Raw genomic sequence first — 144,179 nt, 5'->3', positions numbered from 1 at the left:
GGGTAGCTTGTGGAGTAATGAATGGTATAGGGCACTTCAGAACAACAATTGCTGACAGAACACTTCATCTATTGAGAATCTCAGCAAGGCTGCACACTGAATCAAATACTTTCTCCTCTCTAGCCGGGTATGTTCTTCACTACCATTTCACTTTACCATTCCCTTCCTTACAGAACCCTATAGTGACAGCCACTTTTCAACGTCCTTGATGGACCAAGCTTTCTTTAACGGGCACAGGAATGGGTCTGTTAACTTGAAAACATTGAACAAGGATGAAGTCATTGGAGCTTGACCTGGAGGGACTATCAGCATAACGTACCCATGGCACAGGACTGTTTCTAGCATTTCGGAGGCCTAAATGAGATTTGGTTGGATTTACATGTTGTGTATTCTACTATCCAAACCAGCAGTAAGTTGAGACCCCGATTGGACTTCTTTAAAAAAAAGTGGGTTAGGTGGCCCCTTGCAGTCCCCTAAGGTATGTTGCTTATTCCTAGTAACGGCACATGACAACACTGACACTCTGAATGGCAAGTGTGAAAGTATTTCAGCTCCAACAGACAAGGATTCCACTATCTGTAACCGCTGTTACCACAGTGTTCCTTTTCCCAGGTGAAAAAGCATTCTCATGAGTCTCAGAGTGCTGGGATTTGATGTCTTACGTCAGCTACAACACCCACACTGACTTGCCTGGTGATGGTTGATGGTTTTGGTCAGGATCTATTCTGTACCTTGCATCTTGTAACACTCTGTCATCACACCACGCAGCACCACATCAGGCCAGTGACCCTGGCGCACTTTGTAGGGGAGCAAGAGCTCATTGATTTTCAGGTGAGGTTTCAGGACATTGATTCAGGCCGAGTGGGCTTCTCAGCGTGTCCCTGCAAATCGAGGAGAGGAGGAGGGAGGAGAGCTGGGAGCAGGTCGCACAGAGGACAGCTGGGTTGAGCTGCTGCTCTGTAGCCCCAAAACGCCAAAGACGTACTCAACATAGCAAACAGAGCACAAAGCGGTGGGGTACACTACAGTATAGATGCTACACAATGCACAGCAGCTGCTTCATGCTATTAGATCCTACGAGGTCATACTGCCTCACGTCAGAATTACACGTTCATCCATGTTTCTCAAACGTCAAATTTCGAAGTTGTTCCAAACTTCAAACTTCGAAGTGCTTAAGGTTAAGTTTAGGCATTAACTCTGTATTTTTCAAGTTGGCATTAACTCAGAACGGTTCACGATTAAGAACGTTTAAGGTAAGGGTTAAGGTTTGGGATAGGCTTAAAACACAAATATCAGAAACAACTTTCTATCGCTGGATTCAAACATGCAACCTTTGGCTTACACCCATCCACAAAGCTGAAACGTACTTGAAGCTAAGAGCGCTCACAGTTGCCCCTATCTCCCCACGTCCTCAGACATGGATGGATGTCGAATTGGTTGACTTGTATCACAGGTGACCTGGCTGGTTAGATCACTGCATACCGGCTGTAAAAGCACCGCGCTTTTGAACTCACATATCCACACTAAGGCATATCATGAGATGTTATGTTGGCTTTCACTTCAAACATATGCTTTTGATACTCAACTCTACACCATCACAGCATAACAGAGTAAAACATCCGCTTAACAAGTCTCATTGTTACGCGGGGTGGAGCAGGTGAACCCAAGTGCAGACTCAGACGAGGAGACAGGGATAAGGTAACCAAGGTATTTATTGAAAAGCGAGGGGGAGATGGGGTGTAGGCCAGCAGGAGCTCAGGTGGGTAGCAGTGAACCAGGAACTGAGGCTGCAGCAAGGGGAGTAGGGTCAGGGTAAGCAGGACTGACGAGACGAGGGACTGGCGACAGGGACCAGAGTCAGAGCGGACGAATTGAGCAGAGGCTACGATCTGGCAGCGTGGAAGTGGCAGGGCTTAATATTTGTAGAGGTCTTGATTATGGAACAGGTTGCAGCTGGTGGGGATCTGCTCTGACTCCAGCACACCTGTCTCCACTCACACAATCAGATACACCCACACAGAGAGAGAGAGATGGAGAGAGCACTGGGGGAGTGGCGGCAGGTTAGGGAGACACAGTGTCACGCCCTGGCTATAGAGAGGGTTTTTATTCTCTATTTTGGTTAGGCCAGGGTGTGACTAGGGTGGGCAGTCTATGTTCTTTTTTCTATGTTATTGGTTTTCTATGTGTTTGGCCTGGTGTGGTTCCCAATCAGAGGCAGCTGTCTATCGTTGTCTCTGATTGGGAGCCATATTTAGGTAGTCTGTTTTCCTTTGTGTGTTGTGGGTGATTAATTTCTGTTTAGTGTGTGTTGCACCTGATGGAGCTGTTTTCGGTTGTCACTTTGTTGTTTTGCTTAGTAGTGTTCAGTTTACCATTAAAATGACGAACACTTACCACGCTGCGTTTTGGTCCTCTACTTCTCCAGACGACAATCGTGACAGAATCACCCACCAAAAAAGGACCAAGCAGCGTGGTAACCAGGAGCAGAGGGTTCTGGACTCCTGGACTTGGGAGGACATTCTAGACGGCAAGGGATCCTACACATGGGAGGAGATCCTGGCTGGTAGGGATCGCCTCCCATGGGAACAGGTGGAGGCAGCCAGGAGAGAGGAGGCAGCAGGAAAAGGGAACCGGCGATACGAGGGAACACGGCTGGCAAGGAAGCCCGAGAGGCAGCCCCCCAAAAAATTACCGTGGCGAGAAAGTGACTGGGCAGGCACCGTGTTATGCGGGGACGCATAGCCCAGTGCGCTACATCGCAGCTCCTCGAATCGGCCGGGCTAGAGTGGGCATCGAGCCAGGAGGGATGATGCCGGCTCAGCGCATCTGGTCCCCAGTGCGTCTCCTCGGCCGGGGTGTGTCTCTCCAGTCCAGTGATAATCCATGGCAAGAAGCCCCCAGTGATAATCCATGGCACGAAGCCTCCAGTGATAATCCATGGCACGAAGCCTCCAGTGATGGTCCATGACAAGAAGCCTCCTGTGATAATCCATGGCACGAAGCCTCCTGTGATAATTCATGGCAAGAAGCCTCCAGTGATAATCCATGGCACGAAGCCTCCAGTGATAATCCATGGCAAGAAGCCTCCAGTGATGATCCATGGCACGAAGCCTCCAGTGAGGATCCATGGCACGAAGCCTCCGGTGAGGATCCATGGAATGAGGCCTCCCATGAAGGAAGCTAGTCCGGAGCCTCCAGCGACGCCCTCTAGTCCGGAGCCTCCAGCGACGCCCTCTAGTCCGGAGCTTCCAGCGACGCCCTCTAGTCCGGAGCCTCCAGCTACGCCCTCTAGTCCGGAGCCTCCAGCGACGCCCTCTAGTCCGGAGCCTCCAGCGACGCCCTCTAGTCCGGAGCCTCCAGCGTTGCCCTCTAGTCCGGAGCCTCCAGCGACGCCCTCTAGTCCGGAGCCTCCAGGGATGCCCTCTAGTCCGGAGCCTCGCCCTCTAGTCCGGAGTGACGCCCTCTAGTCCGGAGCCAGCGACGCCCTCTAGTCAGGATCCATGGCATGAGGCCTCCAACGAAGGAAGCTAGTCTGGAGCCTCCAGCGTCGCCCTCTAGTCCGGAGCCAGCGACGCCCTCTAGTCAGGATCCATGGCATGAGGCCTCCAACGAAGGAGGCTAGTCTGGAGCCTCCAGCGTCGCCCTCTAGTCCGGAGCCTCCAGCGACGCCCTCTAGTCCAGAGCCTCCAGCGACGCCCTCTAGTCCGGAGCCTCCAGCGTTGCCCTCTAGTCCGGAACCTCCAGCGACGCCCTCTAGTCCGGAGCCTCCAGCGACGCCCTCTAGTCCGGAGCCTCCAGCGTCGCCCTCTAGTCCGGAGCCTCCAGCGACGCCCTCTAGTCCGGAGCCTCCAGCGTCGCCCTCTAGTCCGAAGCCTCCAGCTACGCCCTCTAGTCCGGAGCCTCCAGCGACGCCCTCTAGTCCGGAGCCTCCAGCGTCGCCCGTCAGTCCAGAGCCGCCCGTCAGTCCAGAGCCGCCCGTCAGTCCAGAGCCGCCCCTCAGTCCAGAGGCGCCCCTCAGTCCAGTGGTGCTCTCTACGAGGGTCTTCAGTCTGGGGCCCGCTGCGAGGGTCGGAGCTGTTTTCGGTTGTCACTTTGTTGTTTTGCTTTGTAGTGTCCAGTTTACCATTAAAATGACGAACACTTACCACGCTGCGTTTTGGTCCTCTCCTTCTCCAGACGACAATCGTGACACACAGGATGAGAAGTAGAGGGCGTGGCAGGGGCAGATGTAACACTCATACTGCAGCACTAACTAAACCACTGAAGTGAATTCATCGACTTCTGTTTTCACTATATCACATGTCTATTTGATCCTAGAGCCCAAGATGAGTGAGTCTATCCTGTTCAGTTACACAAACTGATTGAATTAAAGTATAATGGTTCTAACATAGGGCAAAACAAATTCATCAGATGTAGATCAGATGATCTATACTGTATGTTTGTTTACAGCTTCGGTATTGTTCTGGGTATCCGAGCTAAAGAAAGCACAGCCACGCTTATGTACAGTTAACTCTAATCCTAGGGGTATGTTATGAGGACATGACCACTAGGATTACATACAAATCCTACTTACCCCAGCTTTTTTTTGATGGGCCCCAGTGGCCGAGCCGTGAACCTGGATATATAAAGTTATTCAGAGGGACTTAAGTGGGATAACAGATATCCCTCTCTCTGATAAAGGTTCATTTGTCGTTGCAGAGCGGTGCATGTTTGTACAGTTTGGCGTTGGAGAGGCTAAGTGGCTGACCACTTCAAGATGAAGAGTGTTCCATATCGCAGCTGCTGCTCCCTAATGACGGCCTGATTAACGGTGCGATGGCAGGGCAGCAGAGCAACAGGGCCTGAGCGGCTGTGGGAGAGACCCTTGTGGCAGCCACTCAGTGACTTATGGTGTTATATTTTTAAATTGGCCTCTCCACCGTGTCTGATAAATCAACACACAGGTCATTAAATGGTTCATTATCCTCCTAATATGATTCATTGGCGGAAACACAGAACGCGCCAACGGGCAGCGCCACCCAATCCACTGGGCATGTTGAGACTGTCTGTCAAACTGATTTATGGAGTGGAGGAGACTGCGGACGACACACACAGAGGTCAAACAGAGCACAGGCTCTACAGCGGATCTGTTCTAAAGAACCCACCCTCTTCCTGTCATTTTAGCTCCCCTGCACCTCACTCTGCCCTAACCTCTTGTAATCTTGTAAATCTGGAACAGGCTTATTCGGTTGCTGTGTAGTGCTGCCCTCTTTGTCTTTGCAATGTCAGGTCTCTAATGTTTTTTATCCATGTCTGCTCTGATTTCCACAGACTGGAAATGCCATTGGTTTTCTTTTCCTTTTTTTCTTTGGCACAGGTACACAAAGCCCTTGCTGTGTGTTCATATTATACACATACCCATTTCTCAGGCTTATCCTGAACCCCTCCAGTCCCCCGTGGTTTGATCAAATGATAGCGTCATTACAGTCATTTGGCAAAAGAGAGCTGGACAATTACTGAATCTTTGTACTTGCCATCATGAGCCTCAGTCCCATACTTTCAGACCAATTATAGAAATTCAAGTGCTGATGTATTGCCAAGGTATAAAGCTATAAAAGCATTCCAATGTTTGAGGGTAGAGAGAGTACAGTATGTGTGTGCACGTCAACGCGTGCATGTGTGTATGTGAGAGGAAAGGAGAATAACTCAGCCTTGGCACGGAGGATATTAACCAAACGCACGTGTACACATCGAGTCACAATCAGCACATCTCGTTTCTCACCTCTTACCCACAATCAACAGCAGAGTCAAAGGCAAGAGAGAAAAGGATGAAAGGGTGAGAGAAGTGTAGAATATGGGGAAACAACATTCCAGAGTATGGGACACCTAGCAAATCAAAATGACTAACGGGTCGATCAACACTTGAAAATGACTTCCTCTGTGTCTCTCAACAGGGCCCCATCCGGTGTCCAGTGCAGGGGTAAATTGAATGAGCCCATGACGAAAGGACTGTGTCCTGCCCAAGCTCTCTCACTCCCTGCTGAAGGTGGGAAAAGTCATGCAAAATAATGTTCTGTCTCGACACCAGCGGTGATGATTTCCACAGCGAATGAGACCACGTGTCATCCCCTTTAAAGGGATATTGAGGGAGAAGGGGGGAAATTGAAACGCATATTTCAATGCAAATGTTTGCATGCGGCACCGTGGTCTATTTGCTTTGTCTTTAACCTCAAATGTAATGCCTGAGCATCTTCATCTCGCCTGCGCAGAGAACAGAGAAGTGACAGTGTGATGCATTTCATTACATCCTCCACAACCCGCACATCAGTCACATCAGAAAGCATGCAATCAAAAGCTGATCTCGCTGTGTCGGAGCGATGGTGAGACGCAGAGATTCTTCTATTAACCTTTTGTCAATAGGGGGAGCTGTTAGCATTATTTTTTTTTTTACATTTCCAAATTAAACTGCCTCGTACTCAATTCTTGATCGTACAATATGCATATTATTGTTATTATTGGATAGAAAACAGTCTATAGTTTCTATAGGAGTTGAAATTTTGTCTCTGAGTGGTACAGAACAATTTCTACAGCACTTTTCATGACAGGGTTCAGATTTCAGAAATTTTTACCTCTGATCTGGGGTCTGTTTATAAGGCCACAGTGAATGCTATGAAGAAACCGACACTACCTACGTCTTCCTCTGGGTGTCTGTACGTCATCACGTTTTCAATGAAGTCTATGGGACGTTCACAGCCATTATAAATGACAAAAATGTACAGAGACCCCTCTTTCTCAACGTGCGCCTCAAGCGTGAAGGCCATCGGACCTGCCTCGTTCCAAATCGTTTTCTAACCAGCAGTATTTCTCCGGTCATGTTTTCAGTCGTTATAGTTGTTAAAAACATCATAATGTAGTGAATTTTAACCGTTTTATATCAATTTATATCCGTTTAGTGCGATTTTGAGGAATTTCTTTGTCGTGCACTCTGAAAGTTTGGACACGCTTTAGGGTGTCGGTCGTTGGTGATGGACATTTCGAAGGACAGAGGACATCTATCGACCAAAAGACGTTTATAACATAGAAAGGATACATTGCCCAAGAATATGATGGAAGATCAGCTCAAAGTAAGCAATATTTAATATGATAAACCGTGTTTCTGTCGAAATATTTTAAACGCATACATCGCCATTTTGTTTGGTATAGCTTCACTTGGCCAACCCTGTATTGAAAAGTAAGGATAATTTTAAAAATGTAAATCAGCGGTTGCATTAAGAACTAATTTGTCTTTCGATTCCTGTCAACCCTGTATTTTTTAGTCAAGTATATGATTAGCTTTTAATTAAACTAGATCACTCTGATAGATGACGTCAGACATATTGAGGCTTGATTTCCTAGTATTTTCATTGTGTAACCACGGTTTTGTATGGCTAAATATGCACCTTTTCGAACAAACTGTATATGTATGTTGTAAAATGATGTTACAGGAGTGTCATCGGAAGAATTCTGAGAAGGTTAGTGAAAAAATTAATATCTTTTGGCGGTGATTACGTTATAGCGCTCTTTGCCTGGAATCGATGCTCTGGTAACGTTTTCACATGTGGTATGCTAACTTATCGATTTATTGTGTTTTCGCTGTAAAACGCTTAGAAAATCTGAAATATTGTCTGGAATCACAAGATCTGGGTCTTTCCATTGCTATGCTTTGTCTATTCTTATGAAATGTTTTATGATGAGTAAATTGGTCATACACGTTGCTCTATCTAGTAATTCTAGTGGATTTGTGATGGTCGGTGCAATTGTAAACTGTGATTTCTACCTGAAATATGCACTTTTTTCTAACAAAAACTATCCTATACCATGAATATGCTATCAGACTGTCATCTGATGGTTTTTTTTATAGGTTATTGGCTATCAATATCTTAGTTGAGCCGAATTGGTGATAGCACCTGAAGGAGTAAGAAACTGATGGAGTTAGAATAGTGGTGTATTTTGCTAACGTGTTTAGCTAATAGATTTACATATTTTGTCTTCCCTGTAAAACATTTTAAAAATCTGAAATGGTGGCTTTATTCACAAGATCTGTATCTTTCATCTGGTGTCTTGGACTTGTGATTTAATGATATTTAGATGCTACTATCTACTTCTGAAGCTATGCTATCTATGCTAATCAGTGTGTGGGGGGTGGGGGGTGCTCCCGGATCCGGGTTTCTGAGGCAGTAAAAGTTAACGAGGTAACCTTATGTTTGAATTGTGCCACTGAGGCAAGCGAGGCTGCCTGGACTGCCCGGGCTCCAGCTGTCACGTCTCCCTGTGATTGAGTGTGTCATTATTAAGAGACATTACTGATTCAAAGTGCACTATACAGACATTGAAATGTCAGGCATATGGATCCCCCAGAAGCTTAAGGCTCCCTGGCCACCTGTGTTTAATATTAAAAGTATGTAGGCTTTTATAATGAAGAGGTTTTATGTTAGCTGTATGTGTGCATAGTGAGGTACAGATACTACTGTATATATTAAGCTCATTTGAAGATGTCTGTGTATTCTGATTCATCCACATATGAATCTCCCACCATCAACTGTGCATGATACACCCTGAGAAAAAAGGGTTCCAAAAGGGTTCTTTGGCTGTCCCCATAGGAGAACCCTTTTAGGTTCCAGGTAGAACCCTTTTGGTTCCAAGTAGAACTATTTTGGGTTCCATGTAGAACCCTCTGAGGGAAGGGTCCTACATGGAACAAAAGTGTTATTCGATGGGTTCTCCTATGGGGACAGCCGAAGAACTCTTTCAGGTTCTAGATAGCACCATTTTTTATATTAGTGTAGGAAAGGACAAGGAGAACCCGGTCCAACATTAAGCCCATCCACACCAGTACCTCCACTTACGAAATCCCAATATAAAGCATGCTAGCTATCCATCAATAGACTGGTAAGATCTACGTCGTGACTGAATCATCATCAAAATGAAATCCACACACTTCCATATTGCTGTGTTTGTAGGAGACTAAATGAAACCTTGTCTTTTGCAGTCAACTTTTGACCTATTATAAAAACTACACCAGTTATGCAAAACATGCCATCCTGTTTTCCCTCAGTCTCAACGTTCATTATTTGATCTATTTCAGACAGGAACTCTGAGCACCATTCAGCATATTAAAAGGGTGAACATCCTGCTTGCTTTGCATGTTACCATATATTCCAATCAGAGGAAAAGCCCTTATCTATGAGACAGACCCACAATATAGATGGGACCACACACACACACACGCAAACACATTTCGTTTTTGTTGTTTTGCAATAATGTCTTTCAAATTCTATATCTAGTTCCAACATTGCCTCCTAGTGGCAACACTATTGCCAGTGTGTTTTTCTAATACACAGTCGACCTGTTTGGAATCGCAGTTTTGGGGTTTTGTAGGAAAAGTATTGGATGATAGATTCTCCAAGGTTATTTATGTGTTTGAAGTGGCAGTGGGGAATGGATTGATTGGATTTAAGTGCTTTAACAGGATAAATTGAATTCAAGTTGAAGTTGAGATACATTAAGTGCATTAAGTGCTTTAATAACATTTGTGTTAACCCAGGACAAAATATATAATATAATAAAATATATAAAAATGATTTCAGGAAAACAGGCCTCCTTGCAGATAAGCACACAGTCCGAACAAAGGATGAGATGACATCATACTACTGCAGGCGGATACTGGTAGATTGCAGCACCTTGGACAACACTACCCTCCTTTCCCAAAGATTGCATGATTCATGAACACATTTGTATAAAGGCTTGATATATATATATATCACCATGTTGTAAAATGTTACTGGAATGGACTATTTTAAAATAACAGGTGCAAATATTGCACCAATGCAAAAACACTCAATAAATGTGGGCCATATCATGTAGACAAAGCTAATGATTAAAATTCCACATTGGTCCATACATCTTGGTCTGTAATACAGGCTTTGCTGTGGATAATCCTTGTCAGCTGCCTCAACGCTAGGAGAGAAGGGGGTAATAGTAGCCATACTTCATTAAGTAATATAGTAAGTAATGTACCAGCCGTACAGTGATACAGAGGGCTGCAGTAAGCCCTGTGTCACAGATTTTAAATTACTCCTCTGGAATAGAAATACAATCTTCTTTGGAGCATTTAGCCATATTGGAGGAGGGAGAGCGTGTCTCTGCTGTACAATATTACAGCAATTGCCAAGGCATTTGCCTGATGGAAAAAAAGAACTGAAATCGCTGGAGTTAGCCGCCAACAAACAGATAGGCTATAGCATTTCACAGCACATGGCCGTGAATGTGAGCTAGGTTTAACTCTGGGCCACTGTGTTGGGTTATCTGTTTCACTCACACAGAAATAGGTCCAGTACTTTATCTGGTCAGAAGTGCTTAATCTGGGATCTCTCAGAGAGTGGAGGTTCTGGCTGCACTGTACTGGAGCCATGTCAGAGATGGGACAGCTCAATCAGCCTGTCCCAGCTTTAAGAGAAACAGGCAGGAACCTGGAGGGTTTTGTTTCACCTTATTTGGATGCTGTGTGGAAGTGCTGCTTTTCTCAGTACTGATGAGATCATTGGGTAGCGATGGTCAAGGAAGGGTCAAAGATACGCAATGTACGACATGGCCCAACGCACAATCTCTGCAAACTGTGGGAGTGTGTGCCCATGCGTGCATTCGTGTTTCATGTTTCACTCCCACATGCTTAAAAGCCAATGAATGTGAGATCAAACAGGGACATGAGCTTGGAAGTTTGCACCCTTCACATCCTTAGAAGTGAGCACTTCATTTTGCCAATATTTACATAAATATGTATTCCAAACAATCTTTAGAATAACATAATGACAGATGGTCTGAGTCATTAAGTTGAATAAAATGGGAAAACTCAACATTATATTTTTCAAGTCTCTCGGTGTATAGAGATGGAGAAGTTCACAGTCATTCCCTAAGGGATGCGACTCTTCTCAAGTGTTTGAGATAAATGGCACATTGAAAGTGAAATCCATTCCCCAGTGTCAAAAACAAAACAGTCTCTTTCTATGGGGCTATTTACAAATGGCTGCCTCTACACAGCTCCCCTCCCATCTCTCTCATTTAGCCATTAGCATACAGGCTTTATGTTACATCTCTTCCAAATGGCTGAAACTCAGTAACTAATGTCATCAGTGTTTAAAAAAAAAGGCAGTGAGACGGTGGGGAGAAGGCAGAGGAGACAGAAAAAATGAATGTTCCCTTGGCGTTTCATGCACACTCAGACACCTCCAGGTCCAATTAAGGTGAGCAGAAGATCACAGCTCTGTCTTGTTCACGCTGTCTGTGTACTGCTGCACGGTGGAGGCAGGGATCACGAGGTCAACTGCGCGTCTGCGTCTGCCACCGCCCGACTGTGCCGTCTGCCGTGAGCAATGCACATCCGGCAGGACTGTGATCTGGTTGAACACGGCAATTAAAAGGAAAAAAGGTGACGCGGTTGGAACGCTCACTAACGGCCCAAGGTGCCTTTGAGCAGCCCGCCGTGGTACTGTCTCCTTGAGGACAGGCTTAGGCGAGCCCCATTAGATAGACAGGACCCATGCAGATCTTGGAGATAAAGGATCTGACAGCTAGGACCCTTGCTGGCGTAGTGATAAATAAACATGATCTTCCCATTGTTTAGAGTGGCTGGCAGGAGTGTTTCTCCATGCGAATCCTACAAGGGGCACAAGTCTCATGAATAAGCCACGAGAGCCAGGGTGACGTCTCCACAGCAGGGATAAGTCAACATGTCTCAGTACAGCAGGGAAACACCCAGACTACACCAGGAGAGCGGGTGGTAGAGACAGACTCTGAACTCTAGACTCCACAGAGCATGTCTTAAGCCTATCATTCAGAGGATAACAGACAGGCAAACAATACATTCCATGTTATACCCAGGCCAGTAGTGTGTCTGTTAGAGGGATGGACAACCGTCCTCATCCATAAAGCTAACCATGGAAAGTACACTACATGACCAAGAGTATGTGTACACCTACTTTTGTGAATATAGTGTATGTTGGTGCTCAGGTGTACGTGAGGGAGCAAGCATGAAGGGGAGCATTACAGCATAGCTCATTTAAATTCCTTAACTGACTGAGATAGAGGTACAAAGAGCTAGAGGATTGAAACCACATTACATCAAACCCGATCAAAGAGTTTGTGTTTGTCCCAGCTGGAGAGCTAAGTTTAGGTGTACTTCCCCCTCCTTATCCGACTGTGTGGCACCGACCGACCGACACATCCTCTGGCTCCTAGTGGCCCAGCGGCATGTGGAGAGTGATACCCTCTCCTGCTAACACACCTTGTCCTTGAGCTCCCACGCGGCGCTGCGCAGCTTCACATTCCAGCGAAGATAACAGTGTCAAAGTCAGCCTCTCAATAAGGTTGATTCAATTTGCCTGTTTGGCTCAGTGGAAAAGGCAGGGGGTTAGAAGCTACAGGAGAAATAGACAGAGGACAGGGGGAGCGAGATTAGATTTAGGGAGTGTGTGTGTGGGTGGAAGAGAGAAGGGGATAAGGAGTTAAACAACCACTCCACGGCTGAGACAGAAGGAAGAGGAGGTTGAGGGGAAAGGAGGAGGAGAAAGGGTAGGGTAGAGAAAAAGGAGGACATCGATGGGAGGCCATCCTCCTCACATGGTAGAGGCTTCCTTCACACCATGGGGCACTTAGACATATGCTAATGGCCTCGCTGGAGCGTAAAGCATCAGAGGATGGACAAGAGGAGCAGGGTCGTACAGCAGGGAACTCTAGTGACCTTGTGTGGAGGAGATGTTTGTTTGCCCTGTGCAGAGTTGAAAAGGAAGGGTATATTACTGGACTCTTTTGAAGTTTACCAGTAAACTACCAGAATTTTGGTAACTTTCAAGGATTTTATGTCATTTATTACAAGACATCTAGCGGCTCTTTGGGGTACTTCAGATTATTACAGGTGTCTGTAATTTGCTCTAGCCCCCTATGTGGCCTTATCACGTGTAAAATATATTAAAAATAAAATGACAAAGCTGCAAACATGATCATAAATACAAACCATCAACTTAGTGAATACCATTGGTGTTTCATATGAGGGTTTGAGCATGAAATATCCTTTCTATATTTTTACACACTTTTATTATTTTCAATATGTCTTTGTTGTACATGTTTTGGGGCCAAAAGTTGGAATAGTCAATAGTTGGAAGAGTTGCAGAGTTATTTGAAAATAATGCCATTGTTGATTTAGATGCTTTTTTCATTAATTAAGCCATTTAATCTCTAACCTTAAGGTTTATCCACTAGAAACTCATGAACAATAATGTATACAGTACTATTTTTGGTTTTGTTTTTCAAGTATAAATGACCAAATATACCACAGATTACCTATTAATTAGCAAAATTACAGAAGATTTTGGTAATATGACCGGTACTTTTGCAACCCTAAACTATGTTCTAGGGTTGTTACCAACATATTTACTGTAACTTTTGAGCAGTTTGAAAGCTAAAAGGAAACAATAGAGCTCACTGGTAGACACCACCTCTTCAATGAAGCATTGTGAGAAATGCAGAGAAAGCTCAATGAAACAGTTGACCACAGACTGTTTTCAAGATTTAAGCACAAGATGTAACCATCATCAATCTTATGCTGTATCTAACAGATTGTATCCCCTTGATCCCCCCCAAATGCAAGTAGAATGCAGTGAGTTTTTTTATGGTGTCATTGATAGAAAGTGTATATCAGTTATAGGATCATGCCCCATGAGATAGGTACTGTGAAATAAAATACAGAGAAGGAGGATGGAGCTTTTAAAAACAACGGGACCACATTCTAGATAATTGTAACTTATTGGAGAGCTGAACGCTTTGCCCAGCAAGCACATAACGTTCTTAGAGCGTTCTTAGAGTTTGGTGAGAGCATGGTTATCCTATGGTTATTTTGCCTACAACTTTCCCACAACTTTCTGGGAATGGTGCAGGATAGTTGCTTGGCTTTGGAACATTCTCAGCACATTTAAGGAACTTGACAAAATAACATTATTTTCTTAGTATTTCATTACTTTAACAGAACGTTTCCTTAAAGTTTAAACATGGTTACATTTCGTTAAGAAACAACCTTCTTCTGTGGGAATTTCAGTACTTCAGCATAACGTTTCCTCATGTTTCTATTGAAAGTCATGTTCCCAAAATGTTGTGAGGACGTTAAGAAAACGTTCCATAAAAAAACACAAGAAAAAGGTCAGAGAATGTTCTAAGAATGTTATTTAAAAACATATAAAGCCTGTTCTCAGCGTCAAAAAAACTCTGCGTATCCACTATCTTGTTAAGTGTGTTCAGGTGTGTTGGCCACACCTGATCTAATTGGCCACACTTTATCTTAATGAGTACTTGTTTCCTTTGAAATGCGGTCTATTTGAATAGATTAAAATTAACAGCTTTGTATGTGTAAAAAAACATGGCATGCTAGCTTCATCCTGGTGGCGCAGACTAATTCCATGGTTAGACAACAGAAGATTATAGGTTTGAATCACTTTGTTTGCCTGATTAATGCCTAAGGAAACACATTTCCAAGTGTTCTATCTGTGCTTGGAGTTCAACAAAGTTCAACCAAAATAAGTAAGCAGTGTTATTAAATATCTTATTAAAACAGTTTTCAGGAAGTCATTCAAAAACCTCCAAATAACCTATAATTTAAATTCTCAGAGAGTTAATAAAACCTCCCAGGAAAAATTCCAAGGAACTAGAGTAAAACGTTCTCAGAACCTCCCTGCAACCTAAAAATAAACATTCGAAGAACAGGTGAAATTGTCAAGTTTAAAGTTTCAGTTTTACTGGACTGGAAACTTATGTCTTCATTTTGGGAAACCAAAAACATACGTTCCCACCACTTCCAAGGAACCAGATGTGCTAGCTGTGGGTGGTGTGTTGGTGTGTCTGTAGGGGGAGTTGGGGTGTGAAGTATTGGGGTCCTTATTAGTAAACTACCTCCTACGCAGTTAAGAAGATATTTGGGACCTGTCTCCTTTCTCTCAGAGTTAAATAGCGTGCCAGTGTCTGATCTTGTCCTCATTGATCCGGCTAGCTTTTGAAATTGGCCAATTAGTATGCAGGGTCAACCTCCAGACAGAGCAGAGAGGGTGTTTGTGAGATGCTGCCGCTGCAGGAGACACTGACTCTTCCCCTAGCACAACAAGTCACCTTTAATGAGTGCTGACTCCTTTCTGATACAAACACAAACACTGGGTAGCCCGCCCACCCACCTATTCCTACCAACCCCCTCACATTATTATATCCATGTGGTGGTAAGGCGTGGGGTAGTGGAGACAGACTGCAATGAGGAGTGGAACCACTGACTGATTGTTTGATTGTATATCTGACTTTGGTGCTACAAGAGTTGTATCGTCTCACCTCCTCATCTTGTTTGAGAGGCACCTTTCTGATCTGTCTGGATGTCCGTCTGTCTCTTTTTCTCTCTCTTCTTTTACTCGTTCTCTCCTTTTTTCTCTCCCTCTCTCGGAGAGAGGGAAAGAGAGTTAGGGACTGGGTTGAAAGAGAGAAAAGAAGAGGGAACAGATAGAGAGAGAAGGAGAGGGGCCATCTGACAATATGTGCTCTCAGTCACCACATTTTATTTATATTTTTTATTTCACCTTTATTTAGCCAGGTAGGCCAGTTGAGAACAAGTTCTCATTTACAACTGCGACCTGGCCAAGATAAAGCAAAGCAGTGCGACACATACAACAACACAGAGTTACACATGGAATAAACAAACGTACAGTCAATAACACAATAGAAAAAGTCTATATACAGTGTGTGCAAATTGCGTGAGGAGGTAATGCAATAAATAGGCCATAGTAGCGAAGTAATTACAATTTAGCAAATTAACATTGGAGTGATAGATGTGCAGATGATGATGTGCAAGTAGAAATACTGGTTTGCAAAAGAAGTAAATAAAAACAGTATGGGGATGAGTTAGGTAGATAGGATGGGCTATTTACAGATGGGCTGTGTACAGATGCAGCGATCGGTAAGCTGTTCAGATTTGGAAAAAATTGTGCCCAAATTAAACTGCCCCGTACTCTATTCTAGATCGTACAATATGCATATTATTATTACTATTGGATAGAAAACACTCTCAAGTTTCTAAAACGGTTTGAATTATATCTGTGAGTAAAACAGAACTAATTTTGCAGCAAACTTCCATACAGGAAGTGAAAAATCTGAAAACGATGCTCTGTTCCAGGGCCTGCCTATTCAATTGCCTAATATGTATCGATATGCATGCACTTCATACGCCTTCCACTAGATGTCAACAGGTAGTTGAAGGTGGAATGGGGTGTCTAGCTTGATCTGAGGTCGAATGAGAGCTTTTGGAGTGGCAGGTCAGGAAATTCTTTGTCTTCTCTGGCGCGCAAAGTATGTCGACATTGGCTTCTGAAAAGCGTTTGGTATACACGGCGGATATCTCCGGCTCTGATTTTATTTGATACATGTGATAATAACATCATAAAGTAGTTTTTTTCAACCGAGTTGTATCAGTTTATTCAACGTTTATTGGGACATTTGGAATTTTCCGTTCTTTGCGTCAAGAGAAGATGGGCATGTTGAGTATTTATGTATTTCACGTTGCTCTCTGTAATTATTCTGGCTGCTTTGGTGATATTTTTGATGGTAGCTGCAATGTAAAACTGTGATTTATACCTCAAATATGCAAATTTTCGAACAAAACATAAATTTATTGTATAACATGTTATAAGACTGTCATCTGATGAAGTTGTTTCTTGGTTAGTGACTAATTATATCTCTATTTGGTCGGTTTTGTGATAGCTACCTATGCGGTACAAACATGGTGAAAATATGCGGTTGAGTCTTTGGCTATTGTGGTTAGCTAATACATTTACATTACATTTAAGTCATTTAGCAGACGCTGTAAAACATTTTAAAAATCGGAAATGATGGCTGGATTCACAAGATGTTTCACAAGATGTTTATCTTTCATTTGCTGTATTGGACTTGTGATTTCATGATATTTATATGCTATTATTTACTTGTGGCGCTATGCTAGGCTATGCTAGTCAGCTTTTACTGATGAGGTTGCTCCCGGATCCGGGATGGGTGTTAAGTAGAGGTTAAAGTTAGTGAGGGAGATATAAGTCTCCAACTTCAGTGATTTTTGCAATTCATTCCAGTCATTGGCAGCAGAGAACTGTAAGGAAAGGCGGCCAAAGTTGGTGTTGGCTTTGGGGATGACCAGTGAGATATACCTGCTGGAGCGCGTGCTACGGGTGGGTGTTGTTATGGTGACCAGTGAGCTGAGATAAGGCGGAGCTTTACCTAGCAATGACTTATAGAAGACCTGGAGCCAGTGGGTACAGCATACAGCCGACGAGAGCATACAGGTCGCAGTGGTGGGTGGAATATGGGGCTTTGGTGACAAAACGGATGGCACTGTGATAGACTGGATCCAGTTTGCTGAGTAGAGTGTTAGACGCTATTTTGTAAATGACATCGTCAAAGTCAAGGATTGGTAGGATAGTCAGTTTTACGAGGGTATGTTTGGCAACGTGAGTGAAGGAGGCTTTGTTGGATTGGAGATCTGTTGGAGTCTGAAAGGAGAGTTTACAGTCTAGCCAGACACCTAGGTATTTGTAGTTGTCCACATATTCTAAGTCAGAACCGTCCAGAGTAGTGATGCTAGTCGGGCGGGCGGGTGAGGGCAGTGATCGGTTGAAAAGCATGCATTTAGTTTTACTAGCGTTTAAGTGCAGTTGGAGGCCACGGAAGGAGTGTTGTATGGCATTGAAGCTCATCTGGAGGTTTGTTAACATAGTGTCCAAAGAAGGGCCAGATGTATACAGAATGGTGTCGTCTGCGTAGAGGTGGATCAGGGAATCCCCTGCAGAAAGACTGACATCGTTGATATATACAGAGAAAATAGTCGGCCCGAGGATTGAACCCTGTGGTACCATCATAGAGACTGCCAGAGGTCTGGACAACAGGCCCGCCGATTTGACACACTGAACTCTGTCTGAGAAGTAGTTGGTGAACCAGGCGAGGCAGTCATTTGAGAAACCAAGGCTGTTGAGTCTGCCGATAAGAATACGGCGATTGACAGAGTCGAAAGCCTTGGCCAGGTCGACGAAGATGGCTGCACAGTACTATCTTTTATCGATGGCGGTTATGATATTGTTTAGGACCTTGAGCGTGGCTGAGGTACACCCATGACCAGCTCGGCAACCGGATTGCACAACGTAGAAGGTATGATGGGATTCGAAATGGTCAGTGATCTGTTTGTTAACTTGGCTTTCGAAGACTTTAGAAAGGCAGGGCAGGATGGATGTAGGTCTGTAACAGTTTGGGTCTGGAGTGTCACTCCCTTTGAAGAGGGGGATGACCGTGGCAGCTTTCCAATCTTTAGGGATCTCGGACAATACGAAAGAGAGGTTGAACAGACTGGTAATAAGGGTTGCAACAATGGTGGTGAATAATTTTAGAAAGAGAGGGTCCAGATTTTCTAGCCCAGCTGATTTGTACGGGTCCAGGTTTTGCAGCTCTTTTAGAACATCTGCTATCTGGATTTGGGTGAAGGAGAAGCTGGGGAGGCTTGGGCAAGTAGCTGTTGGCTGGGGTTGGGGTAGCCAGGAGGAAAGCATGGCCAGCCGTAGAGAAATGCTTATTGAAACATCTCATCTCACCCGACAACTCCCACAGCAAGACAAGAAAGTCCCAAATGCCACTTGGATGAGCCCATATCTCCCAATCCCTCCCACCACAGCACCCATCCCTCCCACTACACTTTCAAATGCATGCTATTAGGAGGTCAACAGGTATCTATGGGACTGTGCTTTCACTCAGGCACCCCACCGGTTCTGCCATCTACGTGATAATTGCTCCAACAAGAGCAATAGGGCCAAATATGACCTACACATCATTGTCTCTGACCCAACTCACAGCGCAATTAAAGCAATTTCCCCCGGCAAATGCACTCAGAGAAAAAAGCGTTCATCGCTAATAGCTTAGCATTGCCTCACTAGTGTGCCAAGGAATGAATTAATGACCTTTCGATCAAGACTCAATAACTACTTCTCCATGTATCTGAACTGCTTCGTTTTATTGACACAGATCAGACAGCTTATGTGCACAGAGTCAGTAGAGGGAACTTTAATCTAGCAAGTATGTCTTTTTACTCGACTTCAGAGGCGGATTAACACATGTAAAATTAACAGGCTTTATGATGCCTCCTGCTATGGTGATGGGGCCCTAAGGATAGACACTGTCTGCATGCCATTAAAATTAGTTTAATCTTGCATCTTTAACAACTTGCTTTATGTGCCACACCGCTTCCTAAGTTAATTGTTAATTTATTCACCTTATTATGACTGGTTGTTAGTTCCTCAGGCAGAAAACAGTGTGTCTGCGTCTCTAAAACTGTATGAATAATCATTTAGAAACAGTTTCAGGATAGGTGCAGGCATTGCCGACACTCTTAGAAAAAAGGGTTCCAAAAGAGCTATTCAGCTGTCCCCATAGGAGAACCCTTTTTGGTTCCAGGTAGAACCATTTTTGGTCCCAGGTAAAACCCTTTTGGGTTCCATGTAGAGCCCTCTGTGGAAAGGGTTCTACATGGAACCCAAAAGGGTTCTACCTGGGACCAAAAGGGTTCTACCTGGAACCAAAAATAGTTATTCAAAAGGTTATCCTATGGGGACAGCCGAAGAACCCTTTTAGGTTCTAGATAGCACCTTTTTTTCTAAGAGTGTACGACAGTTGCACACCCTATGCAAATTGTATCCATTTGAGTTTATCTGATTGCTCATTAATCAAAGACAAATAATGAAACTTAAGAGATACCTGTGGGTATTAAATATCCAATAATTAATGTAATTTGATTTAATTACAACCAACATTAAGATGACAAGGACTATTTCCCTCCCACCAGTGTAAATCAGTGTAAAGTAATGTGTCACATATCAACATCAACCAAGAGTTTGTGTTTTGAAAAACAAAGAAATACAAGAAAAGTTAACTGAAAAGGACTTTGACATCATTGCATGCACTACCTAGTTTTACATGGAGGTATATATCAGAAGTAATTTTGATATAAAAGCTTTGATATAAAAGCTAACATCTTGATATGAGGCCTTTGCTGTTTTCCGAGAGGAAAGATATGGTGTGTGTGCATCCCACACGGAAAACACATAAAAAGAAGACCTGGGGTGGATTTGAAGCTACAGTGAGGCAAACTTCAGGCTGAATCAATGGGGTGTCTCAAGGGTAGATGTAAAAGTTTGAGTGAAGGCTTACAAGCAAATCTGAACATAATAGAGTGTTTCACACAAGAGACTGCTGTGAACCTTTTAAACTGCAATACATACAGTGCCTTCAGAAAGTATTCATACCCCTTGACTTATTCCACATTTTGTTGTATTACAGCCTGAATTCAAAATGGATTAAATCGAAGAAGAAAAATCACAACCATCTACACACAATTATGGGGTAGCATAATGACAAAGTGGAAACATGTTTTAGGATTTTTTTGCAAATTTATTGACAATAAAATACAGAAATATCTCATTTACATAAGTATCTACACCCCTGAGTCAATACTTTGTAGAAGCACTACTTTGTAGCAGTCTCTAACGCTTCGAACACACCGACTGCGTCATTGCATCACTGCTGCATAACATTTTGCGCAGCTAGGCAACTATACTGATGCAGGTACCTTTTGCAGATGGTCGCATGCGGTTGGACACATGGAGGAGAGAATCATTTTCGCAGTATCCTCAAAACCGTGTCTTTTTGACACAACTGCTGACAGCTACAGGGACATAAACACAAAAAATACTGCTTGGAGACAAGTGTCCACAATAGTAGGATTGCCAGGTCAGTTTAGTAGTGAGCTTGTGCTAGATGTAACCTAGCTTGCTAACCTAGCCAATGAGGTGTGTGTGTGAAAGAAATAGTCAAATAAATTATGCTAGTTACTACCCCTGATAACTTTACGAAATAATCATGTTTGAAAGAGTGTGAGTGTGTATGCTAGATAAATAATAATAGAAATGGTAGATACTACTGTACCCCTGATAATTTGGTCAGATAACCGTGTGTGTGTGTGTCTATGTGTACAGTAGGTGACATGTCCATGATAGCTATCTAATAACTATAGTTATGCTAGGGAATGGTTTGCCTTATCATGTTCATATCTATGTAGAAGAAGACTGTAGGAGGAAGTGGAGAGGACTCAGGGACAGGTATCAGAGAGAGAGAAGGGCAGAGAAAGAGAAGAAGAGGTCTGGGTCAGCAGCTTCAGGCCAGCAGCCTTGGCGCTTCTGCCACATTCTTTCTTTTCTGGATCCATTTATTGTGCCCAGGGCAACGAGTGGCAATTTTACAGCCAGACCCTCTACTACGTCATCCACAAGTGTTGTCGCCACCGGTGCATCAAGACCCTCAACGTCACCTACAAGTGCGACCATCGCCTCCACCGGTGCAGCGAGACCCTCTACAACGTCTACATCATCCACGAGTATGACCACCACCGGTGCAGCGAGACCCTCTACAACGTCTACATCATCCACAAATATTTATGCCACTAACTACACTATACAAGCAGTATTTAGTTAACATAAATCTCACCTTTTATGGTGTCATATTATGTTAAGCTTGTATGTGTTGTTTTTCTCTTCCCTTTCAGAAATGGAGTCAATTTAGCCAACCAGCTCACAGGAAGGACAGGAAGAGGAGAGGAGTTGTCGTTTTGACCTCCCTCATTGTACCTTTCTTTTCACACACGTCAGTTCTGTTTAAATTCAGTCAATTCATAAAGTAATTTGTTTATAAAGTCTTAGGATAGCATTCATTATTAGTGTTACATAGATTTCTGAATTGACAGAATTGAAACTCATACACCGGAGAATTCACAGATGCTCTTGTTGGTCTCTTACGAGACTAAAGGTGAATATATTTATTTCATTTAAAACCAAGGTGTTGAAACTGTTTGTGAAGTTGTTCCATCGACTGGTCCATGACGTCCAGGGGCCATTTGTTTGTTTAGCTGTGTTATGGCTACACATTATTTTTTCCAGGGACACACACACACACCTCTTCTCCACTCCTCTCTGTGCCTCAGATCTCCAGTGCCCTGCCCTCTCTCTCTTTATGGCCATGTCTGAAGTTCCCCTACTACGTCTAGGCTTTATGAGTAGTCTCTGTATCGGTCTGCAGTTGTGCCAAAAATACATGCTCTTGTTGTTCTTACAGATTACAGGCTACACATTCATTTTATTTATTTTTTACACGCACATACACACCTCTTTCAATAGTTCTATTTTGTAAAACATTTTTACAACACACATACCTGTCATGTTCTTTCCTGAACTTGAATACTTATTAAATGATGTTTTCATAGTCAGTTGTTTATTAATATCTCATTTAGACTTAATCTGCTTATTTCTTGGTGAAAGTAAAAACACATTCTCTTCCTAATTCGTTTTTTTTCCACCTGTATTTTGTCAGGCCAGTGAACATGGTGGTAAACTGTACTATTTGTATGGACCCTAGGTTACCCTTTCCCATCATACTAACTGTATGTCGTATAACCTTAATTAGTGCTCCCGCTCACCTGATGTACCATGCATTTACATTACATTTAAGTCATTTAGCAGACGCTCTTATCCAGAGCGACTTACAAATTGGTGCATTCACCTAATGACATCCAGTGGAACAGCCACTTTACAATAGTGCATCTAAATCTTTTAAGGGGGGGGGGGGGGGGGGGCAGAAGGATTGCTTTATCCTAGGTATTCCTTGAAGAGGTGGGGTTTCAGGTGTCTCCGGAAGGTGGTGATTGACTCCGCTGTCCTGGCGTCGTGAGGGAGTTTGTTCCACCATTGGGGTGCCAGAGCAGCGAACAGTTTTGACTGGGCTGAGCGGGAACTGTACTTCCTCAGTGGTAGGGAGGCGAGCAGGCCAGAGGTGGATGAACGCAGAGCCCTTGTTTGGGTGTAGGGCCTGATCAGAGCCTGAAGGTACTGAGGTGCCGTTCCCCTCACAGCTCCGTAGGCAAGCACCATGGTCTTGTAGCGGATGCGAGCTTCAACTGGAAGCCAGTGGAGAGAGCGGAGGAGCGGGGTGACGTGAGAGAACTTGGGAAGGTTGAACACCAGACGGGCTGCGGCGTTCTGGATGAGTTGTAGGGGTTTGATGGCACAGGCAGGGAGCCCAGCCAACAGCGAGTTGCAGTAATCCAGACGGGAGATGACAAGTGCCTGGATTAGGACCTGCGCCGCTTCCTGTGTGAGGCAGGGTCGTACTCTGCGGATGTTGTAGAGCATGAACCTACAACCTATTAATACTGACGTTACTGACGTTAATGGGAGAGGGAAGGGGTTTTAAGGTGTGGTCTTTACTCCCAAATGTCACTTAAATATAGCTTCCAAATGATGAGAGACAATGATACATAAAGTAATCTGGGGAAAAAATGCAACTTTATGGACAATGGTGGATGGTTCTTAAAATAAACTTTGTGGTAGGGGACTCTTAAAAGAGCAGTTTCACTCCACGGCATACTGCCATTGGACTTCACCTGCTGGCGATGAGAAGTAGGTGGTCAGCTTCTCCCTCACCTGGAGTGCCTGTCTGGGGGCGTTGTTGGCACCTGCCCTGGTGACATCAGGTAGGTGACCATTTGGCGTGCCCATCTCCATCCGGAGCGGCTCCTGGAATGACCTCCGCAGGTAGTTATAGAGAACACATGTGGCCTTCACGCAGGCATCAACATTTGAGGGGCTGAGACCAAGCACTCTCCAATACATTCTCCACCGGGCTGCCAGAATCCCAAAGGCGCAGTCAACAACTAACCTTTCCCTGGACAATCGTTTGTTAAAGATCCTTACAGGCTTTAGCAATGGCAGCTGGCGTCCAGCGTAGGGCCTCATGAGGTTGGGTCTTAAAGGGAAGGCCTCGTCGCCGACGAAGATGTGGGGAACAGGTCCCAGGTCTTCAGCTCCAGGGAGTGATGCAGGTGGTGGAATCTCCAGGGTGCCATCCTGAAGTGCCTGGCTGAAGGCAGAGTCCCGGAGGGTCCCGCCATCACTTCCCTTGCCGTAAGCACCAACATCGACAACACGGAAACAGTAGATGGCATCTACTATAGTCAAGAGTACAACTGAATATGTACCCTTGTGGTTGTAGAATTGCAAACCTGAGCACGGTGGGGCCTGGATTACTACATGTTTCCCGTCAGTGGAGCCAAGACAGTTGGGGAAATTCCACCTCTCCAGGAACTCGGCAGCGATGGCCCTCCAGTCTTCCTCCTTGGGGACAGGCATGTATTCACCAACTAGACAGTCCCAAATGGCTTGTGCCACAGAGGGGACAATGCCTGCCACCGTGGACCGTCCAACTCGGAAGCTGAATCCAATGGTCCTGTAGGAGTCCCCTGTCGCCAAGAATCTAAAATATAGTTCAAAATAATTATCAATATTGCGTGTAAATTGAATTCCACCCACATATTATATCTACTCATATATCTACCTCATTACAGTTTATTATGCTCTACTAATTATATTGTAATACTCATCAACCATTATTAACAATGCCTTGAAACACTACAATTCAGTCTATCACTATATCAATAAACTGTAGCCCAGGCCAACTCTACTCTTAGAAAGAATGGTACTATCTACTTAAAAGGGTTCTCCGGCTGTCCCCATAGGATATCTTTTTTGGTTCCAGGTAGTACCCCTTTTGGTTCCATGTAGAACCCTATTGGGTTCCATGTATAACATTTTCCCCAAAGGGTTATACCTGGATGTAACGTTCGTCGTCTGGAGGAGAAGAAGAGGACCAATATGCAGTGTAGTATGTGTCCATAATGTTTTAATAATAAAACTGAACACTGAAACAAAACAATAAACCGACAAACGAACAGTCCCGAAAGGTGAAACACAAAAACACTAAACAGGAAATAACCACCCACAAAACACAACAGAAAACAGGCTACCTAAATATGGTTCCGAATCAGAGACAATGACTAACACCTGCCTCTGATTGAGAACCATATCAGGCCAAACGAGAAACCCAACATAGAAACACAAAACATAGATAACACACCCAACTCACGTCCTGACCAACTAAAACAAAGAAATAACACAAGAACTAGGGTCTGAACGTGACAGTGGAACCAAAAAATGTTATCCTATGGGGAAAGCAGAAGGACACTTTTGGAACCTTTTTCTCTAAGAGTGTATGTGAGTCCAATAAGAATGTAATGAATGACTGTAACTGTCTTGAACAACAATGGGTCCTGGAGAAGACTAGCCTACCTTCATCAGGGCAGAAGGCACTTCAACTTTATTTTCATTTGGTAACATTGCATAATTAAAAAAGGATTATAAACCAACTTTGGGAAAAGTTATAGTCCTAATGAACATGAACATTCTGTAAAAGTACATCTGATATCAAATAGGGACTATTAACTAGAGAGCTCTTTAGCTAGCTAGGTTGCACATAAAAACAATGTATCAATCAATTATGGTATCAAAGGCTTTAAAGATGTACTAGAATGTAGCTTACCGGAGACAAATCGCCAGGCGTTCAACTGGGCTGATGGACTATCGGTAGTTGGTATCCACCCGGGAGATTCTGGCTCCAACCATCTGGAGCAGGTGATCGAACTGGCTTCGGTCCAGACGAAAGTAACTTCGGAATTCCTCTCCAAACATTCGAAGCTCTTGAATGAGACGGTGGAACTTCCCTGCCTGCTTTCGGGACTTGAACCATCTCTGGAACCACACAGACCTGCGCTTTCGGCGGGGCTGGTCCCGGCCCAACAGCGCGATCAAGACCACCTTCCTCAACGTTGGTCTCATTGTTGAAAGAGCCTACGCTGCTATCTTGACAATGCATTTCGCTCCAAAACTGCATTTGAGGGAAATTATATTATAGGCTCTCACAATTAATTTGTGGATGTCATCGAATAAATAATATACTTGGCAAATAAATGAATAAAAAATGTAAAGAAATTCTCCAGTCAAACTGTTTTTATTATGTAATCCCAATTTTTTTTACTGGATATGTGTGCAACAAAAATTAAACATTCACATTTTGCTACTTTCTGTCAAGTAAGTCTACGCATACAATTTGATGCATACGTTCGATAAATCGAACGTATGCACGACACAGAACGCACTGCAACTGCCTCTGCAATGCTGCAAGGCAAACGCAGCGTTCCATTGGAAATGAATGTACTTCTGGTGTATCGAAACGCAAGACGCAGTCGGTGTGTTCGAAGCACAAGAGCTTTCTACACCTGGATTGTGTAACATTTGCCCATTATTCTTTTCAAAATTCTTCACGCTCTTTTAAATTGGTTGTTGAACATTGCTAGACAACCATTTCAGGTCTTGCCATAGATTTTCAAGTAGATTTAAGTCAAAACTGTAACTCGGCCACTCAGGAACATTCACTGTCTTCTAGGTAAGCAACTCAAGTGTAGATTTGGCCTTGTGTGTTTGGCTATTGTCCTGCTGAAAGGTGAATTAATCTCCCAGTGTCAATATTAAGTATTAACCAGTATTAATCTCCCAAGCAGACTGAACCAGATTTTTTTTTTTTTTATCCTGAAAAGCTCCCCGGTCCTTAATGATTAAAAGCATACCGATACCCCAAAAATATATATTTGTTATGCAGTATTACAATTATGTACCCTTTCTTTGTAGAATACGAAAGAATGTTTACTGTTACCACTGAGTCTTGAAACAGAGCTGGATTTTTTGTGTTTTGAATTGAAATCAACTTTCAATTATGGAGCTAACCCAGGCTGGTGAAAGAACCCCCCCTGGGCACAGACATCAATTCAACATCTATTCCACGTTGGTTCAGCATAATATAATGGAAATGATGTGGGAACAACGTTGATTCAACCAGTGTGTGCCCAGCGGTACAGAAGCTGGTATTGCCAAGTGGAGCAAACCCCTACACATGTTTATATGACTGAGTGTTTTAGCAGAAACCATCAATCCTCAAATCCACATTGAATATCCTGTTTTAGATATGCAGAATTTACAAACCCCACAAACCATTGTGCTATCCAAATGGTGTTTTATTATGTGTAAGAGACAGAGTGGAGTGTAGGACATGACAATATCTGTCAGAGAGTCTGTCTATAAACTGAGAAATGTAGGACATGATCGGTTAGGACAGACGGCTAGGTTTCATTGCACATAACTCAGAGGCAGAAACAGTGGTGGTTCTCTTTCAGTGCAGACAAATGTCCATGTCACAGGTTGGTTCAAGTATTGAATAAACCGTCCCCAGGCTACACCAACAAATTCTGAAATGAATTACAGTACAACAATCCTACAGTAAGATTATCCATTGAACCAATCTGCGATACTTTTACCACAGCTTACAAAATATGGTGTCAAGGAATGGACAATTAGAATGATAACCAGGAGTGTAATGCCACTACAATGGAACGCCATCAGTGTTAGCTCACTGCTTTAAAATGTCCTTCTGTTATGGGTTGTAAAGGTGATACGTTCTTTGGATCTGGGTTGAGTAAGCAGAGGGAAATAGAGACAAATCACAAATAATAATGCTGAATCATGCTCCTACGTCTCTTCCATCAGCAATCCAGACACACTCAGGCAAATATTGGTGAGGCCAATTCTGTTCCTCAAATTCTGTTTCTCTTTTCTTGTTCAGTTCCACTCAAAAACTCCTACACTCACTTAGGTCCACACCACGGTGATGACACCTGTCTGAAGGAGAGTGAACATGGTGGAGGGGAGATTGCTGAGGATTGTGGGGGATCAGAGCTGGTTATTCTATTCTAGAGATCACTCAAACCCAGTGGTGTAAAGAACTTAAGCACAAATACTTTAAAGTACTACTTAAGTAATTTTTGGGGGTATCTGTACTTTACTATTTATATTTTTGACTACTTTTACTTTTACTTCACAACATTCCTAAAGAAAATGATGTACTTTTTACTCCATACATTTTCCCTGACACCCGAAAGTACTCATTACATGTCGAATGCTTAGCAGGACAGGAAAATGGTCCAATTCACGCAATTGTCAAAGAGAACACGTGGTCATCCCTCCTGCCTCTCATCTGGCAGACTCACTAAACAAAAATGCATCGTTTGTAAATCATGTCTGAGTGTTGCAGTGTACCCCTGGCTATCCGTAAATAAAAAAATATAGAAAATGTATTTACTGTATACTTTTACATTTACTTTTGATACTTAAGTATATTTAGAACCAAATACTTTTAGACTTTTACTCAAGTAGTATTTTACTGGGTGACTTTTACTTTTACTTGAGTACATTTCTATTAATGTATCTATACTTTTACTCAAGTATGACAATTGGGTACTTTTTCCACCACTACTCAAACCAAGGGGGCAAAAAGTAAGGTTTAAGGGCATGACAAAGCCAACACAGCTGCAACACACAACTCATCACTATTCCACACACCAGAGTCAATTGTTCACCTCAATACAGAGGAACAGTCACAAATAGAATTTAGCGATGTGGCAACCAGCAATCTCAGCTTTGAATACATTCAGCCGCTGCATCATTTTCATCACCAGAACTACTCACGATGACCTCTTTGGTTGAGGCACAAAAGCTGACACTTCCATACATATACACTTTTTCTCCATCTAAAACAACTTTCCACCAGGGGAGTGGGAAGGCCTTCCTATGACAAAGAGAGAACGGGAGAGGTCGACTGTGACGATGAAGTCAAGTGCTGCGATAATAGAACCTTACAGAGGCCAGCCAGGTCAGAGAGGTTGCTGCAGGTTGCTGCCGGCTTTGTGCCCTCTTGTAGGATCTGGCCGTTGTGTAATCGAATGGAACTCTGAGAAACCCTCCATTCTCACGTGTCTGGAGAGAAGTTTTTCATTCAGTTTTGAAGAGCTTAGAGTTTGCTCCACTTAGAGGACCTTCCACCATATTGCCTAGAACTACTGCGTTCCCTCAGGTCTGCAAAAACTGAAACGTTACGGGCTAAAACTAGGAGAAGGTCCTTGCGGTTATTTTTTGTAATCAAGCCTGGGTTTTTTTTGCACGTGTTTAATGCTGTTCCATCAACAGAACAGAGGTGTTAGTCATTTGAATTACAGTGTGTAGGCCCTCAGGTACACCATTCCCAGTGTGATAGCAGTGCCAGCGGCGCATTTCTTTATCCACAGACTGCTCTGTCGAAAGAGATGTTTGACTCTTCTCTTCCATCTCCTACTGAATAAAAAATAAAAAAAGATCCTCGCTGTAACACTTCCATATTTCTCCGCCCATCACGGGGGACCATTCATGTGGCAGCCTTATTCAGATGTATAATTCTCGGAGATGAAAATGTCATGGCTGGGGAACGTCATCTGTGTGACAACAACTCAAACCAGCTGTTTCTGTGCATCTGGCAGAGCGGAATGGGTCACCGCGGCCCACAGATGGCAGCTTGTTTATGCATCTTCACGCTCTGTGTCTGCAGATTTTAGTTTGGGTAATTCAGAGTGCACTTTTCTGAGCATTCAGAGTGCACTGCACTCTGTGCCTCTGAGATATTCTGTAAAAGGTTGTTTAACCAAAGCCTAGCACAGAAGAGCAGCCTCCCCTCTCCCCGCCTGTTTATGTTCCACGTTGAGGAGGGAACTTAGGGAGTTACTCCCTCTTTATCAGGTTTGTTGCTCAACACTGCAGCAGCAGTAGCCTAACCATCCATCTGTAATTTGTGAGGGGCCGCCTCTCGTGACAAAAGGGACGAATGCGCTGTAATTGTTATGAATGGGCGGAATCAGAAAAGAAAACAAAGAGCGTTGGGAGAAAACAAACACAATATGCTACATGACAAGTGGAATTAATCTGAGGCACTAAAGAGCCACTAGCGCCACTGCAACCAGGAGTCACCGAGGGTCTGATTGACTGGCTAACTCTCCGTATTGCATATTCATTAGGATAGGACCGAGGGGCCTTGACGGACCCCCGTCAAATGGACAAAGCCTGTCCAACAGGTGTAAAGCCTTGTCCAACCCCTCCATTAGGAAAGGCATCATGATTGGAGAAATCTCCACAGGGAACGTGTGTCCTCCTCAGTGGAGCTGCAAAGGAGCCATCTTGTGTTGGAGACGGCTGGATGAGCAGGAAAGCACAGAGCCTCTGGAGTCCCGAGCACATTCCCTGAGGAGAATGAGTGGAAGAACAGATGGAGGCGTGTAGAGTTGCAATCTTTCACTCTGAGAGTTTAATGGCTGAGAGGAAAAGGATGGGATGGGCCTGGATAGCTACATAACAACTTCTGAACTCCCCTGCCCATGGAAGGAGCTGGACAACCTGGTCCCTGTCTGGATTTTAATGTGTAAATCAGACTCACAATTGGGAGTCAGTCCTTGAAAAGTAACACCTGTTTATTTCTTAATGTGGCTTATTTCTTTACTTTTGAACTTTCTAAAAACTGATTTCTAACAACTAGATTGCCCCAATTGAGATGCCTCGAAGTTCACTGAAGAGTTTCTTAAGTTATTATTTGCGCTTCTCTCTCTAACACGTGCCAGAGCATTAATCAGTTAAAGCCACCTCATTCGATTATAATTTTCTCACACACACATCATTATATCATGTTGCTGTGGCAACACTTGGATGAAACAGAATTCACACATTTAGTATAAGTTACTTAAATAAAAGAAAATAGACTCCCTGAGACCAAATATTTTTTGGACACAAAAATAACTATGGCAGAGACAATTAGAGTGGGCGTTTAATTCTAATATTTACTTGGCTGGTAATGATGGACAGACTGATCCATAGGTATGCTCATACAAAGTGACATTAAATGTGAATCTTATATACAGTACATAGTGCTGTGAACTCATACGTCTTAGCCTACCCCCCTGACTATGGATCTTGAATAAGTGATTTTGCTGAAAATAGACTTCTGGAGAAATAAGAATTAGAAGCAGAGAAAACCAACAGCCACCCCAGTCACTGTCTATTCACAGTACCTATTTGTCTCACTTGTGTCCACAATGCCCCGAATGCATTGTGAATGGCTGGGGTCTGTTCATGCTGACTCTGAAAGATATTTCATTACTTAACTGTCCATTGTAAATGGGACATATGGAAGTTTGTTCTGAGGATTCGAAACCCTTAGAATGGTTATTTTCTATTGATATATGCAGGATGACACGTCCACTTCTGATTGCTATGAATAACAAGGATTTTTGGACAATGAAATAAGAATAAATATGCCATGTGCCATGGCGTCCATGATCAACAAACACTGTGGGTGTGTAGAGGAGTTCAAATCAAATCAAATGTTATTGGTCACATACACATGGTTAGCAGATGTTATTGCAAGTGTAGTGAAATGCTTGAGCTTCTAGTTCCGACAGTGCAGTAATATCTAACACGTAATATCTAACAATTCCACAACAACTACCTAATACACACAAATGTAAGTAAAGGAATGGAATAAGAATATATACATATAAATATATGGATGAGCAATGACCGAGAGGCATAGGGCAAATACAGTCTATACATAGGAGATGAGTGATGCAAGATATGTAAACATTATTAAAGTGGCATTATTAAAGTGACTAGTGATCCATTTATTAAAGTGGTCAATGATTTCAAGTCTGTATGTAGGCAGCAGCCTCTCTGTGTTAGTGATGGTTGTTTAACAGTCTGATGGCCTTGAGATAGAAGCTGTTTTTCAGTCTCTCGGTCCCAGCTTTGATGCGCCTGTACTGACCTCGCTTTCTGGATGATAGTGGGGTGAACAGGCAGTGGCTCGGGTGGTTGTTGTCCTTGATTATCTTTTTGCCCTTCCTGTGATAGCGGCTGCTGTAGGTGTCCTAGAGGGCAAGTAGTTTGCCCCCGGTGATGTGTTGTGCATGCCGAGGAACTTAAAACTTTCCACCTTCTCCACTGCTGTCCCATCGATGTGGATAGGGGGGTGCTCCCTCTGCTGTTTCCTGAAGTCCATCTCCTTTGTTTTGTTGACGTTGAGTGAGAGGTTGTTTTCCTGACACCACACTCCAAGTGCACTCACCTCCTCCCTATAGGCTGTCTCGTCGTTGTTGGTAATCAAGCCTACTACTGTTGTGTCGTCTGCAAACTTGATGACTGAGTTGGAGGCGTGCATGGCCATGCAGTCATGGGTGAACAGGGAGTATAGGAGGGGGGTGAGCACACAGCCTTGTGGAGTCCCAGTATTGAGGATCAGTGAAGTGGAGATGTTGTTTCCTACCTTCACCACCTGGGAGCGGCCCGTCAGGAAGTCCAGGACCCAAATGCACAGGGCGGGGTTGAGACCCAAGGCCACAAGCTTAATGATGAGCTTGGAGGGTACTATGGTGTTGAATGCTGAGCTGTAGTCAATGAACAGCATTCTTACATAGGTATTCCTCTTGTCCAGATGGGATAGGGCAGTGTGATGGCGATTGCATCGTCTGTGGACCTATTGGGGCAGTACGCAAATTCAAGTGGGTCTAGGGTGACAGGTAAGGTAGAGGTGATATGATCCTTAAAGCACTTCATGATAACAGAAGTGAGTACTACGGGGCGATAGTCATTTAGTTCAGTTACCTTTGCCTTCTTGGGTACAGGAACAATGGTGGCCATCTTGAAGCATGGGGGGACAGCAGACTGGGATAGGGAGAAATTGAATATGTTCATAAACACACCAGCCAGCTGGTCTGCGCATGCTCTGAGGACGCGGCTAGGGTTGCCATCTGGGCCGGTAGCCTTGCGAGGGTTAACACGTTTAAATGTCTTACTCAAGTCGGCCATGGAGAAGGAGAGCCCACAGTCCTTGGTAGCGGGCCGCGTTGGTGGCACTGTATTATCCTCAAAGCAGGTAAAGAAGGTGTTTAGTTTGTCTGGAAGCAAGAGGTCGATGTCCGTAACGTGGCTGGTTTCCTTTTTGTAGCCTGTGATTGTCTGTAGACCGTGCCACATACGTCTCGCGTCTGAGCCGTTGAATTGCGACTCCACTTTGTCTCTATACTGACATTTCGCTAGTTTGAATGCCTTGTGGAGGGACTAACTACACTGTTTTATTCTGCCAAATTCCCAGTCACCTTTCCATGGTTAAACGCGGTGGTTCGCACTTTCAGTTTTGCGCGAATGCCACTATATATCCACGTTTTCTGGTTAGGGTAGGTTTTAATAGTCACAGTGGGTACAACATCTCCTATGCACTTCCTTGTAAACTCACTCACCAAATCAACGTTTAAATCGATATTATTCTCTGTGGCTACCTGGAACATTTCCCAGTCCGCGTGATCAAAACAATCTTGAAGCATGGATTCCGATTGGTCAGACCAGCATTGAATAGTCCTAATCACAGGTACATCCTGTTTGAGTTTCTGCATATAGAAAGGGAGGAGCAAAATTAAGTCGTGGTCAGATTTGCCGAAAGGAGGGCGGGGGAGGGCCTTGTACGCATCACAGAAGTTAGAGTAGCAGTGATCCAGTGTTTTGCCAGCGCGAGTGCTAAAATCAATATGCTGATAGAGTTTAGGTAGCCTTGTTCTCAAATGTGCTTTGTTAAACTCCCCAGCTACAATAAATGCAGCCTCAGGATATATGGTTTCCAGTTTGCAGAAAGTCCAGTGAAGTTCCTTGAGGGCCGTCGTGGTATCGGCTTGATGGGGGATATACATGGCTGTGACAATAACCGACGAGAATTCTCTTTGGAGATAATACGCTCAGCATTTGATTGTGAGGATTTCTAGTTCAGGTGAACAAAAGGACTTCCTGTATGTTGCTACAATTACACCATGAGTCATTAATCATAAAACATACACCCCCGCCGTTCTTCTTCCCGGAGAGATGTATATTTCTGTCGGTGCGACACACAAATAATCCCGGTGGCTGTACCGACTCCGACAGCATATCCCGAGAGAGCCATGTTTCCGTGAAACAGAGTATGTTACAATCCCTGATGTCTCTCTGGAAAGCAACCCTTGCCCTAATTTTGTCTACCTTGTTATCTAGAGACTGGACATTAGCGAGTAAGATACTCGGAAGCGGTGGGTGGTGTGCGCGCCTCCGAAGTCTGACCAGAAGGCCGCTCTGTCTTCCTCCTCTGCGGTGATGTTGTTTTGGGTCAGCCTCTTGAATCGGTTCAGATGCCCTGGGTGGGAGGATCCGCTTCGGGAAAGTCGCATCCCTGGTCGTGGTGATGGTAAGTTGACGTCGCCCTGATATCCAATAGTTATTTCTGTCTGTATGTAATAACACTTCAGATTTTCTGAGCTAACAAGAAATAAGAAATAATACATAAAAAGAAAATACTGCAAAGTTTCCTAAGGACTAGAAGCGAGGTGGCCCTCTGTCGGCACCACCTTAGTTGACTGCATAATAAAGAGTAAGCTGCATGCCCATGTTCACCTACAGATGTAGGATCTTAATTTGGGCCAGATTGCTACAGCAACAACAACAAAAATCCTGCAGCAACATTAAATGTGAATTATTATGTGGAATATAATGAATGGACATTTTTGTAGTGGTTGATACATTTTTCGTAAGGGAAAATCAAGTCTGAAATGTCAAAGTAGAAATTAAGCATTTTCAAACCTCAAATACACTACAAGTTTTACATTTCCTGCATTGCAGTAAAATTCTCCTGCAACAGGGTGATCAAATTTAAGATCCCACTTCTGTAGACCATCGGTAAACAACACACTTTCTTCTCAATCTAGACTTAAACACAGCCTGGTGAGTCTTTCTCTCCCCTGTAATTCCCAATTACATCCCAGTGAGTAATGAGTCTTAGCTGATTAAACATCTTTATCCCTCTCACACACTGATTATCTAAGCCAGAGAGCGATATGCAGGGATGAGAAAACAATCACTACTAACATGAACATGCACACACACGGACATGCACAGACACGCACACACACACCACACAGATGGGATCGTTCCCACAAGTCTTCCAAGTCTAAACCCTAAGCTAGATGAAGGATGGTGGGGGGGGTCTGGGAGGGGCTGACAGGATCGTTTCACAAAGTCCTCAGAGGAGTCGTTCAATGCCAGCGGTATTTCATTAATTAATTAACGACATAGTCCTTTGTAAATTAAATACTCTTTTCAGTGAGATCTAATGACTTTAAACTTTGTAGAGGACAGCAAAAACAATTGTTTAGTTTTATTAAGCATTCCTATTTTTTTTACCTGTTTTCTTCTTTTCCTAAGGGCAAATCGGTTCCAATATTGTTTGCGCCAAGAAAGCCGGCACTGTCAATTTAGATTTGGCTGTGATTAAATAGCCTACCAAGTTAAATTCAATGTGACATTGCCCCTGCTGTTAAGAAGCCTAAGATTATGTTTATTTGATGGAGAGGAAGAGAGAGAAGAAGATAAAGTTGGAGAGGGAGAAAATTGCCCTCACAAAAATGTTCCATAAACCAAGGCTCTTGGTCATGAAGTCAGCGCTTTGCCTGATTAATAAAACCTCCCTAATAAAAATGAGTTGTTCACTTGACTGGTGTTACCAGTTGTATGGACCAGTTAGGACATCTACTTGTCAACCTTTATAAAATATCCTAACCCCTGCTATCTTTTTCTTATCCTTACTGTTTTACCCACTACTGCCTCGTCTTCAGTCCCACACAGTATCTTGCGTTCTCTTTTTTCCTTCCATTCTATATTTTCTTGGTCTAATATTCTGTTTATCTTTTCCCTCCTCTCCTCACTGTGTTCACCGAGGAGAGTTAGCAGCTCTGTTGGGGTTCTCTAGCTTGCATAGGGAGCCTGATGTTCCACCAGCCCTCTGCTTACACCAGTGGAGGAGATTCACATCAAACAGCAGAAAGACAGAGCCACAGGCTGTGAGAGGATGGAAGGGGACGTGGAGGAACTGCATGATTCAACCTCCCCACAACACCGGTACCGGCCTGTTTCCCATCTATCCCACCTCCTCTGCTTTACTAAGCCATGTTTAGCAGACGCGGATAGAGACGTATTCAAAGGCAACCCTGTTATTATGACATCAAAGGAGACCATTGCCCTTTGAGACATGTTTGTAGATGGAATGGCTATTACATTTCCCTATAGCTGTTGACATGGTGATGTTGAGGTTGAGGATGAGGTTGAAACACAAGTGTTTGATTTCTTAACACAGAGAGAACAAAATACAAAGCCATTGAAATAAATTGGTTAAATTGGTCGAATATCTTTTTCCTGGAAAGGCTAGATTGTGCAGAAGTCATGATGGGGGCAGTGTTCAGGGGATAGGGTGGTAACCAGTGGCGATAGAGGGTCAGACAAAAATCTGTATCACGGTGGACATGCATGCTTTGAGGGTAATGAATGTAAATGTTCAGAGTCAGACACAGACAAACAGTCACACAGGGAGCCAATCCTCACTGACCCTTTAATAAACTCTGCAGGACAAGAGGTACCACGCACGGCTTAACTGGAGGCCAGGAGAGACAGGTGGAATGGTTAAGTAGATGTCAGGCACGGGTCCACCTTGTCTTGTTCAGAAAATAGGGGATAAAGGTGATTGGTGTGTGTGTGTGTGTGTGTGTGTGTGTGTGTGTGTGTGTGTGTGTGTGTGTGTGTGTGTGTGTGTGTGTGTGTGTGTGTGTGTGTGTGTGTGTGTGTGTGTGTGTGTGTGTGTGTGTGCGTGCGTGCGTGCGTGCGTGCGTGCGTGCGTGCGTGCGTGCGTGCGTGCGTGCGTGCGTGCGTGCGTGCGTGCGAGTGAGTGAGAGTGAGTGAGAGTGCTTGGAGCCCTTAAGATTTCCAGAGACAGCACTGTTAAACTAGGAACATCAGCAGAAAGAGTCGGGGCTTTCACACGAGGATGCTTGTGAGGGTTATCCTATTTGTTCACTATTTGTTATCCTCGTGGTGCATTTATTTGATACACAACCAATATCACAGACTGCATAAGGGAGTTGAATGGCAGGTTTTCTGTGGACTCTGACTAGACAGTTTCCCAGCTCGTTTTTTGTATTGAGCCTGCTGTATATAAGTCCCCTCCTGCCGTCCATGGGATGCATAAACCCATCCTCCGTCAACAGTAATGAGACTCCAAGGGGAGGACACACAAATCCCCTCTGCAAGAAAAAGTCAGCACACTCATGCAAGCAATTAGCAAACAAAAAAAAAACTATGCACTATTTGTCAAATGATCCATCTGAAGCCCGTAATTGCCTCGACCGGATTTACATACTGAAGGATAATAAGTACAAAATGGATTCTAATGTGACAATGAGGGACCTGACATGGGGCTGAATAGCAATGAGTATTAGCGTTCTCGGGGAGAGTATTTGCATTCAGCTCAAGGCATGTTGATACATGTACAGCAATCAGTGCTATGAGGGAGACCAGAGCCCTTTTGTAGAAAAGCTGCCCTCTCGTTCCTATTATGGCAATTATACGGCCAGTTTATTCCTCACTTGTGACAACAATTGGCATTGCTTTTTGGCAGTACTGCTGGGCAGTAGAATTGAACGGAGAGAGCCATGTCAGCTCAGAAGGTTGTGGTGGTTTTATGACCCTTAAATAAGAAAGTGGTAGGGGACCTAACCAATAACCAATGCCCACTATAGGGCTGCCTGACACTTGAAAACAGCAGATTGGCTTGTACTCATCACAGCCTGGGGAGAAAAAGGGAGATATAACAGTAGGAAGAGATTTTCATGCAGAGTAACAATCTGTAACAATAAGAGACAGAGAGAAATGCCCTGTTGGAGTACTATCTACGACAGTGTCTATTTTTTATGTTGCATAGAAACTCAGCAAAAAAAGAAACGCCCTCTCACTTTCAACTGAGTTTATTTTCAGCAAACTTAACATGTGTAACTATTTGTGTGAACATAACAAGATTCAACAACTGAAACATAAACTGAACAAGTTCCACAGACATGTGACTAACAGAAATTGAATAATGTGTCCCTGGTGGGTCAAAATCAAAAGTAACAGTCAGTATCTGGTGTGGCCACCAGCTGCATTAAGTGCTGCAGTGTATCTCCTCCTCATGGACTGCACCAGATTTGCCAGTTCTTGCTGTGGGATGTTACCCCACTCTTCCACCAAGGCACCTGCAAGTTCCCGGACATTTCTGGGGGGGGATGGCCCGAGCCTTCACCCTCCGATCCAACAGGTCCCAGACGTGCTCAATGGGATTGAGATCCGGGCTCTTCGCTGGCCATGGCAGGAAATCTGTCTTCCAGGAATCCTGTCTAGCAGGAAATTACGCACAGAACGAGCAGTATGGCTGGTGGCATTGTCATGCTGGAGGGTCATGTCAGGAAGGGTACCACATGCGGGAGGAGGATGTCTTCCCTGTAACGCACAGCATTGAGATTGCCTGCAATGACAACAAGCTCAGTCCGATGATGCTGTGACACATCGCCCCAGACAGTGACGGACCCTCCACCTCCAAATCGATCCCGCTCCAGAGTACAGGTCTCGGTGTAACGCTCATTCCTTTGACAATAAACGTGAATCCGACCAACACCCCTGGTGAGACAAAACCGTGACTCGTCAGTGAAGAACACATTTTGCCAGTCCTGTCTGGTCCCGCGACGGTGGGTTTGTGCCCATAGGCGACGTTGTTGCCAGTGATGTCTGGTGAGGACCTGCCTTACAACAGGCCTACAAGCCCTCAGTCCAGCCTCCCTCAGCCTATTGCGGACAGTCTGAGCACTGATGGAGGGATTGTGCGTTCCTGGTGTAACTCGGGCAGTTGTTGTTGCCATCCTGTACCTGTTCCGCAGGTGTGATGTTCGGATGTACCGATCCTGTGCAGGTGTTGTTACACGTGGTCTGCCACTGCGAGGACGATCAGCTGTCCATCCTGCCTCTCTGTAGCGCTGTCTTAGGCATCTCACAGTACGGACATTGCATTTTATTGCCCTGGCCACATCTGCAGTCCTCATGCCTCCTTGCAGCATGCCTTAGCCATGTTCACGCAGATGAGAAGGGACTCTGGGCATTTTTGTTTTGGTGTTTTTCAGAGTCAGTAGAAAGGCCTCCTTAGTGTCCTAAGTTTTCATAACTGTGACCTTAATTGTCTACTAAGCTGTTAGTGTCTTAACGACCGTTCCACAGATGCATGTCCTTTAATTGTTTATGGTTCATTGAACAAGCATGGGAAATAATGTTTAAACCTTTTACAATGAAGATCTGTGAAGTTATTTGGATTTTTACGAATTATCTTTGAAAGACAGGGTCCTGAAAAAGGGACGTTTCTTTTTTTGCTGAGTTTACATCAGTATCTATACATATCTGGTTATTTTTTTGTCCTTGTTTTTTTAGTTGTATATCTGTGTCTGTTTTCTCTGTAGATGGACTTCAACTAACCCATTTCTTTCCTCTACACCGTGGAGCCATGGTGCATCTCTAAGTTGATGTGTGCGCCGATTTTCTGCAACATTCCTCTCCTGCGTACAGTGTGAGAAACATTCAGCAGTGCAGGGGCAAGGGAATCATTACTCTTGATATCCACTGATGTGTCTTGACCTGCTTTCCGTAAATGGGTAACACACACACAGTCTTTGTGTTCTCTACAATTTGTTCACTGCTACTCTTTTAGACCAAAAAATACAAAAGCCTCTGGTGGAAACTATTGTATCAGTGATTCCATCTGTGTTTGGGTGTTGCGGAGATACCAGGTTTAATTCATTTTTCATACTGTTGCTAGCCATAAAAACTAGTAGCATATACAAAACTAAGATTTGGGTTGGGGATTATAACTTTGTCCACTATTTTACTCCAACAACAAATATGAAAAATTCAAGGTTTATTGTTATTCCATGTAGGCCCAAGTAAAATTCTCACAATGCTAATGAAACTGACAAAGAACCTGAAAGATAAAAGTCAATAGAGACCATCAACATTTTTTGGTAAAAGGGGTAGCCAGGGGGAAAAAATGTATGATGACGTTCACTGCTTTCGTGTAGTTGAAGAGAACTTCAACTTCAAAACAGTCTCTTGATATTAGCTTTAAGCCATCGGTGCAAGAAAATAGATGATGCCTTCCCTATCAGTGGTATCAGAAACAGGCTGGCAAGGGGCAACGTAGCAAGAGCTGACCATTACCCATCTTTAATCCAGCCCAATTGAGTGGGACCCCCCGCCTGGGCCTGTTGAGGATGACAGATGGTATGAGATATTGCAGTCATTAAAGCAAGCAAACTGTGGCGGATGACCCACCAAGACTCCATCGATCTGCCTCCGCAGCAGGGTCTGGGTTCGACACACTCTGAAGAATGCACACACTGATTCTGCCCCCCTGACTCCCAACAAAGTAGAAAAGGGGCAACTAAAAGAGATGAAGCAAGTGAACGTATATGGATGAAAGCTTTTGGTGTTAGCAGCAATTCTCTGTAGCCTTACTGCTGTCTGAGGGTAGAGACTTTATGGATCACAATTAACTGCTGCATCTAACCAGCTAAATATCTAACTTAGTTACACCGTCATGGATTTCCTGTAAAGATCCGGTCTACTTCACGTTTTAAAAGAATTCATTAGCTCTCTCCGATCAGAGGTGGTCTATTCTTGAGAGTGACAATAATAGCCTGCTTCCGATAAAGGGTTTCAAATAAAGCTTTCTACACAGAACTTTTAAGGGCTCAAGCCATCCATTTTGGCCTACGGATAATTGTCCGCCATCTGTGACAGATCTAACACACTTCTCTCTCCTCAAACAGAGCTGTCTCCAACCACATTGGCTCTCCTTTTTTTACTGATCAGGTAAAGAAAGGCATGTGTGATGGCAAATTAATAAGCTTATATGAATAGCTTATACACATTTGCTTCTCAGTCAAATCTACCTCTCACGCACGTCAAAGCCATCGGCCCCATTTCATGCTAGCTGTTGTGCCATGCCAAATGTGAGGTTTAGCTGAAGCCAATCGCTCCACAGATGGTGGCTGGTAGATCAGTTGAGGACAAACTTTATTCGGTAAAACAAAGCTTTTGGTCCTAGTTTGTCCATTGATTGTGTTCTGAGCACATAGTGGTAATTTTATGCCAAGAGCATTGACTGGCAGGGAACGGAAACACATTTTGAGTCCTTGTCAGTTGTGATTTCGTTTGTAGCTTTAGCTATGGGCGCTAGGCTAAACTTTGTCAGTAAGCAAAATGTGAAACATAAGAGATGAAATAGTACTACGGGTATCTGTCTGCAGCACAGACATTTACTTTCCATTTTGTAGCTTCCCTGTAGCACAACAACCACATAAGAGCACACTCTCACTCCCAACAGAGTACCTCATGATTATCATTGTCATGCTGTCAGCATACAGTCACAGATGTATCAATTCCAAAAATGTCAATGTTAGTATGTATTGATCGGAACTAGCCTGGTTAAAGTCTGCTGACACTGGAGAACTATAATGGAAATAGACGAAAAACAGTCCTCCTACACGCCTCCTCAACTCCCTTTTATTTACTTCACAGGGACCTCAGCTAAAACCCCATATATCCATTGTGCTGATGGCTGGCTATTTTAAACGATCTTCACTCATACAGTTGCAATTAGCCGCTCCAAAGGATTTAATGTTCGACCCACTAGTTGCCCTAAAGAGGCACATTCCCAAATGATCAAACCTGTCTGAAACTGCCCTAAAGCTGTTTGGCTCCTTGGTCAAGATGATTACCAAACGAACATATGTGTGAATGTAAACAAGCAATCACATATACGCGCACACACACACGGGGCTTGTTCGACATTGCAGCTGACATTGCAGGCGACTGCGGATTGACTGATCCATCAAACCTTGCATCGTAAATAACTACTCATTATTATTTGTAAATCAGTCAGTCAGCTACAATTTACCCACAATGCATCACAGATTTGAACACGGCTACACACACGCACAAGAGTGCATTCAGACTCACCACATACTTTTGTCTGTCATCTTCAAGTCATGCAAGGACAAGAGACAAAAACCAGGACAGCAGACACAATTATTTGTTCGACAGTATTCTGTTCAGACTTTCCCCACAGAAATATATAAATATAAATATATATACTATTTCTATAGTTTTCCCCTTTCTTTTCCCTTTGCTTCATCTGAACAGCCTAGGTTTTTTTAAACTGCCTCCCCTCAGATTACTTTCTGTGCCCTTCAATACCCCTGGCCAGCCTCCATCATGTTCAGAACAGATTTAGGTGCCACGGGTTGTGATCAAAGATTTCCATTTTCTGTCACAAATCCATTTGAGGTCCCGTTTCCTTCTCTCCACGCACACACACGTCGAGCTGCTGCGGTGACCGTATTACCGCCACACTGGCGGTCATGAGTTATGACCGCAGTAAAATTCAACGTGACCGTTGAGTCACAGTCATCTCCTCTTATGCACTCTGGACATGCTTTGGTATTACCCAACTCGCTAATCAAATCAAATCAAATCAAATTTTATTAGTCACATACACATGGTTAGCAGATGTTAATGCGAGTGTAGCGAAATGCTTGTGCTTCTAGTTCCGACAATGCAGTAATAACCAACAAGTAATCTAACCTAACAATTCCACAACTACTACCTTATACACACACACAAGTGTAAAGGGATAAAGAATATGTACATAAAGATATATGAATGAGTGGTGGTACAGAACGGCATGGCAAGATGCAGTAGATGGTATAGAGTACGGTATATACATATGAGATGAGTACTGTAGGGTATGTAAACATAAAGTGGCATAGTTTAAAGTGGCTAGTGGTACATGTATTACATAAGATGGCAAGATGCAGTAGATGATATAGAGTACAGTATATACATATGAGATGGGTAATGTAGGGTATGTAAACATTATATTAAGTGGCATTGTTTAAAGTGGCTAGTGGTACATTTTTACATAATTTCCATCAATTCCCATTTTTAAAGTGGCTGGAGTTGAGTCAGTATGTTGGCAGCGGCCGCTAAATGTTAGTGGTGGCTGTTTAACAGTCTGATGGCCTTGAGATAGAAGCTGTTTTTCAGTCTCTCGGTCCCTGCTTTGATGCACCTGTACTGACCTCGCCTTCTGGATGATAGCGGGGTGAACAGGCAGTGGCTTGGGTGGTTGTTGTCCTTGATGATCTTTATGGCCTTCCTGTGACATCGGGTGGTGTAGGTGTCCTGGAGGGCAGGTAGTTTGCCCCCGGTGGTGCGTTCTGCAGACCTCACTACCCTCTGGAGAGCCTTACGGTTGTGGGCGGAGCAGTTGCCGTACCAGGCGGTGATACAGCCCGACAGGATGCTCTCGATTGTGCATCTGTAGAAGTTTGTGAGTGCTTTTGGTGACAAGCCGAATTTCTTCAGCCTCCTGAGGTTGAAGAGGCGCTGCTGCGCCTTCTTCATGACGCTGTCTGTGTGGGTGGACCAATTCAGTTTGTCCGTGATGTGTACACCGAGGAACTTAAAACTTTCCACCTTCTCCACTACTGACCCGTCGATGTGGATAGGGGGGTGCTCCCTCTGCTGTTTCCTGAAGTCCACAATCATCTCCTTTGTTTTGTTGACGTTGAGTGTGAGGTTATTTTCCTGACACCACACTCCGAGGGCCCTCACCTCCTCCCTGTAGGCCGTCTCGTCGTTGTTGGTAATCAAGCCTACCACTGTAGTGTCATCCGCAAACTTGATGATTGAGTTGGAGGCGTGCATGGCCACGCAGTCGTGGGTGAACAGGGAGTACAGGAGAGGGCTCAGAACGCACCCTTGTGGGGCCCCAGTGTTGAGGATCAGCGGGGTGGAGATGTTGTTACCTACCCTCACCACCTGGGGGCGGCCCGTCAGGAAGTCCAGGACCCAGTTGCACAGGGCGGGGTCGAGACCCAGGGTGGCCTGGTACTTAGGGCTCTACTGTCCCTCTAACCACTCTGACATTGCAAATGCGATCAAAAATCACATCAAACACTTATCAAAACAGTATGTGCTTTTAAAAATCACATCAATGTCATTCATCAATTTGAAAAGAAGTTCAACAACAGTATGAAACTAAGTGGAAAGCATGGTAGTTGTGCATGTTGTTTCAAAGTCTAACACAACGAAATGGACGGCGCTTTTTAAGGTGATGATTCATTCAAAACACCCATAAGTATATTAAAGCTTATGCATTCACATAGGCATATATATGAGCCCAAGCACGGGAAAAAAACGGAATTAAAATGATTGTGCCGTTACAATACATAGCCTACCGCATATTAAGCATTGGCAGAAATATTTATTTTTTAATTATTTAAGATGTCTTTGGACATAATTGGTCTAGCATATACTCCAAGATGCAACAAATTCTAGTAATTGGCTTTGAATGTGGACTGTATTTTTATGCATACTGACTGGACTGTTTCATTATGCTATGCTCCAAACTTTCTATGCATGAGTCTGAGGGGGAGCGTATAGGCCTAGGCTATACTGTTGGTTCATTGATTGTGCAGGGCAGCTTACAGAGTTAGCCTACAATTATATTGAATTTTGTTAGATTTTAAACAGCCTAGTAATAGGGCTTTTTTAAATATTTTCATAAGTAATAGGCTGACATTAACTTTAGCTAGCTACAGAATATATCACGCACGCAGGCACGCACACACACACTGACTGTATAATACACGTTTCCCTTCCTTACAATATATTCCGTGGAAATGGCAATGTGAGAGACACCAGGAGAATTGCAGGCATGACAAAGTCATGGGGAGAGGTGGAAGTTCCCTGACACAACTAACTGCCAACTGGAAGTCATTCTTAATTAAAATAATCTGAATTATTATTCTCATAGCAAATTTAAAAAATTTATCAAAAGACAGTCTCAAACTTCTAATTTAAAGACTGGAAGAGTATTCATTAACAAACAAACTCCTATTGTCACAAATTGTTTTTTTGATCAATCAGATCAGCTATTTTGCCATTCATTGGGCAAAAGGTCAGAATTGGGCTGCCTGTGTGAATGCAGCCATTTAGGCCTATCAAATGATTCATAATACTCTGTCAGAAAATGTCTTTTTAACATAAAAGATAAGAGGGAGGGGAGCTACTGACGGTGATTGTGTATTTGGACAAAAGTTTGAGATAAAGTGAGGCTGAAAGGCAGCCAAACGGCTATCTGCCCCTCATATGACAAAGCACTGGTCCCACGGTAGTTTGAGGACAAGAGAGACCCTTCCCTCTCTCCCAGAATGATGGTCACTGCTCTTTCCTGTAGACACTCACTATTTATAAAGGACACCACTTCAAACAGCACTTTCTACTGTCCTCCATCGCCCAGAGCTCTCGTTTTGGTCCTCCTTGAATTCTACTCTTTTATTGAAGATAAAACGTTTGTCACAAAAGCCCTGCAGTTTCTTTCTCCACCCATTCTGTTTGACATCTCTAGCATGTCACTGAAACGTTGGGGAAAATCTATAATAATCCCCTGTATAGTTTTCAATACAAAACCACATGTTTCCTGAGCAGTCCTAACAATAATTGGTTCCTAAATTGTGACAGAATGAAAACCCACCTGGACCTTGTTCATTTCCAATATCCAGTGTACAAATCTATTCTTGACAAAGTTATTTTTGGCATTCCTATCGCTTAAAAAATAAATAATAATTGTCACATACACTGGAGCAAATTCGGGTTAAGGGCACAGACAGATGTTTCCCCTTGTCGGCTCGGGTATTCGAACCAAAGAACTTTTGCCAAATGCAGAAATTACAGATATGCTATGATAGGCTCAAGTCATTCACTAGCAACAAGTCCTGCTGGGAATAAACAGAGGGGGGAAAGTAACGCCTTGACACGACACATTCCCCCCCCCCCACAAACACTGAAATACAAGAAACGATCGATCCCTAGTTGTTTATGGGTAAAATAAATGTGCATGTAAAAACATTAAATTCAACAAAACCCATTTCCCATACAATTAGCCCATTCACCCAGTCAAATGCTGACCTAAATATGGACTTTTGTCAGTCTGTACTCATCACGAAATTAAAAAGAAAAAATCCATCATTGGGCAGATGCTGTCACTGGAATAATGATTACCGGCAGCATTTAATTCCGTTTTGGATTTGTGGAATAAAATGGGTCTATTGAGGTCATCCTGGGACACCTCATAAGAGGCAGTACAACATGTATTTCACAGGGGCATGCTGGATTAGGCAATTCATCAAACCGCCTGTGATGTAATGAGGTTTTACCAGCCCTTTAATCCCCAGGAAATTAATCAACTGGAATTAAACAATTGTGAGCATCTTATAAAAGGTGAAGCCTTGAGCTTCTTAATAAGCAGCCTTCCAGATTTCCCCCTCTCTCATCTGACCTGTGTCCAGTTGTAAAAAAAATAAATAACAAAACATATATAAACTCATTTTATTAGCTCATGATTTGGATTGTTTACAGAGTGCCTTCAGCAACATTTGACAAAGGAATGACCAGAACTACAGGGGAGGGTGAGAAACTAAGTGAAAGGCAACACGATTTCCCCAAACACAAAACAATTTCAAGCAGTGTCATCTTAATAATATCCATAACAATAAATTATACAATATCCACCAAAAAAAAAAAAAATTGCGAAGGACATTTGAGGCTCAGTGTCATCGTGAAAACAATTCAGTTTATTAGACTCAGGCATCCACAATATCAGTATACTAAAATGAGAATTGTGTTAAAAAGCCATGTTTAAAAAAAGCATTTTAAAATACACATACCCACTCACTAGTCCGTGCAGCAAAACTTAAAGAGGTTGGAATAAATGAAGTAAAAGTGTGTTTGTGCATGTATGGAATACAGAACAGGAGGACGGGTCAGTTAGTCTCAGTATAAGAAGGTGCCGAAGCTGCCCATGCCATTTCTCCTGAACTGGTTGTCCTGTATGGAGACAAACATCTCCTGGGAGAGCAGGTTGTCATCTGCCTGGGTCACTCCCAGCTCCTTCAGCCTGCTCTTCTGGAGTCGCTGCTTCTTGGCTGACGTGGCCACCAGCTCCCTCTTGATGGCATCGTTGCCCTCCGTGAACTCCGGAGGAACGACGTAACAAGACGAATAGGAGACTGGTTCCTTCACAGAGCAGTCGTCCACCACGATGACGGGAACATCCACCTGCAGCTTCCCCTCGCAATTCATCTCCTCTTTCCCCTCTTCTTTATCCAGTTGCTCATCTGGAAAATAACATGAATCAGTTCATGACAGGCTTGTCAACAGCTCACTGTGACATTCAGACCACTTCCTTCTCCATCATGACATTCTGATTTGTCATGTTAATGAAAACACCACGTCTTCCTGTGAAATATTACTACATTCTGTTCAAATCACTCAGTGTATTTTAACAGAGTGCCCTTTGGGATCAATCGCAGATAATTGCCATGCTCTTACCTTTTCAAATCAAAATGCGAGCAGCCTCTTTGACGTTTAAAGTGGGGAATGTTTCATGAACAGTATTTTTTTTGCTAATTTCCGGAAGATACACAACAAAGCACCATAATGGACATAATTTCAATAACAACGAAATGACAATTATTACCGAGTTGTTGACTTTGTAGTGTCTCTGAAAACTGATGAATTCTGTATTTTACATTTTTAAAAGGTAATCTGAAAAGAGATGGTTTTGTTTATTTGCTTTTTTAAATTAATTTACGCTCATTCCCCTGTCTGGGGTAGAGGTATTTATTCCTGCGTACTGGGGGGGGGGGGTCAAACAATAAGGGACATTCCATTAGAGGACGCTGGAGAGGGCGAGATGGAGAGCGCTCCAGATGTATTTTAAGCCATGCCACCTTCAGCTGCATCTTTTATTCTGCAGCTGCCCTGGACTGAAGGTCAAGCACATTTAAACTTCCCAGTGAAACTAACTCTGCCTTCCAGAAATAGTAAGCCCATTGATGTGGGAAACACTGAGTAAGACTTGGTTAGTACCTAGTCTCACATGGCAATCCTTCCAAATCCTGTCTTGCTGATTCTAAAATTGGAAGTCTGGAGAACTTCAGTATTGGATTATGTGCTTGAATGAGAGCGCTGGCATTCAACTCTCAAATTACATTTGCTCTAAGTAGAAATGACATTTCCCCTCAGATGCATTTCCCAGTTTTTTTCCTTGTTTCGTACATTCTCTCTTCCTACCGTGTCAGACAAAGTTTCAGTAGCATGTGCGGTGTTAGTTTTGTATCTAAAGCTTGTTGCAAATCAGAATAATTTTCAGAAAGACAAAACTCAATTTGGAACGTCACCGATGCAAAAATGTCAATGCATCACGAGTTTCCATCTAGACTCTGCTGTACGCCACCCCTTATCATATTCCTGAGGAAAACTTCCAAGGCTTTGGAACGAGTTAGTACCTGAAGGGGTGTCTTCCTGTGCAGCCTCGCCCTGTGCAGCTGCAGCGTCACTAGGTTTGACCAGGATCACGCCGTATCCCTCGTTGTTGTGGATCACGTTGTTCACCATGGTGATCTTGGGCATGGTGTCCAGCTCATCAGCAAAGTCCTGTTGGAAGACGGGACGGAGGAGGTTGACAGATTGAGCAACAGAGAGAGGGGGAGAGACGGGCATAAACAGAGTCATCACGTCAGTCTTCCTGCTTAAGTTGCCCTGGCCAAGTCCAACACATCGGGCAGAGACAACAGGAAGGAAAGCTCTGTGAGGGAGCGATAAAAACACTACCGTTCTAGCCTCAGGGAATGAGATAAGACCCCAGAACCCGTCTGAAGGTAACAAGGGCAATAAGTCCATATTTGTTTTTGCGGTGTGTGTGTGTGTGTGCATTTTAACATCTTTCTCCACTAAACTCAATTTCGGTTGAGGGAAGATAATGCCACAGGCTTAGAATTTAACTGAACCTAGAAAGAGATGAAGGTTGGATGTGCTAGTGCTGGGAGCAGTGATACACAGATTGTTAAATTACCAGTAGAACTTCAGTCTCTTACCTTGATCAGGATCCCTTCTTTGCAGTGATGTATGCCATTTCCCACCATACTGCAGACACTGCCAGGGTAAATCTCCACACCAGCTCCCTACAGCAAAACAGTTATAAGCATGTAGAGACACAGCTAGGCTACTGCACGGCCTCAGACCCTAATAATGACTAACATAACAGCTAGATCTGTAGCAATCAAAAAATAAAGCCACCATGAGAAGAGTGATAAGTGTCAATGACCTCTTACCTTAGAGCCATAGAGGTCACACATGTTCATGGTCAGGTGGGCTGACGTCCGCACAATAACACCTGTCGTCTCGCACTGAAGGACACAGTTCTCCATCTCCAGCTTACCCTGACGTACGCCTGGAGACAAGAGGGAAATAAGATGGAAATCGACACTAGGAGGAAAATAAAGAGGCCAGCTAGATCCTACTATTCCGAATGGTTACACACACACAACCCATTCTACTCCTAGCAAGTCATTGATATATGGCTGTTGCCGGATGTTAAGCAGCGCCAGCAGCTTAGGAGAATTATTAATGCAGACCAATGGGTGGACTGATAGTAGAGTTGGGGAGGGGGGGGGGCAGAGTAGATTTAGAGGCAGAATCACATTGGGAGTACTAAGACTACTCACAGAGGATGCCTTCGATAGCGTCGTGCTGGATGAACTTGACGTTGGAGATCTTTACGTCGGCTCCTGTTGACGCCACAAACGAGTCCCCTTTGTTCTTCTTCTCAATCACCACCTCATCAGGTAGACCAAACCCTGAAAAAAAGATTTAGCCTAAATCAGGGCCTAAAACGTACTTTTTGGTCCACCAGCCACCATAGCAAGTAGATTTAAAAATCTACCAGCCACTCAGATTCCAGGGACAAAACACAGATTAGCATGCTTTGTAATGTTTGTAAAACAAATGCATTACTAGTAAGATGTAATATGGTATGTTGTTGAATTCCATTTTTTGTGACCTATTTTAACCAAAATATCACAGATGAGCCAAAAATGTTCACCTGCCTCTTCAAGGGCAGGGGGTTACCGTGGTAACGTGACTCCAGTCATTTGTGACTGAGTGACTAATAGCTGCGTTGTCTTCTCTTCCCTAATAGTTGAAACTCAAACATTGAAAAACCGGGCTTGTGAACAAAACAATGTACTGTAAATAGCAAAGAAACAGGGAACAAGTCTCACTTCAGTGGACTTGTTTCAAATAAATTAGACCGACTTGTGTCTGTGTGCTGCGCTTCTAAAAATGAATCTTACACTCAGCTCTTCACGTGCGCACAGCCCCCAAGCCAGGCAGTGATGCAGAGCAAGGTGAGATAGGCTATAGGGATTCGTAGTTTTGACTTTGTGCAATTAAATTACCAGCTATGAAACAAAAAGGCTAAAATACTGCAGCATTTCTTTTACTATATATATATATATCTATATATATATATATATATATATATATATATATATATATCAAACTTTACCATTTTTATTCACAAATGCGAGTGAAATGCTCGCACTGTGGAGCCCTGACCATCCACCAACGTGGCTGGTGAAATAGACATCTGACCCGCCAACGCCAAAATCTACCAACATTTGGCAGGTGTTCATTTTAGGCTCTGGCATACATACATCTCTGCACGTGTGAGGTCAACATACTAGCTATGTGCCTGACAAGACAGCTGATGACCACAGAACTACATGAATTGTACATAGGACTGGGAATTGTCTAGTGTGAATATTGCGATACAATACAGCACCAGTCAAAAGTTTGGACACACCTACTCATTCAAGGGTTTTTCTTTATTTTTACTATTATCTACATTGCAAAACTACGAAATAACACATATGGAATCATGTAACCAAAAAAAAGTGTTTAACAAATCAAAATATATTTTAGATCCTTCAAAGTAGACACCATTGCCTTGATGACAGTTTTGCACACTCTTGGCATTCTCTCAACCAGCTTCATGAGGTAGTCACTTGAAAAGCATTTCAATTAACAGGAATGCATTGTTAAAAGTTCATTTGTGGAATTTCTTTACATCTTAATGCATTTGAGCCAATCAGTTGTGTTGATTAAATCTTTTACCAAAAATAGGCTAAAGTCCATATTATGGCAAGAACAGCTCAAATAAGCAAAGAGAAACGACAGTCCATCATTACCTTAAGACACGAAGGTCAGTCAATCTGGAAAATTAACAGCTTTGAAAGTTTCTTCAAGTTCAGTCGCAAAAACCAAGCGCTGATGAAGAAATTGGCTAATGAGGACCGCCACAGGAAAGGAAGAATTATCCTCCGCAGCAGAGGACAAGTTCATTAGAGTTACCAGTCTCAGAATTCAGCAATTAACTGCACCTCAGAGTTCAAGTAACAGACAACATCAACTGTTCAGAGGAGACCGCGTGAATCAGCTCTTCATGGTCAAATTGCTGCAAAGAAACCACTACTAAAGGACACCAATAAGAAGAGACTTGCTTGGGACAAGAATCCCGAGCAATGGACATTAGACCGGAGGAAATCTGTACTTTGGTCTGATGAGTCCAAATGTGAGATTTTTGGTTCCAACCGCCATGTCTTTGTGAAGCTGTCATCAAGGTAAAGGGTGGCTACTTTGAATAATATAAAATATAGATGCAGAAAAAAAAGTCCAGTTTTCAGGACCCTGTCCTTCAAAGATAATTCGTAAAAATGCAAAGCAACGTCACAGATCTTCATTGTAAAGGGTTTAAACACTTTCTCATGCTTGTTCAATGAACCATAAACAATTAATGAACATGCACCTGTGGAACGGTCGTTAAGACACTAACAGCTTACAGACGGTAGGCAATTAAGGTCAGTTATGAAAACTTAGGACACTAAAGAGGCCTTTGTACTGACTCTGAAAAACACCAAAGGAAAGATGCCCAGGGTCCCTGCTCATCTGCGTGAACGTGCCTTAGGCATGATGCAAGGAGGCATGAGGACTGCAGATGTGGCCAGGGCAATAAATTGCAATGTCCATACTGTGAGACGCCTAAGACAGCGCTACAAGGAGACAGGATGGACAGCTGATCGTCCTCACAGTGGCAGACCACGTGTAACAACACCTGCACAGGAACGGTACATCCGAACATCACACCTGCAGGACATGTACAGGATGGCAACAACAACTGCCCGAGTTACACCAGAAATACGCAATCCCTCCATCAGTGCTCACACTGTCCACAATAGGCTGAGAGAGACTGGACTGAGGGCTTGTAGGCCTGTTGTAAGGCAAGTCCTCACCAGACATCACGGGCAACAACGTCGCCTATGGGCACAAACCCACCGTCGCTGGACCAGACAGGACTGGCAAAAAGTGCTCTTTACTGACAAGTCACGGTTTTGTCTCACCAGGGGTGATGGTCGGATTCGCGTTCATCGTCGAAGGAATGAGCGTTACACCGAGGCCTGTACTCTGGAGCAGAATCGATTTGGAGGTGGAGTCCGTCACTGTCTGGGGCGGTGTGTCACAGCATCATCGGACTGAGCTTGTTGTCATTGGAGGCAATCTCAACGCTGTGCGTTACAGGGAAGACATCATCCTCCCGCATGTGGTACCCTTCCTGACATGACCCTCCAGCATGATAATGCCACCAGTCACACTGCTCGTTATGTGCGTGATTTCCTGCAAGACAGGAATGTCAGTGTTCTGCAATGGCCAGCGAAGAGCTCAGATCTCAATCCCATTGAGCACGTCTGGGGCCTGTTGAATCAGAGGGTGAGGGCTAGGGCCATTCCCCCCAGAAATGTCTGGGAACTTGCAGGTGCCTTGGTGGAAGAGTGGGGTAACATCTCACAGCAAGAACTGGAACATCTGGTGCAGTCCATGAGGATATGCACTGCAGCACTTAATGCAGCTGGTGGCCACACCAGATACTGATTGCTATTTTTGATTTTGATCCCCCCTTTGTTCAAGGACACATTATTACATTTCTGTTAGTTACATGTCTGTGGAACTTGTTCAGTTTATGTCTGATGTTGAATCTTGTTATGTTCATACAAATACTTACACATGTTAAGTTGCTGAAAATAAACGCAGTTGACAGTGAGAGGACGTTTCTTTTTTTGCTGAGTTCAGGTGCCAGGCGCACCGATTTGTGTCAAGAATTGCTTGGTTTTTGGTCCACCACTCAAAGGACATCCAACCAACTTGACAAATGTGGGAAGCATTGGAGTCAACATGGGCCAGCAATCCTGTGTAACGCTTGACACGTAGAGTCCATGCCCTGACGAATTGAGGCTGTTCTGAGGGAATGTTGCAACTCAATATTAGGTTCCTAATGTTTGATATACTCAGAGTAAACAGTATGTATTGCAATTCGATACTGTGATTTTATTGCGATTTGATGTTCTAAACATATTGCTCACTATTTGTCTGCGGCAGAGGGACAAGAGGGCCATGAAAATAGGCATTTTGATCAGTCATGGAGATAAGTGCTGAAAACATGTTGGCTCAAAACTTTTTTTTTTTTTTTTTTTACGGCGAACAAGCTATAGATGTACAGCCGATGTACAGCCGACTAGCGCAAGCTAATGTTAACTACCTAGCAACAATCTAAAACTTGGAGTCACAGTATTTCGATAGGAAATCAGCAAAAATAATATCGCAATACTCGAATGTATTGATTTTTTACCCCCTCACCAACTGTACATAGAAGACTTATCATATCGAATAAATTGAATTTGCATGCTGACAGCTGGGACAACTGGCTCATGGCTCAATGGCCATAGTGTTGGGTCCGGACACTCCTTCCAACCTTGCAGTGGTTTACATGACAAGTAGTAATTCAGCACAATCCCAGGCAAGCAGCACTGTACAACAGTGCAGAATGGGATGGGCCGTGTTTTGACGGCTAGGGTTCATTATTCTCTGTTCCTTGACAGATGGCCTGGAGACACGTGTTCCACAATGTGGCCAACAATTCTACAGCACTGGCTGGGTTCCACACACTGCCGTTGGAAAGGCCAAAGGCTGAATATCGATTGGTAAAGTCATAGGCCCATGCACACTTCCAGGAGAGGAAAACCATATTCCCAGCGGGCTTCAAGACTGGCAAAAATGTGCTGCTGCTTAGAGAATTTATTTTTATTTAAACGCTAAAACGGGTGCACTGATTGCAGATCACAAATGCATTCTGTTCTTAACAAGTGCTGACCAACAACCTCCTCACTAATGAATTCTAATGTCTCTTCAGGAACACAGACCATTTGGAAATTCTCACAATACTTATGAAGATGGATCATATGCATCTTTTAAGCGCCTGTATGTGCCTGGCTCCTCTAAATATCAAAGGCTCTTTGGTGGGAGGGAGAATTCTATTATGGTAATCCGGCGGTGGTCTAATTGAGTTGCTCATCTCCTGTCGTGGTACAGTGCCAGGCAGTGCTGCATCTTATTTCCCCACCCTCTTTATCTCAGCTTTCAGGGGTTTCCTAGCACCACAGGAAGGCAAGCACATACAAACAGACCCATGTAAAAAAACGCTCCAATCTCCCTTCCCTCCATTTGCATAAAGCGACTGACACTGTGCCTCTGCTCTGACCTCTCCTCGCCCGCGCTAGCCTTCCCTATTAATTAATATCACCCCCATTCAAACGCTTACCGCGCCATCAAGCTCCATTTGCTTTACGAGGGCTCCAACTGTACATCCCGCATCCTCTCTGCGATACGTTCATTTCACTCCATCTACTGTACATTGAGGGGTGGTTTAACCTTCAAGAAGCATGAACATGCCACATAGTGTAGCCAGTACCGTAAAAGTATCATCTGCAGGTGAACACTTGATTTCATATGTTGAAAATAACTTCATGGCCATAACAGTACTTGGCAGCACATCAGTCACAGCATAGCAACAGATTCCTTAGTGAGAGAAAAGGATGGAAGGATTCAGACTAGAGGTAGATCGATTATGATTTTTCAACGCCGATACCGATTATTGGAGGACCAAAAAAAGCCAGTACCGATTAAATATATATATATATATATATTTGTAATAATGACAATTACAACAATACTGAATGAACAATTTTAACTTAATATAATACATCAATAAAATCAACTTAGTCTCAAATAAATAAACGTTCAATTTAGTTTAAATAATGCAAAAACAAAGTGCTGGAGAAGAAAGTAAATGTGCAATATTTGCCATGTAAAAAAGCTAACGTTTAAGTTCCTTGCTCAGAACATGAGAACATATGAAAGCTGGTGGTTCCTTTTAACATGAGTCTTCAATATTCCCAGGTAAGAAGTTTTAGGTTGTAGTCATAGGACTATTTCTCTACCATTTTGTATTTCATATACCTTTGACTATTGGTTGTTCTTATAGGCACTATAGTATTGCCAGCCTAATCTCGGGAGTTGATAGGCTTGAAGTCATAAACAGCGCAATGCTTGAAGCACAGCGAAGAGCTGCTGGCAAATGCAGGAAAGTGCTGTTTGAATGAATGCTTACGAGCCTGCTGCTGCCTACCACCGCTCAGTCAGACTGCTCTATCAAATCTTAGACTTAATTATAATAACACACAGAAATACTTAGGTCATTAATATGGTCAAATCCAGAAACTATCATTTCGAAAAGGAAAAAAACGTTTACTCTTTCATTGAAATACGGAACCGTTCCATATTTTATCTAACGGGTGGCATCGATAAGTCTAAATATTGCTGTTACATTGCACAACCTTCAATGTTACGTCATAATTATGTAACATTCTGGCAAATTAGTTCACAACGAGCCAGGCGGCCCAAACGGTTGTATATACCCTGACTCTGCGTGCAATGAACGCAAGAGAAGTGACAATTGTCCTAGTTAATATTACCTGCTAACATGAATTTCTTTTAACTAAATATGCAGGTTTAAAAAATATATACTTGTGTGTATTGGTTTTAAGAAAGCCATTGATGTTTATGGTTAGGTACATTCGTGCAACAATTGTGCTTTTTTCGCAAATGCACTTTTGTTAAATCATCCTCCGTTTGGCAAAGTTGGCTGTCTTTGTTAGGAAGAAATGGTTTTCACACAGTTTGCAACGAGCCAGGCGGCCCAATCTGCTGCATATAACGTTACCCTGACTCTGTTGCACAGAACGCAAGAGAAGTGACAATTTCCCTAGTTAAAAGAAATTCATGTTAGCAGGCAATATTAACTAAATATGCAGGTTTAAAAACATATACTTGTGTATTGATTTTAAGAAAGGTATTGATGTTTATGGTTAGGTACACATTGGTGCAATGACAGTGCTTTTTTTCGCAAATGCGCTTCTTAAAAATCACCCGTTTGGCGAAGTAGGCTGTGATTCAATGATAAATTAACAGGCACCGCATCGATTATATGCAATGCAGGACTAGCTAGATAAACTAGTAATATCATCAACCATGTGTAGTTAACTAGTGATCATGTTAAGATTGATTGTTTTTTATAAGATAAGTTTAATGCTAGCTAGCACCTTACCTTGGCTCCTTGCTGCACTCGGATAACAGGTAGTCAGCCTGCCAAGCAGTCTCCTCGTGGAGTGCAATGTAATCGGCCATAATCGGTGTCCAAAAATGCCGATTACCGATTGTTATGAAAACTTGAAATCGGCCCCGATTAAATCGGTCGACCTCTAATTCAGACAACCTGCAAAATGTGTTGAACTCACATAAAAAAAGGGGGACATTTTTGCAACGACTGAACATCAGACTTGGATGATTGGAAAACAGAAAATCAGAAGAGGCCTCTTGCTAGATTCAGGTAGTGGAATCTGGAGTTTTGCAACACCAAGCCTCCAGATACTACTCATTAGCTGAATCCAGCAAGAGGCATCCCTGGCTAGCTAAAAGCAACTAAGGATACATACATACGTAGAAATCACGTACGTACGTATGTGTTTGATACCATTCACTCCATTATACGCCATTATTATGAGTGATCCTCCCTCAGCAGCCTCCATTGATACATACAGGTAACTGACAAAATAAAGGAAACATCAACAAAGTGTCTTAAAATAGGGTGTTGGGAACAGCTTCACAGCACCTTGGTGTAGATTCTACAAACGTAGAGTGAACTCTGTTGGAGGGATGCAACACCATTCTTCCACGAGAAATTCCATAATTTGGTGTTTTGTTGATAGTGCTGGAATCTACCATAAGTGTTCAATTGGGTTGAGATCTTGTGACAGACGGCCATGACAAATGGTTTACATCGTTTTAAATCAGGAACCACACCTGTGTGGAAGCATCTGCTTTCAATATATTTTGTATCCCTCATTTACTCGTGTTTCCATTATTTAGAAGTTACCTGTACATACAAACAGCAGCAGTGCATCCTGCCATTATAAAGGCTGCTTTCAGACATGTGAAACATTACCTTCCACTGATATGGAGTCTGGGATACTGATGGAGCTGGTGACATTGTAGTGTCCTGGAAGGATGATGACCACGTCTCCCTCGTAGCAGGCACTCACAGCAAGCAGGGGCTCACTGTGAAACTAACATTTAACACAGAGCAGTTCCAGTACAGTCAGTCTGTACAATACAGATCTGTGCTCATGACTAAACAGATGGACACAAACACTTGTTTTCTGCTTCGGACGTCTCAGTGGAATACAAAGATACTAGAGCCGAGGCGTTCAGGCGAACAGACACAGCTTCTACAAATCCTGGCGGAATGCCAGTTTACAGGGACTAGGGAGGTCATATAAAAAGACAGCCCAAGCAAATCCTAGCGCATTAGACCCTTACACAAGTGAGACATGGTTAGAGAACATAACCATTGGGTTTCATCTCTGGTCATCTCATTAAACAGGCCATTTGAAATGGAAAACCGGGCAAACTTAAATTTGATCAAAACACAATATGCTATGGATAAAACATTTAAAAATACTATTTTATTTGATTGCCATACCTGTACTTCAAACTCTTCCCCTGAGAATTTGGGCCCAAGCTTGTCTGCCATCAGGCTCTGCAGCTGGCTGACTGTAGTGGAGACAGACACGACATGGACCATCCGGCCACCTGAGACACGAGGCCCCTTGGCACTGCACGACTGATGCCCTGAGTTCACCTTGTATCCCAGCACATACCTGCAATGTCAGGAGAGAATACATTTATGTAGACGAACAGAATGGTACAGCACTGGACAGCGCAGGTAAATCTTCCACTTTCCCATAGACTCTCAAAGTATAGGCCCAAGTGTGCATTAGGAGTAGCTATAAATTCAATTGCTGCGCCTCTTGTAATCTAACAAGAGGTCAACCTATTAATCAGGGCCCATTTCTAGTTTTCATAACAAATCGGTAATCGGCATTTTGGGACACCGATTATGGCCGATTACATTGCACTCCACGAGGAGACTGCTTGGCAGGCTGACTACCTGTTATGCGAGTGCAGCAAGGAGCCAAGGTAAGGTGCTAGCTAGCATTAAACGTATCTTATAAAAAACAATCTTAACATGATCACTAGTTAACTACACATGGTTGATGATATTACTAGTTTATCTAACTTGTCATGCGTTGCATATAATTGATGCAGTGCCTGTTAATTTATCATCGAATCACAGCCTACTCCGCCAAACGGGTGATGATTTAACAAGCGCATTTGCGAAAAAAGCACTGTCGTTGCACCAATGTGTACCTAACCATAAACATCAATGCCTTTCTTAAAATCAATACACATATATATTTTTAAACCTGCATATTTAGTTAATATTGCCTGCTAACATGAATTTACTTTAACTAGGGAAATTGTGTCACTTCTCTTGCGTTCTCTGCAACAGAGTCTGGGTATATGCAGCAGTTTGGGCTGCCTGGCTTGTTGCGAACTGGGTGAAGACCATTTCTTCCTTACAAAGGCAGTAATTAATTTGCCAGAATTGTACATAATTATGACATAACATTGAAAGTTGTGCAATGTAACAGCAATATTTAGACTTAGGGATGCCACCCGTTCGATAAAATACGGAACGGTTCCTTATTTCACTGAAAGAATAAACATTTTTTTCCTTCTAAATGATAGTTTCCGGATTTTACCATATAATGACTTACGGCTTGTATTTATGTGTGTTATTATATTATAATTAAGTCTATGATTTGATATTTGATAGAGCAGTCTGACTGAGCGGTGGTAGGCAGCAGCAGGCTCGTAAGCATTCATTCAAACAGCACTTTCCTGCATTTGCCAGCAGCTCTTCCCTGTGCGTCAAGCATTGCGCTGTTTATGACTTCAAGCCTATCAACTCCCGAGATTAGGCTGGCAATACTATAGTGCCTATAAGAACAACCAATAGTCAAAGGTATATGAAATACAAAATGGTAGAGAAATAGTCCTATGACTACAACCTAAAACTTCTTACCTGGGAATATTGAAGACTCATGTTAAAAGGAACCACCAGCTTTCATATGTTCTCATGTTCTGAGCAAGGAACTTAAACGTTAGCTTTTTTACATGGAAAATATTGCACTTTTACTTTCTTCTCCAACCCTTTGTTTTTGCATTATTTAAACCAAATTGAACATGTTTCATTATTTATTTGAGTCTAAATTGATTTTATTGATGTATTATATTAAGTTAAAATAAGTGTTTATTCAGTATTGTTGTAATTGTAATTACAAATATATATAAATATATATTTAAAAATAATAAAATCGTCCGATTAATCGGTATCGGCTTTTTTTGGTCCTCCAATAATTGGTATCGGCGTTGAAAAATCATAATCGGTCGACCTCGAATTCTAACCAGAGTATGGTGCATTGAACTGGACTGTAGTGTAGTGTTATTATGTGAGGGGTTTTGCTCTCAACTGGGGCAGTGTAGGTCAAACACGCTAGGTCAAGGACAGAGGTGAATCCAATAGCTTTTACTCAGTCTTCTTATTTTCATCCTCCGTAAAGAGACCAACTCCATCAGTCAAACAACTATGCCCTCAACACACGCTGCAGAGGCACTGATAGCTCCTCTCAGTCTTCCCACCCGTATCCCTTTGGGCAGCTACCTGAGCAGCGGGTTCTCGATGATCCGGAGTTTGCGCTTCAGGGCCTCCATCTGCTCGTACATCCTTAGGCCCTCCACCATGGACACGTTGTCCAGCTCCGACTCCGAGTCGCTGCTGATACCGTTCCGCAGGCTAGAAAACTCCTGGAACTTTTGAGAGCAGCGTGCCAAAAGAGAGTAATACTCTGCCACAAGTCCAGCAGGCACCCGATCTTCCAGAATATCATAAAACCTGCAGGATTGACAGCCACAGAGGGAGAAACACTTATTTTTAAAAACACAATTGCATTATGGAGGTGGTCTTCAAGGACTGTTGGGAACAAACTGTTCAGCAACATTGGAGGGCTAAGAGGTGGGATAACTAGTGGAGAAGATCAGAGCACAACATTATTATTTTTATGGCCTTTTCCAGAATTTGAAAGTGTTCTTAATCATTATTTGGAGAAAGAAAAATACAGGTGAACATTGAGATTCTGAACAAGGAGGGTCTCGATTCTATCTAAGGAGCCGGTCGTGAATGGGTAACAAAGACTATCTATTAAAAGCAAATCGGCGACATAGTATCCTTGGTATGAACTAGGAGCTGATTGTTAGACCAATAAGCTTTAGGATTTCTGCTGAAGCCAATAAGATATCTTAGCCCTCGTCTCCACCCATAAATATCCAGCCATTGAAAAAAAATAGGAGACGCCACAGTACGCTCAAAATACCCAGGTACACACTGCCATCTAGTGGCCAAATAATAATCTGCACCCTCTCACTGCAACAGCCTTGAGCATATCCAGCTCCAACAATTAGACACGGAGCTTGCTCAAGTGCGCCTGAACTGCAATGATTTGCAAAGCTCTACAGGTTCCTATGCCATATGGCCGTTCTGATAGCGGCATTAAAATAATGGGTTCAACCAAGCCGTGTCATTGGCAGATCTGAACCAATACAGCCTAAATGAGAAAGTGCCAATCTAGCCCACACACTGACTAATCTTCCCATTCCCCACACTATCACCCTTCTACACATACAGCCTGAGGCGGGGCTCCACACATCTGACAAAGTAGTCAAAGTCATCATCCTCGTCCTCGTCGTCCCACTGTCTCCAGATGTGTTTGTAGAAAAACCTAAGAAGAAAAAGGTTTGAGACAGTTCAGACAAGAGATTTCACAGCACAGAAGCAGAACCATTTGTTCCAGTTTATCATCTCTCTTCAGGGTATTTCTCTGTCTGTCACACCACGAAATTTGAACACACCCTTGTTATTTAGTATCACATAAAACAAACAAAATTCTGCTGCTGTAATATGACAGTTCTGTCTTGTCTGTCCATTTACATTATTTTGAGTGTTTGTCATATCATATCTGAGAAAATGCATGTGCAAAAAAGGGGAACAAATCGCCTTGGGCACTTTTTCTGGTGCTTTCTCCTCTGACATGGAAAGAAATACAGTTGCGGTCGGAAGTTTACGTACACTTAGGTTGGAGTCATTAAAACTTGTTTTTCAACCAATCCACAAATTTCTTGTTAACAAACTACAGTTTTGGCAAGTCGGTTAGGACATCTACTTGGCGCATAACAAGTCATTTTCCCAACAATTGTTTACAGACAGATTATTTCACTTATAATTCACTGTATCACAATTCCAGTGGTTCAGAAGTTTACATACACTAAGTTGACTGTCTTTAAACAGCTTGGAAAATTCCAGAAAATGATGTCATGGCTTTAGAAGCTTCTGATAGGCTAATTGACATCATTTGAGTCAATTGGAGGTGCAACTCTGGATATATTTCAAGGCCTACCTTCAAACTCAGTGCCTCTTTCCTTGACATCATAGGAACATCAAAAGAATTCAGCCAAGACCTCAGAAAAAAGAAATTGACCTCCACAAGTCTGGTTCATCCTTGGAAGCAATTTCCAAACGCCTGAAAGTACCATGTTCATCTGTACAAACAATAGTACGCAAGTATAAACACCATGGGACCACGCAGCCGTCATACCGCTCAGGAAGGAGACGCATTCTGTCTCCTAGACATGAACGTACTTTGGTGCGAAAAGTGCAAATCAATCCCAGAACAGCAGCAAAGGACCTTGTGAAGATGCTGGAAGAAACAGGTACAAAAGTATCTATATCCACAGTAAAAAGAGTCCTATATCGACAAGGAGGAAGCCACTGCTTCCTGGGAATGTGATGAAAGAAATAAAAGCTGAAATAAATCATTCTCTCTACTATTATTCTGACATTTCACATTCTTAAAATAAAGTGGTGATCCTAACTGACCTAAGAAAGGGAATTTTTACTAGGATTAAATGTCAGGAATTGTGAAAAACAGACTTTAAATGTATTTGGCTAAGGTGTATGTAAACTTCAGACTTCAACTGTAACTGTGGCTTTAACAGCCTTTGAATAAAAACCTCAGCAGTGTTAACCTGTTTACAATATGGACTTACCGGAGGTGCTCAAGTGCCAGTGCAGTCTGGTCAAAGTCCCCAGACTCATCAAACACCACACGGAGCTCCTGCAGAGGCACTTTGTGCAGCGTGGCCTCTAGGAGAGTGTTCATGGCCTCCTCTGTCAGCTCGCAGCCTCTCGTCTCACACTGCAGGGGAACTACTAGCTTGACCTGGGCTTTCAGATCCTTATAGTTCACATCCACCACCTGAGGAAAAGGGCACAGGTATGAGGTTGTAACCTTTTCCCATGTTTGAATGGTTAGGCTACCCTGTTCAGTTACTTCTGCTTCTCTGATCAGATCCAACCATCTGTATAACATTTGGAAAATATAGCTGTTTCACATTGTTTAACCAGACCTCTGGATTCAGATTCACTATAAAACCGCATCCAGAGTGCAAGTGTTCCAATTCATTTCATGCAGTGTAGAAAGCACAGCTCCTTTAGACAAGCCACTTGCTGGGAAATCTTTCAGGTCGAAGTGACTTACCTCTACTAGCACATCAAAAACGTCTGTGCACCACTGTGCCTGCCAGTCACAAGGCTCCAGAACCTTCTCCAGGTAGTCAGCTGTGAAAGCCTTCACCTCGGATGTTTTACAATCACCTGTCCAAAACAACAGCACAGACAGCATCTGAGACAACCCCTCAAGTCAGTTTTATTTTTTAGCGTTGAAGATCGATCAATATGGTTGTAGTAAACATCTTTTACCCACTTTAGCCAGTAACCTTGACAACAACTGATGTAAGACTGTGGGAAGGTTACATACCTAGCATGTAGTCTTGATAGGCTTTGAATCTCTCGTAATAAAGCAGTTCATTTGTCTGAAAGGTGTCAGGAAGGGAGGCATCGCCTATGCGTTCGGCACGTTGCAACCGAGTACCAGCCATATCAGGGTTGAAGTAAGCTGTGCCGCTGTCACCATCATCCTCCTCCTCATTTTGGAAAAGTTCTGTTAGAAAATAAAGTATAAATTAGATTAGGGTTGCACATTTTGGGAATATTCAGGAGGTGGAAACTATCCGTGGGAATTAACAGGTATATGCAAATTAATATTAATAGCATTTAAATTTAGAGGTTTTTCGCATTGGATATATTTACCATATCATATGGAGACAAAGTAAAAGGTTTGTTTCTATCATAAGTAGAAATAATTGCAAATGATTAAATCCTTCTAATAGAAATTTAAGCAATTTAGTTACAAATTGAACTTTAATTAAATGAGTTCTCTTCACATGGGATGATTTCACTGAACAACAAAAGGGAATATTGAATGACCCCAATGATCCATTGCATCTCCCGAAAACATTTTCAACATACAGCTGTAAAATGATAGTCTAGAAACTAAAGATTCCTCTCCAGATCCATGTCTTCTCCCTTCACCTCCTCAATGTCCACCTCTTGAACATCAGACTGAGGCCTCATCACCGTCACTTTCCAAACCTGTTGAGGATGGCTCGTTGTCAGGCTCAAAAAGCCTCAAATTTGCCCGGATGACCACCAATTTTTCAACCCTTGTATTGGTCAGCCTGTTGTGTGCTTGGGTATGTGTGTTCCCAAACAAGGACCAGTTGCGCTTTGAGGCGGCTGATGTTGGTGAGATTTGAAGGATGATGGGGGCAACAGGGGAAAGAGCCTCAGATCCACAAAGTCCCTTCCACCAGGTGGCTGATGAGATATGTTGGCACAACTGCCATAATGCATCTCCATCCCAAAGCCATGGCTTGGAAGTGTACTTCACCAGACTGCCAAGAACCTTGCCCTCATCCAGACCAAGGTGGCGAGACACGGTAGTGACTCCTCCACTTTAGACCAACCAGCCTTCATGTTCGTAGAATTGTGTCACCAGTGAAAATACCTTCTGTGGTCCAAGGTCATTGATGACTGCCTTCAGTTCATCTGCAATGTAGAGACCGGGGTGTCTGTTGTCCCTTGTGTCTGTGCTCTTGTAGAATATTGGTTGAGGGGTGGAGATGTAGATAATTATTCCTTGCCCACGAACATTCGACCACCCATCAGAGATGATTGCAACAGTCTGCTTTCTCTATTATTTGCTTGATCTTCACTTGAACTCTGCATCCAGCAAATGAGTAGACAAAGCATGTCTGATTGGAGGGGTGTATGCTGGGCGAATAACATTCAGTAATCTCTTCCAACACACATTGCCTGTGAGCATCAGTGGTGAACCAGTTGCATACACAGCTCGAGCAAGACATTCATCAGCATTTCTCTGACTACGTTCCTCCATTGAGTCAAACACTTCTGATTCCAGGAAGACCATGAGCTGTTGCTATCGATTAGGTGTCCGATTCATCATTTTCACCTTGAAAAGAAGTAGAGACTTTTGTCAGAGGTTGCTTGTTGTGAGCGATGAGGAAACTTTATGGACTTGGCAAGATGATTCTGCATCTTTGCTGCATTCTTCACATATGATTTGGCACAGTATCTGCAAATGTACACTGCTTTTCCTTCTACATTAGCTGCAGTGAAATGTCTCCACACATCAGATAGAGCCCGTGGCATTTTCCTGTAAAGATTAGAAGTGTTCATTAATTAATCATTAAAAAAAATATGTAAAAAAGTTCCATGTACAGATAAATAGTTACGCAGGTCGATTAAACAACTCCTTTGTAAGATAAATTATTTTAAATGAAACATGTACAGAAACAGGTGAATTAACACTCAGTTAGCAGGCTCAAGCAAGCTAAAACCCACAAACTCAGCAAAAAATAAACATCCCCCACTGTCAACTGCGTTTATTTTCAGCAAACTTAACATGTGTAAATATTTGTATGAACATAAGATTCAACAACAGACAAACTGAACAAGTTCCACAGACATGTGACTAACAGAAATTGAATAATGTGTCCCTGAACAAAGGGGGGGGGTCAAAATTAAAAGTAACAGTCAGTATCTGTTGTGGCCACCAGCTGCATTAAGTGCTTCAGTGCATCTCCTCCTCATGGACTACACCAGATTTTCCAGTTATTGCTGTGAGATGTTACCCCACTCTTCCACCAAGGCACCTGCAAGTTCCCAGACATTTCTGGAGGGAATGGCCCTAGCCCTCACCCTCCGATCCAACAGGTCCCAGACGTACTCAATGAGATTGAGATCTGGGCTCTTCGCTGGCCATGGCAGAACACTGACATTCCTGTCTAGCAGGAAATCACACACAAAACGAACAGTATGGCTGGTGGCATTGTCATGCTGGCGGGACAAGTCAGGAAGAGCCTGCAGGAAGGGTACCACATGAGGGAGGAGGATGCCTTCCCTGTAACGCACAGCGTTGAGATTGCCTGCAATGACAACAAGCTCAGTCCGATGATGCTGTGACACACCGCCCCAGACCATGACGGACCCTCCACCTCCAAATCGATCCCGCTCCAGAGTACAGGCCTCGGTGTAACGCTCATTCCTTCAACGATAAACGTGAATCCGACCATCACCCCTGGTGAGACAAAACCGTGACTCGTCATGAAGAGCACTTTTTGCCAGTCCTGTCTTGTCCAGCGACGATTGGTTTGTCCCCATAGGCGACGTTGTTGCCGGTGATGTCTGGTGAGGACCTGCCTTACAACAGGCCTACAAGCCCTCAGTCCAGCCTCTCTCAGCCTATTGCAGACAGTCTGAGCACTGATGGAGGGATTGTGCGTTCCTGGTGTAACTCGGGCAGTTGTTGTTGCCATCCTGTACCTGTCCCGCAGGTGTGATGTTCGGATAATACCAATCCTGTGCAGGTGTTGTTACACGTGGTCTGCCACTGCGAGGACGATCAGCTGTCCGTCCTGTCTCCCTGCAGCGCTGTCTTAGGCATCGCAGAGTACGGACATTGCAATTTATTGCCCTGGCCACATCTGCAGTCCTCAAGCCTCCTTGCAGCATGTCTGAGGCACGTTCACGCAGATGAGCAGGGACCCTGGGCATCTTTCCTTTGGTGTTTTTCAGAGTCAGTAGAAAGGCCTCTTTAGTGTCCTAAGTTTTCATAACTGATCTTAATTGCCTACTGTCTGTAAGCTGTTAGTATCTTAACGACGGTTCCACAGGTGCATGTTCATTAATTGTTTATGGTTCATTGAACAAGCATGGGAAGCAGTGTTTAAACCCTTTACAATAAAGATCTGTGAAGTTATTAGGACTTTTACAAATTATCTTTGAAAGACAGGGTCCTAAAAAAACGGGACTTTTATTTTTTTGCTGAGTTTAGTAGCAAAACTAACTAGCAGAAATTGTTATTAATGATTGAAACACTTTGCTGTAGGCTACTATTTATTAGTTAACAAAAAAAGTTATAAAATATATTCACCCCACTCAGTATTGTAATCATAACTTACCAGAAAGAATGTAGTCCTTGGCTCAGACAGTGTAGTAGTGTGGGCTTAACTGCATCTCATTAGTGTGCAAGATCTTGAGAATCAGCTGTACATGTGATGTAAGAATGCACTGCGCATGCAGAGGGTTGCAATTCCATTAAATTGGGGGTAGTTTAACCAAAATATGCCACCAGACCTAGAATTTACTTATGGGTATCCCACAAAAAGGTTCAAGGTTCACTGTTTTAAGCTAACTTTTATGTTGAATTTCAGCAAAATTACCCAAATTCCAGGGCTTAATTTCACATCCGACCCTTTGCAACCCTAAATTAGTTGAGTATGTAATTTACTACTTGGATACATAGTGTAAAGTGGTTTCCTTACATTTTTCCCTCTCCTTCATGATCACTCACTATTATCTGGCATGGCCTAGAAGCGGGTAATGATCAAGGGGAGATTCAAAAATTATACGAATAGGTACTGAGACTTTTCTCTATTCCTCTAACAGTTCTTTGAAATACAGCAAATAGGTTAATGATACATACCTAGCCTTAATTGCTGTTATGAGTCAAAAGTTGGTGGCATTGCATGTTTAGCAAGTTACAGTAGTTGGCTAGATAACGTTACTCAATGTACTTAGCTAATTAACGTTAGCTTGCTAACGACGTTATTAGCTAGGCTAGCTGCACGGTTGAAATGAGCAACAATAGTTACTTAACAAACCTTGTCTGACAACATCTTCTTGTCGCAAATTAAAATGTCTAACATCCTCTTCTAATTCGACATTTGACTCCAAATCCACTATGTCTGCCTTGTTCGCTCCACTTTCACAAGAAATTGAATCTGCTGTCGAAATCAACCCATCCGCCGCCGTTTCTCCTGCTTCAAACTGAGGCTCCGTCATAGATGAACAACCGTCTTCTTCAGCCATTGTGCAACTTTCAAACTAGCCACAGCAGAGGTCCGAATGTACAATACAATCCAGCCCTGAGTAGTGAAATGACAGATGAGCTAACTAATAGTGCCTTTGGTAAGAAATGCACTTTCACACAAACATCATTGTTGCAAATGGTAATTTCAAAATTTCCCCGGTTTACGGAGTCTCGTCCAATGAACATTGACGTTGGCTAAACGTCTGGGGTGTTTCTATTGATGGGCGTTCCCAATAGTAAACCAGTTCTTCTTTTTTTCTTTTTACATATGAGAACAAATGTCAAATAAAATAAAATGTTCTTTGTCACATCCCCCGAACACAACAAGTGTAGACCTAGTGGTGTAAAGTACTTAAGTAAAAATAATAAAAATTACTACTCGTCGTAGTCGTTTTTACGTAGTTTTTATATTTTTGACAACTTTTACTTAACTTCATTCCAAATGAAAATAATGTACTTTTTACTCCATACATTTTCCTTGACACCCAAAAGTTCTCGTTACCATTTGAATGCTTAGCATGACAGGAAAATTGTCCAATTCACGGACTTATCAAGAGAACGTCCCTGGTCATCCCTACTGCCTCTGATCTGGCAGACTCACTAAACACAAGTGCTTAGTTTGTAAATTATGTCTGAGTGGTGGAGGGTGCCTCTAGCTGTCAAAAAAAAATAATAATAATAATAATAATAAGGAAATTGTGTCGTCTGGTTTGCTTAATATAAGGAATTTGATGTATTGAATTTACTTTTTCCACCACTGTACTTAAGTACATTTAAAACCAGATACGTTTAGACTTTTACTCAAGTAGTATTTTACTGGGTGACTTTCACTTTTACTTGAGTCATTTTCTATTAAGATATCTTTACTTTTACTCAAGTATGACAACTGAGTACTTTTTCTACCTCTGTGTAGACCTTACTGTGAAATGCTTACTTACAAGTCCTTAACCAACAGTGCAGAAAGAGTTAAGAAAAGATTTACCAAATAAACTAAAGTAAAAAATTATAAAAAGTAACATGTATCACAAATTGTCAAGAATCTTTGATAATATGTTAAATCGGAGACATGTATATACAAAGGAAATGCCTGGTCTTCCTTTGACTATTGACATGCAGATTTATTTATTTTTAAATACTCGAGATGCAGCCCTAGTTCATACTTTTGTCCAGTAGGTGTCAACAGAAACATTTTCAAGAGTTTTTCAAGTGAAATCAACCAGGTCAGATAAAAACAGATATAGAGGCATGATAGATGAATTGGTCAATTCATATTTATTATCAATTACATTAGACAGTATTATCAAAGATTGATTTTATTTCCAAAGGGGTAATGTGAACTTGCTGGTGATGTACAAAATATATTCTCAGTAAGGAGGCAAATAGAGGCCTTTTGAATTGAAAGATAGAATGTTCATAACTGTTTTCTTGAGAATTATAAACCCTTGTGACAATATTCCAGTATGTTAAGTGTTAATGATCGTTTTTTGAGACCTTAATGTGTAAGGAACACATGTTCTGTGGGCGTTCACAGATGGGCTGTCATTTAGGCTGCTTCAGCCACCTGACAGCATGCCCAAGTAGACAACACAAAAAAAAATGCTGGGTTAGAAACAACCCAATTATTTATTTATTTTTGGTATCCCAGCGCAGGGTAAATACTGGACAGAACACAAGCTGGGTTATTTTGACCCAGACAGTTGGGTTCCCAGCCAGCAATGAGGAATCGGCCCAGAAGCGGCCCTCTTCCGGGTGGCCGGACCTGATTGAATCAGTCCGGTATCGGGTGTCAGACTCGGCCGGAATCAAAATGAATGACTGCCCAGAATCGGCCAAAGTACATCGGGCTGTTTCCGTCTACCGAAATTCAGCTGATTTTGCCAGCATTTTACCAGAATCCCCCCAGAAGCGGCCCGATGCAAATGTAAATAAATGTATAGAAAATCACCCGATTTAGTCATATTAAATATTACTATTATACATTGTATACATACAAATTATACCCATCTACAAAGTGTTGTTGTTTTTTTACACCCCCTTTTCGTCATATCCAATTGGTAGTTACAGTCTTGTCCCATCACTGAAATTCCTGTACAGCTTCTGGAGAAGTGTAGGTCGAGAGCCGTGCGTCCTCCAAAACACAACCCCGCCAAGCCGCACTGCTTCTTGACACAATGCACGCCAATTGTGCATCGCCTCACATGCATGTACACTAGATAACGGTAAATTTCCGCGTGTCGCTTAGGCCGCCCGTTGTGACTCGCTGGCAGCATATGGCAGCACATAGCATGTGCATCAAGAATTCAGCATAGCAAGTTCGTATGAAGGTCTGGTTATTAAATGGGTACATAGTTCAATAGTAATATCCTCTAAAACGCTTTGGTGACAAACAAACTTTGCTGCCCTGTTTACAATTGTCCACATGGCTGGGAGGACCTATTCAAGTAAGTAAAAACATTTTGAAAATGTAAAAAAAAAAAAAAATGTATTATTAGTTAACTATCTAGCCAACTTCACATACTGTATAGATAGGTAGCTGGTGATATTTAATTCCCTTAGCTAGCTAACTTCATATTAGCTAATTATCTTGATGTATTTATCACTGTAAAAAAAAAAAAAAAATCCAAATGCATTTGTAGGTAGCTAGCTAACAGCCATGGAGGAGGTCGAAAGGATAGCAGGCCCAACTGCCAAAGTGAGAGAGTAGGCTATTCTGGATAGGGCAGGTACTTTTGTGTAGTTCCTGTCCCTAGAAGTGAGGACGGAGATAATATAATATTCAGTGCGGTGTAATTTGACTACAATGGAGTCTGTTTCTTGTGTGGTTTTCTGTCCTCAGATAAAGAGAGCTATGAAAGCCTGTCTACATATGAAGAGCAGTGGTTCTCAGTCCTGGTCCTGGGGACTCAAAGGGGTGCACATTTTTGTTTTTGCCTTAGCACTGCACAGCTGATTCAAATGATTAACTCCTCATCAAGCTGCAAGTGGTATTTATGTATTCATTCGTGATGCTATCCTTGATATGATCCTGTTATTGCACAAATGTGTGCCCATGCATCTATCAATCCAATGTTATCATGATTTGTTATCAGGAATATTATACTTTAGTAATCCACAATGACCTGGTGATGTAAAAGTCGATTAATTACATTGTCTTCCATATTCCTACAGATATCTTGTAACTGGAGATTACTTCGAAACGATTGCCTACAGTTAACGTGTAGGGCACTGCAAGGTTGGGTGACCATGGCCATCTGGGACTTCCTCCTGGAGGAATTCAGGTGTGTGAAGGCTACCTGTGTCCTGCATAACTTCATGTGAATGGACACGAGGACCAGGGGGGATCTGCAGCTCGCCGCAGTGTGCCAGAGAAGTCTGCTGCTCTGCAGGATGTTTCAAGGATGGGGTCCAACAAAGCAACAAGAGACACAATCCATGTGTGGGAGATTTTCACCTCCTACAATTATACACCCTATTACCTACACACTCATGTCTCAATCTGATTGATGGATTGTGTTGTGCAGTAAGCAGGCTCAGGTGTATTACTGTCTCCTTCCACCTTCAAAGAATAGGCAAGAGGGCCAACCATGGAGAATAGTAAGACACTATATTATTTGTTTAACTACGCTATATTTTTTTGTCATCGTGTGTCCGTTCATGTTTTTCAGCATAAAGTACTCCGCAGCCGCAGATTCCTGTTTTCCCTTTAACTACCTTATTTTCTCAATAACAGTCTCTCTCCTTCACTTCATCCCTCTTCTTCCTAAATCCTCTAGGTTATATCAGCTGTGTCAGTTTTGCATTTCATCTGATTAATATGATGAGTAACAATGTTAGAATAAAAAATAAAAACAAGGCTTAAACATGCTCTCTCGCTCTCTCGCTCTCTAACCTTCGGGCCGACAAGACACTTATGTAATTGTGATGCACTGAGAGAATATTTGGGTAGCACTGTGATTCATTAATCATATCCCTGCTCCTATGTTCTTACCTCATTCCCTTTCTGTCTTTTACACCTCATCTTTCTTCCTCTGTCTTTACTATTCTCAACAGATGTTCATGTCACGCCCTGACCCTAGAGATCCTTTTTATGTCTCTATTTTGGTTTGGTCAGGGCATGAGTTGGGGTGGGCATTCTATGTTTTGTGTTCTATGTTTTCAATTTCTGTGTTTGGCCGGGTGTGGTTCTCAATCAGAGGCAGCTGTCTATCGTTGTCTCTGATTGAGAACCATACTTAGGTAGCCTTTTCCCACCTGTGTTTTGTGGGTAGTTGTGTCTGCACCAGACAGAACTGTTTCGTTCATTCTCTTTGTTGTTTTGTTACTTAGTGTTCAGTTTTATTATTAAATCATAAACACTAACCACGCTGCGCTTTGGTCCATTTCTTCATACAACGATGACCGTTACAGTTCATTGACGGAGAGATTGAACTTGTATTTATAATATTAATGCATGTATTTATAACACTTGGATAATTAACTTCTTTCAATAAAGTGTTTCACATTCTCTACTGGTTGAAATTAAGTCAGATGAAGGGCATTAGATATTGAGATGAACCGGTTTTAGAGTATTAACATGATGCATAGGAAGTGTAGTGTACCGTTTGAAAAAAAAAACTTTATGAATATATTAATTACAAATCAGTCTTTAACTAGTTAAATCCTGTTTCTAGTCTATTAGTTACAATGTGTAACCATTGTCCCAGGACCAAGATTGGTAAACACTGTTGAAGTGTATAATTGTAATGCAGACAGAGCATCGTTCAAATACTGGAATTTGATACTCCTGCTATTGGATATGACTGAACAATTCTCAAAGACATTCATACCTGAACTGCACCTTTATTTGACAAGGTAGAGTTCATGATCAGTGAATATATTAAATGTACAGGCTACAATATATTTTTTCACCTATATTTAACCAGGTAGGCCAGTTGAGAACAAGTTCTCATTTACAACTGTGACCTGTCCAAGATAAAGCAAAGCAGTGTGACACAAACAACACAGAGTTACACATCAGATAAACGTACAGTCAATAACACAATAGAAAAATCTATATACAGTGTGTGCAAATGTAGTAATTAGGGAGGTAAGGCAATAAATAGGCCATAGTGGTGAAATAATTACAATTTAACAATTAAACACTGGGGTGATAATTGTGCAGAAGATGAATGAGCAAGTAGAGATACTGGGGTGCAAAGGAGCAAAAAAACAAAACAATATGGGGATAAGGGAATGTGGGTGGTCAATTTACAGATGGGCTGTGTACAGGTGCAATGATCGGTAAGCTGCTCTGACAGCTGATGCTTAAAGTTAGTGAGGGAGATATAAGACTCCAGCGTCAGTGATTTTTGCAATTCGTTCCAGTCATTGGCAGCAGAGAACTGGGAGGAAAGGTGGCCAAAGGAGGAGTTGGCTTTGGGGATGACAAGTGAAATATACCCGCTGGAGTGCATGCTACGGGTGGGTGCTGCTATGGTGACCAGTGAGCTGAGATAAAGCGGGGCTTTATCTAGCAAAGACTTAAAGATGACCTGGAGCCAGTGGGTTTGGCGACGAAAATGAAGCGAGGGCCAGCCAACGAGAGCATACAGGTCACAGTGGTGGGTAGTATATGGGGCTTTGGTGACAAAACATATGGCACTGTGATAGACTACATCCAATTTGCTGAGTAGAGGGTTGGAGGCTATTTTGTAAATGACATCGCCGAAGTCAAGGATCGGTAGGATAGTCAGTTTTACGAGGTTATGTTTGGCAGCATGAGTGAAGGATGCTTTGTTGCGAAATAGGAAGCCGATTCTAGATTTAATTTTGGATTGCTGATGCTTAATGTGAGTCTGGAAGGAGAGTTTACAGTCTAACCAGACACCTAGGTATTTGTAGTTGTCCACATATTCTAAGTCAGAACCGTCCAGAGTAGTGATGATTTAGTTTAACTTGCATTTAAGAGCAGTTGGAGGCCACGGAAGAAGTGTTGTATGGCATTGAAGCTCGTTTGGAGGTTTGTTAACAGTGTCCAAAGAAGGGCCAGAAGTATACAGAATGGTGTCGGCTGCATAGAGGTGGATCAGAGAATCACCAGCAGCAAGAGCGACATCATTGATGTATACAGAGAAAAGTGTTGGCCCGAAAATTGAACCCTGTGGCACCCCCATAGACTGCCAGAGGTCCGGACAACAGGCCCTCCGATTTGAAACACTGAACTCTGTCCCGAGAAGTAGTTGGTGAACCAGGTGAGGCAGTCATTTGAAAAATCAAGGCTGTTGAGTCTGCCGATAAGAATGCGGTGATTGACAGAGTCGAAAGCCTTGGCCAGGTCGATGAAGATGGCTGCACAGTATTGTCTTTTTTTACCGATGGCGGTTATGATATCGTTTAGAACCTTGAGCGTGGCTGAGGTGCACCCATGACCCGCCCGGAAACCAGTTTGCATAGAGGAGAAGGTACGGTGGGATTCGAAATAGTCGGTGATCTGTTTGTTAACTTGGCTTTGAAGACTTTAGAAAGGCAGGGTAGGATAGATATAGGTCTGTAACAGTTTGGGTCTAGAGTGTCTCCCCCTTTGAAGAGGATCTCATGCATGGTAATAACTACATGTATATAGGACTTGCATCCTTCGCACAAAAATATTATATCCTACTCAATCCATAGGCTTCATTAATGTCATTCAGACAGTTTTTAAATTGATACAACTGGCTATGATAGCTGAGGTTCATAGCTAGGTTCTGAACTAATATGTATACCAAACGTTTGGGTCCATACACAGATCGGATAGATAGCTAGTTACACATCCATAGGCATACAGGTATTTTTATCCTCCACTGCACAATAAGCAAGAACATAGCTAGCTACATTATTTCATCTATCTGCATGGCAAATATCAGCAAGGCAAGCTTACAAATTTGAACATTCAATTTGCAGTAAATGCAAGACAAGACGACAGCCTGGTTTGCTGGTTGTTTCAGGAGTCCCTAAAACATTAAACAACCAGAATTACAACGTCATACTCGTCACAACACCCATAAATCTAGCCAGCTATCTGGCTAATGTTAGCTATACAGCTAGCTTGCTAAATCGCGATATTTGTAAATTACCTTTATGCTAAAAAGAAATATGCATAATCGTTTGTCTCTACATTAACTGACATATTCCTGACAACTGTACATTTTTTGCATGATTCGTTATGACTTAGATTTGCTTCCATCCTAGTATTTTTGTCAGCCATCTTTGCTGAAGAAAGTCTCCAGCCTTGGGTGGCGTAGCTTTAAGTTCGTCATGGGAACCACTCGATATGATTGGTCATCGTCCAGCGGACACCGCTGGTGATTTGCATAGTTGGGAAAAGTTTATATTTTTCACCGCCTCCCACGCCACCTTCGCACCGCCCAAAGGTCCACCCTCTCCGCTTCTTACCACTTTCCTTCCATTGATATGAATGGGAAGCGGGGTTTCACTGCGCGGCTGCCTGTGCTAGTGTATCATGACCGTGGTGGGTCTCCCGCCGGATCCGGCCGGATGCGACACATATGGGTATCAAAACAGCATCTGTAACAACGCAGGTTGCACTGCGATGCAGTGTCTTACCGCTGCACCACTCGGAAGGCCCCATCCATAAAGTTTTTAATGCTGATCAATCGCCTTGCACAAAATATCAAAATACTAAAACATTACTCAAAGAATTGAATTTAAACGTTAAAAAAAAATATATATGACAGAAACAATGAGAAAACATGGAAAAACAAATAGATAATGAAATGTTAATTATATAAAGCAGCCTGTGTAATCATCTGCCAGAGAGTAGCCACACTCGGCCAGAGCCCCAAGTAATACATTTGGATAACTCACACCGGAATCGGCCCCAGCTCAATCCCTGCATCCTAGCCATAAGTAATACTGCCAAAGGCGGGCCAGACTCGTGCCACATGACATCGGCCGAGTCTAACTCTCAGCCGAGTGCCCCGACTCTCAGCCGGAATCAGCCCAGCTCCATTGTGCTAGCTGGGTTGCGTTAATAACCCAAATGGCTGGTTTGTTCGAATTACCCAAACATGGATTAATTGAACCATCAGTTGGGTTATATTCACCTTCATGCTTGGTTGGCTCAGCAACTATGTATTTTTTTATGTAATCCTTAGGTTATTTTCAGGAGGCGTGGCTTTCAGACAGTTATTTTTGGCCACCCATGTAATTGTCATTCCTGTTAATCTGTTCTGTTGTTTTTTTATCAGATGTTAAGATAGTACAGTCGTGGCCAAAAGTTTTGAGAATGACACAAATATTAATTTTCACAAAGTTTGCTGCTTCAGTGTCTTTAGATATTTTTGTCAGATGTTACTATGGAATACTGAAGTATAATTACAAGCATTTCATAAGTGTCAAAGGCTTTTATTGACAATTGCATGAAGTTGATGCAAAGAGTCAATATTTACAGTGTTGACCCTTCTTTTTCAAGACCTCTGCAATCCGCCCTTGCATGCTGTCAGTTAACTTCTGGGCCACATTCTGACTGATGGCAGCCCATTCTTGCATAATCAATGCTTGGAGTTTGTCAGAATTTGTGGATATTTGTTTGTCCACCCGCCTCTTGAGGATTGACCACAAGTTCTCAATAGGATTAAGGTCTGGGGAGTTTCCTGGCCATGGACCCAAAATATCAATGTTTTGTTCTCCGAGCCACTTAATTATCACTTTTGCCTTATGGCAAGGTGCTCCATCATGCTGGAAAAGGCCTTGTTCGTCACCAAACTGTTCCTGGATGGTTGGGAGAAGTTGCTCTCGGAGGATGTGTTGGTACCATTCTTTATTCATGGCTGTGTTCTTAGGCAAAATTGTGAGTGAGCCCACTCCCTTGGCTGTGAAGCAACCCCACACATGAATGGTCTCAGGATGCTTTATTGTTGGCATGACACAGGACTGATGGTAGCGCTCACCTTGTCTTCTCCGGACAAGCTTTTTTCCGGATGCCCCAAACAATTGGAAAGGGGATTCATCAGAGAAAATGACTTTACCCCAGTCCTCAGCAGTCCAATCCCTGTACCTTTTGCAGAATATAAGTCTGTCCCTGATGTTTTTCCTGGAGAGAAGTGGCTCCTTTGCTGCCCTTCTTGACACCAGGCCATCCTCCAAAAGTCTTCGCCTCACTGTGCGTGCAGATGCACTCACACCTGTCTTCTGCCATTCCTGAGCAAGCTCTGTACTGGTGGTGCCCCAATCCCGCAGCTGAATTAACTTTAGGAGACGGTCCTGGCACTTGCTGGACTTTCTTAGGTGCCCTGAAGCCTTCTTCACGAGAATTGAACCGCTCTCTTTGAAGTTCTAGATGATCTGATAAATGGTTGATTTAGGTGCAATCTTACTGGCAGCAATATCCTTGCCTGTGAAGCCCTTTTTGTGCAAAGCAATGAAGACGGCACGTGTTTCCTTGCAGGTAACTATGGTTGACAGAGGAAGAACAATGATTCCAAGCACCACCCTCCTTTTGAAGCTTCCAGTCTGTTATTCGAACTCAATCAGCATGACAGAGTGTTCTCCAGCCTTGTCCTCGTCAACACACACCTGTGTTAACGAGAGAATCACTGACATGATGTCAGCTGGTCCTTTTGTGGCAGGGCTGAAATGCAGTGGAAATGTTTTTGGGGGATTCAGTTCATTTGCATGGCAAAGAGGGACTTTGCAATTAATTGCAATTCATCTGATCACTCTTCATAACATTCTGGAGTATATGCAAATTGCCATCATACAAACTGAGGCAGCAGACTGTGAAAATTAATATTTGTGCCATTAAAATGTTTCTTATATATTTTTGCATATTACATATTCTAATATAATATTAATAATATTTTGACTATTTATTACATATTGTAATAAAGTGGTAACTATCCCAACATTGGGACTTGCATTATCTCTTAAGGAACATATATCCACTTCTGTAAGCCTGATAAAGGTTCAAAACTGTCTGAAATATAATTTTCTTTGAAATTATGCGATAGGAAGAGGGGGAGGGGGTAGAGAGAGAGAAGTAGAGGGACATACGTTAATTTTACTATCTGAAATTCTATTTTCTTTGAAGTTTTGCGATAGGAAGACGGGGAGGGGGACATAAGTTAGTGCCAACAATTTTTCATGTGCTAAGAATACAACAGAACAGAGGAACAGCAATGACATTTACTCTCACAAGTAGCCAAAAATAACAATATCTGAAAGCCACGCCCCTACTAAGCTATGCCTACCTTCTTATCTGACCCGCTGGATCATATCTTAATAATAATACAGCATCAACAACCCAACTTTGCTCTTTTTTAAAGAAAACAACCCCACTAAGTTGCCCGATGCCTGTAACCCAGCAGTTGGGTCATCCAAACAATTTTTTTTAGAGTGTACTCATGTACGTCATCTGTCAAAATTGCACTTTTCATTGCTGCTTGCGGTTCTGTCAACAATGTGACACTTTTATATATCTTTTGCTCTTAAGTTGTTTCAAGTTGTTTCATGTCGGTCACCAGCAGTGGTGTAGTGCTGTGTAGTGTCTGTTCCAAAAGTATTCCCACAAATAACAAAATAGATATATGTGATTGTGTCTCAAAGTAATCTACAAATACAATTTGCAGTGTACAAATTATTATAATTATGTTCCGGCCCGACCATCCATCCTGCAGCTAAATCTAGTTGCCTACCACTGGCCTAATTTATAATAAGGTAGGCCAAATTTGGTGTTTTAGGATTTTATAAAAACAGAAAATTAGCCCTATTTGAGCCACTGTGTGTTAGCATAGACAACCTGCAATTTGGATGATGCATTGTATGTACATTCTAAAATGATGTCGGTTAATTGAGAAATGATGACAAAATAAAAATACAAATGTCCCCATGTCAGGTCAAAGCAGTGCACTCTAGCCCCCTTGTTTTTTACTCTTTCTAAAAAACTAAACCTGTCTCCATTCAATAGTACATAGATGAAAGCTGCAATGGTCCTCCTGAGTTCCAGTCTGAAGCTGGTCCATAAGCTAAGGTTTCTGTACATCAATGTCCACAATGTCACTGAGCATAGAAAATACTGTAATTTACCATGCATTTTGAGTGTTTCACCATATGTGGAGAACACAATTAATCTACACTGAACAAAAATATAAACTAAACATGTAAAGCGTTGGTCCCATGTTTCATGAACTGAAATACAAGATCCCAGAAATGTTCCATACACACAAAAAAGCTTTTTTCTCTCAAATTTAGCCAACAAATGTGTTTACATCCCTGTTAGTGAGCATGTCTCCTTCGCCAAAATAATCTATCCACCTGACAGGTGTGGCATATCAAGAAACTGATTAAACAGCATGATCATTACACAGGTGCACGTTGTGCTGGGGACAATAAAAGGCCACTCTAAATGTGCAGTTTTGTCACACAACACAATGCCACAGATGTCTCAAGTTGTGGGAGCATGCTGACTGCAGGAATTTCCACCAGAGCTATTGCCAGATGATTGAATGTTAATTTGTCTACCATAAGCTACCTCCAACGTCGTTATAGAGAATGTATGGCGTCGTGTGGGCGAGCAGTTTGCTGATGTCAACGTTGTAAACCGTATACCCCATGGTGGCAGTGGGGTTATGGTATGGGCAGGCATAAGCTACGGACAACAAACACAACTGCATTTTATCGATGGCAATATGAATGCACAGAGATACCGTGACGAGATCCTGAGGCCCATTGTCGTGCCATTCCCCCACCTCCATCAGCTCATGTTTCAACATGATAATACACACTCCCATGTCGCAAGGATCTGTACACAATTCCTGGAAGCTAAAAATGTCACAGTTCTTCCATGGCCTGCATACTCACCAGACATGTCACCCATTGAGCATGTTTGGGATGCTCTGGATTGACGTGTACGACGGCGTGTTCCAGTTCCTGCCAATATCCAGCAACTTCTCACAGCCATTGAAGAGGAGTGGCACAACATTCCACAGGCCACAATCAACAGCCTGATCAACTCAATGCGAAGGAGATGTCATGCTGAAAGAGGCAAATGGTGGTCACACCAGATACTAACTGGTTTTCTGATCCAGGCCCCTACCTTTTTTTTAAGGTATCTGTGACCAACAGATGCATATCTCTATTCCCAGTCATGTGAAATCCATAGATTATTTCCTTATGAACTGTAACTCAGTAAAATATTTGAAATTGTTGCATGTTGCGTTTATATTTTTGTTTAGTATAGCCAGGTGCTCTGAGACAATATTAATATTAATAAGAAATTAGATAAAAAATAATTTCCAGGAATACCTTTCAGAAATTTTCATTTATTTTTGCTTTGGAAATTCATATTTTCTAACAGCAAAAGTTATGTTTAGAAAGAAATACAGAACACCCATATGCTTTCAAATGTTGTGTATTCTAAGGAATTCACAATTCTAATCTTTATGTCACCGTCTTTATAAAATGTCTGCTCAAACAGACCGAGGAGATGGGCATCATATGTCCTGTTTTTCCCAGTTCTCACATGCACTGCAAAACAACCAATAAAAACGCAGCTCTCGTTTTATGTAGGCTGCAGCCTATAAAAACGGTATTTTCCTCCTCGTTTTCAGTCTTCACACGAACATGTTAGCTTTAACATGCTATTGAAGTTGTCTGGTTAAGCTAATATAATAAAAAAAAATGGGGACCATGCAACCCGAATCTTTATTGATGGGTGCTGGATCTTCCATGGCCGTCACTTCGCATTGGAAATCGAATGAGATGCTCAACTGGTCTGTGGTTACCCAGGGAAACGCCACAGCGCTTGGTGATATGGAGATGCCTGCGAACCCGCGTTCGCATTATGGACAATTCTCTCCGTCTACCTCGGTGTTTTTGGCCGTGCTCATGACGCTTCTGGTCTTCGCCACTGTGCTAGGCAACGCACTTGTAATATTAGCCTTTGTGGTGGAGAAAAGTTTGCGAACTCAAGGGAACTTTTTCTTTTTTAATTTGGCCATTGCCGACTTACTCGTTGGTGAGTGCGTAAATGCATTGTGTGCCATTGTTGTAAAGGTATACTGTTGTGCATGATTCATAAGCAACTGCTGCCCATACATATATTCTCTCTGTAATGTTCTATATTGCCAAAATATTTGAAAACGCGTTTCATATGCGTGTTTAATAGTCGTGCGTAACATTTGTGTTCCATCCCACCTGCAGGAGGCTTTTGCATTCCTGCGTATATCCCCTATGTCATTACCGGCGAGTGGAGACTCGGACGAGGTCTGTGCAAGATATGGCTGGTGGTGGACTATACTTTATGCACGGCATCAGTGTTCAACATCGTCCTGATCAGCTTCGACAGATTTATATCTGTCACCCGAGCGGTGAGAGCATTTACGCACGGTTATCCTTTCCTGCGCAGGTTTCATTTTCAACTGCCTGCTAGTGACGGGAGTAATGAAATGTAAAGCCATATCAAAAATGATAATTGAAAGATTTTATTTAGTGCACCAAGAACCGTGTACACTCCATTTTAATAATGCCACCATTCCTTTCTTTCTGTGTCAGGTGAGCTACAGGTGTCAGAAAGGTGTGACCCGGGAGGCTGTTCTGAAGATGATGAGTGTGTGGCTGGCTGCTTTCCTACTCTATGGGCCAGCGATCATTATCTGGGAGTACATCGCTGGTAGTAGCGTGGTGCCCGACAAAGAGTGCCACGCAGAGTTTTACTTCAACTGGTATTTCTTGATGACAGCATCCACCGTTGAGTTTTTCACCCCATTTGTTACTGTCATGTACTTCAACATCAGCATCTACATCAACATCAGGAGGCGGAACCAGGTGAGGGATGAGCAGCCTGTCGAGGGGCCTGGGGACAGTGAGATGGAGGCCCTGAAAGCTGGAGTTCAGCATGTATTCTTCGTCAGACCAGTGGAAGGTGAAGCTCCAAGGATCCCAAACAATGCTGCCAGGTTAGGAGGTATTCTATCTACTGCTAAAGTGTCAGCAGTAACTGGGAACAGCAACCATGAGACAAGTAAGGACCGCAGTATTCTGGACCTTCCTCCACTGCAAGTGGGCGATATGGTCCAGCATTCCAGGACGCGGTTCCAGGCTGCGGAGCACTCGTTCAGTAAACAGCGCAGCCGGTCTGAAGTAACTGCCAGTCGTTTCCGTCTCTCAAAGGACAAGAAGATTGCCAAGTCCCTGGCAGTGATTGTGTGTGTATTTGGCCTGTGCTGGGCTCCCTACACACTGTTAATGATCATCCGTGCAGCGTGTCATGCCCAATGTGTCCAGCACTACCTGTATGAAATCTCTTTCTGGCTACTGTGGGTCAACTCCTCCATCAACCCTGTCCTTTACCCGCTGTGTCACACCAGCTTCAGAAAGGCTTTCAGAAAACTGCTTTGTACCACCAAGATTAAAATTCAGCCACAGTATATGGAACAAATATATTGAGCATGACCAATTTGCACTGACAACTATGGCCTTGCTCTGACAGTTTTACATAATCAGTTGTCTCATGTCAACGTAGGTGGTCAGGTCGTATTGAGTGTTTCACAACACTGGGTACAGATGGTCACCATGAATATTGTTTTGTATTTCGTGTGTAGCATGTGCGTGTTTGCAGATCTTACAACATGTATTAGTTATTCTAGAACACATGTCATGTCTGTTTTACGTTGAACAATAAATACATGCAGCCGCTCACCTCCACTATGTTTATTATCTACTTTGAACACCAGGCACCAGTGTTCAAAACCTTGTGTAACACAGAGTATGTTAGCCTTTATATAGTATAGGCACCAAATCTTAGCTCGATGACAAAGAAAAACATGTTGCCAGCTGTGAAAATGATTCCTTTGGCCACCAACGAGAGCCTGTCTCCATTGAACAGTCACCTAGCAACGGATGACAGAAAACTGGATAACAGCAGCAGACAGTAGATAGCTAATTGGACCTCATTTTAAGCATGAGTCACAACTCAACACAACATTGACCATACTGAATGGTAGAAAACACAACCAAAATAGTGTCTCTAAAAATATAACCTTAATAATAACCTTGTCTGTCTTTCATAATAGCACCCAGTGAGCCATTCTGTAAACAAACACGAATGTCCCCTCATTTGCAATTCCGTGCACCGACTCAATACTAATTCAAAACTACAGGCTAGTAATCTGCAGCATAACAGAAGATGGAAACTAAAAGTTATAGACATGTAGGGTTAATATCAATTTGTTTATTTGTGCAAATGACATGATATTGATGATATTTATTCGTTTTTTGCTGATTTACAAGTAGGCCATACATACAATACATAGGGTTCAAAATCCAGAAGACAACGAGATGAATAGAACCCACCTCCAACAAAGATCGTTCAATCAATGTGGACGTCAAAGAAATGAAGGTTAGCCGCCACTGTATAAGCTCCAGTGACAAAGGGGTATCATACACATCAGTTCCTCCTACCACTCATCGAGATATCCAGAGCAGGTCTATGTAAAAGCATGCACCAACGCACGCCGCTTAACTCTCTACAAATGGCTGTCAACCACAGTAGGCTGCAACCAGAAATAATAATATTAAAAAAAGCTCGAGCCAAATGAGTGACGCCGTTGAGAGAGGGCAAAGGAAAATCTACAGCCGACAGCCCAGGTGTTAGTCCGTGGAGGAGAAGGGGTTGTTGGGTCACAGCGTTAGGTCAACGGGATAACTCTCCCCAGTACAACCTCGTAATGACGTGACATTCTCTAAAAGCAGGCATTATTTCATTATTCTGCATGACCATGAACTCATGACGTACAGACAGAGAGGAGTAGGGGTCAAAGTTTAAACATGAGCTTCCACTGGCTATATCGTCTCCTTCCGAGGGTGACGACGGACAACAGAAATGGTCAAATATGAAGGAATGACAACAAGCAGGAAGTGCAAGGCCAACCGCAGCCTGTACACCATGTATTCTCAAAAGCAACACCATTAAATGCAACACCTTATGCTAAAAATGGTAACATGAAATAAAGAGGGATGATAGAAGGAAGAGGAGAAAAGGATATAGAAAGAGAGATGGAAGGCAGGTGTTGTTGGTGGGAATGGCATTTTTCCCCCAATGGATGGAATACCCCGGTGTGAGTGTACATGTGTGTGTAAATATATATAGATATTTTTTATAAGTGTAGCGAGCCCTACAGCACCAGGCCCTCATAAGCAGGCCCCTCGGCCTCCGGCGACTCTCTCTGCAGACGCAGGTGCTCCAGTGTGTTGTGGAAGTGTTTGTTGATCTGCTCCGTCTCCTCGCTGGCCTCCAGGTTTGGCAGGTCCTCTCGGATCTTCTGGATCAGCTGGTTCAGAACCGGGACCGTCACCTACAGGGGATCAAGACGTTTCATGACCTTAAATAATAACTTCAAATAGGTTGAAATTAGTTAGAAAAACAACCATGTATTACCTACTGTAGATATGCATAAATATACTCAGTTATAAGACAAAGGTTATATAATGATTAAGCGGGAGCAATTATGTTAGTGTCTCAAATTGTCATGACTATGGAGCCCCTGTTCGCAGTCCCTGGAGGCCTAGTACCCTCTCTAGCTGTTAAAAAGAACCCCCTCATGCAGATGGGGTGTCTATCTGAGGAGAGTGGGCGGGTGAGCTGTAGCCTCCTGTCCTTCCCGCGCTGGTAAATAACCACCAAAGAGTGGGTGTCCCCTTGGAGTCCTAGCAAGTCCCAACACTGTTCCAATAAACTCAGAGAAAAGGGGAGATTGGATGGCATCTCTCCAGGGACCTCAATGTGACCGTCTGCACTTGAAGTGCGTTGAAAAGACATCAGGATTTCATAATGTAGGCCTGGTTCTGAAAAAGCGTGTCAGGAATGAGTGGTACAGACGAGGAGGACAAGAGGGAAGAAATGTGCACATACCGCATCATTCTCTCTTTCGTAGAAACAGACGTATCTGTTCAGGATCTCAATGAAGAGCTGCACTTGCAATGACGGGTCCATGCACTGGTTGGCGATTTTCAGGGCTTTCTTTAAGCACTCCATCACCCTCTTCCCGTCACGAATCTGAGAACAGAGACAGTCGAGGTGTAAAACTCTACCACGCATTCACACACATGCCACCTGTAATGAAGAAAGAGGAAGTTGAAAGTGCTATGTGTTCGTTGTCACTTCAGCAGCAACCAATCATAGAACAAAGAGAACCTCGTCCTGCATTTCTCACACTTCAATACTCTGATTATGTATGTCATTATACACAAGGAACCTTAGAATTACCACCCTGCTTTTTTTTCTCATCAGAAGACAAAGCAAGGCAATCAGTCTTAAATAAAGGTTAAATAAAATAAATACGTCTCAAAACTTGGTTACTAGACTGTTACTGCATGTCCTGTTACTATGGCGACACCATCTTTAGTACTGCACTGTATTTTACACAATAATTATATATATTTCTCCTCTTTGTGAACACAACCCCCACCTCCTCTCCATTCTTTTCAGTGTTGCGTCCGGACCAGAAGAGGTGTGCACAGATGCTGACGGCCCGACACTGGTCTGGCTTCTTGAGCAGTTTGGAGGCGGCGAGTGCACACTGTGTCCTCAGCGGTTCGTGGTTCTCCTCGCTGAAGCATTTCGTTCTCTCAAACGTGCCGATGATCAGCGTGATGGCTGCTAGCTGAGCCTTGGAGTCGCTGATCTCATCCTCATACAGGGAGAAGGCCTGGGGGAGGTGGGGGGGTTCTCAGAGAAAACAGATATAGAGAAATTCCTCACTGAAATCAGTGGATCAATGCTGCCAACACAGGGCACAAGTAAACCTGAGGCGAAGAGGGGTAGTGACCTCCCTCTTTCCAATGTCACATTCTCAACCCATTTTGTCCCCTGTACCTGTGACATGAACTCGTAGGCCACAGTCTCGTGGTTCTCGAAGCCAATCTCTCCTGCGGCCAGCGCCCCCTGTAGGAAGAGTCTGAGGGGCAGCTCAGCCAGCTCAGCCTTGATCAGAGCACTGATGGTTTGGTGGGCAAACGAGAAGATCTTCTGGCACTTCTTCTCCCATTTATCATCCTGTGGGATGTGTTCAACAAAGAGGAAACAGTTCAAATCCACCTTCCTGTTTATTATAAATCATCCTCTTCATAACAAAACTATATGTATACTGAACAAACATATAAATGCAACATGCAACAATTTCAAAGATTTTACTGAGTTACAGTTCATATAAGGAAATCAGTCAATTGAAATAAATAAATTAGGCCCTAATCTATGGATTTCACATGACTGGGCAGGCTGAGCAGCCATTGGTGGGCCTGGGAGGGCATTGGCCCACTCACTTGGGAGACAGGTCCACCCACTGGGGAGCCAGGCCCAACCAATCAGAATGAGTTTTTCCCCACAAAAGGGCTTTAAATACAGACAGAAAAACTCCTCAGCAACCCCCCCCCCCTCCTCAGACGATCCCGCAGGTGAAGAAGCGGGAGGTGGAGTTCTCTAGTTATGGTCGGCAGTTGTGTGGCCGGTTGGATGTACTGCCAAATTCTCTAAATCGACAGCTTAAGGTAGAGAAATTAACATTAAATTCTCTGGTAATAGCTCTGTTGGACATTCCTGCAGTCAGCATGCTCCCACAAAACTTGAAACATCTGTGGCATTGTGTTGAGTGACAAAACTGCACATTTTAGTGGCCTTTTATTGTCCCCAACACCTGTGTAATGATCATGCTGTTAGATCAGCTTCTTTATATATCTCACACCTGTCAGGTGGATGGATTATTTTGGCAAAGGAGAAATGCTCAGTAACAGGGATGTAAACAAATTTGTGCACAACATTTGAGAGAAAAAAAGCTTTTTGTGTGTATGGAACATTTCTGGGATCTTGTATTTCAACTCATGAAAAATGTGACCAAGACTTTACATGTTGCATTTATATTTTTGTTCAGTATAGTTAGGGTAAGGGTTACGTGACGTACTGATGAAGAGTTCTCTTTGTAGCGGAAGGCCAGCTGATAGGCAGCAAACACCAGCGGTGGAAGAGTGTAGCGAATCCTCTGGTTCCCCCCAGCACCAAAGTGCTTCCTGGCTGTATTCAGGATCTGAAGAACATGACGGAGAACTCCATTAACACATGCCATAAAATACATCTCCTGAAAACGCATGGATACTGTGAGGGAATTCAACTGTACGGTAAGCATAGCTTACCAGATACTGTTGGTCGGGGTCGTCGGAAAGCAGCAGATGGATAAAGCGACCCACAAGGCTCTGCTCCTCAGCAAAGTCCTCTGGGTCTGGGTCTTCAGCGGGCTGGTCTGGCTGGTCCTGGATCAGTGTCGACACCAGGGTCAAGATGGCATCCACCTTGAGGGAGAGAGAAAGCGTTGCTCAGCAGTGAGATATTTACAGTGCTTTCAGAAAGTACTCACACCCCTTGACTTTTTCCACATATTGTTGTTACAGCCTGAAATAAAAATGGATCAAATTGAGACTGTCACTGGCCTACACACAATAGCACATAATGTAAAGTGGACTTTTGTTTTTAGATTTTGATTATTTATTTTTTTACAAATTAATAAAAAATGACAAGCTGAACTGTCTTGAGTCAAGAAGTATTCAACTCCTTTGTTATATCAAGACTAAATTAGTACAGGAGTAAAAATGCACTTACGTGACATAAGTTGCATGGACTGAAAGTTAAAAAAGGCAGACACCAAATATCCCTTTGAGCATATTGAAGTTATCAATTACCCTTTGGATGGTGTATCAATACACCCAGTCACTACAAAGATACAGGCATCCTTCCTAACTCAGTTGCCGGAAAGGAAGGAAACCGCTCAGGGATTTCACGATGACACCAATGGTGATTTTAAAACAATTAGAGTTTAATGACTGTGATAGAAGAAAGCTGAGGATGGATCAACAACATTGTAGTTACCTCAGAATACTAACCTATATGACAGTGAAAAGAAGGAAGCCTGTACAGAATAAAGAGTTTCCAAAACATACATCCTGTTGACAATAAGGCACTAAAGTAATACTGCTAAAAATGTGGCAAAGAAATGCACTTTTTGTCCTGAATACACAGCGTTATATCTGGGTCAAATCCAACAACACATCACTGACTACCACTCTTCACATTTTCAAGCATAGTGGTGGCTGCATCATGTTATGGGTATGCTTGTCATCAGGAAGGACTCGGAAGTTATTTAGGATAAAAATAAACGTAATAGAGCTAAGCACAGGCAAAATCCTAGAGGAAAAACTGGTTCAGTCTGCTTTCCAACAGACACTGGAAGACAAATTCAGCAGGAAATTCAGCAGGACACCTTTCAGCAGGAAAATAAGGCCAAATCTACACTGAAGTGGCTTACCAAGAAGACATTGAATGTTCCCGAGTGGCCTAGTTACAGTTTTGCCAAATTGGCTTGAAACTCCATGGCAAGACTTGAAAATGACTATCAAGCAATGACCAATAACCAACTTGACAGAGCTTGAAGAATTTTTAAATAATAAATGTGCAAACATTATTCAATCCAGGTTTGCAAAGCTCTTAGAGACTGACCCAAAAACACTCACGGCTGTAATCGTTGCCAAAGGTGATTCCTAACATGTATTGACTCAGGGGGTTGAATACTTATCTAATCAATTTCAAAATAATAGAATTTTCCACTTTGACATTACAGAGTACTATGTGTGAACCGATGACAAAAAAGACCATTAAATTAAATAAAAAATCCCACTTTGTAACATAACAAAATGTGTAAAAAGTAAAAAGGAGTGTAAATACTTTCTGAAGCCACTATCATCAATAAGCTTTCTTGAGCAGACTGGAAAGGGCTATAAGCAGCAAAAAAAAATGACAAACTGAAGTTATATCGTGGTCAAAAAGGTATGGGTGAAGATAGTTATATAAGTTTGAGAGAAAGGCTTTTTAAAAAGGCCTCTTATGGCATTAATGGGAAATCAACATTCTCCTGGAGTCCCACTAAGAGCTCTCTTAGAAAAGACTGGTGCTCTGAATCATGGTTCACATTGACCTTTTCCAAATAGAAAAGGTTAATGTGACTTGAACAGACAATATCTTGAAGAGAATTGATGAAAATATGTAGGCAGACTGCTTGGATGTATACAATACAAAGAGCCTTTTGTGGATGCTTACCTAAACAGATAAAGTAAGGTAAAAAGAGCCCAACAAGAAAACACTTACGAGAAAGAACACAGCTTAATATGTAACGTGCAAAAATCTAAGTTAGTAGCACATATCAGTGTGTGTGTGTGTGTGTGTGTTAGGGCACTGCATCGCAGCGCTAGCTGCGCCACCAGAGTCTCTGGGTTTGCGACCAGGCTCTGTCGGAGCCGGCCGCGACCGGGAGGTCCGTGGGGCGACGCACAATTGGCCTAGCGTCGTCCGGGTTAGGGAGGGTTTGGCCGGTAGGGATATCCTTGTCTCATTGCGCTCCAGCGACTCCTGTGGCGGGCCGGGCGCAGTGCGCGCTAACCAAGGGGGCCAGGTGCACGGTGTTTCCTCCGACACATTGGTGCGGCTGGCTTCCGTGTTGGAGGCGCGCTGTGTTAAGAAGCAGTGCGGCTTGGTTGGGTTGTGATTCATGGCTTTCGACCTTCGTCTCTCCCGAGCCCGTACGGGAGTTGTAGCGATGAGTTAGGACACACTCATTCAAGGGTTTTTACAATTTTCTACATTGTAGAATAATAGTGAAGACATCAAAACTATGAAATAACACATATGGAATCATGTAGCAACCAAAAAATGTGTTAAACAAATCAAAATATATTTTATATTTGAGATTCTTCAAAGTATCCACCCTTTGCCTTGATGACAGCTTTGCACACTCTTGGCGTTCTCCCAACCAGCTTCATGAGGTAGTCACCTGGAATGCATTTCAATTAACACATGTGCCTTGTTAAAAAGTTCATTTGTGGAATTTCTTTCCTTCTTAATACTTTTGAGCCAATCAGTTGTTTTGTGTCAAGGTAGGGGTGGTATACAGAAGACAGCCCTGTTTGGTAAAATACCAAGTCCATATTATGGCAAAAACAGCTCAAATAAGCAAAGAGGAACGACAGTCCATCATTACTTTAAGACATGAAGGTCAGTCAATCTGGAAAATGTCAAGAACTTTTAATGTTTCTTCAAGTGCAGTCGCAAAACCCATTAAGCGCATTATGAAACTGGCTCTCACGAGGACCGCCACAGGAAAGGAAGAGCCAGAGTTACCTCTGCTGCAGAGGACAAGTTCATTAAAGTTAACTGCACCTCAGATGGCTGCAGGCCAGATAAATGCTTCAGAGTTCAAGTAACAGACTCAACATCAGCTGTTCAGAGGAGACTGTGTGAATTAGGCCTTCATGGTCGAATTTCTGCAAAGAAACCACTACTAAAGGACACCAATAAGAATAGACTTGCTTGGGACAAGAAACACAAGCAATGGACATTAGAACCAGTGGAAATATGCCTTTAGGCTGATGAGGCCAAATTTGAGATTTTTGGTTCCAACCGCTGTGTCGTTTGTGAGACGCAGAGTAGGTGAACTGATGATCTCTGCATGTGTGGTTCCCAACGTAAAGCATGGAGGAGGAGGTGTGACAGTGCTTTGCTGGTGATGCTGTCAGTGATTTATTTAGAATTCAAGGCACACTTAACCAGCATGGCTACCACAGCATTCTACAGCCATCCCATCTGCTTTGCGCTTAGGGGGACTATATTTTGTTTTTCAACAGGACAATGACCCAACACACCTCCAGGCTGTGTAAGTGCTATTTGACCAAGAAGGAGAGTGATGGAATGCTGCATCAGGTGACCTGGCCTCCACAATCACCCAACCTCAACCAAATTGAGATGGTTTGGGATGAGTTGGACCGCAGAGTGAAGGAAAAGCAGCCAACAAGTGCTCAGCATATGTGGGAACTCCTTCAAGACTGTTGGAAAAGCATTCCAGGTGAAGCTGGTTGAGAGAACGCCAAGCGTGTGCAAAGCTGTCAAGGCAAAGGGTGGCTACTTTGAAGAATCTCAAATATATTTAGATTTGTTGAACACTTTTTTGGTTACTACATGATTCCATCTGTTATTTCATAGTGTTGATGTCTTCACTATTATTCTACAATGTAGAAAATAGTAAAAATAAAGAAAACCCCTTGAATGAGTAGGTGTGTCTAAACCTTTGACTGGTACTGTATGTGTGCGTTGGCGTGTGTGTGAGTGTGTGTGTTGGTGCGTGTGTGTACTGACCTGCTCCTGGGCTATAATGGTGGTGTTGTAGTCCAGAGTGTTGCTCAGAACGTAACAGCTCATGCTTTTGCGGGACTCATAATCAAAGTACTCGAAGAGCGGAGGGAAGTACTTGAGCTGCAGAACAGTCAGAATGTTGTTGTAGGTGTCCACTGGGATCTTCAGCAGCCTAGTCAACTCTTTTGAGACCGCACTACTGGTTGCAATGCTTTGAAAGAGGGGAGACAATAGTTAAGAATAAAAATACTGCAGTAGCTATGGCAGTTTCCTTTGTCAGCCATCTTTGAAAATTGGGAATTATAATAACATCCAAATATCACATGATGGCAGCAAAACAAATGCATGATCTATTTTTTTGTCTAAAGCAAAAAGGGAATTTCATTAAGACATTACCTCAAACTTCTTACAGAGATTTGAGATCATAGACGTGGATAACACACTATTCACTATTATTTTTAATTCGTTAGTGCTTTGATGAGAAAATGTACTCTGCAACAGGCTTTCTATTCAGATGTGTGAACTTTCCGTCTCAAGTATGGCTGAACAAAGCATTGTAGCCTACTCTAGCACTTTGCTGAAGAATGAGTTTATTCTACTGTCTAGGTGTTGTTTTGTTCAGCAAGCTTTAATGCAAGACAGTACAGAATAGGTAGACGTTTGAAAGCTTTAGTACTTCACAGTAGGGTGGGACTTACAGGCGTAGGCTATGATGAACTAATCAGGGGTCGCACTAGAGTTCAGAAAACTGCATTTTCAAAACGCAGACCATCAATAAAATCACCTGTGATTTATATTGAAAGTCAATAGTGATTTTTTGCTTCAAGAGTGATCAGGAGTGTGCAACTACAGTTCTCCTTCACAGATACTACATTAGCGCAACACATTTGGCAGAAAATAGCTTAATTTTCATCAGATGTCATTTTCAACAGAAGTGGAACACTATTTGGTGTAAAAAAGCAAGATATTTTTGGGCGAAAACGATGCATGGCCATAATATTTCTAATGTTTATCATAGAAAGAATGTCGTCAGCTACATTTCCTTATGTTTTGCTTGAAGTTAGTCTTAAATTTTACCGTAGAAAAGAAGCTACACATCAGTTAGAGCGCCATCTGCTGCTAGAATGCCTGTTCCTTCATTTTTATCAGAGTGGAGAAGTGCAACTAAAGTACAAAATTCGTCTGATGACGAGCTGAAATTACAAATAGAAGCATTTTATATCTGCGTTTATAAAACGCAGCAAGATATTTCTTACGCGTTTTATCATTTTGTCCCCTGCGTGAAAAATACAGAATTCTGCGTTAACGCAACCCCTGCTAATATAATTTGATTTTAATTTCCATTAATGTATATCTTTGGCCTGATGCAATGTTGAATTCATCTACCAAACAAAGGTGAAGAACTATCCAGAAGATCAACTAATGTAACACTGAGACGGGGACATGCTAGTGCTCTTACTGCTCCAGGTTGAGCTTGTTGAAGATCTCCACTGTGCTCTCCAACACCTTGTCCACATAGTCCACCCGGTCAGGGTAGCACTTCATGGCCAGGTTGATGAGGGACACCTGTAGTGAGACCACATCCTCCGAAGGCATGTCCTGGCGGGACTGGGGGGGAAAAGATGAAATACAAAATAAGGTAATAACATATCATGTAGCCTACTTCAGTTTAATTGCTTAAACATAAGCATATATCAAGGTCATGAGATTGAGTCGATGAGAGGAAAACTAGACCTAGATTTTGTGCCAGAATGTGTCTTTTGAGTGAGAGATAACAATACAGCAATAGAATATCTGCAGGGGAATTTTTAACGACCAAATCAATGGGAAAATGGATTGCAGGAGAAAGTCACAAAGAAAAAAAAGAGTAAAGTCTTTCGCCATCACTTACCTGTATAACTGTGGCTACTTGTTGGGAGAAAATATCAAACAGTTTGATTTCAGCAGGGATTCCAGGTCCATCTTCTCGGTGAGCAAACAAAGCCAGTCTAAAACAGAGAAGACCAATCGCGTCAGTGGGTTCCAGCACAACACCAAGGGAAAATGGAAAAGCGCAATCCTGTGTGTAGTGTACTGATTGAAATTAAATCATATGTCGCAGAGTTTACGTCACCTGTCAATGAGAGCGATGATGATGTTTTTTACATTGACGTGCTGATGCAGGTCGGCACAGGAACGAAGGAATAGGTTCAGTGTCTGAAGGTGGAACTCATCAGGGAAGACCTATTAGAAGAGGAGAAGGGCCAGAGACAGCAGAGCAGGGTGACACCTCTACCATGTGACCAAATAAAAATTAAGTCCCTTTTTCAGGACCCTGTCTTTCAAAGATAATTCGTAAAAATCCAAATATCTTCCCAGCTCTTCATTGTAAAGAGTTTAAACACTGTTTCCCATGCTTGTTCAATGAACCATAAACAATTAATGAACATGCACCTGTGGAACGGTCATTAAGACACTAACAGCCTACAGACGGTAGGCAATTAAGGTCACAGTTATGAAAACTTAGGACACTAAAGAGGCCTTTCTATGGACTCTGAAAAACACCAAAAGAAAGATGCCCAGGGTCCCTTCTCATCTGTGTGAACGTGCCTTAGACATGCTGCAAGGAGGCATGAGGACTGCAGATGTGGCCAGGGCAATAAATTGCAATGTCCGTACTGTGAGACGCCTAAGACAGCGCTACAGGGAGACAGGACGGACAGCTGATCGTCCTCGCAGGTGTAACAACACCTGCACAGGATCAGTACATCAGGAACATCACGCCTGCGGGACAGGTACAGGATGGCAACAACAACTGCCCAAGTTACACCAGGAATGCACAATCCCTCCATCAGTGCTCAGACTGTCCAATAGGCTGAGAAAGGCTGGACTGAGGGCTTGTAGGCCTGTTGTAAGGCAGGTCCTCACCAGACATCACCGGCAACAACGTCGCCTATGGGCACAAACCCATCGTCGCTGGACCAGACAGGACTGGCAAAAAGTGCTCTTCACTGACGAGTCGAGGTTTTGTCTCACCAGGGCTGATGGTCAGATTCACGTTTATCGTCGAAGGAATGAGCGTACCTGTACTCTGGAGCGGGATCGATTTGGAGGTGGAGGGTCCGTCATGGTATGGGGCGATGTGTCACAGCATCATCGGACTGAGCTTGTTGTCATTGCAGGCAATCTCAACGCTGTGCGTTACAGGGAAGACATCCTCCTCCCTCATGTGGTACCCTTCCTGCAGGTTCATCCTGACTTGTCCCGCCAGCATGACAATGCCACCAGCCATACCGCTCATTTTGTGTGTGATTTCCTGCTTGACAGGAATGCCAGTGTTCTGCCATGGCCAGCGAAGAGCCCAGATCTCAATCCCATTGAGCACGTCTGGGACCTGTTGGATCAGAGGGTGAGGGCTAGGGCCATTCCCCCCCAGAAATGTCTGGGAACTTGCAGGTGCCTTGGAAGAAGAGTGGGGTAACATCTCACAGCAAGAACTGTCAAATCTGGTGCAGTCCATGAGGAGGAGATGCACTGCAGTACTTAATGCAGCTGGTGGCCACACCAGATACTGACTGTTACTTTTGATTTTGATCCCCCTTTGTTCAGGGACACATTATTCCATTTCTGTTAGTCACATTGTCTGTGGAACTTGTTCAGTTTATGTCTCAGTTGTTGAATCTTGTTATGTTCATACAAATATTTAAGTTTAATATTTAAGGTAAGTTTGCTGAAAATAAACGCAGTTGACAGTGAGAGGACGTTGCTTTTTTTGCTGAGTTTAGTTCATGTGTATGCATTTCCTACTACAGACCTTGATGCAATGACAAACTGGAAACAGTAGTTACCTGAATGATGCACTCCATGAGATATTCTTGAGCCAGGGAATCTCGGCAGTTTACCACCTGCTCTAGGACACCGGACAGCACAATCTGGGGAGAGAAATAACCCAAATACAATGCAACACAATGGCTATCCTCTCTAGATATACGGGAATTACGTATTTGTGTGTTTTCTGCACGTTGTAATACATATTCAATGTAATATTTTATCCAATACCGCATCCCTCTTTGCCAAACATAATTTCTAAGGTAAAGTAGATATAATAGAAAAAATAAAACATCAAAAGAGGTGCTCAGAACCCCTCTCTGAGCTTGACAAGGGTCATCTTCTCCAGTCTCCACTCCCTCAGCTAAACAAACAACAAAGGCTAAACCCTACATAATTCTACAGGTGCTCTTTATTCTAGAACAGTGCACGCTGTGTTCCTAGTCTCCTCTGCATGGCATGACGCTCTCAATTGAAGTACATGAATACATTTGCAAGCCAATATCTGAAAAGTGGCAAACAACCATTCTGATTAATATTAACTACACAGTCTTCGCAGCAGTTCCAGATGACTTATATATCAGCATTCAGAGTTAATGTCAAGGGTTCCATTGTACTTCCAGTACACGCAAATGTACAGCTCTAGATGTCGATATATATAGACAGACATGCAAACACAAACCTGTTTATACTTTTCCACGTTGACCCCCTCCAGCTGGCTGAGTCGAACCAGGTTGGTCCCGACCAGGATGCGCAGCTCCTGCCTCTCCTTCTCCCTCTTCTCCCTGTCTCGGCTGTGGCCCTGGTGCTGCATGCGCACCCACAGCTTATTCATCTCAGCAAAATTCAGCAGCACAAAGTCAATGGAGTCGTTAATGTCTCCCGTCATCGCATCCTCCCCTCTGGAAAGACGTTAGAGATGAGATCCAAAAGTTCTGCCTCATTAAGTGGAGTATGATATATCAAAAGGAAGTATATAGGCATTTTCATTAAATCAATAACTGAACGGTCACATTTAAAACTTCTGGGATGATTGCTAAACAATGAGCTCAAATCCTCATTCAATCAGAGGACGGAAAAAACATAAATGAGAATGTCTGGTTAACACACTGAGGCCTGGATTGCGAGTGGGAATCGGTCGATGAGAATGAGTGAGGGGCAGCTCAGGAGGGGAGCCCCGTGAGGAGAGACTGAGAGAATCTCAATTGCATATTCCTTGCGTCCTCTTTTTCCTCACCTCCTTCTCAAAACCTTTGGATGAAAAAGCCAGAGGTCCCTCCCCTCTGACCTTCTCCTCCAAAGGGTTTTGTGAAAGAGGCGAGGAGAGAGGACGCAAGGAGTATGTCATTGAGATTCTCCCTTTGTTCTTACTCTAGCTGCTCCCCGTCATCAGGCAGAATGTTGCGGGTGCACTGCAGCAGGTAGTTTCTGAGGAAGAGGCCTCTCAGCGGGTGCTGCACCCCACGACACATCTCCACCAGGTCCTTCAGGATGTCCTTACGCGACTGAGGGAAGGAGCGAACATACACCACCCCCACAGTGATCAGCAGGTAACTGGGGAGAGAGGAGAGGGGGGTCATTACTTGTCCCATTTCCTATTCCTCTAGGGTCAAGCTGCATCTAGTTTGCACTGCGAAGAGGACATTGTTGTCACATGATTGATCACATGTACAAGTAGGCTAGTCCAAGAGAACGTGTGCAGCTTTCCATTTACACTTCACTTTATTCACTAGCTGACACGATCATTAGGGTGCTTGAGTACTCACAGTCTGGGGATGATGTTCCCTGCATATTGAACCAGCTCATAGAGGTCAGCCACCTTCCTGCCCTTGGCAAACTCATCTGTCAGGTACACCTCCAGGTAGTGGAGCTCGTCAGAGATGGCCATGTCTGCACTCAGAATTAGGGACTCATAGCCCAACTGTAAATAACACCAAACCTGGACTTCCCTAGAACAGTCAAATGATCTGGAGAATGAGGAGAGTCGTTTTTTTTAAACGTCTAGACCAGAGATCCATAGGTTGCAGCAGGTAAAGGATACAGAGTTCATAGTAGCTCTTTGGCGATAACATGGAGGTCCTGAGTTCCCCCAGCATGTTAGATGCATGTTTCAATGCATCCATCAGCTTGTTCTTGTCCTACAGATGGAAGTGTCAGGATTCAAACAAGTCAATTAACAATTAACAATATGAGTAAACAGTGCAGTTAGGTTAATCTCTGATACACTGCTCCAAAAAATGCTGTAGTGTAACTTGTGGCTAGGAAACAGTGTCTCTCTCATACACTAATGAGGGTCAGAGAACACAATACATATTTGCTATATTGTTAACAGAAAAGAGAAGGAAGTCAAAGGGCCCCCCACAGGAGGAAATAAGCAGATCTTACCAGGCAACGTTTCATCTGAAATGACTGGACCTTGACAGCCTGCACGGCTTCATCAAGTAGCTTTTCCTGCTCATCCTGGGGTGACTGCTGTGTGGTAGGCTGAAAGACAGCACACTGAAGCTCAGAGGAATGCCATGCATGTTAGTCTGACATACTCCACCATTATAGCTACAGTGGTTTACAGTTACAGTGAGCCGAGACATGACATTGACTCAGATGCTCAATAAACTGGCTATGCCCCAAGGAAAATAATGAAATGATTGATGGTACTGTACTGGCCAACATAAACATCAATTTAGCTAATACATAGTTATCCTAATGTCAGCGCTCTGGATGGCCTGAGATTAGAAATGGTGAAAAAAATTAACTTGCCTCATCAAGACTGTAATAGGTGCAGACTGCAAGGTAGCACTGAGTCACTAGCCTCTCAAGTGGTTTTTAACTACTAATTCGTATGCACTGTGTTCACACTAACCCTGTTTATGTCTAGCTATACTGACATCACCAGAATTAATGATCAATGACTGACAGCTGATGGCTAACCTTTGCTTAGCCATCAACTAGCTATTGAAGTAGGTAGCTAACGTTAAATGTGGTGGACAGGTTTGTATATTTGGCCCTCTGTCACGGATAACCGATTTTTAGCTATCTACCTTGTTCGCTAGTTACATATGCCAAGTTAAATCGATATTCTCTCTGATCTTTACTAGCTCCGTTAGCTAGCTAGATAGCTATCTAGATAGCTAGCTAACTGGCTACAGTCTAGACATTTCATGAAAATACTAACTAACAAACTACACTCCTTTGACTTTGTGAAATTTGTGCTTTAAAAGTAAGATATAGAAATCATCGACCATAAGAGATGCTAGACAACAACGAATCGGTCGATTCTTCAAAAATGAAATGTGTTGACAGTTAGCCTACAGTAGCCTTAGCCAGCTACTAGCTAGTAAGTAGCTATAACGTTTTTAGATAGGCCGTAGCTAGCTAGCGCCACCCACAACTTGAGTCTGTTTTCGAGTCTCAGTATCAGCCATACAGCAATAACAAAAAAAACAATACCTAAAATGAATGACTCGCACAGAAGGATTGGATGGATAATAATCACAAGTATAAAGAGTAGCTATCTTATCCGTTTCACTTACCATGATTATCAAGTTTGTATCAGCAAACTGGTAGCTAACCCTGAAATCGTTTCCCAGTCATGTGACTGCTACCAATCCACCCAGCTACCCAGTTTCCACTAGTTACCACAGCCACAAAGTCAAATCGTAATATATCGTAAAAATTCATGAAAACAACAATTTGCTTTTTGTTCTTAGTTTAAGGTTAGGGTTAGGCATAGCAGTGTGGTTAAGGTTATGGTTGAGGTTATGATTAGGTTTAAAAAACTGATTTTAAGAAGATACATTTTAGAAATGGGCGGGGTTTATTACTTTGTGGCTGTAATAACTAGTGACGACCAAGCTACCCTTTCCACAGAATCGCCCCCATTGGCTGAGCCGAAAACAAAGTGTGGGAATACGTCTCCCATTGGCTAAATTACAGTTTACAACAGTGCTAGCACTAGACAGCGGAGATCCAATTAATACAATGAACTGGGAGCTTTTTAAATTTGAGGTGTCCAAATACCTTAGAAAATATGGTAGTAATCTTGCTAAGACCAGAAGAGCTGAGGAGGAAAAGGTGATCAGTAAGATAACTTCCCTTTCTCAGAGGTCCCCAGCCGGCCTCTCTGGGGAGGAGAAGATGGAACTAATTGAGATAAAAAATAAACTGGATAATATATATAGATTAAAAGCAGAAGGAGCCTTTATTAGATCTAGGAAAAAATGGATTGAGGGAGAACAGAATTCATCCTATTTCTTTAGACTTGAGAAATTTCACTTTAAAAATAACACTATCCTTAAATTAAACATTCATGGTGTTATTACAGATGACCAAAAATGAATCGCTAAATACTGTAGCAATTTTTACAGAAAATTGTATAGCTCTAAGTACTGTCAGGAATCCACAGATATGTTTTTTAACTCACTGAATAATGTTCACTCTATCAGTGATATAGAATCTAAACAGTGTGGTGAACCCATCAAAGTTGAAGAGATCATAGAGTCTATCAAACATCTAAAGAACAATTAATCACCAGGTGTTGATGGAATTACATCAGAATTTTACAAATTATTTTCTGAACAAATAGCTCCCTTCCTATTTGAAGTCTTTTTAGAGAGTATTAAAAACAATGTTCTCCCTCCGACAATGAGTCAGGGGTTAATAACACTGATACCTAAGCCTAAAAAATAAGTGTTGCTCATCGATAACTGGCGTCCAATTTGTCTTCTTAATAATGACTATAAGATATTAGCCTTACTATTTGCAAAAATATTTAAAGAAGTCCTGGATGCAATCATTGATGAAACAGTCTGACGAACAGACATATTTCTAACAATGTCAGACTAGTATTAGACATACTTGACTACTCAGACCTAATAACTGAGGATAGCTTCATATTATTTTTTGATTTTTATAAAGCATTTGACACAGTAGAGCATCAGTTTCTCTTCCACTCCCTTGAGAGACTTGGCTTAGGGGATTTTTTCTGTAAGACTCTCTATGCAAATGGTAACAGCTCTATCAAATTTAAATATGGCACCTCACCTAGATTTGAGTTAAAAAGAGAGGAATTAGGCAAGGTTGTCCTATCTCTCCATACCTGTTTTTATTAATCACCCAACATCTTGCTAATTCTTTAAATAATAGTCCTGTACAAGGTATTTCCATAGCTGGCAAAGAAATTATTATAAGCCAGCTGGCTGATGATACTACACATTTTCCAAAAGACGCTAACCAAATTCCCATATCGATCAATGTGATACAATCCTTTTCCAAAGCGTCTGGTCTATACCTTAACATTAATAAATGTGAACTCATAGCTGTCGAAGATTGTGTGACACCTTCATATTATGGCTTTCCAGTAAAAGAAGAACTTACATATTTAGGCATAACCATTACAAAGGATCAGAAGTCTAGAGGCTTACTAAATTTTAACCCTCTTATTAAAAATACCCAGAAGAAGCTAAATCAATGGCTACAGAGGGACTTATCTTTAAAAGGTAGAGTCCTAATAACCAAGGCCGAAGGTATCTCTAGACTAACATATGGCGCTCTATCTTTATATCTTGACAGTAAAATAAGCAAGGAGATAGACCAGATGCTTTTCAACTTTCTTTGGAGAAACCGTACCCATTACATTAGGAAAACTGTTGTAATGAACACTTATGAGAATGGTGGACTGAATTTTCTGGACTTTACTACTTTAAATAATACTTTTAAGATCAATTGGATAAAACAATTCCTAAGAAGACCCACTTCTATCTGGAATTCTATTCCTCATCATGTCTTCTCTACTTTTGGTGGCCTTAACTTCATGTTGTTTTGCAATTATAATATTGACAAAATTCCAGTGAAACTTTCTGCTTTTCATCGGCAGGTTTTCTTGTCATGGTCCTTAATTTATAAACACAATTTTTCTCCACACAGATATTATATATGGAATAATCGGGATATATTGTATAAAAATACTTATTGGTTTCCGAAATAATATTCTATTGGTGAGCCAACTGGTAAATGCAGAGGGTCTTTTACTCAGTTCTAAGGAATTCTTATCACTTTACAAGGTCCCTGTAACACCTAAAGATTTTGCAATTGTTTTAGACGCCATTCCCTCAGGTGTTGCTCTGTTATTCAGGAACGTGTCAAGACCTGTCCCTCAGAGCCTACCTTCTATTGACCCTGTTGACTCATCAGTAGGAAAGATTTGTTTCTCTTTTGGTCCATTCAACAACAGAGCGATACGAACCATGCCTTATTGGAATGGATTTATTGATAATATCTGTTGGAAAAAAGTTTGGATGTTGCCACACACATACCTACTTGTTAACAAAATTAAGGAAGTTTCCTTTAAAATTATTCATAAATATTATCCTGGCAACCACTATATGAAGAAGTTTAAGGAAAACATCAACTCAAATTGCTCCTTTTGTAATTGTAATGGATGTGAAATGGCTAGCTAGTTAGCGGTGGTGCGCGCTAATAGCGTTTCAATTGGTTACGTCACTCGCTTTGAGACCGTGTAGTAGTGGTTCCCCTTGCTCTGCAAGTGTCGCGGCCTTTGTGGAGCGATGGGTAACGATGCTTCGTGGGTGACTGTTGTTGATGTGTACAGAGGGTCCCTGGTTCGCGTCCGGGGCGAGGGGACGGACTAAAGTAATAATGTTACATAATGACCACCCAGAAACAGTGTTGCAGCTTTTTTGGCATTGTATTCATGTAAGAAAACTGTGGCAAGACATCAATCAGTAGGTTAATAATTGAACACATTTATGAATATTTTACACTATTGTGGAGAGATGTACTGCTTGGATTCTTTACATACGATAGAAATAAGCTGAAACATTTTTATGTAATTAATTTCATTATTCTTTTGGCCAAATTTCATATACACAAATGTAAATTTACAAACAAAAAAACACATTTTCTTACCCTACAAAAAGAAATTGAACTGTATTTTAAGACAGTTAAATACTCTACTAACAAAAAAGCTGTTAGAATTGTATGTATGTCCCTTAAGGTCCTTGTGTAATTGTAATGTGATATTGTACCCCCTAGCTCGATTGTCCATTGTATATAATCTATATATACTTGTGTTCCCTTATGTACTTTCTGTATTGATTTGCTGTTAATACAAATAAATAAATAAACAATTTTAAAAAATGGGGGAAAAATAGAAAAAATAAAATAAAAAAATAAAATACAATGTGATATATGCAAATATATTGTGATGAGAAATGTTGATGCTCAATTCTATTTGTAAAAAAAATGGTTGTTCTTTTCAGCAACAAGTACGCAAACAGACGTCGTATCGTCATAGCCAATAGAATGTCGAAAGATGGCTGGTAGGCGTCGGCCAATTTTGCCGCGAACGTCCGGCACGTTTTTGTGTCTGATTACTCGACTGGAGAACTTTGTTTTTTATTCTCTCGTTGGCAGTCACGAACATTTGTTATTTACCGGAAATGGAAAAAGAAATGTTTACTAAACTTGCATCTAAAATGGGTATAACCTCTGCAAGAATTCTACGGTGAGTCTGTAAAAATATCATATTAGCTAGCTAGTATACTTGAGACGGGACCATAGTTCAAAGCTAACGTTAGCTAGGTAACCTGCTTGCCAACAGCTGTTATTATTTTGTTTCTTGATAACGTTTCCTAAACTCTGTTTGCATCTATATTACAGTCAAGCAGAGGAGTACATGCGGTTATCCCTGGTTAGATGCACAGGACTCGGAAATACTACGGGTACAAGCAAAGCAATAATTTGTCTCGAGTTGGCAGCAACATCAATGAAGCTACCCCTGGACAAGGTACGTTTTTTTTATTTTTTACATTTAGCTTTGTGATGACAATGCACCTCGCCTCTTAATCAAATAACTAAATACCCTGGTATTGCTCCGCTAACGTGCCCTATGAAAACTGGCTTTGTGCTATGTTTCTTCAGGAATATACCGTCAAATTATCCGGGTTGAACAAGAAGCAGTATCAAAGCACTCTGAAGGCCATAGAATGCATGCTTGGCCTTGAGTTTCACCTGGGACTCCGAGACCTTGCTGTTCAGTTTGGGTGCATGGATGCAGTCAAAGTAGCAACCCAAATACTAGAACGGTGAGAACTTGAAGAGTAGCCTACATCTGGCCAACACAACTATTCTATAAATCTTTTGGAAGCTACTATATTAAGCAAGTCTTCTTTCCTGAGCAAGACACAGTCCCAAATATCATATAAGTTGGTCAATGTAAATATGTTAATTTATTAAGATTAACCCATGTTTGTGTTCCAGGTATGAAGCAAGCCTTCCTGCTGCTCAGCAGAAAGATGTGGACCTGTCAAAACCAGTCTTCACTACAGCTGCTTTGAACGCTGCATGCAAGTGAGTGTTACTGTGTTCTGTTTCTCCATAAACCATTCGACCTGATGATTAATGAAACCTAATCACTATCCCCATGGACATCTCTCCAGATGCTTGAAGATCAAAGTGGACAGGAAGCTGGTAGCATCATCTGGTGTTAAAAAGGGAATCTTTGACAGGCTGTGCACCCAGCTCCAGAAACTGGGACAGGACATCTGCAGTAAGTCTGCTGTCAAATGATAAAGTGGTTTGACTAACATATGGTGGGTAATGGGTGAAAGCCCAGGAAGGGCCTTTGGATTTAGAAACGTACTTTCGAGCCACAATGTTCTGTTAACTAACGATACCTTTTTCTGTGACATACGCTTCAGAAAGCTGGTGTATGAATTATTGTGGCCTTTTTCATAGTGGCCATTTGTACTTTTGCTCCGGGTGTGTAGATTTTTACTTTACTGGGTGAAAAGAGAATGTTGGTCATTCCTCTCTCTCCTTGTTGTCGTGGTTACAAGGGAGAGAGTGGATGTTCTATTTTAGGACAGAAAACTTGATTGGATGTCCCTATCGCGGCGTACAACATGCCTATTACAAGCAATCGTGGAATGTCGTGGCTGAAATCAGTGCTGGCAGTAGGTAGAGTGAGTTCAGGTATGGTCCTCTCAGGTATGATCTTTAAGTCAGCAGCATACCACCCTGCATACCACTGCTGGCTTGCTTCTGAAGCTAAGCAGGGTTGGTCCTGGTCAGTCCCTGGATGGGAGACCAGGTGCTGCTGGAAGTGGTGTTGGAGGGCCAGTAGGAGGCACTCTTTCCTCTGGTCTAAACAAAGATCCCAATGCCCCAGGGCAGTGATTGGGGACACTGCTCTGTGTAGGGTGCCGTCTTTCGGATGGGACGTTAAACGGGTGTCCTGACTCTCTGAGGTCATTAAAGATCCCATGGCACTTATCGTAAGAGTAGGGGTGTTAACCCCGGTGTCCTGGCTAAATTCCCAATCTGGCCCTCAACCATCACGGTCACCTAATAATCCCCAGTTTACAATTGGCTCATTCATCCCCCTCCTCTCCCCTGTAACTATTCCCCAGGTCGTTGCTGCAAATGAGAACGTGTTCTCAGTCAACTTACCTGGTAAAATAACGGTAAAATAAATAAATAAAAAAAGTATCTGTTGATTGATTGATTTATTTTTCCTATTAGAAGAAGCCACTCCACTGAAGAATCCAGTTAAAATGTCACAGAAAAGACAGAGAACACTAATGGAAAGTATTGAACAAAAAGAGGAAGGTAAATGTGACCAAATAATAACCATACCAAATTCCTGATTATGTCCTTAGAAGTTTGGAACTCTTAATCTTTGCTGTTGTGCAGAGTTAAAACAGTGTTGGAGGGAATATTTTGTGCAGTCTATCAAGGCCTTTTCCTCCTCCATTTCAGAGGAAGATCTGCCAATGTCTCAAAAGAAGCTGAAAGAGGACTCTGAGGAGAGTGCAACAGAGGATTACGAAGAGTGGAAGCGAAGAATCTTGGAAAATGCCCTTAAAGCCAAACAAGCCAATGCATGAAAGTTCATTTGAAATTCGTTGCTGTTTATTTTTAAGAAACAGTGTCATGGCTGAGCTGACTAAGGGGAAAGGTTCTCACGAGCTTAGGCATGTGGTCAGTGAAAATGCTGTATACAGTGCTGAGTAGTGAGGCTGGAAAGTTGTTTTCTTTGAATGCTAATGAGCAGGTACAAGTCTGCTAAGGAAGCACACACTAGCTCCATATCTGAGTTACTTCAGTTTTTGGAGAAGGTTAACTGAAACTGTGTTTTTTAGTGTTCATTTTTTCTTTTATCGTTTATTGTTTCAACTATGGTTATTTTATGCTTTAAGCAAGCATGATACGTTTGTATTCATACAGTACATCAACTTGTCTGCCCCTCAGTGGCCGTGTATGAGATTTACTCTTAAGAGAATTCTGCTGTGCTGTTGCTGGTTTGTGTTGGATTTGTACAGTTTTAAGATGAACATGCTGTGGTGTTTTAAAATGGCTATCTACAATTTCCCTCATTTTGTAAAATCACAATTTATGGTGGATTATAGACCAGTTGGCAGCTGGCATTATCAACTGTTTTTATTTAGACCACATTGAGTACCACAGTATGAGTCAAATGGTTCTAATTGTTTTTAATTTTTCCATCTGGGATTTTAGAAATACTTAATATAAGTTCTGTGTTTCATGTAGGCTTACCCCGGCGTGACATTTTGATAACCGCACAAATCTCTCTCGGACAAGGTAACACATCAATAATTAGCTTTGAGAAAATTGAGGCGAATATATTGATTAAAACTCACCTTGTCCGATAGAATTACACAGCTATCAAAATGGCACGCGAAGGTAAACCTACACCAAACAAAATTAATTCGAATTTGTCAAATTCACGATGTGAAAAATGAATGGCGGGAAAAACCATTGTAAACATTTTTGTGTTTATGGGCGTTATGACGTTTCTACTGTGTTGGACTATTGACAATAGTAGAAGTCGGTGTCCTTTTGTGGCTTCACTTATTTTAATAAATTAACATTTATAGTCATATTGAGTTATTCTTGCTGAGTTCAAGTGGAGGTGGGGACACTGTCACAAAATAATGCTATATGGGAACACCGTACTGTCAGGTTGTGTAGCATGCAAACAAGTAGCCCATTCAAAGCCTTCATAGAAGGAAAGATTGACAAGACAAGGTCATCTGTGTGATTGTGAAGAGTCACTTACCATATTCAATTAACCAAAAGAAAAGAAAGCCTTGTGAATAATGTGTCATTGTGATGTCAACTTGATGTACATTCAGTAAAGCAGTTCAAACATATGTCAGTAAATAAACAATTACACCTAAGTAAGTAGTAGGCAACCTGCTTGAAGCGCACTGTGAGCCCCGGATAATTGAGTAATCACTAACATCACCCACAGGAAGACTGCACGAAGTTGTGCACTGTACCGTATAAAAAGTGATTAGAATACTACAGTACATTTCAATAAATGTCCATCCTTGCAATTTGCGTACCAATGCCAGACTATTGCAGATCACGTCCTGTTCTGTTGCCTCAGTCCAACTAGTATAAATGGCAGGAATGCCTGCCATGGAGGTGCAGCACGACAGCAATACACACGAGGCACAACTACTCAGTCTTTGACAGCAGTCTTCTCACTGCTGTACAGTGTTTATGGGATGATCCTGGCGAAACCTCTTCAGCCTGTTGGCTGCAGCAACCACATAGAAGTGTTTCTGCAAGGAAGTAGAATAATTGAAATTAGATCACTTTCTTATAAAGATTTTATTCAGACAATTCACTGTAACACAGATGCAATGTGTAGACTTATGATGGGATGCATGGCAACATGCGTAAATGGCTTCAGTTCTCACCTTCCACTGTTTATGAGCGGCCAGGTAGCGCTGGAGCTTGACTTGGGACTTGAGCCGCACCTGGTGCAATTTGGCTTTATCCTCCAGATTGTTCAGCCAGGCATGCTTCATGCAGCCAGTTGCACTGAGTCGACTGCTACAATACCGACCCAGGATAGGGGTATCAATACACACAGGTCTACAGCCCAAATGGACATTCATCAAGAGACTTGGTTGACTATAGTTTTACACGATGTGGTACAACTCCCAAAACTTGACAACTTCCAAAACCGTATTTCCCCTTTCTGTTTTTAAACTGAGTTTTCAATGCCACTGCCATTATGGGGTGAAAACATTCTCCGTAACCCATGCCTCATCTAATGCTGGTAGCCTATCATGAAATAGCTGCTGCTAACAGCAGAGATGTACCCATTCCGTGGAAAGAAAAGTAGCCTACAGAGGGAGGCTAATGATGAGCCCACTATGATCCTTTTCACCATGGCTGATAGTGGGTGTGGAGGTGAATAACACACAACTAAGTGCCCCGATTAGGAATGACCAGATCATTAACGGTGTCACAGCACAGAAAGAACAACAAGGTGCCTGTTGCCATCTGCACTACGGGCTGCCGTTGTTTCCTGCCAGCTGACCACTCAGTGAACAGTCCAGTGTGGGAGCACACACAACTCACTCAGGCCCTGGCAGTGTAGTTTGCATTTAAATGTGACTCAAATGTGCTACTTTCTATTGACCTTCTATATCCTGTTTACTCAACTCATTTGGATTTCATGGCACATATTCAAATAACCCATTTCGACAAATGGCAAAATGAACCATCAACAGTCTGATTGTGATTCAGTGGCAATGAGGTGCATTCAGTTGGAATATTCCTGCCTTAGGCAAACAATAGGCCTTTTCATTTTACTAAATGAGATGGTGCTACGGCCATGATTGAGTGGAGAGGACAAAGAGGGAGAAACAATATAGATGAATAGAAAATGAATTGTAAGGAAGATATGAAATACCATTTAGTTGGAATCAGCAGTCTGGTAACAAAGTCCTTAGCCTCCTCTGTGACATTCTCGAATGCCTCTGAATCAAAATCCCAGTTGGCGTGAAGGATATTGTTCATAGTCTCTGCATCGTTGTCCCCCAGGAATGGAGACAGTCCACTCAGACTAATAAAACAGGGAGATATTCTGGGTCAGTTACATTTTCATACAGTCCTTCTATACACTGACTCATTAGAAAGACAGAGCAGTCATCAAAGTCATGATGCAACAGAGAGCTCTGCCTCAGTGCCCTGTTGCATGGAATGAAAAGTATGGGCCAGGTATGTAAATACAAAGTTTGAGAATATGAATCTTAGACCCATACCACACTTCAACACAAAGACTGTGGGCAATGGTTACGAAGGAGCAGATGTGTGTGCCACGTTCCAGAGAAATTGAAACAAAACACAATCACATGCTGATGCTTACTCTAAATAGAATAGAATAATTCAATTAGCACCATGGAGCCCTGGGTAGTGCTACAGTGAGGGAAAAAAGTATTTGATCCCCTGCTGATTTTGTACGTTTGCCCACTGACAAAGAAATTATCAGTCTATAATTTTAATGGTAGGTTTATTTGAACAGTGAGAGACAGAATAACAACAAAAATATCCAGAAAAATGCATGTCAAAAATGTTATAAATTGATTTGCATTTTAATGAGGGAAATAAGTATTTGACCCCTTCTCAATCAAAAAGATTTCTGGCTCCCAGGTGTCTTTCATACAGGTAACGAACGGAGATTAGGAGCACACTCTTAAAGGGAGTGCTCCTAATCTCAGTTTCTTACCTGTATAAAAGATACCTGTCCACAGAAGCAATCAATCAATCAGATTCCAAACTCTCCACCATGGCCAAGACCAAAGAGCTCTCCAAGGATGTCAGGGACAAGATTGTAGACCTACACAAGGCTGGAATGGGCTACAAGACCATCGCCAAGCAGCTTGGTGAGAAGGTGACAACAGTTTCTGTGATTATTCGCAAATGGAAGAAACACAAAAGAACTGTCAATCTCCCTCAACCTGGGGCTCCATGCAAGATCTCACCTCGTGGAGTTGCAATGATCATGAGAACGGTGAGGAATCAGCCCAGAACTACACAGGAGGATCTTGTCAATGATCTCAAGGCAGCTGGGACCATAGTCATCAAGAAAACAATTGGTAACACACTATGCCGTGAAGGACTGAAATCCTGCAGCGCCCGCAAGGTCCCCCTGCTCAAGAAAGCACATATACATGCCCGTCTGAAGTTTGCCAATGAACATCTGAATGATTCAGAGGACAACTGGGTGAACGTGTTGTGGTCAGATGAGACCAAAATGGAGTTCTTTGGCATCAACCCAACTTGCCGTGTTTGGAGGAGGAGGAATGCTGCCTATGACCCCAAGAAACCATCCCCACCGTCAAACATGGAGGTGGAAACATTATGCTTTGGGGGTGTTTTTCTGCTAAAGGGACAGGACAACTTCACCGCATCAAAGGGACGATGGACGGGGCCATGTACCGTCAAATCTTGGGTGAAAACCTCCTTCCCTCAGCCAGGGTATTGAAAATGGGTCGTGGATGGGTATTCCAGCATGACAATGACCCAAAACACACGGCCAAGGCAACAAAGGAGTGGCTCAAGAAGAAGCACATTAAGGTCCTGGAGTGGCCTAGCCAGTCTCCAGACCTTAATCCCATAGAAAATCTGTGGAGGGAGCTGAAGGTTCGAGTTGCCAAACGTCAGCCTCGAAACCTTAATGACTTGAAGAAGATCTGCAAAGAGGAGTGGGACAAAATCCCTCCTGAGATGTGTGCAAACCTGGTGGCCAACTACAAGAAACATCTGACCTCTGTGATTGCCAACAAGGGTTTTGCCACCAAGTACTAAGTCATGTTTTGCAGAGGGGTCAAATACTTATTTCCCTCATTAAAATGCAAATCAATTCATAACATTTTTGACATGCGTTTTTCTGGATTTTTTTGTTGATATTCTGTCTCTCACTGTTCAAATAAACCTACCATTAAAATTATAGACTGATCATTTCTTTGTCAGTGGGCAAACGTACAAAATCAGCAGGGGATCAAATACTTTTTTCCCTCACTGTAGGTATTCAGGCAAGCTGGCGAGCATAGAGTGGGACAGCCACACATTCTTATTTTGGGCGAACCCTCCTAAATCTCCTTGGACATCTGTCAGGTTATTAGCAATAATTGAATCTGCCGGGTCCTAAGAAAAACAGACGGCCATTGGGATGCACACAGTTCATTCAGGGCCATGGTTGATGCTGACAGGCAATGTTGCGAGGGGGCAGCAGTGGGTATGAATTTAGTCATAGCTGAACAGTGTGCTTGTGTGAGTGACAAGAGACAAATGTGCATTTATAGATGGATTGCAAGCATGTTTCCAGTGGCTAGGATACCATTGGTTGACCCTACAACAGATCAGATCCTCATGTTACACAAGAGGAGGCTGGTGGGAGGAGCTATAGGAGGACAGGCTCATTGTAATGGCTGCAATGGAATTCATGGAATGGAGTCAATCATGTGGTTTCCACATGTTTGATGTGTTTGATATTGTTCCATTTATTCCACTCCAGCCATTACAATGATCCCATCTTCCTATAGCCCCTCCCACCAGCCTCCACTGTGTTACAAGGTATGATTGATGCTGCTGCCTTGCAGAGGTGTGTGGTGGGTATATTTGTCAAGCGGAGGTGTTTCTCTCTCTCTCTGTGTCTGTGTCTGTGTCTGTGTCTGTGTCTGTGTCTGTGTGTGTGTGTGTGTGTGTGTGTGTGTGTGTGTGTGTGTGTGTGTGTGTGTGTGTGTGTGTGTGTGTGTGTGTGTGGATACTCACAGCATATAAGTAATGACTCCCACACTCCACATGTCCGTTGGGAATGAGACAAAGTCGTAGTTGACCACCTCAGGAGCCAGAAATTCTGGGGTGCCAAAATTGACCTTTAGTTTCTCTCTGGGTCTGTACCTGAGGGGGGACAAGCACATTTGAACTATGGGAACATAAAGATCTCACGTCTTCATGGGTGGAGACTCAGAGTTACAGGGACGGCCAACTTTTTACCAAGCTGTCTACTGGGTGACTGTTACCATGACTACCTCATTGGCTACTCAATTGAGAATGATGGGAAAGGGGGATGTCAATAGATGAGATTTGTAGATTAAAACAGTTATTGTCACTGAATGGAGATAATACTGAGAAACATACTTTCTGGCCAGACCAAAGTCTATTATCTTGATCTGGTTCCCTGTGGAGTTGACACAAAGAATGTTCTCTGGCTGAGAGGAAATAAGGAGAGCATGTAAGAATCCTCACACCAGGGTGATATGTAATATAATTGAAATCCATGTCAAACTAACAAGTCTTGCAATATATTCTATGTATCGTATAAGATTTTTACCTTGAGGTCTAAATGGAGAATATATTGCTGATGGAGGTACTGTACCCCCTCACAGATCTGTTTCATAAACACGATGGCATCCAGCTCTGTCAGCTGGTAGTTCTCGTCAACGATCCGGTCAAACAACTCGCCACCGTCCACACTGCAAAGACAGGGAGCTGGTCAGTGCTGGAAAAGTGATATTGTGCTACTGTGCAAGAAGTAAAGAAGAGCTGAGGAAATTGAGTGTCATAGGGGTTAATTCCACTAAAACAATGCTTTGTAGCCTGGAACAGTGTTTGCCGTACCCACATGAAATGCAGATAGGCGGTGCTATAAGAGAGGCAATTTCTAAATACTGACTTCATGAGAATAATGACTTACTACTCCATAATAAGCGTAAGGTTTGTCCGTGACTCAAAGGCATCATAAAGCTGAATCAGATTCACATGGTTAAGTTGGTTCATCACTCCTATTTCATTCTTCACTTCCTCCTTTGTTACCCAGTGGGAGGAAGGACAGAGAGAGAGAGAGAGAATAAGGAAATAAGAGAAGAGAGAGCAGGAAGTCACTCAACCTCAGCAAAAGGAAAATCACAATCTATCACATTTCCTGATTCTAGAGAAAAAAAAGAATCGAACCACTCTGGAGGGTGCTTATACCCATACCAATTGTACGTATAAGACACTATACCTTAAACATATTCATTGAACAATGTATTATGCAAACCTGGGTTCAAATCAATGATGTATACAAACCCTGGATTGCTGATGCTATTTATTGGCCAGTGAGAGGCTTTGAAGCCACCGGTCAGCCATATTGGCACTCCCCAGTAGGCACAGTCCTCCATACGAATGAACGGAATTCTACAGTATTTCAATTAAATGTTCAAGGTCAAAATTACATGTATTTACGTATTTTTGCTGTTGTAGTGGGGACAGTAACATTAGTAATCTAAAAAAATTCTACTATGATTTAAAGGTATACATTAAGGTGTATGTAATAGAATAAATGTGTCAAAAACAAATGTACACATTAATAAATGCATTTCTATAGCTTCCAAAATATCTTTTACAATGGTGGAGGAGTGACAAAATGGGGGCATGGTGGCTTCAACACAGCGCCCCCTATCTGTCATCTAATAATGTGGCCCCAGTAAACTACTTATATAGAAATTATTAGAAAATATTTTCAAGTCTACTATTTAAAAGTATTTTCAAATACTTCTTTCCAAATACATTATTTCAAATACCTAACCGACCTGGGCTAAATGCATGGGAGTGTATTTGAGTCAGTGTATTTGACTATTGTCAAATACATGCAAATGTATTTCCAAACACATTCCAATATTAAAATACTTGTCTTTTACAATAAATATTTCTAAAAGACAAGTATTTTAATTTGAAAGTAATTGAAATACCCTAAAAATATATAATATTATATGATATTCCAGTAAGAAACAAATTAAACGTGGATATTTCTGATATGTAGGAGTACATAAGAGCCATTTGCCATTCTGTTCAAACAGAATTTAATTACCTCTGAACAAAATGCGTACATCACATATTGGACAAGAGAAACACCGTACTTTGCTCAGTGGATGATTGATTAAGAAATGCATTATTAATCACAAATTCAATATCAGCTTTCTGTACCAGCTTTCTGTTGTACTCATTCAAAGGCAAGGTCAGAAGAGAAACCAGTTGCATCGTTAAAAAAGTTCTTATAAAGAGAGTGTGATGATTAGCAGGTGTAATAGGATGTGAAATGAATCTTGACGGGAGCCGTGATGGATTTTGGGTAAGAGAAGAGACACAGGTGCATGCAGTGTGCGTTCTCAGCGAGTGTGTGTCTGTGAGTGTCAAAGAGAAATGTAAAGAGTAAGAATAGAAAATGTAAATATGTGTAAAAATATGCAGAAATCAATCTGCCATTTCCTGGAAATATCTTTTCAATAACCAAAAATATAGTTTTTTCAGCTGTTTGAAGCTGGTGTACAGATCTGAAATTAAAAGACGCAAAAATGAAACTTACCAACGGGAAGCATAGAAATAGTGCACATAGAACAGATCTACCGCTTCTTATGCCGGGTGTACAGTACACGACTTTCAAAATCCAAACATCGCTGAACCTCTCACATTAAACAACCGTCTTTCCTGTGGTTATTTGTCTTGCTTGCCAATCTGGCACAGACGGGGTGTCACACACTACAAGTTTCTTCACTTGGTCATGAGGATTCTCCACACCACCACGCTGTCTCGTGAAAACAATGACGTGATGATTAGATTGTTAACGTAGCTAGAACGAGCTGCGGCTCAAAGCAGCCTCATAAAAGTTTCCAGTCAGACATTCACGCTTGCCATACAGAGTTGAAATTTGTAGCCAACATTTTGAATTGAATAACATTGCTTCTGAACTTCATAGCTGTAACGATTTGACACTTTTGCTTTGGTCAAAGGCAAGTACAAATGCATATCACCTTGCATCCCACTGCTGGCTTGCCTCTGAAGCTAAGCAGGGTTGGTCATGTTCGGTTCCTGGACGGGATACCAGATACTCCTGGAAGTGGTGTTGGAGGGCCTGTAGGAGGCACTCTTTCCTCTGGTCTACAAAAATATCCCAGGGCAGTGATTGGGAACATAGGGTGCCCTCTTTCGGATAGCACATTAAACGGGTGTCCTGACTCTCTGTGGTCACTAAAGATCCCATGGCACTTACCGTAAAAGTAGGGGTGTTAACCCCGGTGTCCTGGCTAAATTCCCAATCTGGCCCTCATACAATCATGGCCACCTAATCATCCCCAGCCTCCAATTGGCTCATTCATCCCCCTTCCTCTCCCCTGTAACCATTCCCCGGGTTGTTGCTGTAAATGAGACTGTGTTCTCAGTCAATTTACCTGGTAAAATAAATAAAATACTAGTGGTAGGCATGGCTCCTGCTCGAGAGTCTACACATCCTGGGTGATGCAAAACAACGTCATCATCTCACTGGCTTCTTCTCTGGTGAGCTCTCATTGACCTATTACTGACCACCGTTCTCAAAAGTTGTCGTTGCACATCTCACACAACAAGAGCGTCGCAGATTTTGTGCCGATAAAATCAAACGTGTTTGAAAATATCGGGACGTCTGGGACTGCTCAAAGATTAGATCGGTAGCCCTCAGAATGTTCCTCTGACCCACTCACATTAAATTAGTTGGTGACTGCTGCGGTCCCTGAATAGGCAACGACATGGGGATTTTGTCTCTGATCTCAAAAACTTGTCTGGGATAGCTAAATCAGGGCCCAAATCGTGTAGTGTACCCACGGCTTTAAACATTTCAATGAAAATAACAGATCTATAACTCAGAATTCTATGTGAATTTGGTCGGGTCACCCAAAAAGTTAGATTTTGCAGCTTTAACTTTGTTGCGTAGTAAAAATATATTGAGATAGAGAGAGAGCTAGTATGTGTGTGTGTGTGTGTGTGTGTGTGTGTGTGTGTGTGTGTGTGTGTGTGTGTGTGTGTGTGTGTGTGTGTGTGTGTGTGTGTGTGTGTGTGTGTGTGTGTGTGTGTGTGTGTGTGTGTGTGTGTGTGTGTGTGTGTGTGTGCGCGTGCGCGTTTGTACGCGTGAGTATCTTTTTAAGCTGCGGCTAGAGAATTGCTCACATAGAACCTCATAAATAAACTTGACAGGAACATAGAGAGAGGTCAGGGTGTGTGGTGAAAGGTTGGAGTCAGAGAGAGGAGGGGTATAAAGACCACAGGTCTGTTGTTGTATATCCACTTACTCTCTCCCTCATTCCCTTTACTTTGATCAACTTCGCCGCGAGGATTAGGCCAGACGACAATTCTGCACACTTATAGACCTGCCCAAAACGTCCCCTGTGGAAACAAGGGCACTTATGAGTGCATAGATACTTTACATACATGCTAAAGAGACAGGTGAGAACACAAATATTTGTTCATAGACATTGATGAACAAACATACACCCTAGCCGCGCAAGCACAGAGTCTCAACGCGGTATTCTCGGAATCCGTGCTTCAGGTTATGTAGAACCTTTAAAATGCTAGAACTCAAGGCTACATACACCCTGACAAAGGCACCAAAGAGCACAGATCCACAAGCAGTCAACCTTGAGGGGTATCCTTTGCGTTGACCTCTGTCAGGGCTTTGCAGACATACTCCAAGGACCTGTTTTACTCCTCTGGTTTCATTGGAAGTACATCATCATCCGCCACACATGGAGAGTTTACTAAGCCAACTTCTTTATGTAGCGAGAGAGCGCCTCTACTCTACATGGACCATGGAGATTTAAAAAAGCCCCTATGCAAATGGGAACTCAACACCTGCCCAAAATAAACCCTGTCCATGACAAGCATAAAAGAAGCCAGTGCTTATTTGCAGACGCTGTTGGGGATTAGCCATGTCTCTGTTGCCAGTTGTTCAGCTCTGCTGCTCATACGTACTCTCTCTCCCTGCTTTGCCCGTCGCCTGCTATCATGCTATGATGCACAGTCTGTCAGTCTGCTAACCCTGTTTATCTGCTAATGCTGCGCCAGGTTACCGCTGCTGCAGCAAACGGCTCCTCTTGTGTTTTCTACATCGCTATTGTCAGCCAACATCATTGGGTAGACCCGACAGTGTATTTATAACAGTAAAGTAACAGTTGGCAACCCTCACTTTCAGTAAGTATGTTGTGTATGGGGGGTAACAATAATGGGAATAATATATGCAGCACCACAGTCTTTGTGTACGGTAAACACATTCTCGTTGCCCTTAAGAATTAGGACTCACCCTCCGAGAACCTCGTTAGGCTTTACAGCGTAATAAGAGCCCATCGGGACTTGCTTGGCACTCACTATGCGGTGCTCAAAGGGAGCGGGCAAGGGTGGGCAGTCATCTGGAAAAGAAGAGCACCAGAGCATGATTTATTATATGCTTGGTGGTATGGGTAATGATCTGTGGACTTATTGGAGGATTGACAGACCATGAGGAACAAATTTCATACTGCATTTCACCCAGTAAGATACCGTTGTGCAATCCATATCGTGCTGAAAATGACATTGATATTGCCCTTCTTACCTATGACCAATTGTTGTGCATTCAGGGCTGCCCCCTGTGCAGTTGCTGTAGGGTTTTTAACAACTAAAGAGGGAGTTGGCTGAGGGATAACTGGTTCTGCAGAGTCTTTCACTGTCTCAGACTCTGGTTGAGGTGGAACAGGTTTGTGCTGCTCTGTGGCCGCCACAGGCTCAGGCTGGACCTGAGGGACCATCGTTACTGGCTCTGGCTCCGGTTTGGTGACCACATCCAGTGGGCTTGTTAGCGCACTGCTGTACGGTGTTGGTGGTGTTACAATGATAACTGGCTCCTGAGGACTGACCGCAGCCTTTGTAAAGTCCTCTTCCGGGAGAGTGTCCTCCTTGGAAGGAAGAGGGAGACTTTCAGCGGCTTTCTCCGGGGGTTGCCCCGACGGTTGCTCCGGGGGTTGCTCCGGCAGTTGCTCCAGCGGTTGCTCCTCAGTGGTGGAGGTAGGTGGCTGAGATGCAGTGAGTTCTGGATCTTGTGGAACCTCTGTCTCCTTAACGTTGATGTACTGACTGTCTAACTCACTGCCCACCGAAATCAAGGTCACATCAGGAGTCCTAGCAACACAGTAACATTACAAAACAGTCAATGTTTGAACAATGCACAGACCTATACTTTTTCTTCATTAATGAAACAGAATATACATGTAACTAATGAAAACAAGGTGACAGCAATATATTAGATTACATTTTAGATTGTGTTTATTAGTCACATATACAGGGATGCAGATGTAATTGCAGGGTACAGTGAAAATATTATATGCTCCGGGTTCCAACACTGCAGGTCAAAATATGGATAGTAACAATAAAAGTTATAGGCTATGAGTAGAGACAGATGTTGATTCTCATGTTAAGTACCCCCATTCTTGAAATGCCACTTAGTAGGCATGTAAAAATTGGCAACAACAGAAGAACCCTTTGATGTTCTGTATTCCCTTTAGCATGTACCTCATGTTGCTCACCCTACTCAGAGTGAGAGCCCACTGCCACTTGAAAACCTTTCGCTGGAGACATGAAAAGGCAGCAGTGGGGTTTAGCTTGAGGATAATTGATCATATCCCCTCGTGCTTTCACATTTCTAGCTGAAAGTGTAGGTCAGTGAGTGCAGGTGCTTTGTTATATTTTCGATGACAATTGACGTCAACTCAACAGCTCCACCTGTCACACTTTTCATAACCCTGTTGGGAGTAATGGTGCTGCTATTTGTTGACAAAAATAGCACTTAATAAAAAGAGTGAATGCACATTGGAATTCTGGCATTTTATTTTGGTTATGAATCAGTGACAGCCTACCTCCTCAGCTCAGAAAGCACTTCGATGGTGACCTCCACCTGAGCTACGACCACATCAGAGGCGAAGGTCTGGACTCTGGTGGGCTCTCTGCTCTTTAAGGTGACCTCTTTGGGCTTGCGAGAGCCTTTACTACCCCAATCACTATTGGTAGATGGGAATAAGGCCTCGTCGACTGCAGGGCCCTCTGTGAGAGCTTCTGATAACCCGCAGGGATCATGCTCAGGAGAATTTGGGACTTCCACTCCATGGTCTGTGGCCTTCGCTTCCTTTACAGGGAGCTCTACCACCGGCTGATCACCTGTGGGAGAACAGCAACAGATGTACAAGAAGGAATTAGCTCAAGTAATCAATAATTTGCTTATGGAATCCCTACCCACTCACATTAACTTTGCAGAAAACATCCAGGCAGTTGTCAGTAACTGGTCAACATTGACTGAAAGAACCTTAAAATGCATTTCATGTAAGAAATGTGCTATACAGTACCAGTCAAAAGCTTGGACACACCTACTCATTCAAGGGTTTTTCTTTATTTTTACTATTTTGCACATTGTAGAATAATAGTGAAGACATCAAAACTATGAAATAACACATATGGAATCATGTAGTAACCAAAAAAGTGTTCAACAAATCAAAATATATATTAGATTTCAGATTCTTCAAAGTAGCCACCCTTTGCCTTGATGACAGCTTTGCACACTCTTGGCATTCTCTCAACCAGCTCACGAGGAATGCTTTTCCAACAGTCTTGAAGGAGTTCTCATATATATTGCGCACTTGTTGGCTGCTTTTCCTTCACACTGCGGTCCAACTCATCCCAAACCATCTCAATTTGGTTGAGGTCGGGTGATTGTGGAGGCCAGGTCATTTGATGCAGCACTCCATCACTCTCCTTCTTGGTCAAATAGCCCTTACACAGCCTGGAGATGTGTTTTGGGTCATTATCCTATTGAAAAACAAATTATAGTCCCACTAAGCACAAACCAGATGGGATGGCGTATTGCTGCAGATTTACTCTAAATAAATCACCGAAAGTGTCACCAGCAAAGCACCCACACACAATCACACCTCCTCCTCCATGCTTCACGGTGGGAACCACACATGCAGATATCATCCGTTCACCTACTCTGCGTCTCACAAAAACACGTCGGTTGGAATCAAAAATCTCAAATTTGGACCCATCAGACCAAAAGACAGATTTCCACCGGTCTAATGTCCATCGCTCGTGTTTTTTGGCCCAAGCAAGTCTCTTATTCTTATTGGTGTCCTTTAGTAGTTTTTCTATGCAGAAATTGAACCATGAAGGCCTGATTCACGCAGTCTCCTCTGAACAGTTGATGTTGAGATGTGTCTGTTACTTGAACTCCGTGAAGCATGTTTTTGGGCTGCAATCTGAGGTGCAGTTAATTGCAGATTTCTGAGGCTGGTAACTCTATTGAACTTATCCTCTGCCACAGAGGTAACTCTGGGTCTTCCTTTCCTGTGTCGGTCCTCATGAGAGCCAGTTTCATCATAGCGCTTGATGGTTTTGCAACTGCACTTGAAGTTCTTGAAATTTTACGGAATTACTGACCTTCATGTCTAATAGTAATGATGGACTGTCATTTCTCTTTGCTTATTTGAGCTGTTCTTGCCATAATATGGACTTGGTCTTTAACAAACAAGGCACACCTGTTCATTTAAATGCATTCCAAATGCAAACTGGTTGAGAGAATGCAAGAGTGTGAAAAGCTGTCATCAAGGCAAAGGGTGACTACTTTGAAGAATCTCAAATATATTTTGATTAGTTTAACACTTTTTTGGTTACTACATGATTCCATTTGTGTTATCTCATAGTTTTGATGTCTTCACTATTATTCTACAATGTAGAAAATAGTAAAAATAAAGAAAAACCCTGGAATGAGTAGGTGTGTCTAAACTTTTGACTGGTACTGTATAAATAATGTTTGATTGATTAATTGATTGATTGATTGAAAAACATTAACTGAAAAATATGTATCAATGCCAACAGATAACACAGAGACAAGTCCAGCTTACCTGTGGCGATTTGTAAGCCCTCCTCCTGGACCTGAGTCCCCTGGTCGCAAAGAGTGACTTTAGGCTTTATGCTGCTATCTTCTGATTTAGTTTTCTGAGGGAAGAGAACATCCTTCATATATATTGTTTCTTACTACTTCCTCACAATCAGGTTTAACAATCATTCTACCACCAATGTGGTATAGTAGCTCAATTCCAGGAGTATGTATGATATCAAGTTTGAACAAGAAGCCACATATAGCAAACAGGAGAAATAAAAAAAAAGTTAAAGGCTGAAATATCTTATCTAAATGTTTGTTCACATCCACTCATCACCAGATGAGTGGATGTGAACATGGACTTGAGGCATGGAGAATGATTGAGGCATGGTCTTTTTAGTATTAATGATGAATTGGTGTGACATATTTCAAATGACAACACATAACTGATAACAGATGCCTACTGGGCCGACTCAGCTGGACTCTGTTATTAGTTTACTCTAAGCCATGAGTAACTGGGAGATGCCAGCAGTGGATCTGGCCTGGAAGTACACCACAGGGTCATAGCATGGGTGGGCAAGAAGCAATACCTTACTCGCTCTCATTAGATTCCATCTGTCTGCCTAACGCTATCAGACTATTTACTAACACTAAAGTAAACTACACTATCTGCAACCCAAAAATATCTACATTTCAATCTATTAATCACGTATTTAATAAAGCCCTTTTTACACCAGCAGTCACAACGTTTTTTACAGATACCAAGCCTCAAACCCCTAAGAGCAAGCAATGCAGAGGCAGAAGCACAGTGGCTAGTAGCCCTTGACTGTCAGTTCCATTTCATGACACATAAGAGTCATTGGACGAAGGCGTCTTCTGTAGGGTGATTTTTGTTCAGATCCGCGACCTTATCTTTCATATAATAATCTTCCAAAAACAGAAGGTTAAATTGATACGCACCTTTATAGGGTTAGGGTTCCCACATGGCCATATTAGGTTTCAGTGCTTGTTTACGGAAAACAGACGGTAGACAGAGTGGACTACCTGTGCTAATTAGCTAGCTGCATCTTCGAACAGCTGAGTGTAAACGGAAGACAGACGCCACAAACATGTTGTCACTGAAAAATAATGTTGGCTGCAACTGTGTTAATACAGGTTAAAACAGTGTACAGTAAGTGTGTATTTTGAAGTGATGTGAAAGTAGAGGATTTATGTTTCTAGAACTTTACCAAAATAGAGAATCGATTCATGTTTAGATGGAGTATTTGGCTGTATTGGATTCCAGAGCCAATTCACCCTTTAAACAGAGCATGGAAGGTCCTTGGACAAAGGAGTAAAGTTAGGCTCCTTTAGTCCAATATTGGGCTAAGTGGCTCCTCTTCTGGCTGTACCAGGTAGAGATTTAAGAGTACTTGTGTGGCCATTAAGTCACACATTGTTTTACAAGACTTATATTGGTGCTATATCTGAGTGTTTAACACCTTTTCTGTCTTCGGAGTTGGTCATTTTAGGGGATTTGAATCTGAATTGGCTATCCCTGGCCTCAATGCATATGCATTGATTTTAAACTCACTCAATTGATCTCAAAACCCACATGTCTAAATGTGAAAAATCCTGTTTACTCCTCCTTGATTGATTTAATTCTTACTAACCGGCATAAATATTTGTCTAGCGGAGTATTTACATATGATATCAGTGATCATTGTCCCATAATATGTATTAAAGGTTACGAAACAGCAAAATACTCACTCATTTAATTAAGAAGTCACATTTTAAAAAGTTTTCTCCTCAAGGATTTTTACATGACATGTTCTACTCTGATTTAGTCACCGTCTCTTGTATTCCTAACCCTGAATTGGCTCTAGAAAAAGTATCCTCCGTATTCCTCTGGCACAGTGGTTCCCAAACTTTTTATAGTCCCGTACCCCTTCAAACATTCAACTTCCAGCTGCGTACCCCCTCTAGTACCAGAGTCAGCGCACTTTCAAATGTTGTTTTTTGCCATGATTGTAAGCCTGCCACACACACACTATACAATACATTTTTTAAACTTAAGAATGAGTATGAGTTTGTCACAACCCGGCTTGGGCACAAATAATTATATAATAATCAATCATTTTGCTCTTTATTTAACCATATTACATATAAAACCTTACTTGTTCATCGAAAATTGTGAAAAACTCACCACAGGTTAATGAGAAGGGTGTGCTTGAAAGGATGCACTTAACTCCGCAATGTTGTATTGGAGAGAGTCTCACTCTTAAATCATTTTCCACACACAGTCTGTGCCTGTATTTAGTTTTCATGCTAGTGAGGGCTGAGAATCCACTCTCATATAGGTACGTGGTTGCAAAGGGCATCAGTGTCTTAGTGTGATTTGCCAAGACAGGATACTCTGAACGCAGCCCAATCCAGAAATCTGGCAGTAGCTTCTGATTAAATTCAATTTTCACAGAATCGCTTGTTGTAATTTCGATGAGGCTCTCTTGTTCAGATATCGGTAAGTGGACTGGAGGCAGGGCATGAAAGGGATAACGAATCCAGTTGTTTGTGTCATCCGTTTCGGGACAGTACCTGCGTAATTGCACACCCAATTACGCAGGTACTTTTTTACGCAGGTACTTCGCTATGTCACATTTGACATTGTCCGTAAGCTTGAGTTCATTTGCACACAAAAAATCATACAATGATGGAAAGACCTGTGTGTTGTCCTTGTTAACGCAGACAGAGAAGAGCTCCAACTTCTTAATCATAGCCTCAATTTTGTCTCGCACATTGAATATAGTTGTGGAGAATCCCTGTAATCCTAGATTCAGATCATTCAGGCGAGAAAAAACATCACCCAGATAGGCCAGTCATGTGAGAAACTCGTCATCATGCAAGCGGCCAGACAAGTGAAAATTATGGTCAGTAAAGAAAACATTAAGCTCGTCTCTCAATTTAAAAAAACGTGTCAATACTTTGCCCCTTGATAACCAGCGCATTTCTGTATGTTGTAAAAGCGTTACATGCTCACTGCCCATGTCATTACATAGTGCAGAAAATACACGAGAGTTCAAAGACCTTGCTTTAACAAAGCATTTTCCATCCAGCATTTAACCATTTTCACTGTAGTGTCCAAAACGCCTTTCAAGCTGTCAGGCATTCCCTTGGCAGCAAGAGCCTCTCGGTGGATGCTGCAGTGTGCCCAAGTGGCGTCGGGAGCAACTGCTTGCACGCGCGTTACCACTTCACTATGTCTCCCTGTCATGGCATTTGCGCCATCAGTTCAGATACCAACATGAGCAGTAGCTACGTTTGTCTACATACAGACCATTAGTGGAATTCCCGTGAGAGAGTAACGGTTAATGTGATTGGATGTTAATTATTTGACTAGGCTACCTGTATTTGACATTGTGTTGTTATTTCGCTGAACACTATTTAATTTTATTTTTGTCAGTGAAACGATGCTACTCAGGCAAGAAAAAAAACTCACCCAAATGTATAATCCTGTTGGAAAATATAAATGGACTGTTTGAAAATTTGAAGAAGAAAAAAATGTTTAAAAAACAAAAACGAAATGTTTTATTTTATTTATTTTTGAAAATGTGAATGACATTTTTATTTGGCGTACCCCCGACGGCATTGCGCGTACCACCCCCAGTTTAGGAATACCTGCTCTGGCAGATAAACATGCCCCTTTTAAACTATTCAGATTCAAAGATAGATCTAACTCTTGGTTTTCTTCTGAGCGATCTCAGCTCATTCAGGTGAGAAATCAGGCCTGGGCCTGACTGTAGTGGACTGGCAATCTTTGAAACAAATTGAGAAACAGATACTATCTTGATTAACCTTTTAAGGTTTAGTCAAGCTACTTTCTAAGCTCTATCTCTGACTCTGCTGGTGATCATTTTACATTTTGGAAAACAGTAAATGCACCGAAGCGTACAAATTCCTCTTCATCCCTGCCTGAACAAGTTCTGTCTGACTCTGGCATCATAACTGTGAAGAATGGGATAAATGATGCTTTTAGTCCTAATTTTATCTTGGCAGGATTTTTATTTTAGAGAAATGGTGGTTTAACTAACCCTGGTCAGTCAATCGACTGCTCTTCCCTTTGCCAGCCTCTAGCTCCACTGAGGCTAATATGCTTGATCCATTTTTGCTGCAGCTCTCTGCCGCCTTGATAGCTGAATAATTAACCCAGATTTTTTACCGGACTGTTATATCTGGTACTATCCCCAAGGTTTGGAAGACAGCCCATGTACTCCCTCTTCACAAAGGTGGCCTTATTTCTAAACGTTCTTGTCCAGCTAAAATATCAGCTGAGATCTTTCTTATCTTTGAAATGCATTCTAAATGTACATCAGTCAGGTTTTAGACCAGGTCATAGCACTATCTCTGCTGCATCCCTAGTTATAAATGATGTGATGAACTGTATGAATAAAAGGCAACATTGTGCTGCCCTCTTCATTGACCTGTCAAAGGCTTTCGATACTGTTGATCACTCACTGCTAATTCAGAGGCTTTCTTCAATTGGCCTAGACCAGGCTGCATGTAACTGGTTAATAAATTACTTGACAGATAGAACTCAATGTGTATCTACTGATGGTGTTAAATCTAAATAATATGAAAGGTGTCCCGCAGGGATCTGGGCCCTGTATTTTTTTACTGTTTACATGAACAATATTGATTTGTTTGTAAAAAATTGTAACGTGCACTTGTATGACGATGATACTTTTGTCCCCATGGTTGACCAGGCTCTACCTGAACTACAGTCTGCATTCCTTGTATTACAGAAACACTTTATTGACCTGAAATTAGTATTGCAGGTAAAACTAAGTATATATTGTTTACATTTATGTCATTTAGCAGACACACGAGTGCATACATTTTTTTTGTGGTCCCCCATGGGAATCAAACCCACAACACAGGCATTGCAAATGCCATTCTCTAACAACTGAGCCACACAGGAGGATGGATACTCGCTGGAGTCTAGAGCATAAAAATAACGATTTAAGCATATGCACTTTTGATGGTGTCCATATTGATCGTGTCCCGGCTTATACATATCTGGGCATTTGGATAGATGAAAAGCTGTCTTTTAAAAAGAATATTGATGAGTTAGTTAAGAATAAAAATGGGCTTCTATAGAAATAGTTCCTGGCTCTTGCTAATTAGTAGAAAGCAGATTATTCAGTCGAAGTTCCTATCGGTCCTAGACTATGGCGACATCATCTATGTCAGGGGTGGGCAATTTGCTAGGGATGTAGAAAAAGTGTGACACCAATCAGGCCCTCGAGGACTGGAGTTCCCCACCCCGGATCTATATGAACGCAACTGCCACTTCATTAGAGCCGTTAGATGCAGTTTATCATTACAGGTAACAATTTTAGTACTCATCACTCCATTCTCTACCAGAAAGTTGGTTGGACCTCTTTGATATCATGTAGGTTGATACATTGCTGTTTTAATTTATAAAGCCCTTTTACAAAAAGTCCCACTGTAGCTGACATCTTTACTAAACTTTAGACATGCGAGTCACCACATCCGGTCTCAGGGATGGTTAACTCTGGAAATTCCTTTGGTCTTCTACTGAGTTAAGTAAATCAGCTTTTAGTTTTCTTGCACCTTATTTGTGGATCAATCTTCTAAATGTTCTTTAAATGTAATGTTTGGATGCCTCTAGTACAATTCAGAAAGCTGATTGAGGACCTTATTACTGATGAATGTGTTTGTTTTCTATTACCATGTTTTAATTTTTGCATTTTGTATTTATATTTTGTAGTGTGTATTTTCTGTCATTTCTATAATTCAGTACTCATCTGTAAAAGAGACCTTGGTCTCAGTACGACTCCCTTATAAAATAAAGGTTGAATAAATAAATAGAGATCCTATTGAATTACTATCCTAATTCCTAATTCTATGTTCAAATGAATAGATGACTAGCATTTGGTTCCATCTGCCTTCTAATAGTTTGTTCGTAGGCTACTTTATGTTGTAGCAAACATAAGTATTTAATGTCAAGATTATCAAGATGCCAGTGATGAGAACCTCATTTTGATATGAATCAGAAAATAGATTCTTCATACATTATAAATCCAGATGATTTACCCGAAATTGTCATGAGCTGGGGGGAAAGCATACAGTCAGTGGGGAAAATCCCTCTCACTTCAGTTTCACTTTGGATTTTATGCTAGCAAACAGCCTTATCTTGACAGTAACATTACTGAAACAGGTCGCATTGTTTCCCAACAGCTGAAGAAACATTTTAGAGACAGTCAGACAGTGACACAGATCGCCAGGTTAAGTGACTTTGCACAAGGCTACTATAGTAGCAACACAGAATGCACTGCGTTCTTTACAATTATTAAATTAAGTGGGTAAGGGTGAACCGGAGTCATGGCTCACAAAATAAATGAAAGCAGATGTTAATACCAAAACTCAAAATAACTCAAACATTTTTAAGCACCTAAGGACATCACATTTAATGAAATGGCAAAGATGTGCCAGCCCGCTTCAGCATGAGCTCACTGACCTCCTCCTCCTCTTGGATGTACAGTAGGTCCTGTTTCCTCCAGGGTACGATGCCTTTCAAGATGAACTCCACTATCTTGGAGCTTCGGAAGACTTCCCCCACATATCCCCAGAGCTTGTCCATGGCCGAAACCGAGCTCTCTATTCCCTCAATCTTTTCCCGTTGCCATTTACCCTGCTGCTGCAGGTTCTTCAGCAGTGCCACGGTCTCGCCACATAGTACCTTGACCTCCGAGAACAAGGAAGGGTCCCCTCCACCTCCACGAGAGCCCCTGTCCCTGTCCTTTCTGAGCTGGGCCAGGTCCTTCTCCAGCGTCCCCATGCCCTGGCACACCATGTCCAGCCTCCTGAGGACCTCTGTCTGGCTGCAGGCTATCTGCTCCACCTTCACCTCCAGCTGATTCAGCTTGACCTCCATGCCTCCCAGGCTGTTCAGCAGGCTGTTAGTTGGCTTTTTCATTGCTCCAGAAGGGGCCCCAGCATTGTCCAATTTACCCCCCTCGTACATCTTGGCAATGCAGGTGGCCAATGTCTCCGGTTTACTCATAGTTCCAAGAAATTCCACACAGCGGGGAACAAGTGTCAGGTGAGACAAAGGAAGCTGTGCTAATCCACCTTGCTCCAAGCTGCATTGGATCTATTTTAGTTGTAGCTCCCGAGGTGTTGTTGTTCCTCTCCCTTACAGGCAGCTCTGCCGGACCCTGTTGTCTACATGTGCCAGAGACATGACACCACTTAAATAAACACCAACTCTTCGCTATCTTATCTTTCCACTTGTCTCCCCCCTCCCTCGCTCTCTACCTCTCTGTCCTAAAGTTTTTATATAGTAGCCCCGCCACTGCCAAAATTCCAATGGCCGCTTGACGTCACCAAAACATTTTAATTCAACCTCAGAAGATGCTATTGACTGGTGGGCATGCAAGGAATGACCTTTTGAATATGGCCTTTTGCCAGTATTAAGAGAGAGATGTTGTGAGCTTTGAAAAGGGTGTTGTTTTAAAATGTTGACCCATTGTCATGTTGACCCAATGTCCCCATTGGGATGTACAGGTTGTTTGTTTGTTGGTATATGTTTTAGTGTGTTTACTGGTGCTGAGAGAGTGAAGTGAACCATTGGTGGATCTAAAGGTTCTGGTCCGCCCAGCATAGCTTCTCTGATTGGGCGACTGTCCCCCATCATCGCTCAAAGGAACGTGACTTGACATTGGCTGACACCTCCCTTTAAAAATAAACCTCTGTAGACAGAGGAATGATGATGAAGTGCAAGCAGGAATCTAAGCAGTCGCCCTCTCCCTCTGGTCCAGGGTAGGGGAGACTGGGGTTGGTTGTCTCATGTGTTGGTTGTCACAGTGCTTGTGACTCCCAATCTAGAGTGTGCTGTGTAATAATTTTAAGATTCAAATGTGTGAATTCTTTGAAAGAAGTCATCCGCCTAGTCAATTCATGTCAGCATGACAAAACATTGAGGTGAGTGGAATGTATGTGTTGCTCACAGATAAAATAAAAAAACATATGAAGTATGTCTTGTTATTTTATAAATGTTTGAACTATGGAATTATACATGAAAAATTATGTTTATCGAAAAGAGAAAAAGGAGAGCTATTTCAAACATATTTCTGAGTTGGTCAAGCCATGTGGTAACTAGCATTGGTTGTGTTGGGCATCACTATTAACTCCATTGTAACCATACTGTTCGGGGACATAGCCACTGCCAGTATACAATATATCCCAAGCTATTTTGTGCTGTTGCTATAAAGACCTCCCCGGTAAAAACGAACGCCTTTGGCCGACATATCAAAATGTGTTGGGAATATGTAGTGTGGAGAACGTGTGCAGATTGGGAAGACGTCACCGAGACATCAGAGTAGAATGTTGATGCCTGGCCGACGTATAAACGATGTAGAACTCTAGAATTTAGAATGTAGAATGTGAGACGTCTTTTTTTTTTGTGAGACGTCTTGCCAATTAGCAAACCATGTCTAAACGGCATCTTCCCAATGCATCACGTATACTTATGTTGGACAGAGGTGTCTGTGCTATCTGGGAGTGTTGTCTCTCTCACACACACATCTTTTTTATTTCACACACCCACACATGTACACATGCATGTGCAAACATACACGTGCACACACAAATATACAAAAAATGTCATACGATATTCTCAAGGTATAAAATGCAGAATTCTGTTAGGAATATTGTTCTACCTAAGAAAACCTATTTCTAAGACTGTGTGCTATATTACGTTATTTCCTATTGCAAAAAGAATAAGCTACTTGCAAACATTGTGACAACCCACCCCATATGACAACCAACCCTGTGATGGGGCTGGTTGTCACAAGTGGGCAGAGTGTGTTTGATGGCTTATATCTCCATTTTGGAATAAGATATGAGAATAAAAAGTCCCTATTACCACCCAAGACCGTTGTCTTTCTTTTAATGTTGAAAAGAGTCTTGTAAGATATACTGGTGCTGAGAAATACACACAAGAGTAAAAACTGTGACAAACAACACCGGTCTCCCCTACAGTTCCCTACCGTCTCCCCTACCGTCTCCCCTACTGTCCCATTGGATGGGAATGTTTTCTTGGAACATCCTGGCATTTTGTACTGCATGGGTCTTTCCCATCTCCCAGTTATTAGTAAAGTATTCAGATATTGCAAATACTGTTTGTTGTTTAACCTATTATTGAAAAGACTATGTTATTGAAAAGACTAAGTTCTATGACAAATGGACCTCAATGATGCAATCTGTGATTTTCAAAGATTCAACAAGCTAGACCTTAAAATATTTTTAGGCTAACATGCCCAGCTGTTGACAAATGAGCTCTAGAAAACAATTTAAAAGCAAAATCCTCTTGGTAAATATGTGTTAAGGCCATTTCTGAGAAGACAAACGTGTTGTCTCCTAATTCAGTTATCGTTAATTCTGAGGATATGTCTTCATCCCAGTGCTGTGAATAGTGATGCGATGGTTTGCTGAAATGATGGGTCCCTGTCTCCTGGTCCGGAGAGCAGAGGATGGCCCATAGAACCATCCATATGCAGCTGTAACACCGCCAAGTAGTAGACTGAGTCCCTTAGGCCCAGAATAATGGGCAGAATGTAAACTGGGTGCTTTATTTATAAAGTCCTTCCCAATGAGACTATAGGCTAGCTCTCTGCCTTGGGCCTATGCCAGGAACCATCCCACTGAAATGTAACCACATTATGCAATGGAGTTGCAATGGAAATCTCTGGTAGGATGCTGGCCCACAAAAGAAATGTGGCTCTGCTGTGGTTTTCCACAAGGGGTTTATCTGACTGGGGGTGTGCCTCTCAGCAGCTCTGAACCATCATAACAACTCTATTTACCACCCCATAATCCAGGGAAGGCTAGTTAGCTAGCGTCCTAGCATATCAGAAAGTAAGCTTTGGCAGTAGCAGCGCTCATAAATGAATGTCTACTCCCCCAAATGGGGCAGCCAGCTGCGATGAATAACAGGAAACAATAGATAATGAGAGGTGCGGTGACATGGGATCAGGACAGCGATGATGATGTGACCCAATACATATCGGTAATGTAGGGTGGGCCCTTAATACCAAGACCGCAACAACATTTAAAATATGGCGTTCGACATCGCCGGTATACTAATCACCGGTCCTGGGGTCCATCATTACACACACCTGGCATCAATCATTACGCGCACCTGCACATCATCATGAGGCACACATGGACTCCATTACCTCACTTATTACCGCCCCTATATCTGGCACTCGCTTATGTTCCTTCCCCAGTCAGTATTGATCCTGTGTTTAATGCGTAGACGCTACTGTTATGTTGGCTCGTTCCATGTTTGTTGTTTTATTAAACGTTTCACCTGCACCTGCTTCTCGACTCTCAGCATCTCCGTTACAGAATACTGACTCCAACAATGGAAGGAGCAGGAAAACAGGATTTCCCAGACGGTCGACAAGCAGGTATACCTTCTACGTCAACACCATGACCAGCTGGCACAACTAGGGCCGGCTATGGAAGAGGGTCTTTGCAGTGTGCAACGTCTCGAACATACCCGGGAGGCGTTGCCGTCAACTAGCGGAGGATCGTCTACAACCAGTTGACCCAGCGAGCCAGCACAACAGCCCATTCAGCAACCCACTCAGGTCAGCGATGCCTGTTTGTCACTCCCGGATAAATATGACGGCACCCCATCTAAATGCCGTGGCTTCCTACTTCAGTGCTCCCTCTACTTAACGCACCAGATGGGAGCCCCCACCACCGAGAGGTCCAAGGTTACCACGGTTATTTATCTGTTGACTGGGCGTGTGTTGGAATGGGCCACGGCCGTCTAGGAGAGATGAGAGGAGGAGCTAGATTCATATGAGGGGTTCATGGCTCTGTTAAAATTTATCTTTGATCATCCCCCGGAGGGCAGAGAGGGAGGTGAGCGTCTACTCCAATTACGGCAGGGGGACCAGACGGCTGCCGAGTACGCACTCACCTTCCATCCGTCTGGATAACCTACTTCAGGAACATTGGTACTCTCATCACTTCTCTCCCTCCGTGAACACTCTGGATCAGAGCGTGAACCCATGGAGGTAGGGGGTCACACGCCTCAGCACGGCGGAGCGACGCAGGACGAGACAGCTGGGGCTCTGTCTGTATTGTGGTCAAGGAGGGCACCAGCTCCAGCGGTGTCCGGCACTTCCTAATCCAGGATTCACAAGAGCAGAGGAGCGGTCACATGATCTTCCACCTCCTGGGGCAGAAGTGAGTATTCCATCTTCATCACTTTCTGCGAAACTCTTTTGGTCTCCATCACACTAGTTGACTGTCCCTCGTGTAGTGTGTCTACAGCGTTAGTGGATTCTGGTGCCACGGGGAACTTTATTGACCAGATCCTTGCCTCCTCTCTTAACATTATCTCATCTCTTTTCCCGGTTCAAGCCCTCCATAATCGGCCACTAGGATCCAGAACCATCACACACAACCACTCACCCTCACTGTGGAGTCCATTCATCAGGAGAACATCCCCTTCATCACCAGTGCACCAGTTCACACGATCATCCTCGGCATACCTTGGCTTCAAGGTGGAGGTATTCTACAAGACTAGAGCCACCTGTCTTCCTCCTCATCGCCCCTGGGTCTGTGCTATCGACATGCTGGCAGGGTCCACGCCTCCGGATCTACCCTCTGTTGGTGGCTGAGACCCAGGCCATGGACGATTACATCCAAGAGGCGCTCCAACAAGGTTTCATCCACTTCTCCACTTCTCCTGCGTCGGCTAGTTTCTTCTTCGTGGCCAAGAAGGATGGAAGATTACATCCATGTATTGATTACAGAGGACACAATGAAATCACCACGAAGTACCGTTACCCTCTCCCATTGGTGCCGGCAGCCATCGAACAGCTCCGCGGGGCCCGGTTCTTTACCAAACTGGACTTACAGAGTGCATATAATCTCATCCACATCTGGGAGAGGGGTGAATGGAAGACTGCGTTTAGCACGATGTCTGGCCACTACAAGTACTTGTTGAATCCATTTCGCTTAGCCAATGCGCCGTCAGTGTTCCAGGCATTCATTAACGAGATGTTCAGGGACATGCTCGGACGCCAGGTGGTCGGATATATTGATGACATCCTGGTCTACTCGGCTACCCTGGAGGATCACATCACACATGTTCGAGCAGTCCTGGAACGCCTCCTGGCTAACCACCTATTCGTCAAGGCTGGGAGGCAGGTAGCCTAGTGGTTAGAGCATTGGGCCAGTAACCAACAGGTTGCTAGATCGAATCCCTGAGCTGACAAGGTTAAAATCTGTTGTTCTGCCCCTGAACAAGGCAGTTAACCCACTGTTCCTAGGCCGTCATTGTAAATAAGAATTTGTTCTTAACTGACTTGCATGGTTAAACATATATATTTTTTTAAAGGTTGAGATGTGCCAATTTCAAGGCTGTTTCCTTCTTAGGCTTCCAAATCAGCATGCAGGGAGTGAGGATGGCCGACAAGAAGGTAGATGCGGTCAGGGCATGGCCAGTCCCAACCACCGAAAAGGGGTTACAACGTTTTTTGGGAGTTTCCAACTTCTACCGCTGTTTCATCAGGAACTTCAGCTCCATCGCCGCCCCTCTCACCTCTCTCCTCAAGGTTGGTCCCCGTAAGTTTGTGTGGAGCCCAGCAGCCGACGAGGCCATCCGTCTACTCAAGGGACGTTTCAACTCCGCCCCATTGCTCAAACACCCAGATCCCACGATATCCTTTGTGGTTGAGGTAGACACTTCAGAGGTGGGCGTGGGGGCAGTTCTGTCTCAACGACAGGGTAATCCACAGAAATTGTATCCGTGTGCATATTACTCGAAGAAACTGTCCCCTGCAGAGAGGAATTACGACATCTGTGATGTTGGCATTAGAGGAGTGGAGACACTGGCTGGAGGGTGTCAAGGACCCATTCATAATCCCAACCGACCATCGGAACCTGGAGTACATACGAACAATGAGGAGGCTGAATCTGTCCAAGCAAGGTGGTGGGCCCTTTTCTTCACAAGGTTCGACTTCACGCTGACCTATCGCCCAGGTTCAAGGCCGATGCCCTGTCCCTACGATTCGGCAAAGGGTCCTGTCCAGAATGCACATATAATCCCCTTACAGACCGACTGTTGCCGGGAAGCAGGGCAGTGCGAAGACCTTTTGGGGGTATGTGCTGAAACAAAAGAAAGTCACCCTTCCACCCCCAAAAATCCCTACAATCATGGTCATGGACTCGTTGAGCAATTATTAGGCAACTTTGATTATTTAGTTACTGTATATAAAAGCAATAGATGGTCACATCTTAGTGGCAAATTAAATGACACAAATAAATAACCCTTAGTCTGAAAGAAATGTAATTTAATATGTATAATAACTCTGCTGTTGTAAGGACTGGGTGTCGGAGTGCGAAGTCAGGCGCAGGAAAAACAGAGGATTCAATAACAATGTTCCTTTAATGAAACACGGAGAACTTCGGCCACCCTTGACACTGGGTGCTCAACGTAAACTGCCCCAGACACGGGGAACGAAAACAGTCCAGTATCAAACTCGAACATACACAAACACGTATCGTCCGAACAAACACCAAGCTTACAAACTAACAATCCCGCACAAAGAAACGGGCGGGCCGGCTGACTGATAAAGCCCAACTAATTAAGAATAAACACAAAACAGGTGTAACCAATAAACACATAAGGAGGGGGAGAAAAGGATCAGTGGCAGCTAATAGGCCGGTGACGACGACCGCCGAGCGCCACCCGAACGGGAAGGAGAGCCTGCCTCGGTCGGAGTCGTGACAGCTGTCATTTAGCACAGATCTATTACATTTATTGCTTTGCTTAACCCTTTACACTCGTGGAAACTGGCCTATATGGATAGGGACAAATTGAAATCTTTCTAACAAAATAATTATAAAAAGCATATGCATGGCCATGGTAGCAATTGAATGAGAACACTTTGGATCTCATGGGGAAATTATCAGACCAAATGTGAGGACACAACAGTTCACCTGACACAAGACTGAATCCAAACAACAACAAATGCTCAAAAGTTGCCCAATTAACGTGAGTGATTTCAAACGACTGTCATGTTTAGAACGACTGTCAGTCAAAACCCATACAGCGCTGTGAAGCGGAGACCCTGAGCTCTGACATCATGTATAGAATGTTACTGTACAGCCACTGCATTCCAATTTAGGGGCTTATCAATGACCAAATCTGTCCGACTACTTTAACAACGATTTGTGGGCAGTGGGTTCAGAACAACAACAAAAAATACATTTTTGGGGAAATTAGACTTCCACCCAAAGGTATGTTCTCGGCAATGGTAGACCCCTATCTGTGCACATGCCTGCGGGGAGGAACGATTAGACATCAAACACATGGACAGTTTCCTTCATCTGCACAGCTGCTGTGGTACCACTAGAGTTACATAACACATGTTTACTTGTATTTAATATCTGTAACAGTATCCGTAACAATAGCAGTAAAATAAACATGGCTCCTGGCAGTCACTAATAAAATCACAGAGTGGAAGACCATCAGACAAAGGAAGTAAAGGAAACCTAATTAACTGGACACTGAAGCTGTCTGTAGGAATACCATGGCTCTTTGTATTGAACAGGGTTAACCTGGTGTATTTGCCCTCTGAAATGGAAACGTGACACCAAAGCTACCTCCCTGACACAACAACGTTTCACACCTGTGAGGTCACTGGAGAGGGTATTCTGGGTTTCATCCGGTCCTCTCCATCTAACCCTGTCTAACCTTACACCATTAAAGCCTATTGTCTACCAAAAGAGAGAACATATGAAAACTGTCTGACTGAACGCCTCTGCATAGTTTCCATTCTTCTAGCTAGTGTTTACAGGGGCAGTTCCATGTTACGTGACCACATTTTGTGAGGTGGGGTGAAGAAGAATTGGGGGTGGAGGTTAGTGGGAGGTTTGCTGTAAACCCAATAAAATCAAATTATATCTTTCCTGACAGGTGTGCACCTCTCTAAAGTGTACACTGCATGGAACATTCTGGAGTGCATGTCCTGCTAAAAGTATTGGGAAATTCTCTGGATTTGTATTAGTATCTGACTGGTATACTGATTCATCAGAACAAGTGTTTGATGCATCTAAGTGTGCGTGGCAAGGTTTGTGCCTAGTGGGTCTAGTTAGTGCTCTTGGCAGACCAGAGGAGTCAGTATTTTGATCTGTTTGCAGAGCTATTGATGGAAAGTTTTTGCTGTACCTAATTCTCCACGACCCCTGACATTAATATGATACATGTACAGTTGAAGTCGGAAGTTTACATATACTTAGGTTGGAGTCATTAAAACCCCTTTTTCAACCACTCCACACATTTCTTGTTAACAAACTATAGTTTTGGCAAGTTGGTTAGAACATCTACTATGTGCATGACACAAGTAATTTAAATAAACACCATAAACACCATGGGACCACGCAGCCGTCATACCGCTCAGGAAGGAGACGCGTTCTGTCTCCTAGAGATGAACGTACTTTGGTGCGAAAAGTGCAAATCAATCCCAGAACAACAGCAAAGGACCTTGAGAAGATGCTGGAGGAAACAGGTACAAAAGTATCTATATCCAAAGTAAAATGAGTCCTATATCGATAACCTGAAAGACCGCTCAGCAAGGAGGAAGCCACTGCTCCAAAACCACCATAAAAAAAGCCCGACTATGATTTGCAACTGCACATGGGGACAAAGATCGTACTTTTTGGAGAAATGTCCTCTGGTCTGATGAAACAAAAATAGAACTGTCTGGCCATAATGACCATCGTTATGTTTGGAGGAAAAAGGGGGAGGCTTGCAAGCCGAAGAACACCATTCCAACCGTGAAGCACGGGGGTTGGCAGCATCATGTTGTGGGGGTGCTCTGCTGCAGGAGGAACTGGTGCACTTCACAAAATAGATGGCATCATGAGGCTGGAAAATTATGTGGATATATTGAAGCAACATCTCAAGACATCAGTCAGGAAGTTAAAGCTTGGTCACAAATGGGTCTTCCAAATGGACAATGACCCCAAGCATACTTCCAAAGTTGTGGCAAAATGGCATAACGACAACAAAGTCAAGGTATTGGAGTGGCCATCACAAAGCCCTGACCTCAATCCTATATAACATTTGTGGGCAGAACTGAAAAAGCATGTGCGAGCAAGGAGGCTTACAAACCTGACTCAGTTAAACCAGCTCTGTCAGGAGGAATGGGCCAAAATTCACCCAACGTATTGTGGGAAGATGGTGGAAGGCTACCTGAAACATTTGACCCAAATTAAACAATTTAAAGGCAATGCTAACCAAATACTAATTGAGTGTATGTAAACTTCTGATCCACTGGGAATGTGATGAAAGAAATAAAAGCTGAAATAAATAATTCCCTCTACTATTATTCTGACATTTTACATTCTTAAAATAAAGTGGTGATCCTAACTGACCTAAAACAGGGAATTTTTACTCGGATTAAATGTCAGGAATTGTGAAAAACTGAGTTTAAATGTATTTGGCTAAGGTGTATGTAAACTTCCGACTTCAACTGTATGTCAATCACAAGTTTAAAATACCTTTGTGGTTCTGTGGGAGTAATACCACACAGCATATCCTAGTGAAAGGTTGATGTAATATTTACTGTATCTAGAATACATTTCAACAAAAGTAATGTTGAAATAGGCTTAGTGATTGTATGTGCCAGTTAGTAGACTTCCCAAAGTTCCCATTGTTTGTTAGTTTGTATGCACATAGTGGTGGTAGTGTGAAGTGAAGAGACTGTTTACTACTTGCTCCCTTCTTCTGAGTATCCACTCATAAGAAATGTTCCCTTAAAAAAATGATGGCACTGAGCAAATTTCAGGCCTGGCTGAGCGCAAACTTGAATATTGTGAAAATTCTGTGCAACTTCCAGCGTGCGTTTACTGTTAACAGAGTGGCCTACCATCAAAAACAATGAAGAAATTACATCCCGTGACATTTTAACATAGAAATAGCTGTTCTGTCATACAGTTTACAGTAGCAGCAAATGTGTGGTGTTCAATGTAGGCCTACAGACTTCTGGTGGAAAAAACAGGTAAGTCTTAACCTTAACCTGTTTATCCACTTGTCCTTCAGACAAGGAGGTGACTGAACATGTTGTTTTGTTGTTTGATGAAAGAAACCACTTTACAAAATAGAATGCACTATTTTTCCCATACCATTATTACAGAGAATCAGACAAATTATGCTACCCTCTGCCTATTGGCTACTTAGCCTATTCAGGCCTGTCTCAAAATACAACACTGACCCTTTAAAACAAAACAAAAAAGCTCTTTACCTGACTCACTTTTCAAAGATGTCTAGAAATGTCAACATTTTGTGCTCTTGTAGGAAGCAATCACTCCCCTATTGTTGACTACAAATGATCTAACTCACTAACTAGCAAAGGATATTAACAAAATGTGCACACGTGGCTACATGCTGCTCTCACTTTGATTTCAAAACAAGCGCATCTAATCATGATCACTCATGCTGAAAACACAGACCAATTCAAAGTAATAAGGCACAGATCCATATATGGCAATGGTCTATTTGCATATAGGCCTACTGCAACTCTGATTGGTTATGGCGCACTCGTCAGTGTAGAGTTCTGCATGTCAATGCATATATAAATCTACTCGATGCATTCTGTCTAAAAAACTATTATTGCATAGTTCTCTTTCTTTTTCTATATGCTGCATTGAAAGGGGCTGATATTGCGTTGATTCGACCACAATTGAACAGTGAAGGGAAACGTTGAAAGTGTTAACAGGGAAAACTCTAGAACAGTGGTCACCTACCTTTTCGGTGTCAAGATCACTTTCTGAGTCAAAATGCATGCCGAGATCTACCACTCAGATTTTTTTTTTAAACATTACTTAAAAAACATAAGCCTATGCAACATTAACCAATTAAAAACAGTACTGTGGCAATCAGGTTTGTGCAGTGAACCATATATTATCACCGCATATTGGCTTTGCTTGAATTGCCCTGTCAATGCATTGTTGTTCTGGACATTTTTTGAAATTATATTTCAAAATTTGAAGTAGGCTATATGAGCATACCTGTTATAGATCCGTTGTTGTGTTACTTGTGAGGCACAGCTGAGTGGGCATACATTTAACTAATTAGCTTTTTATTTTTACTTTACTGGGCCGATGGTGCCTGCACATATGGTCAGTCCCAGTGGAGAGAGAGAGCAGCAGACTGATGGTCCGCCCCTCAACGTCCCCTCCGCTCTCCCTTTCATCCACTGACACTGACCAAAAAGGGACACCATCTTCCAGTTGATGGCAAAACTCGAGTCGCACTGCATTATTTCTGCCTCATGCACAGATGCATATTGCTACTTTTATGAACAGAGAATGTGAAATATTCCAATTAAAAAAGACCCAAGCAGCTAATGATAACAACAACGCAAGCCTATCGATACACTTTCCTACTCATTGATTACTGCTGCAATGCTTGTTGTAGCGCTAAATGGAAATAGGAAGAAATAAAGCGCATTTCATGGCTTACAGAGTGTTGACAGGGCTGAGTAAGAACTTAAACCTCAACTCACTTTTAAAAACAGCAGCTCTTTGCTGTATTCGTTGGCAGTCTCTCTCTAGTCATGGTTTTACATTTTTTGAAATCTCACAGTATCAATTTCGCTGTAGCTTTATTTGATGCCTGCTATATTACTGCAGACACGGTAATCGGAGCCATCCGATTGGCCAGTGGAAGACCTATAGTACACTTGATTTGCTGTCTGAGCCCACCGGGAAGCCAGAGTTTGTACATTAAGACACATAAAATCTGTCAAAATGGCAATGGTTCGCCTACCCTGGCGCAGGGCTGCTGAATCGGGTGCACCTACCGTAACCCATATATATATATATTTTTTTTTTACCCTTATTTTACCAGGTAAATTGACTGAGAACACATTCTCATTTACAGCAACGACCTGGGGAATAGTTACAGGGGATAGGAGGGGGGATGAACTAGCCAATTGTAAACTGGGGATGATTAGGTGGCCATGATTGTATGAGGGCCAGATTGGGAATTTAGCCAGGACACCAGGGTTAACATTATCTTATGATAAGAGCCATGGGATCTTTAGTGACCACAGAGAGCCAGGACACCCGTTTAACGTCCCATCCAAAAGACAGCACCTTACACAGGGTAATGTCCTCAATCACTGCCCTGGGGCATTGGGATATTTTTTTTTAGACCAGAGGAATGGGTGCTTCCTACTGACCCTCCAACACCACTTCCAGGAGCATCTGGTTTCCAATTCAGGGACTGACCAGGACCAACCCTGCTTAGCTTCAGAAGCAAGCCAGCAGTGGGATGCAGGGTGGTATGCTGCTGGCCCGAGATTAATAAAAATAAAATAGTCACACAAGGCTTTATTGACTAGGAGTGACTTGGAGATTGCGATTGAGAGGTTGGTGACCACTGCTCTAGAAAATTGTTCAATCTCGTGTGGTGCTTCTCTCCATTGGCTGATATTTCTTCTGCTTGGGTCCCAGAGGTGTTGCGTGGCAGTCTTGGGGCTACTGTGCACCCGCACAGTTTAAAGGGAATGTTGCTCATAAATCACTCAACAAGTACAGCTTCCCAGAGGATAATAGGGACTTGTGTATGTTCTCAAGCCAGCTGCCAGAGTTAAAGCTATGGATCACAAACAGATAGCATGCTAATACACCAGTGGCGGTTGGTGCCGGTTAAGATGAGGGAGGACAAATATCTTTTTTTATGAGCATGGACACATTTTTATTACAGCATATTGAATGACTGTCATTCATATTCCATTCACCCAGCTCAATATAACATCGATAGGTTTAGGATAGTGCATGAAAGTCAAATTTTCACTATACCCATCGTTTGGTTGCTACAACCTAGCCTATGAATTAATGTTTACATTGTAGGTACACAGGTCGAGAGACAAATGTGAGTAATCGAGGTGACAGACATTGACACATTCAATACCGCCTTGCACACTCTTGCCTGCATCTAGCTAATCTAGGGTGTATTCATTAGTCCAACAGTTGCAAACAAGAGTTTCTAATGGACAAATTCAGGTATGTTTATCCCTGTTTCGATCCGTTTGCTTCCGTTTAAGAAATGTTTTTCAACAGAATTGGCAGAATGATCCCACACAGCGTACATCGTTGTCACCATGTTAAAGTCATAGTCAACATACTGTAGCTACTAGAACTAACACGTTATTAAACCTGCTACAATCATGCAGTGCAGTGTACAGTCAACAGCAAGCAGTTTAGCAGCTACACCGGCGGGCACCAGTGGCAATAAATGTATAAAGCCACAATCTTACCTTGACTTGGGAGAATTCCAGTTTTGGATAGCCAACTGTTCAACTATTGTCTTTCTCTCTCTTTGAGTCAACTACTCACCACATTGTATGCACTGAAGTGCTAGCTAGCTGTAGCTTATGCTTTCAGTACTAAATTCATTCTCTGATCTTTGATTGGGTGGACAACATGTCAGTTCATGCTGCAAGAGCTCTGGTAGGTTGGAGGACGTCCTCCGGAAGTTGTCATAATTACTTTGTAAATCTATGGAAGGGGCTGAGAACTACAAGCCTCCTAGGTTTTGTAATGAAGTCAATGTACCCAGAGGAGGACGGAAACTAACTGTCCTCCGGCTACACCATGGTGCTACTTTACAGAATGCCTTTGAGGCTACTGTAGACCTTCATGGCAAAACAGTGTGTTTTAATTATTTGGTGATGTGAATATATTTTGTATAGTTTTATCTAAAAAGGGTAACTTTTTTAATGTTTCACTATTTTTATTTGATGAAATTCACTAAGGAGGATGGTCCTCCCCTTCCTCCTCTGAGGAACACACAAAAACACACACACACACACACACAAACTGTTTATAATTTTCCTGAAGATAATTTTGATATTTTCCTCTATCCATTTTGATATGGATAGACAAAAACAGACCTTCAAAAATACAACTTTTTTTCTGCAATAAGTCATGTTTTCGGCAAGCTTGTTGAACAAGTTATCTAACCCTGAGTGCTATGCTTCACATATTATTTAAGAACATAAAAGAAAAAGTATTACTTCACAAGAAAAGTCTTAATTCAAGGACTTAAATGGTAATTGAGAAAACAAGACTCAGACGTAATAACTCACTCCTCTCCCAAATGTTATTTTCCACCTGACCGACTCCAAATAACATTCCCCCATGTTCCCATGCTGTGTTAAGGGCAATGCTAAAAACTAAAGGAGTTAGATATGGGACAGTAAATGTGACTTGGTCTCGCTTCACTGACCGAGCACTAATGTGATTTTGAGCACGAGGCTGTTTGTTTGTTTCTGTTCAGTGATGCTGATGCATTGTTTTCTTTGAGTGTATAATGATTTGTGTTTCAATATTATGTAACCCCTGGCCCTTATGAATAAAAGAATAAAACATAAATGTTCTAGAGTCTAGTCAGTAATTAATTTAGTTTTGTCTAGCATCTTTTATTAGATGCCTATCATTATTAGGCAGCCTTGTGTGACCAATGGTCTGTCTTGAATCTCATCAGACATTTCATCCACAAACCTGATTCAATAAAATGACACAAATAAAACCAGCTTGTATAACCTCCACCCAAAAGCAATGAGAGCCAAGTCTCTTACCGTAAACTTTTGGATGTAGTCAGACACGCTGAAACCTCCAGTGCGTAGAAGGAGAGTTCTGTAGACGGAGGTCCCCATCACTTTCTCTCTACCCAAGGTTAGGACCTACGGTTCTCCATACCAGGGTCTCTGTGCCTTATGGAGAATGGGGAAGCCGGGCCCTCTGGGAACTGAAACATAGTGGAAAAGAAAGATGGGTACTGACAGAGACAACTCTATCTTATCGCCCGGTGCCTCGTCCTGTGCTGTAGCCGGATCCCTGTCCTGTCCCCTCCCGTATTGATATCAGCACTGCACCAGCACCACAGCCGGGCCCTGAGCGAAGAGCACTTCCTGCAGGGAGATAACAGCTGCCTGAGATTAGGCAAGGGTATGCACGAAATGTGAGTGTCCTGCTTTATTAATAGGGGTTCAGATTGGCCTTTTTGTTTTGGAAAGTCTCTGTGGGGGTCCTCCTCCCACCCAGTGATGATGAGAGGATGATTCCTAGTCTGAGGTGAAGAGAGCCCGTTCTCAGATCTCTCACGAATGCCCTCTCTCTGCACCCCACTGAGGTTAATACCAGTTTACCCCACCCTGTTTACCCCTCCGTGTGTGTGTGTGTGTGTTTTGAGTGCGTGCGTGTGTGAACCTGTTAGGGATCTGATCCCACACAACTCTGCTTTGGGGCAACAGAAGGTGCGTCACCAACACTCAAATGCAGTGGCATCGTGTTGCTGGTCTTAACCTCAAAACCACCCAAGTCTTAGACTCAGGGAAAAAGAGGACTCCTCTCAGCCTGGCAGCAACAGGGTTTTAGGTGGAATGGAGAAGTCTTCACCTCCTGGCAAGCATCCCATTGTATTTTTTTCCTCCTCAGACAGAACACCTTGTTTAGAAGTGCAGGGTATTTTGGGAGTGTTGTCTGCAGGCTCTGGTGTCCGCAGGGGAAGTGTCAGCTCCATGATGCAGGAAGAGATATGCACGCCAGAGGGATGATGTCACAATGGTCCTAACGAGATGATGATGATGATGATGATGATGATGATGATGATGATGCACATTTTCATTATCGCTGACCTGTTAATGTGTCACTGTGTATGTACACGTGCTTGAGCCACACATATGACATATCTATTATGAACAGCATGTACTAGTGTGTGGCTGGTGTGGCGGTGGACTGTTACAATGTCATAATCCTCCTTCTGATGTGGATGATGCTTCAGTTAACTGTCTGCCTTTAGACATCACAGGACAGCTGGTGGGTAAGTGAACAGCATGATTCAAACTGTTGTCATTACTGGTGTGTATAGAGTTTTACACGTTCTGTCTTAAGTTGTACACAATCTGTCTTTCTTGGATGCCTGACGTGTGTGTCTGCCTATGCTGTCGTCCTTGTCTCTGCCTCTGACTCACTTAATGTGGAATGGTACTCAATGTCCTGTTCTCTACGACCAAGGTTTTTTTTTGTCAAAACAGACCACTGAGTCCTCCGAGACGGATACACATGCACTCTAACATGACTGTTAGATATAAATGAAAAGCGGGATGATTCTCCCGACAACATGTTGTTTACAGTGCTGTTCTCTTACTGTAGCGGTCCCCTGGATGCTAGGACTTCGGAATGACTGTCCAGTATTTCATTGAAAGAGATGTTTCTACCACAGGAGGTTGGTGGCACGTTAATTGGGGAGGACAGGGCTTGTGATACTGGCTGGAGCGCAATAAGTGGAACGGTATCAAATACATCAAACACATGGTTTGATGCCATTCCATTTACTCCGTTCCAGCCATTATTATGAGCCATCCTCCCCTCAGCAGCCTCCACTGCTTTCCTTACCGTTTACATCTAAATCCAGAGTCAGAGAAGGAAACAAGCAACGAAGGCGGAAGATTCCTCTCATGTTCTCTTCATCCATCAATCCGTTTCATTAAAAATAGCTGGACTGACTAATGTTCCTTGAAGTAGAGTGGCTTATAATTATATAAACCACTTTTCATGTGAGGTTTGTTCATTTGAAGACATTTAATTAAATTATTTCTGGCATATATGATGTCATAGCAGAGGAGACTGAGAGATCACCATTTCACAAAAATGAACACTTACTGTAATTTTTGTCAACTAAGCACTTGATTATAATGTCACTGGATTGCCCTCCAGTGGACGAAAGAGAGACTACATAGCATATTAACATTTCAATACCAAAGAAAAGGACTGTACACAATTCAAATCTTATGTGTTCTGCTTTGAATTGTCATTTGAATAAATCAAATGATTTGGCTTTCAGCATTAATCCTTTTCTCAAATGACAGGCAGTGAATCTGGTCTCTGTATATCACTGTAGCAGTTGGTTATCTGAATGCTAGCACATAACCCTTGTAGTCAGTCTAGAGGCTCTTTCTTATCTTATATGATAAGGCTTCTTTTTCCATTAGGCGGGAAATATCATGTTCTTCCTGTCAAATGGCTTCTTGTTGAATTATGTCATTATTTTTACTGTGTGTTGATGTTTACAAACTTGATGATAAAGTGTGCACTTTACACAATCCATGTCTTCTGTATAGCACATCAAATCAAATGTAATTGTATTAGTCACATGCGCCGAATACAACAGGCGTAGTAGACCGTACAGTGAAATGCTTACTTACGAGCCACCTAACCAACAATGCAGTTTTAAAAAAGGAATAAGGAATAAAAGTAATTAAAAAGCAGCAGTAAAATAACAATAGTGAGACTATATACAGGGGGGTACGGTACAGAGTCAATGTGCGGGTGCACCAGTTAGTTGAGGTAATATTTACATGTAGGTACAGTTATTAAAGTGACTATGCATAGATGATAACAACAGAGAGGAGCAGCGGTGTAAAGGCACTCATATTGACATTTACATGCAGTAATTGCACATGTTATGAAGGGAGTAGGGTATATAGCAGAGAAAGGGAAAACATTTAAATGTTGGCCTCAGGACATGAGGAGGGTGGTTCACAGTTTGACATTTGTTTACCAGTAGGCAACATACTCAAACACGCCTGACAAGCATGGATTATATGCAAGCTATCATATTGTGCAGATAATAAACCGAACAGATTCGATTTAAAAAATAATAACGTTAGGAGTATTAGCTACTGTATGTTTAATCATTTTTATAATAAAATTGTCCTCAAATTCCTTAAGAATATAAAGCTAATAATACACAGTATCTCATGTTACATTGGAAAGGAGCCAGGTTACATGCGCCAGGATCTGAACAAAGAACTCTCTCCCTGGTTAATGAGACCACATGCGAGTCATGTGACTTGGGGAACACTCCACACTGAACAAACAGCAACTTTGTTTGAATAAGAATAACTGACTTTTAGTGTGCACATGTCTCTCTCTCTCTCTCTCTCCCTACACCCCTCTTCTCTCTCTCCGTCTTTCTGTCTATGGGCCTGGGTGCTCAATATTGCTCACTTCACTATTTCCTGTTAGATATAAAGCCAGGGATCTCAGTGTTCCTGGGG

The 144,179-nt window shown here is 42.6% G+C and overlaps 5 protein-coding genes across 9 annotated transcripts; 2 read left to right on the top strand and 3 right to left on the bottom strand.

Annotated features, from left to right (window-relative positions):
* Positions 1-46,260: 46,260 nt before the first annotated feature.
* On the bottom strand, positions 46,261-67,604 carry shcbp1 (SHC SH2-domain binding protein 1). The gene is made up of 13 exons (XM_071381111.1): positions 67,278-67,604; positions 63,011-63,193; positions 62,732-62,847; positions 62,241-62,449; positions 60,821-60,916; positions 59,803-60,033; positions 57,718-57,895; positions 57,181-57,301; positions 49,454-49,585; positions 49,061-49,179; positions 48,824-48,910; positions 48,236-48,383; positions 46,261-47,062 (listed from the first exon to the last, which is right to left on the bottom strand). The coding sequence occupies exons 1-13, from the start codon at positions 67,483-67,485 to the stop codon at positions 46,719-46,721; spliced, it is 2,172 nt and encodes a 723-aa protein (XP_071237212.1). The 5' UTR covers positions 67,486-67,604; the 3' UTR covers positions 46,261-46,718.
* A 12,424-nt stretch (positions 67,605-80,028) lies between these two features.
* On the top strand, positions 80,029-82,159 carry LOC139563310 (histamine H3 receptor-like). The gene is made up of 3 exons (XM_071381911.1): positions 80,029-80,477; positions 80,663-80,829; positions 81,014-82,159. Exons 1-3 carry the CDS (start codon positions 80,141-80,143, stop codon positions 81,905-81,907), a joined length of 1,398 nt encoding a protein of 465 aa, XP_071238012.1. The 5' UTR covers positions 80,029-80,140; the 3' UTR covers positions 81,908-82,159.
* A 512-nt stretch (positions 82,160-82,671) lies between these two features.
* On the bottom strand, positions 82,672-98,150 carry LOC139563309 (vacuolar protein sorting-associated protein 35-like). 3 transcript variants are annotated; one of them, XM_071381909.1, is made up of 17 exons: positions 98,021-98,150; positions 96,876-96,962; positions 96,532-96,628; positions 96,257-96,380; positions 95,862-96,044; positions 95,173-95,392; positions 94,511-94,594; positions 92,797-92,906; positions 92,575-92,671; positions 92,143-92,291; positions 90,687-90,894; positions 86,645-86,800; positions 86,416-86,538; positions 85,335-85,514; positions 84,928-85,167; positions 84,372-84,515; positions 82,672-83,814 (listed from the first exon to the last, which is right to left on the bottom strand). In XM_071381909.1, the coding sequence occupies exons 1-17, from the start codon at positions 98,021-98,023 to the stop codon at positions 83,635-83,637; spliced, it is 2,385 nt and encodes a 794-aa protein (XP_071238010.1). In that variant the 5' UTR covers positions 98,024-98,150; the 3' UTR covers positions 82,672-83,634. The 3 variants fall into 3 exon arrangements, with proteins under 3 accessions (XP_071238010.1, XP_071238011.1, XP_071238009.1); XM_071381910.1 differs by having other exon boundaries at positions 96,876-96,959; positions 98,021-98,116; XM_071381908.1 differs by having other exon boundaries at positions 96,876-96,974; positions 98,021-98,112.
* A 3,653-nt stretch (positions 98,151-101,803) lies between these two features.
* On the top strand, positions 101,804-105,409 carry orc6 (origin recognition complex, subunit 6). Its single transcript, XM_071381861.1, has 7 exons — positions 101,804-102,012; positions 102,168-102,294; positions 102,429-102,592; positions 102,768-102,857; positions 102,947-103,056; positions 104,031-104,117; positions 104,268-105,409. The coding sequence occupies exons 1-7, from the start codon at positions 101,948-101,950 to the stop codon at positions 104,393-104,395; spliced, it is 771 nt and encodes a 256-aa protein (XP_071237962.1). The 5' UTR covers positions 101,804-101,947; the 3' UTR covers positions 104,396-105,409.
* Positions 105,410-105,561: 152 nt separating this feature from the next.
* On the bottom strand, positions 105,562-141,064 carry LOC139563297 (myosin light chain kinase 3-like). 3 transcript variants are annotated; one of them, XM_071381860.1, is made up of 13 exons: positions 140,697-141,064; positions 119,042-119,135; positions 117,008-117,305; positions 115,711-116,273; positions 115,423-115,528; positions 114,416-114,509; positions 111,031-111,140; positions 110,668-110,809; positions 110,475-110,545; positions 110,106-110,234; positions 107,242-107,394; positions 106,238-106,373; positions 105,562-106,099 (listed from the first exon to the last, which is right to left on the bottom strand). In XM_071381860.1, exons 1-13 carry the CDS (start codon positions 140,772-140,774, stop codon positions 106,019-106,021), a joined length of 2,055 nt encoding a protein of 684 aa, XP_071237961.1. In that variant the 5' UTR covers positions 140,775-141,064; the 3' UTR covers positions 105,562-106,018. The 3 variants fall into 3 exon arrangements, with proteins under 3 accessions (XP_071237961.1, XP_071237959.1, XP_071237960.1); XM_071381858.1 differs by lacking the exon at positions 140,697-141,064 and adding an exon at positions 125,537-126,325; XM_071381859.1 differs by lacking the exons at positions 106,238-106,373; positions 140,697-141,064 and adding an exon at positions 125,537-126,329.
* Positions 141,065-144,179: the final 3,115 nt, after the last annotated feature.

This window comes from Salvelinus alpinus, chromosome 33 (genome assembly GCF_045679555.1).
Source record: "Salvelinus alpinus chromosome 33, SLU_Salpinus.1, whole genome shotgun sequence".
Classification (NCBI taxonomy): Eukaryota; Metazoa; Chordata; class Actinopteri; order Salmoniformes; family Salmonidae; genus Salvelinus; species Salvelinus alpinus.
Note: the sequence above shows the minus strand (reverse complement) of the source record. Positions and strands in the feature narration are given on the sequence as shown.

What these genes read in the sequence shown, in the direction of transcription:
- shcbp1 (XM_071381111.1), bottom strand. Translation starts at nt 67,485, where the DNA reads ATGGCTGAAGAAGACGGTTGTTCATCTATGACGGAGCCTCAGTTTGAA. An exon ending in AGAAGATGTTGTCAGACAAG is followed by an intron (nt 63,194 to 67,277) that starts GTTTGTTAAGTA and finishes ATTTTCTAACAG; the next exon opens with AACTTTTCCAAAATGAGGAG. An exon ending in AGACTCCATATCAGTGGAAG is followed by an intron (nt 49,586 to 57,180) that starts GTAATGTTTCAC and finishes TCTTTTTTTCAG; the next exon opens with GGTTTGGTCTACCTGATGAG.
- LOC139563309 (XM_071381908.1), bottom strand. An exon ending in GATGACGGGGAGCAGCTAGA is followed by an intron (nt 95,393 to 95,861) that starts GTAAGAACAAAG and finishes ACGTCTTTCCAG; the next exon opens with AGGGGAGGATGCGATGACGG. An exon ending in AAGTAGCCACAGTTATACAG is followed by an intron (nt 92,292 to 92,574) that starts GTAAGTGATGGC and finishes TTTCCCCCCCAG; the next exon opens with TCCCGCCAGGACATGCCTTC.
- orc6 (XM_071381861.1), top strand. Translation starts at nt 101,948, where the DNA reads ATGGAAAAAGAAATGTTTACTAAACTTGCATCTAAAATGGGTATAACC. An exon ending in GCAACCCAAATACTAGAACG is followed by an intron (nt 102,593 to 102,767) that starts GTGAGAACTTGA and finishes TTTGTGTTCCAG; the next exon opens with GTATGAAGCAAGCCTTCCTG. An exon ending in GCTTTGAACGCTGCATGCAA is followed by an intron (nt 102,858 to 102,946) that starts GTGAGTGTTACT and finishes ACATCTCTCCAG; the next exon opens with ATGCTTGAAGATCAAAGTGG.
- LOC139563297 (XM_071381858.1), bottom strand. Translation starts at nt 126,082, where the DNA reads ATGAGTAAACCGGAGACATTGGCCACCTGCATTGCCAAGATGTACGAG. An exon ending in GACTTTGGTCTGGCCAGAAA is followed by an intron (nt 110,235 to 110,474) that starts GTATGTTTCTCA and finishes GTCCCCCCTCAG; the next exon opens with GTACAGACCCAGAGAGAAAC. An exon ending in CCGCTCATAAACAGTGGAAG is followed by an intron (nt 106,100 to 106,237) that starts GTGAGAACTGAA and finishes ACTTCCTTGCAG; the next exon opens with AAACACTTCTATGTGGTTGC.
- LOC139563310 (XM_071381911.1), top strand. Translation starts at nt 80,141, where the DNA reads ATGGGGACCATGCAACCCGAATCTTTATTGATGGGTGCTGGATCTTCC. An exon ending in CATTGCCGACTTACTCGTTG is followed by an intron (nt 80,478 to 80,662) that starts GTGAGTGCGTAA and finishes TCCCACCTGCAG; the next exon opens with GAGGCTTTTGCATTCCTGCG. An exon ending in TTATATCTGTCACCCGAGCG is followed by an intron (nt 80,830 to 81,013) that starts GTGAGAGCATTT and finishes TTTCTGTGTCAG; the next exon opens with GTGAGCTACAGGTGTCAGAA.